Genomic DNA, 144,179 nt, shown 5'->3' with positions numbered 1-144,179 from the left:
CAGGGGCTAAACCTTAATCTACAACAGTACTATATCTGTTCAAAATAATATAAATATTGCTTATTCCTATTATAAATATTCTCCGTATGATAATTCAATTCATGGAGCTCAGATGTTATGATTGATAATCTGATGGACTTAGGTTTATCCATCAGATTAGGAATGATTTTCATTCCATGGCTAGTGCGGATCTTAGTTTTGTTAACATTTATTAATTTAAATTTATTTCATAAAACATTTTTAGTATGCCTAACCAAAACATTACTTTATTGATAAACACTGAAAGTATAAAACTGATACTTTCCTTGAAAAGCTCAAACATATACTTTATAGTTATCGAAAAATATTTAATAGTCACAATAAAACAAAAAATCCTAGCAATAAATCAAATCTACTAAAATATTTAAAATTGAACAAAGCACAAATTGTCTTCCTTCAAGAAACTCATTTCAAAACAAAAGACAATTACAAATGGAATCCTAAGAAATATATGATATTGGCACAATCCACTTGTAAGACAAAGACAAAAGGGGTAACAATTTTATGGAAAACAAATGTGATTAACCCATAAATAATTTATAAGTATGAGGATAAAGAAGGCCTTATGACATTAGTAATAGTTAAATATAATAACAGAATATGGACCCTAGCCAATTTATACTGGTTCCCAGGCATTGGAATAGGAACTGTTAAAATACTTGGATTTCATTTCCAAGAATTATAAAGGCAACTTAATATTAGAAGGAGATTTTAACTGTATATTTGACATTTCTGAAACTGCAAATAAAAGACTGCTGCGTACATCTGCTGTATCAAAATTTTTAAAAAAGTGGGTAGAATCATTTCATCTTGTAGATACTTTCAGATTTAAAGAAGATACATTTTTGTTGTTTTCCCATCAAGATCACAGCTTTGGTACTCAAACTAGAATAGATAAAATATTTGCTGCCCCTGACTTACACGCTAAAATCATTAATTTCTCAATCACTCTCTGCCCCTTTTCAGACCACAATTCATTGATACTAAAGCTTCAAAATGGGTACAAACCATTAATCTTTAACTCCAGAATTCCAGCATATATAACTAAAATTAGAGTTCAAACCCTGGTTATTATCTGAATTACAGTTCTTAGATATTAATTACATCACACAGATAAATATAATAATGATATGGGACACATTAGAAGCTTACATATATGGTAAAAACCCTAACTTGGTATAAAAAAATCAGAGAATGGGATTCTGAATTATAAGAGCTACAATCCAAACGTTTGTCAGTAAAAGCTGAAAAAAATCAAAATCATTTGGAGATGAAAAAGAAAGTAGAAGTATTAAACAATAAATACAATGAAATTATAACACATAAAACTAGTTTAGCTTTAGAAAAACTAAAAATTAATACCTTGGCCACTTTTCCCAAATATCTACATAATTTATCCACAAGGATCAAAATACAATCAAAAGCTAAAAACATTAAAAGTATCTTCCATGAAAAGAAAGGGAAAAATTTCTTGGATATAGGTGACATTCTTGATGCCAATAGAAATCACTATTTGGAACATTTCCAAAAAGAAAATATACGTATCAATCAATTAAATCTAGATGAAAAATGTATTATAAAAAATACCAGAAAAATTACAACTAGACCTGCAAGCACCAATATCCTACAAAGAAATTACAGATACAATAAAAGTGGGAAAAATAATAAAACTCCAGGTATAGATGGCATAATTTTGGAAATATATAATTTTTTTTCTTCAAAGATACTATCCCTCTTCCATAAAACTCTATTAGAAATTCAGTCACAAGCTTTAATACCACCCTCTTGGAGATATTCCTTAATCACACCAATCCTAAAGGAAAACATCCCCCCAAACCTCTGTACCTCATATAGATCTATATCATTATTAAATAATGACTATAAGATATTTTTTGACAATATTAACTAACAGAATGAAAATACCACTATCCAAAACAATAAATAATGATCAACCTGGATTTATATATCATAGACACACACACACATGACAATATTAAAAGGATTAATTTCTCTTATAGATTATGTTAATAAAGAAAATAAAGAAACACTCATAATTGGCTTAGATATAGAGAAAGCCTTTGATTCTCTAAATTGGGACTATTTATTCAAAATCCTAATGCTATTTGAATTTCCTGCATCCTTTGTTCATCTCCTAAAGAATATATATACAAATAATTTAGCGTATGCCAAGTTAGGTCCTTTTACCTCTGAATCTATACATATAACAAAAGGCACTAAACAAGGATGTCCCATGTCACCAATTCTATTTGCTCTGGCTATTGAAATATTGGCAGATTCAATTCATAACAATATAAAAATCAAAGGAATAGATGTTTATGAACAATGCAGTTCTAAAGTAATGCTATTTGCTAATGACATTTACTAACATTATCTTATACAAAAGAGACATTAGAAGAATTAGATATATTAATTGACAAATTTCACATGACTTCAGGACTCCATTTCAATAAATCAAAATCAAATGTTTCATTTTTAAATAAAAAAAGAACTGCAGACTAAGGGGGATCACATCATAGGAAAACAATAATCTACCTTAAAATATCTAGGAATTGAGGTATGCAAGGATATTAAAGAATTATTCTAAAAAAAACTACAATAATATAATAAATACAATTAAAATCTCTGTGGAAAAATGGAAGAAAATAATATTAACATTTGAAGATAAACTACAGTTAATAAAAATGGTTTTACTGCCCAAGATCCTATATATAGTCTTGGCAATACAACTGTTACCAGAAAAGAATATAGTTAAAGGAATAAATTCATGCCTAATAAAATTTTTATGGTTTCCCAAAAGAAGCAGAATAGCTTTAATACATTATATTAGATCATGGAAACAGTGAGGATTAAACTTTCCTGATATAGAAACGTATATAAAAGCATCAATATCTAAAACAATCTCAGATTAGATAAGTCCAAATTACTCTGCAAATTGGAAATAATTACTAACTGTAATATCAATAAATGAATTTGATTTACAAAAAAAATTCAAATAACAGATAAAAACAATTTGCCATGGCACATATTATGTATTAATATGCAATATAACATAACTAAACCCACTAAAACTCGTAAGATTAATTATTACATTGACTCAGTTAGGAAAATTATTAATGCAAATATAGATTTAAAAATCTGGTTTGATCTTTTAACACCATTTATAGTCACAAAGAACTTTGCACATAAAATATATAGAGAAATTATAATTCCTGGAAACAGAAATGATTTGTTTGCTGGCTCCAATGTATCAAAGAACTAAACGTTTTAGATATGCAAGTAATAAAAACAACATACAAAATTCCACAACAAGACTGGCTAACTTTACAGAGTATTCTGTCATATTCACAAGATTAAAACAGAATAATTAACAATTTTTCATTTAAAGAAATACCTAAATTTACAAAATACATATATGAAATCATATATAATGACTTTGACATGGGAAACAATATTTCAAAATTTTACAAAATATTGATAAACTATAAAACAACACCCGAAACCTCATATTGGAAATGTACAAAGGACACTCAATACAGTTAACTGACGATATTAAAACAAATATGTTATTATCAATAAAATATACATCCTTTACAGAATACTGGAACGTTTTAATTGGAAATGCTTGCACAAAGCATTCTTAACCCTAGATAGAATCAATAAAATTATTTATTCCATAAAAGGAATATGTTGGAGATGTGAGCGAGTACACAATGCAGATTGGAACCACATTTTCTTTGATTGTGTTAAAATTAAGCCATTTTGGAATGGTAATAAAAACTTTATACAAGCTTTATTTAATTAATCATTTTATTTAACTAAAGCTCTTGTATTATTAAATGTGAACAAAGGTCCTCATTTGAATAGGTCAAACATGTATCTAGTATGGACTATACTTGCAATTTCAAGGAAGTGTATAACAAGAAGATGGAATACAGACACAATGCCAACTCTGGAAGACTTCTACAGTATACTGAAGACCACAGCATTACTGGAAATTAAAATTAAAGAACTAAGAATTTATCCAAAGCCATTTATCAAAAACCGTTGTGGAAAAGTCTTATTGTTGATTGACACTATACAATAATTGCTCAGATACTCTAATAATGGATTGGACATATTTATAAAGTAACTGTATACATTAAGATCTGTTATAGTGTCAGGCTAATGTAAATAGTGTACATAGTTATTTAAGATGTTATGTATAAATACTATGGAATTCATTCAAATGTATTTGAAAAATAAAAAAAAATTTGAGGAAAAAATATTATTATAATATCATGTAAATAATAGCAATGCAAAATACCCATATTAAAAAGTAAACATTAATAATAATTAATTTGAAGTTATATTGGACACTCAAAAATTGTTAACAGGCAGAACACCTGCAAGACTCTGGCCTTTCTAATAGGATCATACAAGGTTCTAGGCTAACAGTCCTAGAGCCTTTTAAGCCTAGCCATTCATGCTCTAATTTTCCCAATTATCAATGCCCACAGGCTACAACAGCTTTGGTATATGCATGTGCCTTAAGGCATAGGCAAACTGCCCTTGTCATTAAGGGCCACAAATGCAAGCCTGGAGTGAATTCACAATTTGCCATCCATTGGTCCAAACTGCTTTTGAATAGACTTAGGGAAAAGCTCTTTTTCACATGAATGGAGTGTCTGTCCGGGGGGGGGGTAACCTCTGAGACAAATACCTCTCCATCCAACATGTTTTGTTTATGTCACAGATGAGGTTTAGATCCTTATATCAGGTAATTCTAGTGCTGTTTGTTTTGTGAATGTGTAACAGATCCATCAGGGCTGGATCAGAGAATGCCTTATAGGTTAGGCATAGTACATCCCTCAGTAATTTGTAAGAGACCAATTACAGGGACAGGGCTTTGAGGTGGTCCACATAGGACATATTATTTACACCCTGTATTCCTTCAGTGAGGAACATTTGTGGCCACTGCAGCTGTTGCAAATGCCTGGTCAGGTACATGTCGAAGGGTGTAATGTAATTGATTATTGGTTTAATGGGTGCAATGTACTCATTTGTTGGTCTAATGAGGGGTGTGTATAGTGGGACTATGATCTCCTTATATCTGGATGCCATGCCCTTACTTATTAGTTGCACCATGTAGGAGGATTTTCTTTTTGCCATCGACATGTGGTGATGAAAGTTTAGGTTACTATCAGCTTGAGTTCCTAAGTCCCTTACCACTGGGGTCTAATCTTAGGGGAATATTATCAATGTAATTTTCAGGGGTGGTTGTCTTCTCAAAGGGTATACTTTTGCATTTTTTTGCATTGAATTTTAGGCCATGGTTCTGGCACAAGCTATTTGTCGATGTCAGAACCTCAAGAAGGACATCTGCATCTGTGGAGGATACATTGATTGCACCCAGCTTGTAGTCATTAGCAAATTTGGTCAACCAAAGCCTCTTTACATTTTCCTTGACTTTAGAGAAGTATTTTCTGAACAGGAGAGGTTCCAGTACTGATCCCTATGAGACACCAATAGTAACAGGACTCTCAGTAGAGGTGAATTCCTCCACCCTAACTTCATGTGTCCTATCCATGAGCTATATGACTACCCATCAGATGACATAGGGATTTATGCCTAAATTTATGAATTTGTCTATAATACCTGATCAAGGTATTGTGTCATATTCCTTTGTAAGGTCAAGGCTGGTCATACGTACCATTTTGCCCTCATCCAGGGTTCTAGTGACCTTCTCGGAGAAGTCCACCAAGCTTAGAAGGCATAACCTGCCCTTAACAAAACTGAACTGGGATGAGTCTGGTGTTTGAAGATTTCCTATGTCTTCATTTATCAGATCCATAATATTTTTTTCCATGGCCTTCCATATAAGACTAGCCAAACATATGGGTTTGTAGTTAACTGAGTCCTTTAATGGTACACCTTTGTGTAGAGAGATGAATGTTACAGTCCTTCATTCCCTAGAGACAAAGCCTGTCTGAAGGCTGTGGTTGAATAGATTCTAGTTGGCCTGAGAGGTCATGTTTCAAGCTATTTAAGATGCATCCCGGGATGTTATCAGGACCCATTAATGCAGTGCTTTTAGCTCTGGAGAGTGCAGTGAGTACCTATTCTTTAATGATAGTTGGGGAAGAAACGGCAAAGAGTATTTTCTTGGGGGGGGGGGGACTGGGAGTGACAGGGGAGTGAATGTGGAGCTAAATTTATTGGAAAATTTCCTATATCCCCCTGCTTGGTATAGGAAGTCCCATTTCATATTAGTTAAGCATGCTGTTGGGTGTTCCCTTTAAGGTTGCATACATAAGTGAAAAATGCCTTATGGCTATCCTTAGCCTGATAGGCTACTTTTGCCTCATAGTTAGCTTTACTGGACTTCATTAGTCCCCTAAGGTGCTTGTTTAGACTGATTTGGCAGTTGTTTTTGTCTTTTGGGTATAGCCCTTCCTATTTTTGGCCAGGGTTTTCTTTGTTTTGTTGCACAACCTATTTATACTGGGGATCCACCAAGGGGGCTTGTATTTGGAGTTTGCCTAAGTTTATTTGCGTTTTCTGCTGCTGTTTCTATACAGTTATTCACATGATTGTTCATAGTTTCAGTAAACACTTCCACATAGACCAATGTGTTCACTGAGTTTGGGGGCTTGGGAATTTAGTTATGCCATCCTGTATTAGTATGAAGTGAGCCTTGGAAAAGTTCTTAAAGCTTCTGGGGTTTGCTGGGAGTTCAGCCTTTATATTTATTTCAATGGTGACCACTTTGTGATCTGATCTGAACAGTGAGGACATTACACAAGTGGTGGGGGGTGCAATGTTCCTTCATATTTGTGAGTACTTGATCCAGGATATTTTTATTCCTAGTAGATGTTCAGACTAGCTGTTCCAGGTTGCTTCATTGACAAAATCCAGGAATCTTTGAGCTTGCATGTTAGTGGTTGTGCATGTATCCCAGTTTGTGGTGGGCTTGTTGAAATCACCCATGAATATGATGTTGGGCTGAACTAACTGACTCCAGTACATTCAAATACATGGTGTGGCTTTCCTGGGTCATAGACAGAGATCTGTAGCTAGCAAACATATGGTATTGGACTTTACCGAAGGTTAGTTGGACATGGAGTAGCTCAAGCATGTCATACTGTTTGACCAGCCTTGAGGTGTGCTTACTTTTTATGTAGATTGATACACCTCCACCTGTTGTCCCTTCTTCTATGGTAGCTGGTCTAAATGTGTGGAAGGCATTATAGTCTTGTACTGGTAGAATGCTTTCTGCAGCTTTAAACTATGTCTCAGTAACTGCACAAATGTCAACACTCACCAGGATGAGGAGCCTTTCCAGGGAATGGAGCTTGTTGTTGAGACTTCAAGCACTAAGCAGTAACACCTTTCATTTATCTTGCATATAATTTACCATGGTGGAAGGTTTATCAGATTGGCATTGCCTAAAAAAGACACTAGAAGGGTGGATAATATTTTGGCCAATATCCAAAAGCCTGGTGGTAACAGGTGCAGACCACCTCTGGCAAAAGTGTGGTCTGTGAACATGTCCTTCCAAGCTGATAAATATCGGACCCTTATAATGATGCCAGTAACTAAATCAATTGTTAAAGTCAATCAATTTCTGTTTATATTGTGGTATCATCCCTGGAGAAGGTAGAATGCTGCTCACTGCTAGGCTCATACCTGCCTGGGACACATAATCAGAAAGCTCTATCATGTCTCTCTTCATATACTCCAGGGAGATACATCTCAGACATTAACAGCCACACTGACTATGACAGAGTCATACAATACTTGTGGTTTAATATCCTGAGTGCATGTGTGTGATCTGGTGAGTCTTACCCTGATAGGCAACTGACTGTGACTGTCTCCTTGCTCAGTCTGTTGAGGGGGGCCTCAACGTGGCTCGCAATAAAGTCTCCAATGACCAATATATTGAGATGTGTGGCAGTCTGTCTTAAGGGCTTAGAGGTTGAGACATTCTGAGATGTGGTTGCATGTGTCCTGGGGAGTCTTGCCTTTGTTAAGTGCCTGTATATGAGAGCTTTGCCTCCAATGATATAGTGTAATTATATCACTCACATACTGTGTCATTCTGATTAAGAATAAGCAGAAGGTGGTTGTCAGTAAACGTGACACATTTGCTACATTGCATCAGGATGCCCATTTCTACCAGTCTAAGTGTGAAAATCTGCAAAAGTGCCATAGCAGCAAACTTTTCACAGATAGGTAGATCAATAACAGGGTGCCCACACACCTAATGGCTTTTAGTAAATTCAAGTCTTTAAAAAGTGTTGATAAGCTGTTGGCAGTGGTACTGAATAATAACTTGTGGAAATGCTTGTGAAAATTCTGGAGAGCTCCATGCAGCTTCTTGCTCACTGGCAGCTGCTGAAATTAAACAGCAACATTTGTGAATTTACGTACATGTGAAGTGTGTTTACAACAGCTGGAACTTTTCTGCTCATAATTAAATTCTTTACGTACTTGTTTACATAGATGCAGTTACTCATTACTATACTGGGCATTCCCTCAGGAGGCAGACAACTTCTAAAACCAGTGCCGATTGTTCACACTTTGCTTATTTAGATAACAGCATAGCGGCACAATGCTGAGATTTGCTTTACATGTTTGTGATGTGTGGGATTATGAACACCACTCCAAAGTAAACTGTAGTATGAATACAATAAAGAAGAAAATGACAACTTTAGCAACTGGCAACGAGTTCCTTGTAATTAAAGCTGCTGATTAGACAGTTTGCTGACACACATGCTAATATTAATGTATTTGTCACTTTGTTCCTCTTCTAGCATCCAAACGTTACCTCTAAAAACTGTAAATGTGGTTTAGTAGGAAAGGCACACAACTCTTTGTCTGCCTTTATGACTCTTTCTTCCATTACTCATGTACCAGTGTTTTCAGTTCTGGATACTTTTACGTGTCCAACTCATAAGTTTCTATATCAAAGTTAAAGAAGACTGTCCTTTCCTTTAAACTTTAATGCAGTTTAGGTGAAATGTATTTGGGGAGTCCAGTCTCCAAGTGTCAGCTAGAATAATCCTTGATCTGTACATCCAGTGTCCTTCTCTTAAATCTTTGATTTGTAAGTCCAGTCTTCAACATAATTTCAATTCAGAACCTGTGGAAACTGCAGAATACTGGCTGTGTGTGTGTGTGTGTGTGTGTGTGTGTGTGTGTGTGTGTGTGTGTGTGTGTGCGTGCGTGCATATGTGTGTGTGTGTGTGTGTGTGTGCGTGCGTGCATATGTGTGTGTGTGTGTGTGTGTGTGTGTGTGTGTGTGTGTGTGTGTGTTAAAATATGAACTACAGTAATCTTCTGTTGTGACTCCCAAAGGTGTTTCTCATCAAACTTTAAAAGAATCCTTACCCCTTACTTAGATTTCAGTGTTGTACCTCCATCCATTATTGATTTGGACATATGCAGTACTTAATTAGTTAGAAACCACAGTAGAATCAGATATCAGATGCAGCAACAACAAATCACACATGAACAGGAATCCAGCAAGCAGTTTTCAAAACAGTAGTATTTTATTCAGATAAAACCTGTCTTAGTGCTTCGGCTGAAAAGCCTGCTCAGAGTATACAAAGCACAAATAGCACACATCCTTTTTTACAAAACAATTTCCCCTAATTATTCAATAAAATGGCTAAAGTAATTATATCATTACAAAACATTTATCGAATTAAAACTCTCCAATTACATTCTGTATTAAGTCTCTTAGGAACTAAAGTTTCATACTATAATATAAAAATAGATTCTTTTTGTAATAGTTTGAACTGCTTGGTGGATTCCTGGTCAAGTATAATCTGTTGTCGCTGCATATGCAGTACTCAGTGTCTCTTCTGGCATTAGGTGACGTAGATGTATGCTTAGACCATCAGTATCAACATTTTAAATAACGTCCATGTGCTTTTCTTTTTGTGATGCAATAACAACAGTCCTTGTCCTTTTCTGTTTTTTTTTTTTTTAATTCTGATAAATAAGACAATCTCCTTCTACTACCATGTTGCAGTATTCACAACCTTTGGGTTATCCTCTGCTTAACTATCTGAACGTCTGGCTAGTATACAAAGCTTTAGTCACTGCAAGGTATGTGGGATGTCTGTCATTGGCCATAGGGTGTGTGGGCCATAAAAGTGATGTCTGCATGTACCTTTCCTCAGAATTTCTCTGCCGCCAGTCAAACATCAGCTGTTCCTGCTGTCTCTGCTGTCAGATCTTCATATTTAAGATAAGTACCCCATTGGGGCCATTTTCTTCTCCAATTTTTGGGTCACTGCATGCCTGCTTAGCTTCATGTCATCCAGGAAAGAAAAGTGTAGGTGCGGATGTCAGATCCCCCATAAGGACACCCATGACCTCTGCATTTTCTGTTTAGGGCCCAACCACAACTACAAAACCTGAGTGATTTGTCAGGCCTTTGTTCCTAAGACTCCCTGCAGCCATCTGCATGCCCTAAACATCTACTTAGAAAACCAGCATTTTAAACATTTGGCTTTGACAATAGAAGGGTCATCCGATCATAACATTGAGACACCAAAAAAAAGACAGCCAAAGTTTCCAGGCCTGAACCTACTGCTGCACCTCCTCCATCCGACATTTCCCCTGTGGCCGACCTTTGCCTGGAGGAACGTATGGAACTGGTCGAGTTAGGTATAGTGGGTATCGTTTGGGAGGTCGCAGAACCTAGGACTGAAAGCATATCCATGGAGGTTTTTCAGACATTGGGCGCCAATGATGAGGGCCTTTTTCATCTCTCCTATTGATTCTTCTACCACAAAGTAACCACCATACACTTTGGCCCTCTTCTGCTATTCCTGCTATTCACAGCTGCAGGGCTACAGACTTTGGTAAAGTGGAGAAACATCTTTACACCATTCTGGTAATTGTCCAGAAGCTGATGTAAATGCTATAATGCATTGCAAAGGATTTTAACAAAGAAGGATAAGTTCATTTCTTAATACTTTCCACCCAGTTGTCAACATACCATTTATAAAACCCCATGTCATGAATTATATCACTGTCATTGCACACTTTTGTTTAGAAGGGTGATTTCAGTCTGTAATTACCTTCTAGGTAGAAATCAAAATATTTTGCTTTTGTTCATAAGGTAGTGTTATAAAATGACTAAAATTTAGGTCAAAGTTATAGCAAACTGCAGAAGGTGTTAAAGTTTTACACAAAACTTTGTTTTTACTGAATGGCATAGATGCTTTTCATTGAATTACAGAGCTAAATTTAACTCATATACATCTAATCTGATCAGTGTATTTGCTTGATTGAGTGATGTTTAGATGATGTATAACCTGAGTAATCACTCTTGTACTACTTATGTATATCATTAATGCAATGCCATAGACAGATATACAGACAGAGAGACCGATAACTAGATAACTTATTAATGTAGCTGTTTTAACAGTTTCATGACTGCAATAGCTCTCAGTTTTTTTACCAAAAAAGCCTAAATACTTTTTTCTTCAATTTTTAACTCAAAAGGTAATTTTTTAATCATCATAGTCGTCATCTTCGTTGTCATCATCATTATCATCATCATCATCAACATCAGCTCCCTTTTTCCCATTTTATCTACATGGGGTCAGGATGTCATATCAACTGTCACCATCTCTCTCTATTTAATGCCACTTTTCTACCTTTTTTGACAATTATGCTGACTTCTGCAGGTTTTGTCTCACACAATCCATCCACCTCTTTGCTGGATACTGTTCTTTCCTCTTGCATTTTTCCTGTCTGTCCCAAACCATCTTCACCAGATTGTCTTCTGCTTTTCTATACATTTGCTTGAATCTCCATAATCTGTACTCCTTGACCTTTTCTGCAATTGGAGCTACTTTGTCTTCTGGTCTTGTCCTCATGTCTTCATCCGTCCCAAAGTGTGCATACTACCACCTGTCTCGGGCATTTCATCTTTATCACCTCTGGCTTTCTCAGCTGCTCTGCCTTTGCTGCCCAGGTTTTTGTACCATACAGTAGTATTGGTTGCACCACTGTTTTGTACAACTTACTTATCAGCTTCTTTGGCATTTTCCTGTCATATACTACACCTAACACTCTGTGCCAGTTAGCTGCAGCCCCTCAGATTCTAGCTTTGACCTCCTCATTCAGGCTTCCCTTCTCCTCAACCATCCCTCCCAGATACTTGACGCTGTCAACCTGTTCCACTATTTTACCTTCTATCTCAGTTTTCAGCTTCTTCAGATTTACTCCATTTGCTGCAATGGCAACTGTCATATTTGTACTCGGTTTCATCTCCTGTGCCTTCAGTTTTGTATTCCACTCCACTATCATTTCCTGAAATTCTTGCTCAGAATCTCACTGTAATGCCACATCATCTGCATACGACAATTTTATCTATCCCCTCTGACCTCTTTGCAAGTGTAATCCTTCACCAATATGAACAGGAGTGGGCTCAGAGCTGAATCCTGATACACACCCACTCCCACTGGGAACCCTCAGTGAGACCAAATACTGTCCGTACAAAACAAAAGGTAATTCTATATGCAATACAATATTTTAGGCAGGATCTGAAAAATGTTGTCATAGCAGTTTATAAAATATGTTCAATTAATTACCATACACAGTGACTTTGGTGCAGAAATGTTGAAAGTCACTACTAACCACCATTATAGTACTTATCATGCCTTGATTATTGCCCCATTCCTTTGCAAGATTTCAATATATTTGGTGCAAACCTACTACTGACCAGAGTTTAAATAGTAACTTTGAAGTAGGAATGATGTCAGTGGTGTGGTTGGTCTGAGTAGTTACTGGTCAGCCATCTTTTCTCATGATGAGGTAAGGACTGACTGAGGCACTTTGGTCAATACCTCATAAGAGTGCACATATGTTTACAAAGTAATAGATGTTCACAGAAGTAAATATGTATGCTTTTGCTGATGACATGAATACCTACTCTTTCCTGTTTCTGGGGCACTATGACATAAAAAAAAAAATAAATAAACAAGATCCATATAATAGGCTATTCTGTCTCAACATTAAACCAAAAGCTTGTCAACAAACATGGAATGATTGATTACATGAGAGTAACAGAAGTCAGTGCATCAGTCCATCATTTGTGCTAATTTTCATAAATTTGTCATTTGTCATTTTTTAGATGCAAAAGAATATTTTGCATTTCTATCATATATGGTTTACCATCAAAACTGTGAAATGCCAAATGTAATCCGGTCATGTAAGCGACACACAATACCGAGCTCCTGCATATTAATTAGCTCAGGATGTCGAATGTCATGCCTACAAACACAAATTTGGCATTATTCGACATCCTTTTCCCCTGTACTTTTTACAACACTGTGGTAAGTATACACTTACCTACATGTTTTACAGCAGTACGCAAGTACTGCACAACACTGACATTGCACACCCCCTGCAATTTACATATTCCAACTCTGAGATTGCACTACAGTGAGTAAAAGGGTATATTTCCCAATCTGCACTGTACCACGATCTCTATTCATCACATCGAGCATGTATCAGCAAATGCACAGTGGCATTCGCTGCAATGGATACTCACAGAATTGATGGGACTCAGTGAACTGACATTCAACAGTCCTGTTTTCGCTGAACCTTTATTCTTTATTTTAATGGTAAACCTATATATATCTGTGCAGAATCTCAACAGTCTTACCACTGTGCTTCAGGAGGGTGGATCAAAAACTCAACAAAATGGAAATTAGTGGCAAAAATAATGAAAACTGCCATAGTTGCTAAACTGTATTTGATTCTCAAATGCAGTCTTGCACTGCTATCAATGTTCAGCCTTACATTACTGCTGGTCCACTTATAACCACACATTCAGCATTGACAAGTGTTTGTTTCCTCCTTCTGTGCATTTGTTCTACTGACAACTTTCTTATCACAGCCAGTTTTTCTCCTATATTGTAGCTTCTCCACTAACCCTTCTAGCTTACTGCTATCTGAAATAGGCTGACACTATTGTCAATGGTCCTTGTGACATCTGACACCAAGATGTCAAACAGCATTGTGTGAGTGAGTGTGTGTGCTTTGGCTCATGAAGTTTCTTTCTCAAATACCCCCCCAACACACATGGTACAGCAGCTTGTCGTATATTGAATGCACAAGCTGCTATGCTGTGTGTCCTTCAGATCTGTATCTAACAGTGCTTTCTGCATAGGTATGTGCATTAGTCTAAACATGTTCATTATGCCATACATCTCCCTGAGCTGTTCTCAGGTAATGTACTGCATTATGCTGTGAAGCAAGTCAATATCATATTTCATTTGGGATCTGCCTTGCATATTGTATGCATGAAGGCCATGTCCAATATTTACCATTCCTTGCAGCTTTCTATAATGGCTGACTGAGTCCCTATTTGCCTAGTATCACAACTACTTCATTCTCTCTCTCTCTCTCTCTGCCTTATTTGCATGCTACTTTTGGTAGATTCAGGTTTCCTATCACAAGGGTTTTCTTTTTTCTGCCACAAGATTACATCCACTCCTTGAACTGTTCATCACCCTCTCCTATAGCATCTGGTAGTGAATATATTGTATCTAAGCATCAGTTCTCACACTTTTTTGCTGTAGTCTAATAGCTGGGCAGCTAACGTTTGATGGTCTTCAATCATCCTCTCTTTACTGCTCTGCTCCTCTGTCTTGTATTACCTCACAATTAGTGCTCCGCCTAATGCAGACTGCTTCCCTTCCCTATTTTTGTCCTTTCTGTCCTGCCTGAACAACTGATATCCTGCGATCTCCAAACCATAGTCACTTTCATCATCTGCCCACTTTTCTGCTACACCTTGTATGTTGGCACTTATTTCAATGTCTAAAGCTCCCTCATTTTCCTGTATGAATTCCTGGCATGACTCAGCATAAGACTTTACCCCTTCCTACTTGTCTTCTATGCCCTCTATTTCACATTTTCAACTGTATTCATCCTTTTTTAATTTCTAACTTATAACCAGCATTACAGTCCATCTTGTATATGTGCCTCATCTTTTGCCTTCATTAAGTTTCCTATTTGAAAAGTAGAAATATTTTATTACAGAAACAGACTCCATGTAATCAAGTTATCCATTTTCTGTGTTTCTTTGGTCTGAATTAATGCTTTCCATTGATTTTAATAGGCTGTGGCAATTGCTTAAGCTGTTTACTGAATATAGCTTTATGCAGTTTCCCTATGTCTTTATGAATGGAGTGTTTTGTGGATGTTGCTGTTTATGTGTATTAACCTGAATCATCACGTTTTATTTTTTCTCTCTTATTAATATACTCTTTACCTTTAACCATCTGAGGTTTATGGCAAAATCATTTTGAGATATATATATATATATATATATATATATATATATATATATATATATATATATATATATATATACATACACACACACACACACACACACACACACACACACACACACACACACACGCGCGCGCACACACACATAATATGTACTGACTGCGGTGGTGGTGCTGCGGTAGCATTGTCACCTCACAGTAAGACGTTGTCCTGTTTGATTCTCAGTTAGAGCATCTTCTGTGTGGAGACATGCGTGAATGAGTGTACCTTTGTTGAAGGTTGTACGTCAGGGCCGGCAACTCATGTAAAAATCTACTGCCAATCATTAGCGGACCGGAGTTCTGCTGTGGCGACCCCTAACTGGGAAAAGCCGAAAGACACAACATATACACATATAATATGTGACATCAATGAAACCTGCTCAAGAGACTAGTTTGTATCCCAGAGGCTACTCTGCCTCTGGAATAGACTTCCCATACACATCAAACAGAGTACCTTACTGACCCTCTTCAAGCGCAACCTTGATGAGTGGATGGAAACCCACAAATTTGTCCCTGGGGTTCCACCTGTGTCTCTCATTGACACGGGTGACAGGTGCTGACTGAGGTTTCTTTTTTGGGGATAAACTCTTGACTAGGCTTGTAGTAACCTCCTATGCTCCTATGATATACCTTTGCATTCTAGATTTTAGCAAGGCTCTCATACCCAAAGAGAGAGAGAGAAAAAGAGAGGTGAAGTCCATCAATGAGAATGAGATCCTCTCTTTACTATGCTTCCCCAAGTCATCTAAGTCACTGCTCATCATACCACTCTCTCAGATAAGCACTATACTATTGATGTTATCCTTCCTTGCTGTGCTATTACTTGGTAGTGGCAGGACTTCTGAAAAAGGCAATACACACCTTAACTCTCTACATGTCCTAGCCACTTCCCACACCTCTCACTGTGCCTGCTGTGTAATTTGACCTGTCAAGTCATTAATGCTCACATGTAATATGACATGCATGCACTTCTTACCTTCCATAAGAAACAATCTTAATTTCCTGGCATAATGCGTCTACCCTCACTCCCATCACACTCCAGAAATCAACTACTTCGCATATGTTGCACCCCAAAACTGCTTGAGATCTGGTGGCATGAGTACAATTTACTCATTATGTCACAGGTTAAGCTTAAAACAATAGTGACAGAATCTTAATAACAATCAGTAATGGCTTCATATTTTGGGAGTGACTGTGGCCTAGCTTTTTTGTCACCTCTCCCAGGTACAATAAAATAGTCTGGTGGTAACATTTGAATGTTTTTGCCTTGTCTGTGGCTTTCATTACCATGTTGCCCATTCATCCTCTTAGTCTAGAGGTACACAGACTGCAGTTTTATGAAGAGAATGAATATCTCCTATCCCAAAGGTGAACACAGAGCTCCAGTTCACATCTATAGTTCCTGACTGCAGTCCATACAGCCTACCTCGACCTGGCAAAGGCCTTCGACACAATACCCCACTCAGGTATCATCGAAAAACTCATCAGCTTGAATGTAAACCCATACATCACAAGATGGGTTGCAAACTGGCTAAGTGACAGAACCCACAGGGTCAGAGTTGCTGCAGCCATGTCAGACTCAAAGCCTGTCACAAGTGGTGTCCCACAGGGCTCAGTCCTGGGTCCACTCTTGTTCGGCATCTACTTTTCTGAAGTACAAGCAAACACAGGAGGGTTATGGCTGACAAAGTTTGCAGATGACTGCAAACTGGGCGCCATAGTCGAAAACACATCTGACACAGATATCCTCCAGAAGGGCCTCACAGAAATGGATAACTGGTGCCAGAGCCATGGCCTAAAGTTAAACGCCAAAAAATGCATAGTCATACCCTTTGGGAAAAACAAGGCTACCCCTAGCTACCATATAGGTGGCAATCCACTGAGCACAGAAAAAGTCATCAGAGATCTGGGGACCCAGGTTGACAGTAGCCTTTCGTTTGACACTCATGTTGCTAAAGTAGTTAGGAAAACCTTCTATATCACCCACCTGATCATGAAGGGATTCACATCTAGATCAAGGGAGGTCATCGTCCCCTGTACTCATCACTTATTAGACCTATGATTGAGTACAGTGGCAGGACTTCTGAAAAGGCAATACACACCTTGACTCTCTACATGTCCTAGCCACTTCCCACACCTCTCACTGTGCCTGCTGTGTAATTTGACCTGTCAAGTCATTAATGCTCACATGTAATATGACATGCATGCACTTCTTACCTTCCATAAGAAACAATAATGCGTCAACCCTCACTCCCATCACACTCCAGAAATCAACTACTTCCCATATGTTGCGCCCCAAAACTGCTTGAGATCTGGTGGCATGAGTACAATTTACTCATTATGTCACAGGTTAAGCTTAAAACAATAGTGACAGAATCTTAATAACTATCAGTAATGGCTTCATATTATGGGAGTGACTGTGGCCTAGCTTTTTTGTCACGTCTCCCAGGTAAAATAAAATAGTCTGGTGGTAACATTTGAATGTTTTTGCCTTGTCTGTGGCTTTCATTACCATGTTGCCCATTCATCCTCTTAGTCTAGAGGTACACAGACTGCAATTTTATGAAGAGAATGAATATCTCCTATCCCAAAGGTGAACACAGAGCTCCAGTTCACATCTATAGTTCCTAACTGTCATTGACTTTAACTGCTTATTTAATGGATAATTACTCATCCACCCTTTATGTTCCACTCTGCCTTATTTAACATTGTGCAAACATGTACAGGTAGAGCTCAGTAATGTACTATATGTCACGTTTAGGTTTATTTAGGTACCTGTGGGCAGGTACCATATAGTAAAAAAGGCAGACAATAAAAAGGCAGAGCAGCCATTTGTAATAAACTAGCCATATAAAAGCAGTAATAAACATGGCAGGACAGAAGCCAAATAAAAATGTACACATTGAGGGATCTCTTAAAGCCAACAAGTGCAGGGGATTTTCAAAGCCAATAGCAGAGGCGGTTCAATAGGCATGATACCTTCTATGAAAAAAAGTTTTCTCAGAGGCACCTTTGAAACCTCCAGCAACAATATGGAGGAGGAATACAATGTCTTTCTGTTGCTATAAGGAACTATGAGCTCCCACAGAATCAGTGACCTGTCTAGGTCCATTTCATCAATCTAGGTTACTACAACCAATAATTTATGTCACAGACTTAATTCTGTAACCTTATAACTTTCCTCATTCCGTTCTCCTTCTCTGTAACTCTTTTCCATATCTCCTTCTGTCCACAAACCTATCAAATCTGCTGGACATTGTCTGTACTCATACAATGTTCCTAAGGTCTGGAACTCCTTATATCTATCAAGCAAGTCAATACCCTCTTTCTCATCTTTCAAAACCATTCTGAAAGATTTCATACCTAAAAGCTGGTATGGTTATTGTTCAACACCAGGATAAACTATATTCCTAAATGTGACAAAATAGCTTTTAGCACCTTATATCTCCTTACTCTCCCTTATTCACGTCTTTACTTTTATCAACTTTTCTCCCATGGCTTTCTCTCAAAATATACCATAAGCCTGCTTTTCTCTCAGTTTGTATTGCAATTCCTGTTTGTATTATGCTAATTTACATTTAATTTATTTATGCACTGGGTAACATTTCTCTAACTATTAAATTGTTGTCATATAACTCTTAGCCAATGTTTTCATATTATGTGTAATTTGGTATAATTATTTAAACTGTACTTGTTTTTGTATTTTTAAAGACTGTACAATTATTGTTCTTAAAATACTTTGTAATATTTTGGAGCTTTTTCCCCCCCAAGGCCTCCACTGAAAATGGACTCCTACCCAGTTTGATTTTCCCTGGTAATTAAATGTCAATAAATAAATATATCTGACATTATCAATCATAGTTTACATATTTTTCAGATTTGGGGTACTAGGGGTCTTTTAATTAATTGTTTCATCCTCTGGCGTCTATCTCTCTCTCTCTCTCTCTCTCTCTCTCTCTGTCACTCACACACAGACACACACACTTTTTCTTTTTGATTTTATTTGTTTAAATGCGCATCAGCATAGAGTTTTTGTCTCCATTGATGTCTGCCGCACAGAAAGATGCAGTAAACTTTCACTGGCACAAGCCTGTACTTCTTCAGATAGAATGGCAACCTCCTGTGACCATGAATCCCTTTATTAGTTAAATGAATACTTGATTGACTAATACAGTTCTTGGTTAACCAGAATTAGCTAACAAGAACAGATTTTTTTTTCTAGGAGACATTGCCTCATACAGAACACTGTACTCTTCTCATACCCTGTACTAAATCTAACCCTCAGCGTAGTTGTGTGAGTTGTGAGAAAGTGGAATGGATCATAAAACTAGCCTTTTTTGGATGGCTGGGTATTCTGTTGTGTTAAGGTATTGCCTGTTGTACATTATATCAGCTACATCTTGAAACTTATTCCAAACCATGTTATTTGATTTGTTGCACAAAAACTGCCTCTGAGTAAGTTGAAATATGTTCTACATGTTTAGGATAAGTTAGAATACTTTCTACATGTTTAGGATAAGTTAGAATATGTTCTACATGTTTAGGATAAGTTAGAATATGTTCTACGTGTTTAGGATAAGTTAGAATATGTTCTACGTGTTTAGGATAAGTTAGAGTATGTTCTACGTGTTTAGGATAAGTTAGAATATGTTCTACGTGTTTAGGATAAGTTAGAATATGTTCTACGTGTTTAGGATAAGTTAGAATATGTTCTACATGTTTAGGATAAGTTAGAATATGTTCTACGTGTTTAGGATAAGTTAGAATATGTTCTACGTGTTTAGGATAAGTTAGAATATGTTCTACTTGTTTGGGATAAGTTAGAATATGTTCTACGTGTTTAGGATAAGTTAGAATATGTTCTACGTGTTTAGGATAAGTTAGAATATGTTCTACGTGTTTAGGATAAGTTAGAATATGTTCTACGTGTTTAGGATAAGTTAGAATATGTTCTATGTGTTTAGGATAAGTTAGAATATGTTCTATGTGTTTAGGATAAGTTAGAATATGTTCTATGTGTTTAGGATAAGTTAGAATATGTTCTACGTGTTTATGATAAGTTAGAATATGTTCTATGTGTTTATGATAAGTTAGAATATGTTCTACGGGTTTAGGATAAGTTAGAATATGTTCTACGTGTTTAGGATAAGTTAGAATATGTTCTACATGTTTAGGATAAGTTAGAATATGTTCTACGTGTTTAGGATAAGTTAGAATATGTTCTACATGTTTAGGATAAGTTTGAATATGTTCTACATGTTTAGGATAAGTTAGAATATGTTCTGCATGTTTAGGATAAGTTAGAATATGTTCTACATGTTTAGGATAAGTTAGAATATGTTCTACGTGTTTAGGATAAGTTAGAATATGTTCTACGTGTTTAGGACCCTAACTTGGACACAAAAACGTCTCCATTTCTCCCTTTCCCATTGGCCTTAGTAGTAGCTAGGACTGCTTGTTTCCACGTGGTTACAGGTAATGATATATAAGCATGCTGTTCTCTCTCAGCTGCTTAGCAGTGGACAGTATCCATCATTTAAGCAGAACTTCTGCCATATCAGTTCTTATTCACAGCCTCATTTTGGGCCATTGTGCAGATTCCCTACCCTATTTACTATTTTACTGTAGAAAGGGCATTCCAGAATGGAACACAAAATTCCAACTGGGGTCACAACTAAATGGAACACAGAATTTCAGTTGCATCCACAACTAAAACTATTTTTAACCTTCCACAATAAACTCTAACTTCAATGGACTTCAAAATGTATTTTCCATAAAATCAAGTATTCTTGTTTGATAACATACATTTAAAAATAAAAGCATGCTCATGTAACTGATTTAGTTAGCTATGCTCTGCAAGATCAAAAGTACATGGGCTCTAATGTTTATATCATATGTCACGTAACCGTGATGTTTCAATTCAGAATTTTCTGAATGTTAATGCAGTAAATTATTCCATATCTAGTGGGATTCTTACAAATTTAAAACAGAAATGGTAAGCCATTGTGCATCACTGGTAATTTTTAACATGAATTTGATAATTGCTGGCCTTTTTTTAAATTCAGTGAGAATACTTATTTTATTTCCTTAAAATCTCAGAGTCAAATTTGTTTTGCTAGTAGTGAATTACATCTAGGTGTGTTTCCATTTGAAAATCTACATCCAGCTCTTATGGCATATATTTTTGAGAATTTTATATCTATCTATAGGTGTAATAGTAATGAGTAAATGCTCAGAAGAATGTTCTTTTTTGCTGTTTTTTTAGCAGCTCTGTGTATGAGATTGCAGTACAGCAGTTTCTCAGAATTTGCCCTTTCTCTGTTGTAGTGTGATCTCAGAGTTGGTATATAAAATTAGCAGGGGTAATGGGGGTGTAGCCCCCCATGAAAATTAGTGTTTATCCTTATTTTTTGTTTAGTTTTCATTATTTTTGAGAGTTTAATCTTTTTGTATCAATATTTTTTGAATGCGCTTTAGAGCATTTCTAGTAGATGAGACACATATGTGTGTGTGTGTGTGTGTGTGTGTGTGTGTGTGTGTGTGTGTGTGTGTGTGTGTGTGTGTGCATTACCTCAGACTCACATATTTATTCTTCTGTCCTTTAACTTCACCATGAGTAACCACCACAGGGTTATACAGCTGAGATGAAAGTCCAGGGGAAATGCACTAGAAAATGATGATGGAATGCAAACAAGGTCAGCTTAATACGACACACAGTTAAGCTGCTGTTGTTCACTTAAGACAGCTAAACAATGAGAACAAGCTCTACAAACGTTTATCTTTAAAACAGAGTCACTTTGATATTCTGAGAAGTATACTACTTCCCAACATATGTCAGTCTGGCAAATGCAAAGTCATAATACTCAGTTATCTGGGTTTAAATTTATATGAAAACAGACAAATTAACAAATAACAGACATTTAAAAATAATGAAATAAGAAGTAAGTCCCTGGTTCTGTCAATTCTCTAGATCACAGATGCCAAGCTCATGTGACATACAAAATGTCTGTGGGAATTGTTTTATTTTAATAAATTACCATCCATATGCAGATATATTTAGGGAAGATGCCTCATGGCAAATGCAAATTACAAGGCACGCAAGTCATAAGAAATGACAGCTGAAATGCTTTTGAATGGGATCTCATACCTCGTACAGAGCAAAGAATCAAAGGATCATGTGAATATCCAATAATGGGTAGAATGCCTCACTAGATAAAAAGATAACTACTATCTGCTGTAACAAAATATAAACAATTAAGATAAAGGCTAGGATTCATAGCTAAAATGTGTAATACACAAGGTGGTAAAAATGCCCTGCATATTAGGCATACCTGTTCCAATTCATAACTCTGCCTAATAGTGCAGCTGTGTGCTACTAGGCAATGAGTGACAGTCATATGCAAATATGGTATTCAGGTTGGGGCCTATGCTACTTGAGACCCATACGTAGCCTGGTGTGCTGTGCCTTTATGATACTTGCATAGCACAAAAGTCCTACACTCCAGACTATGCAAGCTACATTAAACAGCACTCTTATTAAATGTGTATGCATATGTTGCTATATAGCAGCATGCACCTAAGCGCATGTCATGGGGGATTTGCACTGTGGAAGTAGGACAGCTTTCAGATTGTGGGTTTGTCTGTGTATATGTGTGTGTGTGTGTGTGTGTGTGTGTGTGTGTGTGTGTGTGTGTGTGTGTGTGTGTGTATGTGTGTGTATATAAGGAGAGTGTGTGACTGGGTCCATAAGAGCCTGTATAGAAGTCTGTAATGTGTGTCTGTGTGTGTGCATGCGCTTGCCTCCTGTGTGCTCTGACGGTCACCACTGCACTCCGAAATATATTTTCACTGATTATACAGCAAATAGACACCTACTTTTTATTAAAGCAATAGCAGAAAAAGCTAGTATGGCACTACCAGTTCTCTTCCTCTTCCCCGCCACCCCTTCATTCAGTCTCCCTTTCATACTGCAAAATGCCACTTCATCTCCTCAAAATGATATATCACCTATGTGAGTGTAAGATTTGCAGGAAGTATTTTAAAAAATAATTTGTTCCTTCGGGTATATGGTCTACAAATGCTGTAAGTGGACTCAACATTCAGCAGTACTTTTATAGTCTCAGACGTAGCCACACCTGTCTACACTTTGATAGCTAGTTTGACAGATGTCATAGTTATTATTAAATCACAACTTACTTCAGCTACTGTGGCAGCTGTTAAAGCACACACACAGACATATATGCCAGTGTTATGTGTGCGTGGGTGAGTGAGTTACATGTATGTAGTAGTTAAGTGGGTGAGTATGTACACAGACGTATCACTGGATACCTGTGTGTGTGTGTGTGTGTGTGTGTGTGTGTGTGTGTGTGTGTGTGTGTGTGTGTGTGTGTGTGTGTGTGTGTGTGTGTGTGTGTGTGTGTATCTGACTCTTTATGTGTTTTTGCCTTTCCCTTTTAATCTCAGACTATATGTTGATGTCAGTGTTGTTATAATAGATGGAGTGCATTTATGAGATTTCATGGAGGTATCCTAGAAGTCATCATGTTCCTAAACACATTCTAAGGGCACAAGTCCCTCAAACGTTAAAGAACTATGGAGCAAATATTCTGCACTCATAAAACATTGAAATGCTTCACACCAGAAAGGTCTAGACAGCAATAAATTTATTATGTATCTAAAATAAAAGCTGACAACCCAATACAAATAAAAAAATATGGTCTATTAGGATTTACCAAAATAAAGAGAGAGTTGTTACAGAAGACAAAGTGAGATGTGTCTACTGTTATTAAATATGGATTCTGAATAAACTGGTAGAATCAGAGGTTACAGAGACAGAAGCACATGTTCTAAAGAAAAGTTCTCTAAAAGTCAGCAAAGACAGACAAAAGCATGTTGGGACACCTTAGCTGCTTAAATGTTATGGTGATTTGTGCAAGGCCTTTGCAGGAAAGGTCTTAACAGTTCACTTTTGAGCTTGGGCCTCTGATTCTTCTTCATCATCTTCATACATTTCTCCTTCTTCTTCAGCAGTGGCATCTTGGTACTGTTGGTATTCTGAGACCAGGTCATTCATGTTGCTCTCAGCCTCAGTGAATTCCATCTCATCCATACCCTCACCTGTATACCAGTGCAAAAAGGCCTTACGGCGGAACATGGCAGTAAACTGCTCTGAGATTCGCTTGAAGAGCTCCTGGATGGCAGTACTGTTGCCAATAAAGGTGGAGGACATCTTGAGGCCCCTTGGTGGAATGTCACAGACTGCAACCTTGACATTATTTGGGATCCATTCCACAAAGTAACTGCTGTTCTTGCTCTGGATGGCCAACATCTGTTCATCCACTTCCTTCATGGACATACGACCTCTGAAGACAGTGGCTACTGTTAGATATCGTCCATGACGTGGGTCACAGGCAGCCATCATGTTCTTGGCATCAAACATCTGCTGAGTGAGTTCTGGCACTGTTAGTGCTCTGTACTGTTGGCTGCCACGTGCTGTGAGTGGGGCAAAGCCAGGCATAAAGAAATGGAGTCGGGGGAAGGGCACCATGTTTACAGCAAGTTTTCTGAGATCAGCATTTAGTTGGCCAGGGAACCTCAAGGAAGTAGTAACACCACTCATGGTGGCAGAGACCAGATGATTTAGGTCACCATATGTAGGAGTGGCCAGCTTGAGGGTTCTGAAACATATGTCATAGAGAGCTTCATTATCGATACAGTAGGTCTCATCTGTGTTCTCTACTAGCTGGTGGATAGACAAGGTGGCATTGTATGGCTCTACCACAGTATCTGACACCTTTGGAGAAGGCACTACACTGAAAGTGTTCATGATTCGATCAGGATACTCCTCCCTGACTTTGCTGATAAGAAGGGTACCCATGCCAGAGCCTGTGCCACCTCCAAGGGAGTGGGTAAGTTGAAAGCCCTGCAGACAGTCACAGTTCTCACACTCTTTTCTCACTACATCAAGGACAGAATCCACCAGCTCGGCACCTTCGGTGTAATGACCCTTGGCCCAGTTGTTACCAGCACCACTTTGACCTGTTAAATTAAAAGAAGAACAGAAGTAAAAGTTCATATCCCTGTAGAGGGTAATAAAAAGCTCAATTAAATATGCAGTCAAGTCCTAGTAAAACATCACACAAATGAAGTCATCTATTCAGCTAAACATTTTTGGTTGTTTTCTGTGCTTTATAGCGATTTGTATTTTAAATAGAAAAGTCAGAAATTAATAAAGCTAATGACAAAACAATGTGAAATTCTCAAAATATTATACAGTTATTCTTATCTGGGTAAGCCTAATGAATATATACTCAGCATCAGAGATGATAGGGCTCACTGTATTGTTAAGAGACTTGTTCCGAGTCAATCAGAATGCAAATGGAGACTGAGCTATTTCTAACAGGTGAAGACTGTCCATAGCAAACCCATGCCTCTAGAGCTCATTATGTTAACTACCAGACTATCCTGTCAATTATAATATCCCTGTGTACTGTCTGCAGATATGGACAGAGTATTAGAATGGAAACTAGGGTACTGAAATAGAGGTGATATTCCTAAGAGCATATTCTTACTTTACAAATAGGTGATGATTCAGTTGAATTAGTACTTTCTACCTCAGCAAAGAAGGCAATGTAATAGCATTGTCTGGGAAAGTATATACTGATAGTCTGTGCTGTGGGAACATTGCAGACTTGGACAGTTCAGTATTTAAAGTGATAACAGTTCCAACAGACTGGTATCAGGAACTTAACTCTAGAGTGACATCAAGACCCATCCCTCTAAGCATCTTATCCATCAGTGAGTTTTATGACTAGGAACTTGACCTGACAGGTAAATGCAGGATCTGTGTTGCAAGGACCAGGGCACAGACAAAAGCACCCAAAGGGAGAAGGGCATCAGTCTGACCTGAATAACTAAACCCTCATGTGGTTAAAAGTGAGTAATGCTTGCTAGATGGTGAAAGGGCAAAAATGGAAGTATCAGAATAATAAATCAGTAAAAAATATTTGGTTATTCGCATTTCTCCCCATAGCTATCACCACCAAGTCTAAGAATTCGACCACATGTAGCATTTAGGATAAATAATGTTTTGTGTTATCCTTCAAATCTGGTAACCAGGAAGTAGCCACTAAATAAAGTATCGGTTAAACAACTGTTATGTGTAACTATTTATGATTGATACAAAGACCATTATTAGTCAAACTGTTCCTAAATATTTCTCTGTTTTATTACTCCAACTCTTAACAAGTATTCATCCATTTAAATTCTGATGTTTGCCACAAAGGCCTTTATTATATATGCTACAGATTATTCATTTATCTCATCAAAATGCTGGGATTAACATCTCACTTCTGTAACTCTAGCTACCTATTCTTCTGCATCTTCTCACCCTCTAAAATGCTGGTACTCCTCCAGTGTCCACATGTTTGCTACATTTTGTTATGTTGGTCTCATGACTTAGAAGCTGAGCTACAGTAAACAATATAAGGTGGTTCAAAATGCTAGTAATTAAACTTGCCACCAAAATATCTATGGCACCTTTTCAAATCTGAAATTATTAAAACAGTGAAAAGCAATGGGGTATTTAAAAGTAAAGCAGATCTTACTTATCCTTGATCTGTCACTTATTTACATGTTAGGAGGTGTAATGGGTCTGTGAAACGGTACTATCCTTGTTAGGTACCTGATCTAGTACTAGTGTCATGTAATGCATCAAACAGTGACCTCATGGAATGCTGCAGTCTCGATGTTGAGCAACAACTAGGAAATAATAGCTGCTATTAGTTGCATTACACTGGTAATGGGATGGAGCCATAATTACGATCCAGTCAATCTAGGTTTGGAAAACAGCCTGTGGAGGGAGCAGAGGGAGAGAGGTGAAGTGTTATGGGCTACTTGCTTCTCCCATTGGGTAATGTTGAGGAAATATCACTGGACATGTATCCCAGTAATGAGTCTCTGGTGGAGACTAGGAAAGTAACAGGAGCATTCCTCTCAAATGTCCAGATTTTTGCAGAATGTCCAGATTTTTGCCTCACATTTCTGGCCTGTTTTTCAAAAATATTTTTGGTTTTCTGGCAAATTATTGGCAAGTCATTAAAGTTTGAAGACAGAAAATAATGACAGACATATGAGTTTCAGACTTCATATCCTTCAGACATTTCATGCTAAACAAAACTTGCTATTCTATCAACCTTCTAAGTTCTTAAGAGCACTATTTCAAATTTGTCCCAATTTTTGGCCCTTTATTCCCCCATTATTTATGGCTTTGTCCAGATTTCTTGCTTTAAGAAGTTGAAAGGCATGAACAGGAGATATGTGCTCAGAATGGGAGGGAGCGGCTGACTGAGGGGATACATCACTCACAAAAGCAGGTGATGCCCCCTGCTGTATCAGTTCTATTCTCCCTTGAAAGTAAGAGAAAATGCCTGTATGGGAGCACAGTAATCAGCTCTTGCCTTTCAGGGAATGACTAGTCAGAGTTGTAGCAAATAGGCTAGACAATTAGCAGGCATGGAGGAACCCCTTAAAAAACTAAAGAAGCAAGGTGTGTGTGTGCGTGTGTGTGTGTGTGTGTGTGTGTGTGTGTGTGTGTGTGTGTGTGTGTGTGTGTGTGTGTGTGTGTGTGTGTATGTGTGTATGCGTGTGATGTTGGTAGGGTAGATGAAAGCAGGATGCTGACTGATAAAGATAGGTGTGTCACATGCTATGCAAAGATATTTTTTCACAAATCCAGTAGAGTATTATCAGAGATTAATACTGTCAGAAGAACAAAAGGATGAAAAATATTTAATTGAAAAGTATGCCGCTAAAACTGTTTATTGGTTTCCTAACTACTTATTCTAATTATACAAGATATGTTATCTGTTTATTTGTTTGTTTGCCTTTTTTACTGTGTTGGTCCCACTAGGGAAACCTTTTTTTTTCATATGAGAACTGAGGTAATATTTATAGAGATAACGGAAAATTTGGTCAGGGCACTAGGGAAATCTCCCTAGTCATTTGAGATGTCTCAGTCAAAATGCTAGACCATAATACAATAAAGGAGCCCAGTTTTGCAAGTTGGTGATTTATTTTAATGTATTTATTTTTAGATTGCATAGAGTGGCATAATTAGGCTCCAAAATCAGAAAAAAAGATATACTTCCTAAGGATGCCTCAGTGCAAGACCTGATTTTAACAGCACTTAGGGATGCTTAACAAAAACTTGTTAAGGACAGCTAGGTGCTGTTTGGATGGATTCCACATTATAAACTAACAGCAGATTCTGCTGGAAAATAATAGTGGCAATAGGTAAAACAGCTTTTAAAAGTTGTTAGATACTTTGCTCCAACATACTTATAAACAAAATGTTTGCAGAATGAAGTATCTTAACATGTTTTAAAACTTAGTTCTACACTGTTTCTGCCTGTTGTCTGTCTGATAGCACTAAGTGCTTTATCAACTTTCAAAGAGTTTGAAAACTGTTAAAACACTTTGTTTTCCTACACTTGTTTTTTTGTTTTTTTAATTGGTAGCACCCAAAACAATAAAAGCTCCATACACTACAAAGTATTAAGATCAAGACAGTCATAACCAGTCTTATGTGTTCTTGACAGTAATACCAAGATTCATATCTTGAGCTTCTCTATCAAGATACATTTCTTAACATCCATGTCTCAAGCACATAATAAGCTGGTTAAGATCAGAGACCCAATCATAATCCTTTGTATTTTGAATGGTGCAACAGGGAACCTGATATTCAGAAAGCAGACATCATAAGAGTGGAGAAGGGGGTGGAATGGCTTTCAAAAGTGGTGAAGCATCAAACTTTCAGCTCTACTCAAGTTAAAAAATATTTATGGGCTGTTAAAAACAAGGATTTAACTTTTAAAGCTTGTATGACAGAGACATGAAGCTGTATGGAGTATAATAAAACAAGCTAGGTTAAATGTGAATGGCAATTAAAAAAAAACAGCACTGACTAAGCAAATGACCGGAACACAAATGTTATTTTTTGATGGTCAGTGCACATAAGAATTACTTGGATAATCTAACCAACATATTTTGCCATATAACCAACTATTAAATTGTTAGTTATGGTCATAAGACCAGAGTTATGGAAAAAATTATTTACCATAAGACACTTTTCCCTTGTTGGGAAAGTAAAATGGGAAGTTCTTGTAACTGCTAATGCAGTTACTTGTGTTACTTACGTCATTTGTTTTTATTTTCTGTTTATTTGTTTTTCTCACATATATTAAACTGCCATGTTTAATAAGCATGAACAGCACAGTGGCCATTTGTTTCTATTCAGTCTGGGCTTCATGGTGGATTAATACAACACTGTGAAGCTACAAAGTTGATATGCAGGCTCTGTTCAGACATTAATACCTTGCCGGAGAGCATCTATTCTCCAGTAGGCTATTATCTGTCAGATCTGCACATTTTCAAGGAAAGAAGTAACACAATGATTTGTTCAACTTTTTAGTGCAGTTTTAGAAACTATGGAGATGGGGTAACAATGATGCTCTGCAAACTAAGTTTAACCCTTTAAGAACATATCTACTATCACTTAATCCTACACTGTTAGACATAGTAAAAACAAATGTACCAGACAAATGCAAACAAATATCAATATTACCAAGTAATGTTATTTTTGTTTCCTTCTCCCTTGCTTCATTCTTTATGGTCTTATTCCTCAAAGACCCCCGCCCATCACTGGGTATACCAGCCCCTACTTCTATCCCCTGGACTAATACTAATTTTCTTGGGCTGGGGCCAGCATGGAACTTAAGGGCATCAGGGAGGAGGGCCTCACTGACAACAGCTTCCATGAGGGGGGGATTTGTTTTGGCTTACTCTCTTATCCCTCCCCTTTCTTCTTGACCCATCTTGTAATTGTCCAAGGGCTACTCTCCTTTTTGAGGACCATGCCTCCCCTCAAGGATCACCGAGTCAAGTGCTCTCATCCTGAGACAGGGATGCTTATTGCTTCCCAACAGTGCCTCAGGTGCCTGAACTGCTAATTGAACTCAGGTCATCTGGGCCATACTTAGGACTTTATCCCTCTATGTTGTGGTGCTGGTTTCTATTAACTCTTTTTTTTGTAGATGCACAGTAACCTTATGCTAACTCATGCTAATTTACAACATTTTAAAGGCAGTCTCCCTATTAACATTTTTTCATAAATATGAAATAGGCTAATACTGAACCATTTCTGTTTTATAAGCTCACAAACATCTAACATCTTAATCCTAGACAGCTGATAGGAAACAGTTCAGCAGTAGTAGTACTTAGGCATGCAGTCCAGGAGACCACTGAAGAGTCTAGTCCAATTTCCCAGTTGTCCCAAAGCACAGTCTGATTAAGTGACTTGCTCAAGGTTACACACAGGCCAATGGAGATTGAGGGAATCAAACCCTACATCACTAGAAGCAGTTCATTAGCAACTCATAGACTTAATCCGCTATGCGAACAGTCCTTCTATAGCAATATGCATTTTTGTGTATTTTTATGCATTTTATTATATGCTGCAAGTGCACACTCCCCAAATGTTTTTCCATTTATTTATTCTGAATGTTTTAACCTTTTAAACAAATAATTGTTTTCAATGCCAAAGCCCTGGGTAAGCCTCAAGCATGAAATTATTCCTAAGAGTTTTGCTGTTATACACATATTTCTTATACAAGGAAGGAAACGCTTGGCAGTGACTAAGCTAATTATGAATAAGCTACAGACAGTTTCTGCTTCTTATTTGCTGCATATGCCCAACAGTCATCAGGAATGCTGGAGACATACTATCTTCCACAAGCTAACTCAACTACACTGACACCTGTGTCCAGCTAGGTACTATTGTAGTTTATTTGTGCTTTGTTTCTCATTCTCTCTCTGGCGAATGTACACTAATTCTTTATAGAATATGGCCGATAACAACACAGACAGGCCTCGACTAGTCATAACTGTTAAATTTCCCTGATTTCACAGAATAGCTCTGATTTTACCTCATACTTTTGGTCTGTTCCTAATAGCATTTATGATTTTTTTGGCAAATCATTGAGGAATGCATTCAGTAAATACTGACAGACATTTGAGTTTCAGAATTCATGCCCTTCAGAAAATGCATGCTAATGCCAAACCTGTTATTCTAGGAACTTACTAATTATATAATTCCTGATTTTGTGCTTTTTTCCCTCATCATTTGTTGGCATTATGCCTGCTAAGAGGTGGAGAGGTATGCAAGCATTTAATATAATGCAACTCACTAGAGTCCACTACTGCTAGCAGTATTACAGTTATTATTATGAATATCCTTGACATATTATAAAATGCAACCTTTTTTTACCACAAAAGATACTATACTAGTAACTGTTACTGTGTACTGTAGTAAACCATATACTTAATGAAATGCACTGTTACAGTTACTGCTGCTCCTATAACTACTATCACTACTAATACTACTACTACATTTACTGCAGATTTTACACAGGAACCATTCTTAAGAACATGCAGTTTATACTACTGATGTAAGTACCTCTGCTACTGCTGCTATTCTTATAGTTGGAACAGCCATTATGGTGGACTTTCAGTTTTAGGAGTATCCAGTTTGCTACTGTTGCTACAATACTGATACCTTATGGTTCTACTATTGTTGCTGTTACAAATTTTATAAATATTCCACTGTGTTCCAACCCTTAATAACATAAACCTAATGCCTTTGTGTGACTAATTTTACTGTCTGACAGTTATCACAGACATCTAAAACAATGAGCTACTTTCTGTGCCAAGGGTACAGGATATAATTCCTTTCCCCTTCATTTGTTTACTTGTTGACTCTGAACAAGTCAGTTAACCAGACATTAATCTTGAGTTGCCTCTGAAAATGGGCAGTTGTGTACATTGGATTTACCCAGTCAACAAAGACGTAAAAATACTGTATTAATACTATTATATTATGCAGAGCTTGCTGATCATGCTCTAAAACTGGGAAAAGGACAACCTTGTTATACACCTTCCTGGCATCAAAGTGGTGCATAATATATTTTGTAGTGCATGGAGCTCAATGATTATGCTCCCATATTCAGAAAAAGACAAACCAGTTAAGCACCAGAGTGGCTCATGACCCAACCTTAACAAATGTTAAGCATCCCCTGCTTATGTTGTTATGGTTGGGGCTAGCATCAGTAGTAAAATCTGCCTGCACTGACTAGCAAATGATAGTGGCAGAAATAAAAGAATTGTTTCCACCTGATCTGTACCAGTAATGTCTACCCAACTTCTTAAATAAACCCAGCTGATAAAGGTATATATTAGTATCCACATCCTGAAAGATACAAACTCTGAAACACAAATGGGTGTCATTATTTTAGTGCCTTCAAACCTCAGTGGTTTGTTCAAAATACACAGATTTTATGAGGAACAGATCAAAAATATGAAGCAATAATCTGGATATCCTGCAAAAATCTAGACAGTTGAGAGGAATGAAAGGTGAGTGTAAACATATGGACTACATTACACTACCCCCCTGTCAGCACTCATTAAGTGTTTTACAGCTTTGAAAGCTGGGAAAACACTTTAGTGATTTGTTCCCTGTGACCAGTAGTACATGAAGCATTTACAGCTCTATGCACTACAAAGAATTATGATTGGTTCCCCAATCATAAACCTCATTTATGTGTTCTTGATATGGATGCCAGGATTCACGTCTTGAGCTTTGCTCTTGAGGTGAATTTCTTGGCATCCATGTCTTGAACACATAATAAACAGGTTATGATTGGCGAACCAATCATAATCCTCTGTGTTAAGTACAGCTTAGAGCTGTTATGCTGTAGTTTCACTCTAGCGCATATACCTTGATCTTTACAGAACAGAGTTGAGAATCTAAAAAAGCTTTTAAAGCTGTACACTTGTCATTGTCCCAAAAAAGGCAAACTAAAGTGATTAACAGCTTCTAACGTTTTTAATCTGTCAGAGGCACTTTTAGATTCTGGGCACTGTGTGGCAGTGCTAAGTGTTTTATAGCTTTCAGAGTGGTAATACCCGTTGTGCTCTTAACGTTTTGCAACATGGATGACAAGATTCACCTCTTGAGCTCAAGAATGAGATATAGATACCAATAAATTTATTTTGAGAGTTAAGCTCAAGAGGTGAAACTTGACATCTGTGTTGAGAACACATAATGACTTAGTTATGATCGGAGACCCCATTACGATCCTCTGCATTATTATAGTGCTGCAAGAGGTTTGAGCTTCTGAAATAATCTATTATGTCAGTATTATTGCTACTGTACTGTTACTGTAGTAATGCTGCTGCTATTAGCATTATATTGACTGCATATGTTACACACACACACACACACATATATATGTTTATATGTAAGTGTATGTGTATATACACAGGGTCTGTATTAGATAAACGAAAGTTTATCTAAACAAATGCCGTAATGATCAAAAATCCAGGACCTTGATATGTTTTTTTGTGAGATCACGGTACAGTGAAGATCAGAATATTGCTCTTTCCTCCCTATAGTGCGACCTTGGAGTTGGAATATATATTTAGCGGGGGTGTGGGGGGCCCAGCCACCCATAATTGCGAGTTTGAGGTCCAGGATTTTCGATCATTGCAGCGCTCATTTAGATAAACTTTTGTTTATCTAATATAGACTTAAACACACACACACACACACACACACACACACACACACACACACACACACACACACACACACACACACACGTGTTTGTGTACATATGCATATGTGGGTCTACTTCAGATCACTGAAATCCCATTTCACTGACTTTCATTTCACCGAGATCAAATCACCTAAATTTCACAACACTGACAACTCATTTCACTGAATTTCATTTCACCGACAGCTTACAATGCTAAATTTCAAAAGACAAACTGTGAAACCATAGACAAACACACTCACAAAACTAATTCATACCTCTTTCCACAACTTAAAAACTACCTACTTATCCTATTAATAGAAACCAGACTAAAGCCAAACTAAGTGGTGGCCTACACGCCCCACACCCCCCATCTTGGGGGGGCTGTGCCCCCCTCACCCCCTAACTATATATACTAACTCGAGAATCACACTACAGTGGGGAAAAGGGCATATACCTTTTACTTGCCTCACAGTACTCTACACACTGCCACTACTGCTGAGAAGGCTATAGCTTACAATTCAGTGAAATGAGATTCAGTGAAATGAGTTTTCAGTATTTTGAAAATTAGGTGATTTGATCTCAGTGAAATGAAAGTCAGTGAAATGGGATTTCAGTGATCTAAAGTAGACCTGCATATGTATATGTGCATGTATGTATTATATATATAAATATATGTATAGACACACACGCACACACACACACACACACACACACACACATATATATATATATATATATATATATATATATATATACACACACACACACACACACACACACACACACACACACACACACACACACACACACACACACACACACACACACAGAAACATATAAGTGTGTGTGTGAGTGTATCTTTTACCCTCACCCTTGTAGCCAGAGTAAGAAGGACTATTTGACTTGTCTTGCAACAAAATAAATAAATAATGCACCCTTATCCTTACTTAAGTAAAATACACTCTTTCTCTAAATGTTAATCTGCTGTTACTGTTATTGTTACTTTTTAGTACTACTACTTAAATCCAATATAAGTACTATAGATAACTTTTATTGTTAATTAAGTGTACTGTTCAAATAAATGTTAAGGCATGTTTGCTGCTACTTAGTGGCACGTTACTATATATTACTGCATGTCTGCTGCTATTTAGTGACAGGTTACAACATGTTAGTGCGTATCTGCTGCTACTTAGTGGCAGGCTACTATATATTACTGCATGTCTGCTGCTATTTAGTGACAGGTTACAACATGTTAGTGCGTATCTGCTGCTACTTAGTGGCAGGTTACTATATATTACTGCATGTCTGCTGCTATTTAGTGACAGGTTACAACATGTTAGTGCATATCTGCTGCTACTTAGTGGCAGGTTACTATATATTACTGCATGTCCGCTGCTACTTAGTGACAGGGATGAGCTGTACTTACTGCTACTGTGATACCTCCCCATCATAAATATTTCTTACTCTGGAATTTATCTTTGCATGTTGGGATGCACATTTAGTGGTCATATCTGTGTTGATACCACAAAGGTTGTACAACAGTAACAGACCTAAGACTGTCCACATCTTTCCTAGAGAGGTTATGTACAGAGAAATATAATTAAAATAGAAATCTGGCACATACCAAAGATGAAATTATCAGGCCGGAAAAGGTGTCCAAAGGCTCCTGATCGGACACTGTCCATGGTTCCTGGCTCCAGGTCTACCAGAATGGCTCGAGGAACATACTTGTGTGCTGTAAAAGAAAATTGAAAAGGTTTTATTCAAAGTACTTCATTAATATGTGCATGCACCTGTTTGTTCATTTTCTTATACACATATAATTTGTGAAAGTGAATATGGAAAGAAAGAAACACCTCTTTACATTCTATTTAGTTATTTTAGATTAAATGATGCACATGATTCTGAAAATGTGTATTACAAGCTGTTTTTAACAAAGTTACCCAAAGAGAATATAAATGATTCTTACAGAAAGACGACTCTGCTTTTCCAGCAACTTTCACACTTGAGGTTGCTTTACCTCTATGTTTATCACCCCACTTGGGACTGCAGTGTGTCTAGATCCACCATCATAACACCAGTACTGATGGATCTAACAGACCCCCACCAGGACTGCTGTGCCCCTACCTCTCCTAAATGAGTATGATTTAGCATTTACCCAGAGTCTATCAACAAAAGCTGCTTTAATCATTTCCCATACACACAATACTATCTCCTTACACAGTGCTCCTATCTCTTCCCTTAATTCCTTCTGTGTTTCCCCTCATCCCCTGCACACCTGTATGCTTTTCTTCTGTGTTCTCTCTGCATGGAAGCTATGATCCTTGCTTTTCTCAAACAAATTCTTAATGCCTCCAAACAACACTTCTCAGTTCCAGTCTCCCATTATTCAATCGTTGTTAGTTTTTAAGCTCCCTCAGAAATCCTGTCCATACATTTTTTATCACCACAGTTTGCTCTGTCACTGTTGCTTAAACTCTGTTTTCTTGCTCATTCTAGATTTACCAGCCCCTTAGCTGTCCAGCACAGTAGAAGAGGATAGCAGCACTTTGCAGAAATTATTCTGTCTGCAGGCTTTGTAAGTACTGGATATGCGACTTTATATAAAATACTTCATTTACATATGGATATGTGTTTGTTAATTTCCCTATACAAATATAATTTGTGAAAGTGACAACAAAGTGACTGTTTGTGATGGCTCTCTATCCTGACAACACAAGTAAAACAAACTATGATTCAGATGGAGAAATATTCTACAACTCACAGCATTACCTTTCAGGCATTTTTTGCAATGGGGGAAGGGGGCTTTGTTATCCCTGCACTTCACAAAATGGAAGTATATACATGTTCTTTGAGAGAGCATGGAACAGACTGCCAAATTACATTCAAGCAAGCACTAGTTTAGATATTTTAAAGAAGAGCCTGGACACTTATTATGGGAACAACTGTTGTGGTATATTGGCAGGCTAGAAGGGCATTAATGCCTGTGCTTGAAATATTTGTATGTGTGTATGGATTGCAGTCATACTCTCCAGAATTTTAGTAGGCACCCACCTGGGTGGGTTGTTCACAGTAACAGATCAATTACTGGGATGATGCCACAATACAAACAGAAAATGATCGACTTCAACAGTTGGCTATGTTTCTGGTGTCATTCTAAGGGATCCAGCATCTGTCAGCCTGGGATGACATAGTAGACATCTCTCTATGCTTTGCCAGAGATGGTCTTCATATGTCACCCATGGGATTTCAGTTACTAGCTAAGGCTCTTGCCACCCCATAGTGCCTTTTTAAGGCAATGTCAAAGGAACAAAATTCCCTAAGAGTCTAAACCTGAAACGGCATTCACTGGAAGCCGTTCTCACCTTGGAAGATGCTGACATTTGTGTAGCAATAGAGACCTGCTTTAAAGCTGTGGAGAGCATGCCAGCCACACCAGGTTGGTTGACCTAGATCTGTGGTTATCTGCATGCATGCATATTTTCAAATCTAGATTGCTGAGCAAATATGTTTGTCTTTAACTTCTTGATGGATTTACCATTGTAACTGCACATTAATAAACTGCACTTCCTGTTATTTAAAATGTTTATACGAGCATTTTATGACTGCTCTCTCCTCTAAAAGGGCCTTGTGCCATGTGAGGCTACCTTTACAACAAAATGAACTGAAATATGTTAATAAATAACTGTTTTAGGGAACTGACTGATGTAAATCCTGATTACTCATTGTATGCACTTGTGTTATTAACAATCATCGAAAAGCAAAAAGTATTCTCTCCACAACGTCAGATATCTCAAACCAAGTACAAATTTATTAAAACTGACAAAACTTTCGGATAACAAGGTATCCTTCCTCAGTGTCTTACATAAAAAAGTTAAAAACAAGCATTTATATACAAAACACATGACACAGCCATAATCTGATTGCAATACTTAATTAGTGCTTAAAGACATAGTAACGCTAATGGAGCATTAATCAAGGAAAAAACCTGATACTGTTAATGCTTTTACTAGTCATCCTAAACATATTTATATTACCAATAGGCATACTGGCCATAGGAATTACGACCATTTTTTTTTTTTTTATAAATAGACAAAAGCACCTCATTGTCATTATTTTTTTTCCCTAATCTTTCTTTGTTTTCTTTTAAGAACCGGTTTCAAAGTGACCTGCTTATTTATACCAGGGGCTTTATCCGCTTTAAGTCTCATTATCCAATCATATTCCCTCATATCAATATTATTATTATGATCACCCAGTCGTATTCCTGAGTGAATAACAGAAATAACCCTAAAAGTAAATGCATGGTTAGACCCCATCATAGAGATATGGTGCTCTAAAGAATTTGTGTCTACATTTCTCCTAATCTCAGATTTATGTTCAAGGATTCTATCCCTTAATCTCCTTGTTGACTTGCCCACATAAAACCCGGGACACTGCGTGCATGTAGCAAGATATACTATCCCAACTATCCCAACAAGGAGATTAAGGGATAGAATCCTTGAACATAAATTTGAGATTAGGAGAAATGTAGACACAAATTCTTTAGCACCCCATATCTCTATGATGGGGTCTAACCATGCATTTACTTTTAGGGTTATTTCTGTTATTCACGCAGGAATACGACTGGGTGATCATAATAATAATATTGATATGAGGGAATATGAATGGATAATGAGACTTAAAGCGGATAAAGCCCCTGGTATAAATAAGCAGGTCACTTTGAAACCGGTTCTTAAAAGAAAACAAAGAAAGATTAGGGAAAAAAAATAATGACAATGAAGTGCTTTTGTCTATTTATAAAAAAAAAAAAAAAATTTCTTAATTCCTATGGCTAGTATGCCTATTGGTAATATAAATATGTTTAGGATGACTAGTAAAAGCAGTAACAGTATTAGTTTTTTCCTTGATTAATGCTCCATTAGCGTTACTATGTCTTTAAGCAGTAATTAAGTATTGCAATCAGATTATGACTGTGTCATGTGTTTTGTATATAAATGCTTGTTTTTAACTTTTTTATGTAAGACACTGAGGAAGGATACTTTGTTATCCGAAAGCTTTGTCAGTTTTAATAAATTTGTACTTGGTTTGAGATATTTGACATTGTGGAGAGAATTGCTTTTTGCTGTTTGCCTTGAACTATTTCTCTCCACTCTACCACTGGTTCTACATTTTTTTGTTATTAACAATCATGCCAAGGCTACCTGGGAGATAAAGTGCTATGTGCAAAGGCTTACACACCATGTTTGGTGTGTATATGTACACACACACACACACACACACACACACACACACACACACACACACACACACACACACACACACACACACACACACACACACACACACACACACACACACACACACACACACACACACACACACACACACACACACACACACACAACCACACGAGGATCATACATATTTTCATACTCCAACTCGACAGTGTTTTTCAAATGCTACCATTACAATACGATCAGTGGAACTGTCTGTCTGTCCTGTTTAAAGGTGGGTGGTGATAGCTTTTCTCCTGTGCACAAAAAGCAATGCTACAGATTATAAATGTTGCAAAGAAGGTACAGTTATTAGAGCATAGATAAAAACAGCAAAAAGAGGAACACTATCATAAATTACTTCTACTGGGTCCTGATCACCAGTGAAAGCCTCTTTGCCCATCTTCAAAAGATATAGACATACACACACTTTTTACTAATTACATACTTATCTGGAAGGCTTTCTTTAAATCAAGTGAGTCTATAACCTGCCCTCAAATGATCTGTCTTCCCATAATCTGCCATCTTGACTTACAAGCAGTCATTCTTTATGTACCATGCTGTGCTAATACTAATGCTCTTACTTTCGGTTTCACAGGCTTCCACTTTGATAGTAGAATTTTTTTATTCCTTTTATACATACCATTTCTCCTCAGTTTCCTACTGTGTGACCTCCCATAAGGAATGATTGTACCATACCACTACTATCTGCAGAAGAATGTATTCTGGGCTGCATAAGTATGTTTTCCTTTGTTTTTGCCAGCCTGTTAAATTTTAACATCTTTAACAGAGTCCATAGTATTATTATTTTTTAAGCAATCAAATACAATTATGAGAGAAGAGGTACTAATAGACAAGGATATGTCTGAGATCTGGGATATGTGGAAACAAATGGGACCTGATCTTTTAGTGGGTCAAAAAGTCTATTATGATAGTAGTCCAATAGGACAGAAGAGGTAACTGACAGGCAGGGCTATATCTGGCAGGAGATTTGTGGTAGCAAATGCAGTCTGACCATTTAGGAGTCATACAGTTGCCAGCTGAAATTATCTCAATTAATCAGCCCCACACATGCAAGAAAAGCGAGGCTGTACAAATCAGAATTACAAAACATTAGTGTTGACACCACCTGTATAGCTTTCATACCTGGCTTCAACTGAATTCATGGCCAAAGAACAGAACTATATGAAGGCTAGAAGCACCAATAACTACTATGCACTGGGTTGTATTATTTCTAATAGCTACAAGCCAATAATCACTGTCAAACATCCAGCCTTTGTCAGTTAAAGCTACCAGCACCAGATTCAGAACTAAAAAGAACCATCGCCATCTGGGCACAATTTAAAGAACAATAAAAAATATTGTGGTTTCTAAATCCCCCCAACTAAACTCATAAAAATGGAAGAGGGGTGCCAGGCCTATTGATGTCCACAGCAGGTTCCACAGTGACAGTAAAGACAAAAAGATTTCTCACTGCCACTCCATGAACCCCCCCCATCCAGCTTAGCATTCACATGTTAACTAACACTTTACTCACACATACTGTTTCCCCCTTCCCACTCATGCTCATATTTGCATGAGTAGGAAGCCAATTGAGCAATGTCAGTCTGAAAAAAATATATATGCGTTTCACAAACCGCAAGTATATTACATTTTTTTGGCAATACCCATAAAGGTTCCTACTCCACTGAAGACCAAACCATCTTAAAAAGATACTAGGCTAAGTGCATCATGCATACATGTAGGAAGACTGGAGACTGGAGACTGGTGAGTACTTAGTCCACCAGTACTACTCCTTGGAAAAAATCTTCTACAAACTGAACATGTATGCATACCTCGCAACCTCTTAGTGCAAGAAATCTAGACAAAGCTAAAAATAGTGGATAAATCCAGTCTTTCAGGTTTTCCCGGTTAGAGGTTGCCAGAGTGGAACTCCGGTCTGCTAATACTGGCAGTGGGTTTTTACAGTGCTGAGTTGCCAGCCCAACGCCCAACCTTCAAAGAAGGCACACCCATTCACGCACACACCTACCTGCATGTCTTTAACGTTTTTTGACCGCGTAAATAAAGCTCCAAAAATGACTGACTTTAAATATTGTGGTTATAAATGTAGAAAGTTGTAATAATAACAGGTTTTGCATTATACAAAAAAATATGAAGCACAAATTTGGACAGTCTGTGAAATTCTGGACAGTTGAGACGTATGCATCTACTATCCTAAAAGAAATCCATCCACTAGAGTTTCTTACCTACAACCTACAACAAAGCCCAACCCAGTTACAAAAGCTCTAGGAAACCTCTACTTTTTGTGTGCAATTATTTATTTAGTAATGCTGATGAGTGCCCAGTGAACTCAGACTGGAAGCATGTTGTTCCACCACTGAAGCTGACAATGACAAGAGGTGAGTGCTTAAAATATATCACTGCAGGACCGCTGATTTACAAGCCTATTTAATGTGTTTTTTACCAGTTTTCAACATATTATCTATGAATTTCTAGTTTGCAAAATATTATATTGTTATTGTATAAATATGTCCTGGTAGGTGATTTTACACAGTAAGTACAAAAGTGCAAATGTATGAAATAATAAATGAACTAAAAAAAAATCAACCTTTGGATGGGGAAGAGATACTGACAGTGTTGTAAGTTATGATCCTGGGCTACACTATGCACATTATGAATGCACAGAACATTACTGATAGCCAACTTCAGTGCTATAGAAGGATAAAGTCCTGATTATGACTCAAGTGACATACGTTTGATTATTGACTTGGGTACCTGCTATAACATGTGAGGGGAGATGAGGGAATAAAATGACACTGCTGGCTCAGCCCTTCTTGAAGGAGAGGTAAAGGAGCACAAGCCTGGAATGCACATTCCTGTAGTAGAATCCCTGGTGGAGACAAGGAACCACATGAAAGTGTTGGGGGTAGAGAGGGCACCCCCTCAACTGAAACTTGAAGAACATCAACCACTGTTGGGAAATAACTCAGTATAGATTTGTAGTTTTCTTTCTGCAAAGCTGACCACCCAGTGTAGGTGTTTTCTCCTGCTTCATTTGTTAACTATATGGCTAGACTGTCTAACATTGTATATTACCTTCAAAATTAAGTCATTACATAGCAAGCTGTTAAGTCCATGCAGGTGAGCACACTTAGGAGGACATTAAAAGCATTCATGGCTGTTATATCAGGCTTTGGCCACTAGATGAAAGCATAACAACAGGTCTCCCACTAGTTTCCAGGCTAGATTGCTAAAAGCTGAGACCCCAGTAATTTTGTAGTAGAACGTCTTCAGCGGCTATAACTCAGGTCAAGCATAATTACTGATGTAAGATATGCCCAGAGATTTCAAAGTAAAACCTCCCCAGAACCTGTAGCACTACCTGCAGTTTAAAGAAAACAATAAAAAAATAAAGAAAATAAATAAAATAGTCAATTCCTCCCTGGTTAGATCCGACCACAAACTAATCGCCATGGAAATCCCCATCTCACCCACACACCCCCGCAAAGGTATCCACTATGAAAACTTCTCCAAAGCTGACTTTGGACTCCTAAAAACAGAGATGGCTAACTTCTCAGCACCCATGCCAATGGAAAATAGATGCATGACTGCCGAATCATACACCAATGCACTGTACTAACATGTACTTAAATGCATGGAACTAGCCATACCCAACAGAACCAAGACACTCTCCTCCAAAAGAGGAAGCCAATCTGGTGGTCCCCTGCCATTAATAAACTCTACAACAGAAGGAAGAAACTGTTGCAGAAAAAGGTGAAGTCCCAAGACTGGAAAAATTCCCTTATTAGCCTCAACAAAAAGTTGAGATCCCTCATCAAAACCTCAAAAGCCAGCTATGAAGGCAGAATTGCGGCAGACACTAAAAACAACCACAAAGCCTTCTATAGGTATATCAAGAATCTCCATGGCAATACCAGATTTGTTCTGAGTTACTGCACAATGGTCCCTCCTTTACTGAGCCAACATATTGACTGGCAGATTCAGTGCTAACTTTAACCCCCCCCCCCCCAGAGGATCAATCTCAATACTGTAAGAATGCCAGACACCCAGCCAATGCAGCACAACTTAAAGCTGCATTGTCCAAGGCAAAGAATACAGCTTCTGTCGGACCCGACAATATCCCTGGCTGTGTTCTACATGAATTACAAAGTGAACTGGCACAGCATCTGTGTGCCCTGTTCCCTCTCAGCCTCACCTCAGGCTTTGTCCCTTCCGAATGGCGCACTGCTACAGTCATCCCTCTCCATAAAGGAGGAGTGACTACAGACCCTGGAAATTATCGCCCCATTAGCCTGACGAGTCTGATATGTAAGGATATGGAGCACATCATCATGGACCTAATTAACAAGGATATAGGGAATCTCCAAACTCTAGATCCCACGCAATTTGGTTTTGTGAAGGGTAGATCATGCCTGCTCAACCTGGTTGACTTGTTTGAGTCAGTCACCAGAGCTGTGGAGGAGGGTAAGGCAGTTCATACAGCCTATCTCGATCTGGCCAAGGCCTTTCATACAATTCCTCACTCAGGATTTATTGCTAAACTTACCAACTAGGCATCAACCACTATATCATTAGGTGGGTTGCAAACTGGCTCACAGATAGAACCCACAGTGTGAAAGTAGCGGACTCCAAGTCAGACTGCTGACCAGTCATGAGTGGAATCCCACAGGGATCGGTCCTGGGTCCTCTCCTGCTTAGCATCTATTCCTCAGAAGTCCAGGCCAACAAGGAGGGATTCTGGCTGACCAAGTTCACAGATGACTGCAAGCTGGGAGCCATTATTAACTCCCCAAGTGATGCAGACATCCTACAGAAAGGCCTCCCGGAGACCAAAGACTGGTGTTGAAACCGTGGTCTTAAGCGTAATGCCAAAAAATGCATCGTCATCCCCTTTGGGAAAAACTCAGTTCCCACTAATTATCACATTGATGGGAACCCGCTGAACACTGAAGGAGTTATAAGAGATCTGGGGACAGAGGTTGACAGCAACCTCTCCTTCAACCACCACATTGCCACTGTGGTCAGAAAGTCCTTCTGTGTGGCACATCTCATTACCAAGGGTTTTGCATCCAGGAAGAAAGAGGTCATCATTTCTCTCTACTCTTCCCTCATTAGACCAATCATAGAGTATAATGCCCCATTTGGCATGTACCTCACTAGACACCTGTAACAGCTGGAAAGACCACAAAAGTACCTCACAAAGAGGATCCTAGGCCTTAAACACATGTCCTACATGGACAGACTCAAAAAACTCCAACTATTCTCTGTCTCATATCGTCTACTAAGAGGCGATCTCTGCTTGACTTACAAAGCCATGTCTGACCCAGCTCTGTTAGAAATGCTGCAGCTAAAGAAATCCCATTCCCTCTGCACCACACACTCCAGGGACCTCAACCTCATTACCACAATCAACAGAACATGCTGGAGGGACAGGTTCATAACCAAGAGACTTCCCATGCTCTGGAATAGACTTCCCATACATGTCAAGCAGAGCACCTCACTGGCCCTCTTCAAGACAAATCTCGATGAGTGGATGGGAAATAGAAAGTTCACCCCGGGGATCACTCCAGTGGCTCTACTTGATAGAGGCACTGGGAACTGACATCAGGTGGCACAATGCCAGGGCACTTCTATGGCTAGGCTTGTAAAGGCTCCAGGGCCATTGGCCTAGTGCACACCTATGAACCTATGAACAAAACCATTAAACGTTTTTTCACTGCAGTTGCCCTTAATTTGGTTCTGCCGTTTGTCCTAGGTGCTTAACAGCACTGCTCCTTTTCCACTGTCTCTTACTCACACTGTTTTCCCTGTTAGTTCTGGGATCATCTGCCCACTTAGTTCAGGCTTGCTCACTTACCTGGCCACTTCACAGATAGCTTATGTTGTCATTGCTATCTGCCTACTGATCCATTTACCTTCACTACGCTCAGGCTTCACTCCTTTCCCCTACCCTGCCCCCAATTCTCACATGCCCCTACTATCTGCGCATTTATAGACACCAAACCACACTCCCTCCACATCCCACCCAACACCCCACCCAATCCTAAAACAACAACACAGCTGCAAACATTAACAAGCTCCCACCCTCCACACACTAAGTCCTCCCACCACACTCTATACTTCCCACTATCACCGCCAACCAAACCACTCCCTACACACCCTCAGGTAACTATGTTTACCTCTCATTTATTACTACTAGTTACGCTTGTTACACTTCACACCTCTACCTGCTACCATAATATATAATATTCTACCCCATTACAACTCTAAGTTCCTCCTACCGACCACATAGTAACACTTCTTTCTCCAACATCCAACTTCACTTTCTAAACTACTCTACCACTGAGATATACAAGCTCAAATATATAAATTCCACCATACCTTCCACCAAACTGATCAGATTAACTAAACTTCTACTCAAAATTCAGTATCTCTTGCTATTCTTACAAACACAGCTCCAAATTTGTGGTGATATACACCCCAACCCAGGCCACATGACTTATACTACCAACCTCACTAGTCCAAACATCCAACATGCAATTAACTGTAAAAAAACCCTGCAACCTACTTATACTTAGTGTAAACACTAGAAATATCTTGAACAAAATTGATGAAGTACACTCCACACTCTCAGCTTACAAACTGGACATTACACTCCTTACCGAGACCTGGCTCAAGCCCCACATTAAGGACAATGAGATACTTCCCTCAGGTTATAATAAAATCAGGGCTGATAGAACTATCAAAAAAGTTGGAGGAGTCACCTTGCTATACAAGACTGTCCTCAAGGTAGACCTTATACATAAAGATGTCCCAACATTTAACAATGCAGAAACCCTACTCACCAAAATTCTGATCAATCAACAGAAGCAACTAAACCTAGTGGGCATTTACATACCCCCAGGTGACAGCATACCTACCCTTGAGTCTATACTGACCCGGACATCTGCAAATCTCCCTCAGGAGACACTCCTTCTAAGGGACTTTAACACTGAAATCCGTTAACACAACTATCCCCTCTAACCACATCAGCCTGTATTCCTATACTCAATTTATCCAAACATCCTCCCACATTGACAAAAATACAAACAAGGAAGCCATACTAGACTGGATCCTTACAAACAACCCATCTACTGCCCAGTACTATGGTATACTACCAAATGGCCTTAGTCACCATCTACCTATATTCATATTAAAATAACACCTCAAAACCAATAAAACAACCACCCTAATGAAATCCGTAATTCAAAAAATTTCATACCTCAGCCTTTCATTAATACACTAACAACCCTCTCACTAGACAAGGCAGTGGACTACTTCAGTTCCACCTTTTTAAACATATTAATTCAGATGGCCCCTCCCTATGGACAATTGGAATAAAAAGCAACCCAGCCCTGTGGCTCTCTAAAAACACACAAACCTTTCTCAAAGTTAGGGATAAAGCTTGGGATACATGGTATCACAATAAGACCAATCGACAGGCAGCTCTTTGTCTGATGAAGTAATAAAGCAAAAAAAAAAAACAAACAGATAAGACAAGATAAGAAAAATCACTGCATACAGCTACAAGTAAAACATATCACTAACCCCCAAAAATTCTGGGCAGCTGTCAACCAAGTATTACAACCAGGCAAACCCACTACGCCTCCCCCCAATGTCAGAGGAGATAATATAGAGATAGAACCCAATTAAACAACTACTTCCATTCTTCCATCCTTAACCTAACTAGCAACAGCCAGACCAGCACTCCCCACAGCCAATTAGCAACCCAAACTCATACGCCCCATTCATTTTCAAACCATTTCCTACCAACACAATGTACAAGCACCTGACTAAACTAAAACCCACCACCATGGCAATCGATAAACACCCTGCAGAGTACATCAAATTTGCCGCTAGTGCTATTGCTTACCCCACTCAATACCAATCAACTGGTCTATCAATGAGCATGCGATTCTAGCCCTTCGGAAAACCTCCTATATAATACCCTTGCACAAAGGTGGTTCCTTACTGAACTTACCAACTACCGCCCCATAGAAATCTTATCCACCCTATCAAAAATCTTAAAAAACTGTATATATTCTCAGCTGATGAAACATTTACTTTACAAATAATCTCCTCACCAACACTCAACATGGCTTATCCCTATCCCATAGCACCACCACAGCACTCGTATCCTTCGCCAACACTGTCAACCAACATAGGAACCTAGGAAATCTAGTGTCTGCCACCTTCTTCGATCTGTCCAAAGCATTTCATTCAGTATCCCACAGCAAACTACTTACTCACCTAGCTGAGCTTAACATAAACAACCCCTCCTTGCTCTGGTTTCAGGACTACCTATCCAACCGCCAACAAGCAGTTAATGGCAAAATTCCCTCTCGCCCCTTCTCCCAGTAACAGTAGGTGTACCACAGGGATCCATTCTGGGACCCCTCCTATTCAATATCTTCGCAAACACACTGTACACTGCCACCCAGTAAGCTACAATAGTTCAATATGCAGATGATACTACACTGATCTGCTCAGTCCCCACACTCCATACACTCCAGATTATAACCCAAGAGGCATTCTCTGATATTGAAAACTGGTTAAAAAACTCTCAGTACTTAACCCCAAAAAGACCCAACTTATGCTTTTTCTCCTACCAAAACTATTGATTCTTATTTCTTTTGCTCTTTTCTCCATCAATTCTGCTAATAACACCCAAATCTCCCTTGTATCATAAGCTAAACTTATTGGTGTAATACTTGACCAAAACCTAAAGTTTGACAAACATACAGCACAAACCATATCCAAAGTCCATAAAAAACTTGGAACCTTATACCGCTGCAAAAACTACCTAACCAAGGAAACCAAAATCACTATATCCAGAACTCACCTTCTCTCTACATTGCTATATGCATCCCCTGTATTAACAAACCTTAACAAGACAGACCTAAACAAATTGTCCCTGTGCTATAATAAAATAGCTAGGTTCGCAACCAAGTCTAATTTCTGCTCCCACCACTGTCACTCACTAAAACAATAAAGTTGGCTAGAACTACCCAACTTACTAAACTATAACCAGCACACTCTGGCTCATTACTTGATGTACCACCCAAACAAGATTCCTGATCTCACAGGCTCAATTAACTTTCATAATTCTACTCTTCAACTAAGATCCACTGACAAAGCCCTTCTTGAAGTAGCTAAGTGTAGACTTAGTGCAGGGGAATCCCTCAACGCCTACACAATTACTCAAATCTGGAATTCTCTTCCAGCAGACATCAGATTGCAAAATAGCAGTCCCACTTTTAAGACCCAATTCAAAGCCCACCTCAGCTTTTAGCCTCAGCTGACCTGGCTAGCCCTACCGCATTCAGATAAATCTTCCTCTGGCAATACTCATTGGTTAAACTCATAAAAACTTACCATAACGTACTGTATTTTTAAATTAATGTATATAACTGTATATAGTCTTTGTGTGCTTTCTTATTCAAATGCATTATATTTTGCTTTACTACTGTATGCTCTATAAATTGTGTACTTCTGTAAATTCTCATCATGCTATGCTGTGATATTCTATTGTTTGCTCTATTGCATGCTCTATTTATTGTACACATCTCTGACTTTTGTATTTTTGTCATGTATGTGGAGATTTTTCTCCCCGTGTCTCTACTGAAATCAGGCACTTATTTGCCCAATCAGACCAACCCTGTAATCAAATCAAATCAAATAAAATAAATAAAAAAAATACAAGTGTAAATTTCACAATTTTGGGCAACATCTATTGGGGTTTTTTACAAAATCATTAGGCCATATGCTAGTTACTGGACCTACAAACCAGTTCTAAAGACTATATTACTGTTACCCAATGAAATTATCTTCATGTAAGATGCTTTGATTCCTACATTAAGGTGAGAAGATGTGTGTGTTAAACATTAAGAAGCAAAAATGATGAAACATCAAAGCTTTGAACCTGAACAGTATTTGGTAAACATAACTTTGTAACTCTTGTAGTTTCATAATAATTTGATTTGAGTCTTAGACATTTCTTTGTTCACCATTCAGGATGAAACAGCTGTCATGTCTCAGATTCAGGCCAAAAACTCAGTGATTCCAAAGCACATGGACATTACATCTTTGGTGCCATTTATTATTTTCACTCATAATGAAATATAATGAAAAGCACATGTTCAAGATATGTGTATTGAAAAGCCATCAACATTATGATCCTGTTTCTAATTAGTCTGTTTAGAATAAAGGCTGCCTTTTGTGTTGTGCAGTTTTTAGTACTTTGGAAATTTACAACATATATATTACTTCAGATCAACTCTTAAGTGTGAGAGGTCTCCTACCAGATCATTTTCTGTATAGCAATAAAGGATCCTACAGAGCAAGCCTTACATATATTTGTTATATTTGCTAGTGACTTAGTGTTACAAAAATTGCATGTCATTAATCATTGGCAGTAACTCTCGACATTGCCACAGTTGTGATCTGTGTGACTATGGTAACATGACACTGTATTTTTGTTGGCTTTTAGTATTTTGGTATTTTGGTTTGAAGCTTCCAGACTGTCCATTTATTTCTAATGACCTCAACGAAATGACAGATATCATGTTGTGTATCTAGTGCCAATGGACTATGGAAGTGTGTTAGTCACTCTCATACCTAAGGTTGTGTACTTCTGTTTTTTTTTTTCTACAATCAATTCTAAGGGTTATATTGTTTTTTTTTCTTGTTATACTGCCAGTTTTATTTTGTTTAGTATTCTCACTTTTTGTTGAATTATTAAATCCATGATGCCTGTGAGCTGTAATAATAATAATGCATAAAAAACAGGGATGTAAACTCTTTTATAGTTTGTGGTTAAGAGCAACATACTCTACAAGTTAAGTCTCAACAAGAAAAAGAGTGTGTGTGTGTGTGTGTGTGTGTGTGTGTGTGTGTGTGTGTGTGTGTGTGTGTGTGTGTGTGTGTGTAATTGTGCTTTTATGTTTCAGTATCAAAGTGCGCTCTCCAGAATGTGTAATTGTACATATCAAAAGGATATATAGTGTGCATTTTTTTAATAACAAACCACTGCATTGTGTAAACATAAATATTACTTGAGTGAAATAAAACTCTAACCCCAATCAAGAAGGCCGAGCAGATGATGCATTATTATTGGATAATAGCCCATCTTTTTTTGGGGGGGGGGTCAAAGTACAAGGCATAGCAGATAACTTCAAACCCAAAAGACAAGCTATAATCCCACTGAAAAACATACACTACAGTGCTCTGCTAGAATTATGAAAATGAATAAATTAGAAAATGTAAGCATTTAAAAATTAATTTAGCTGGGTATTGTTTTGAGATAACAGCACACTTCTTGACTACATTGGCTCCATCAAAATGTAGTTAACAGCAAAGCAGGCTGCAACCATGGGGCCACATTGTTGCAAACAATATGCAAAATATCTGAAAAGAAAATGCATTGCAAAATATGTCTATTCTGAAGTGGTATGACAGTTTTATCTGAGTAGCAGGTTACTTAAATTATATGTGGCGGCTGTCCATAATCTAGTCAACTCCTCTTATCACTACTAGGTGGATGTTTTCCACTGGTATTGTAACATCTCCCTCCTGAGAAAACACAGCTGAACAGGACAGAAACTGCAATGAACGTAGTCCGTAGTATTCTCTGCATGAGATGTTTCTGGTCAATGTTTTGTTTTTTAACAGTCACGGAGAATGCATGGTGAGAATCAACGGTCTCAATCAGAGGAAAATACAAAAGGAAATTGAAAGACAAATCACCATGGTGGTCAACGAACATAAACAAACTTTACAGCAAGAAAAAACATACAGCAGATCCAAAATTCCTCATAACATTGATAGGATAAAAAGTATTGCCAGGGAACTCAAAAATACTATTAAGATTAGTAAAGCAACTCAGTTTACTAAGTCTAGCTTCTGAAGATAAGGATAACTACAAGTCCTTCTTCAGCTTTGTTTGGAAAGTATGGAACAATACTCAGCAATGCCCAGAACTTAGATTAATCTGGACCACCTTCTCTAACCAACCAGGTGTTGTCATTATACTAGTAAAGATGTTTAGTGTAAATTTCACTCCTGAAACATCTATCCACACTCCACATATTCCGGAATCCCTTGCATCCCCTATAATCACCAAGCAACATGCTCCGAAGGTGCTATCAAAGACCAAATGCACTTCCTCCTTGGGATCTGCAACATACTTTAATGCTTAATAAACAGTGCTAAGCAAACCTTTACTTATCCAGTCCTCACACTGTTCAAACTAAGCTTAGATATAGAATGTGTTCCTGAATTATGGCCCACTGCGGTGGTGATGCCCCTTCACAGAGGGTGAGGCCTACCTCAGACCCCAGTAATTATAGATCCATCATCCTCACAGGCCTGATCTGAAAAGCTATGGAACATGTCACAACTGATATAATCAAGCTTCATCAAAAGGAGATATTGTTTATTAAATATAGTTAATTTCTTTGAGAAGATTACATAGGCTGTTGACAGTGGTCATGCTGTTCACACAGTATATCCTGAGCTAGCCAAACCTTTTGACATCCAACCCTGCCCCATGTAGGGACTGTAAATAGATCATTTTTGTCATTTATTTTTCTGATCTCCAATTGAGAACCAGAACCTCTGGTTAAATAAGTTTGTAGATGACTTCAAACTGGGTGTTACTGTCAAGACTCCGTCTGACACCTATATCCTTTAGAAAAAAATACCCTAGTTAATACCTGGTATACTGAAAAATTAAACACTGAACTCAATACAAGCTATTTTATATGTAAAGAAACCTCTCACTATTGTTATAACATATGGAGTCACCCTTCCCTTCACCATTATAAGTCACTAGCCACCAGAGAATGCAACACTCCTACCCATTTCAGAATGCTTATTAATATCTGCACCCTTCTTTTTTTGTTGCCTTAAATTAAGGTTATATATCCTTCCTCTGACATATCATTTTTCATCATTTTCTTGCGCTTTTCTTTCTTTTGTTCACTGTAATTCAGCAATACCTTAATCTGCCATAAACAACTCAGTACTGATAAATCATTATTCTGTACTAATGTTTTTGTGATTAGCAAGGTGCAGTTCAGTTATGTAGAAAAGGTTAGGATTTATTAATATGGGAAAGAAATGACGTGATTTTTCTACTGCACTTCTCATATACGATCCGAGTTGTTTAAATGGATAATAACAGAAGATATTTTACAAGCTTAGATATTTTATTTCATTTAGGTAGTTAACATTAATATTCATAGGTAAAGCAATGTTTACATTCACACAGGACTCCCTTTCTGCTTAAAAAATATACTTTACTCAGCTTCTCCTACTGTATTTGCTCCTCTTCCTACTTTATTTTGCTGCTTTTGCAGCTTTTATTTAAAATTATTCATCTGCATTTATTGTGCCGCACTCATTACTGCATGACAGTAGCCTGACTAAATTGAGGACAGTATTCTACTGAATTGCTGCTTTATTTAAACTGTTTTTTTTTTTTTTTGCTGTTGTGATTGTGATCTTATGCACTTTGGATTTCTAGTGCTCCTGTGTTTTGTAGCATGGGCTGGATTCAAACTTCTGAATCTGGGCTGTTTTGTATCACTTGAAAACTAAAACCAGCTCTTCAGTGAGATACTGAACAATCTGAGGCATCAGTTGCTCCCAACTAACTTTTAAGTGCCTGGTTTTGCTCATATATAGCACTTTTAATTTTATTTGCATTCTACTGTCTGTTTTAATTGTCTGAAATGTTTTTCCATATTTTACTGCATACTGTACTAGTTCAGCTGTAGCACAGCTCACTTCCAGGTCTGCTGTTTCTGGGTCTGTTTTGTAACTTCTATGCATTAAATTCAGGCCATCTTTGTTGGAGAGGGCCCTTCTGCACCTTTTTGGGAAGAGAGTGCTGTCTTGGTCCCATCTAATAAAGGGTGACTGGACTAGAGCTCAGAGAGATCATCCTTATTGGCTAGTTTGAGTTAAAAGGGTTATTAATTGTTTTATTTAAACCCTGCATTTGCACTTTATTTGCGTGTAGTGCACCAATGTGCACTGCCACGTAGCAGTAGTTACTGTTGGTGGTTATAGATACAAATGTTTTGCTTGTTAAATTTTCCCTTTGCACTTTGCTGGTGGTCCTCCAGAGATTTTTCGTGGCCCTGCTCTACTGTCTGGTGGAACACTAAACCTAGCCTCAGAGGTACTAACACTCTTCTCACACACTAGCCATTCCTAAGTGTGACTTCTTTTCCTGATCATGTAAATTTACCTAACACTATGGATGGACAATTTCCCACAGTACTTGAGACGTACCTCTCCGGACTATACGAAGAGAGACATGACTGAGAACTTGGACTATGTGTTTCAGGCAGGTATGTTCTTAGCCTTAAGCAGCATATCACCTTCACCTAGGATGATGCCTCAATAAAAACAGAAAATGATTGACTTCAATAATTGTCTTAGTTTCTGTGTCATTCGAATTGAATACAGTAGCTGTCAGCCTGGGATGACATGATCGACAGACCTCAATGCTTTGCCAGAGATGGTCTTCATCTGTCACCCTGGGATTTTGGCTACTGGCTAAGGCTCTTGGCACCTCCATAATGCCTTTTTTAGACAGTGTCTCAAGGACAAAAATTCTGATGTAAAAATTACATCTAAAAACATCCTCAATGTTATGCTGCTAAACGCTAGGAGTCTTAACATGAAACTGCACTCACTGGAAGCAGTCATAACCTTAGAAGACAAAGACATTTGTGCAGTCACAGAGACCTGGTTCAAGGCTGTGGAGAGCACCCCAGCCATACTGGGCTACACCTCCTTCCACACATTCAGACCACAAATTGAAGGTGTGAAAAGTAAAGGAGGAAGTGTATCGATATTCATTAAAGATAAATACACCTCTGGATTGGTTAAACAGTATGATTCCCTGGAGACACTACAGGTGCAATTAACTTTTGGTAAGACACCTATTCTAGTCATTGCCAGCTATAGGACCCTGCCATGAATCAGGACATCCACTCTGCCTATTTGGATCTACTTGAGTCTACAAGATACAACCAAACACCATGGTTTTGGGCAACTTTAACTACCCATCCATTGACTGGGTAAATTACTTGTGCTCTAATTTACTTGCCCAAAAGGTTCCTCGACTTTGTTAACTTCAATGCCCTGGACCAGCTGTTGACACCCCACAAGGGGTGCCAACACCCTGGATCTGGTGCGTACCAATATGGGGGACCACTGTAACACCCCCACTGTGAGGTCTTCCCTAGTGAGATATGACCACAAATCAGTCTTATTCGAAGTAACTATCACACCTGACCCCCCCCCCTCCCAGCAGCAATTAAACAAAAAAACTTCTCCAAAGCAGACTATAACCTCTTACAGGATGGTATAAATAGCTTTACTGTACCTCCCACCTCAGATGGAACTGGCAACTATGCTGAGTTCTACACCAATGCTTTATACAAACACTTGCATAATAACTGCATTGACTTGACAGTACCGGATATGACTAAAACAAGCTCCTCAGGAACAGCAAACCTACCTGGTGGACAACTGCCATTAACAAGCTTTACAATAAAAGGAAGAAATTGCTGTCTAAGCGTAAGAGGGAGTAGCCCTAAACTGGAAACACTCCCTCCTCACCTTAAACAAGAAAATAAGACTTCTTGTGAAGTCCTCCAAAGCAAACTACAAATCCAAATTTACTTCCTCAACTAAGGACAACCATAAGGCATTCTTTAATTACATCTGTAACCTAAAAGGAAAGGCCCAGATTTGTGCTGAACTGGTAGTTAATGATACCACATATACTGAGATGTGGACATAGCTAACCTGTTAGCTGACAGGTTCTGTGAAAACTTCACTCCCCTGTCCCCACCACACATACCCCATGACATGCCTACCATCTGTCCTATACCTTGTATCTCTAAAGATCAGGTCATAAACACCATCTCTAAGGCAAAAAAAACATCTATGGGACCTGATAATGTCCCAGGTTGTGTCCCACATGGCCTCAAACAAGAATTAGCAACATCACTGGATACTCTTTTCAATCATAGTCTAAGCACTGGCTTTGCCCCAGCTGAATGGGAAACGACCACCATTATCCCCTTGCACAAAGGTGGTCCTTCCACTAACCCCAGGAACTATAGACCTATTAGCCTGACTAACCTTATCTGCAAGGCCATGGAGTGAATCATCATGGACCTTATCAACAAAGATGTAGGTAATGTCCAAACACTTGACCCTACTCAGTTTGGATTTGTAAAAGGGAGATCATAACTGTTAAACCTAGTGGACTTCTTTGAGGCAGTCACAAAGGCCCTGGATAAAGGGAAATATGTGCATACAGCCTACCTAGACTTAGCCAAGGCTTTTGACACTACCCCCCACTCAGGCATCATTGACAAACTCACCCAGCTGGGTATATTAGATGGGCCACTAAGAAGGGTTTGCAAAAAGCTATGAGATTTTCAGAATTCACATTACTGATACAAAAATGTAATTTTGTTGTGTTGGGACAGGCACACACAAAGAGTGAATGTTAGCAAAACTCTCTTAAAAAATGGAGGGCAACATGAAGTCATTCTGAAATATATATAAATGATTGGTACAGCAGTTATGAATATTAGAAATGGTTTCATATCTACATTACAAATGTAACTGTATGACCTACAGGAAAAATGGTGCCAAATTATACACAACATTAAGGCACACAATTCTGCCATATAGACTTATACCTAAAATATATAGTTTTATAGATTACTATTATTTGCAAATATTGTGGCACTACTATATGCATAAATTGCATAGACTGCATGATATCATAAAATAACAATACTTTTGTCATATATTACTCCTGAACATGAAAACAGATCTCCTACTGATACCTTGAGTTTATCTTGCAAGCTTGCAAACATACAACCCTTTTTCTTTCTGACCATAACAAATAAAATACTACTCCTTTCAAAAATCTTGAATATAAAAATGATCATCACAAGATAGCCCATTATGAAACAAAAAGGATTTCATACTTTGCATTTTGTAACTTTAATAATTTATGAAATATTGCAAATCATATAGAGAATTTTGGAAAACAGCAAAATGTTTTCATGCCCTAGACTTCATGAAGCAAGGTAATTACTCAACCTCCTGATGTTGCTGCTGTTCAATACCGAATGGGTTTAAGTATTAAGTGTCATTGTTCTATCACAAAAACTTATGATTTATTGACGTATATAAAGGTAAGTGCATAAAACTGGTTGCATCTGCCTTCCTTAGAGAAACTGGCTAGCTATAGTTGCTCTAAGTAAGTGGCCTGAATGGCTGTTTTGAAGAGTGTGTAGTGATTGTGAACTTGGTGTGCCAGATTAGTCTGGCTGGTGGCATTTTACTATAAAAGCAAGAAAAGTATATTATTATCACCTCTTGTGTTTGTGAATGTAAAGTGATTTTAGCCAGGATATAGTTACTGTTGGTATGAAAGCACTGGCAGGCAATAGGTTGAAAGTGAAGGTGATGAAGTCTTGGGAAACCAGTGTTCATAGCTCTGCTTTTCAGCTGTTCTGGGTGACGTTTATTTGGGTGAGTCATATTGATCCTAACTCAAAGCAGCAGTATTTTTTGACTAATGATCCCAGATTGCTATCAGTGGCATAGTTTGCAGAGCAATCCCTGGAAGATCTCTCCCAAAAAAGTGTGGATGGAATTTAAATATCCTGGCATCTTGTTAGCAACTAAGGATCAGAAGATTGAACTATGGATGGTTGCACTGGAGGCAGTGTTTCAGGCATTTTACAGGACTGTGCTACTAAAATGACTGATATGTCAGAGGGCAAAGCTCTCAGTTTACAGGTCAGTCTGTGTCCCCATTCTCACGTACATTCATGAGCTTTGATTTGTGAGTATGAGAATGAGATTAAGTAAACAAATGTCAGAAATTAGGGTTGTTTTACAGGTTTAGTGGGAACAGAGGTAGGTAAACATATCCCATCACAGAAGCAAAGGTATGAGAAGAGCTTACTGTGCTGGGAAGGAAAAGGCAGACAACTATCTTCAGTAGTCCCTTCTCCTCTGTGACATAAATAACCACTATTCTCTTTCCGGTTAAGTTACAAAATGTAGTCCTTCAAACTCAGGCAATAGTCTTCCTTCCTGATGTGTTGGGATAGTCTTATATCTAACACCTTTTACTCTAGAACAGAATGGGATGAACAAGGTTAAGAAAAATTGAAGAAACTGCCAGCATCAGGGTAGATGGGCTAATACCAAAGTTTCTGCACCTATCAGAACAAGTTATCAATAAGCATGTATTTCACATTATCTGTATATCAGTTTGATTTTCACATGTCCTTACTTCTTGGAAAATCACCACAGTTGTTATCTTCAAAGCTGGGGGCTCCAGAACTTAGATGCCTACTTCCATGTCTCTCCATTCCAAAATATTGCAGAAGGTAGTTCAAAGAGATCTAATGTAAATATAGACTACGAGTTCAGGATAAGAATAGAGTCAGACTAATGTATGTGATCACAACAGTAATAGGGTAGATATCAGACACTCATCAAAAATTGATGAAGCATTGTCTGCAGACCTATTTGGGGCATACAGTTTAATGGATCAGGCCTTGTTGCTTCACAATATGGAATACTTGCTTAAACAGAATGAACTAATGAAATGTTTGATGTAACAAACACATGATGAAACACATTGAACCCATATAAATATATGAGTCACCTGAATTTGGTGAACTCTACCTTTGGTTGACATCGGTTTACTAAAGAAATGACTGACAGGTGTGTGTGTGACTGCACAGTTCCTGAGGAAGGGAAATTTGCCCTTTTCCCGAGATTGTGCGATCTCAGAGTTAGTATATACAATTAGCACAGGCATGGGGGGGGGGGGCACAGGGGAGCTTGTCTCCCTGCAAAAATGATGATTTAAACTATTTTTGTTTTTAAAGTTTTTGCACGCATTGAAAATGTCAATTGGTGGAGGCATAGTAGTGTATCGGCATTTGCAAAGTCCATCTTTTGGTGTTCACTTTGTAAACATTGGGATTTGGGTCTTTTGGTCATTATTAGTACACCTCTCTCTTTCTCTGTATATATATATATATATATATATATATATATATATATATATATATATGTGTGTGTGTGTGTGTGTGTGTGTGTGTGTGTGTGTGTGTGTGTATATATATATATATATATATATATATATATATATATATATATACATACATATATATATATATATATATATATATATATATGTGTATGTATATCCATCACTGAAAATCTCTTTCAGAGCAATAAAAAATCTTCTACATTTTGGAGCTCATTGTCGCCTAGCTCAGGTTAACTATTACAACAGTCATATCCCAGATTTATTTCTTACTGATCAGTACAAAAGGTTAAGTTACTTGTAAGTGTGCTTAGACTCAGCCCTCACATTATTCACCTACAGAGAAAAAAAACAGGGCCACCTCTGATGATGGCACAGGTTATGCAGCAGAATACACCATATTTATCTGTAAATAGTTCCATTCCATTAATGCAATTTTACACTTCTTTCCCAAGTGACTTTCCCAGATAATTTCCTACTTCAGTGTTTTTTTATGGTATCCAGTTTAATTTACAAGATTTAATAGTCCTGACCATTTTTCAAACAAAATTGCTTTAAATTATCTCTTAACACTCATCTAGCTTCTTTTTAAACAGTATAACAGCTGTCTGTTTCTTCTCTGCACAGAAGACTAGATATGAAATCATCAAGTGATGACAGCTGATTAGTTCATGACAGTCTGAAAATATGTAATATATATATATATATATATATATATATATATATATATATATATATATATATACATACAGTTCAAGAATGTGGTCGGTGGTGATTTGGTTTTGGATAGAAGATACAATTATCTCTTCACTGTAGTTTGGCTGTGGTTACTGTTATCATCATACTACAGGCAACTTTATAGTATGATGGTTAGTTGACTCCCATTTGCAGCAAGTGAATAAAAGATTTTACATAGAAAGGATGGATGTGGGGGGCAGGTGAATAGAATGGTACTGCTCTGGATGTTTGCACCACCTGGTGGAAGGATTAAAAAGTTATCTAGCAGAAGAAGGCTGTGACATGTCAGATTTAGATAAATTAGTACGGGAATCCTATGTTACGTCAAAATGCTTTGGTTGACAAAACAGATGGTCAACATGTAATTCCTTGGATCATGCACAAAGGCATGTCAACTTTTTGATGACATTGACATTTGATCAATTTGATCAATTACCTAAATCCATTAGTATATGTTATGACATATGAAAGAAAAGGTGCTTTGAACATTGTGTTCTAGTTTCATGAATGGGAGACTGGATGTCACCTTCTTTTTCTTGTTCTTTGTTAACATTGTACTATTAGTGACACAAAACTATAAGGAAAGCATTGAGTCATATAGGAAATAAACCCTGATGTAAAGGCTTGAAGCAGTGTAAGCACAGTAACCATTTAAGATGAGAATGTAAGACTATAATGAAGGTGAGGCTGTTCAATATGTAGGGATGTAAGCTGCTGAAAAAACTACAACAAGAACTGCTTATCTGGTGATAAGAGGAGAAAAATAAGTTTATGTAAAAACAATTTAAAGCATGTAGAAGGTAACTTCAAAATACAAGGTAACTGCAAAACTATAACAAAAGGAAGAATGTCACTATTAAAAAGGAAACAACAATATACACTGAGACAGATGATCACGGTAAAGAGTGTAATGATAAAAGGATACTTTTAGGATGGAACACTGTGTTACAGAGGAAGCAAAGACAACTAAAAAGGAATGCCATGGCAGCAGGCATAGTGATCTATCAATAATAAGGGCACTATTCTACATGTCCAGAGAGCTAAGGCAGAAGATGTCCATGTGAATGTCAGTCTAAAACACACTAATTATGAAATGGCATTCCCACAAATCCTTCTAGCCTGGCCCTGTGGCATACAGAGATGAAGCCCTGACCCAAGACTGAGTAGTGACTTGGGTTATGGATGAGCCAGGCAGGAGAGCATGGGAGTCTGATGCTGATGCTGCATCATCTATATTGAGGGGTGGGAGGTGCTCTTACCCATTTCAGTGCTGACAACTATTGTAGAGACAGCCACATAACATCAGCACTAGGGCCAAAGACTTGCTTGGTTTTGCAAACCCTTGTTCATATGGTAGCCTTCGTGAAGTGTGTGCAGGCATGCACATGCTCAAAGGGGAAGGTGGGGATGGGATATTAAGGACCTAACAAGGAAACTACAGTGGTTGCATTAATTGCATGTCACCTAACTGCCATGGTTGCACTATTACATTCTTCTCAGACAACCTTGGCTGCTTAATCTCTTAACTTCTCAAGTTTATAAACTCATACCTACTACTTCCCATTTGCCCTATCCATTTCCTACTATATATCTAATATCCACTGTTCATGTTATTAGCCCTGTTATTGCAGTTCTTAGTATTCTACAAGTTCTACTCTCTTCACTGCTATAACATCCCTCCGTACTTGTATATACTATGCCCATTCTTTTGGCTAGACCATACTTACCTCACCTATGACACCTTTATCATAGGCAAATGTGTATATTTACCATCTACATTATATTATATCATATCACTATGCTCTATAATATACTTATACCTATAATGCTGCTTTCCATTCATTACTATGTATGTAACCTGGGCTGAGACTTCAAATGGTCAAATCTGATCAGTGTTCTACCCTTGTAAATGAAATAAATAAATAAATAAATAAATAAATAAATAAATAAATAAATAAATAAATAAAGTGAACAAATGAGCAATTAATAGAGGAGAAGCAGTAGGGGGATAAAACATATTAAAAAGATCATTGCTATTTACTGTAGGGAGTCATACACTTCATATAATCATCGCCTGCACCCCTTACTTAACAAATTTAGCCACAAAGACACTGTGCCTTGAGGGAAAGATGATTTCCTCCGTGCCATATGACCTCAAGCTAGTCGCAAGCATGCATTTTGCACACTTGTTTCTCACTATTTTGCCCTTTTACTGCTGTCTATCAATGTGCTGTTCTTCTCTGATTATGCTACACAAGGGAGGCTGAGACATCTTGTAAATGATTCAAAGAACAAAAACTGTGGGAATCTTAAAACATGCAATGAATTTGGGGCATTTAGGGAACAGCATCTAGGAAATGTGAAGGTAGGAACAAGTGTTGCTCATCCTAAGGGAGAATAATGTAATACATAAGCTGCATGGTTATTAAATCATTTGAAGGAGGATACTATGATACCTGGAGTAAAGGCTGATATATTTTCTGAGAGAATATGAATGGTTTGAGTCCTATAATTAATGTTGTGTCACATGGTTCATTCCTTCACTATAAAACTGAAGGGCATGCTGTGTGATTACGTGGGGTGGCTGAAATATGACACATTTTATTTGATCTCTGCTTTAGAATAACAGAAAAAGCAAGAAAATTGACAATTAAACATCTAACTGAAATAATACAGGAAGTCTTAAAATAATACAGGTTTAGATCATTTATAAAGTTCCACACTTACTCTGAAAGGAGATGTAGAATAATAAGGGAACAGAACACAGTATGATTTCATCTCCTGCTTTAAATCTTAGATTAGCATATATATGTCCTCTTTTGACACTAAATCACAATGTAGAAAATGGTATGGCAGACGTGACAATTTTTTTTTATTTAAATGGTTTGATTCTAACAAACTAACTACAATGACAAGTAAGGTATGTGACTCTGGGCACTGTGTACAAACATGCCATTTTATGTCTCTTTTCTCTGACATGTATGCCAAGAAGTGTACTTATATTACTAAATGAAAGCTGTCATATATACATTGAATAAATCTACTATACAGTTATTTGAGTAGACAAAAATTAACATGCAGCTTATTTTACTTGCATCTTAAATTATTCCATTGCCGCAAGCTGCTCACTGGGGATAGGAAGGCATTACATAAATATCACCTTCCACTGAAATTCAAACACAAGAAGAGTTTAGACCCTATAATTACTGTTAAGAAGAGATGACAGGAGTAAATTTAGAACTCCTGATTTAAGATTTCTGCAGCTGCTTATCTGCAAGGTGGGGGGGGGGGGGGGGTAAGCAAAAATTTACAAATTAAAACAATGATCTTGATGTCTGCTGATTATGTGCTACTATGTATCAGATACAATGGAGAATGCTACAATAAGTTTCAAATATATTAATTACAAGAGGTATTATATTAATGTGCTGCATGTATCTACACATGCAAAATGGTATACAAATATATCATTAATAACAAGCTTCATTTCCCTGTGCTGTATCAAACACTGTATCACACCTGCAGTGAAAGATTTTGACAAAGCTTTTACAAAGAAATATATTATGTATTCACATTTGTTTGTCTAAAAAAGAATGTTTATAGACTTCCTTAAGGTTTGTCACTGAGAACACTTTAACAATCGTTTCTGTTTTATGACTGAGTAGTGATACTTTAGACAAACAGGATTATAATAAACTTTTTTTTGCAATAAATTACCTTTGTAACAGCAGTATTATTGATTTAGAAAGCATACACATCATCACATCTGTGAAGCACCTTATACCTTGGTTCAGGGAATCCTCATGAAGCACAATCACACTGACTCAATTTAAACTATTTGAAGACTGTTAAGTGAAATCCAGATCAGCCATGGAATTCAGAAAGGCATATGGTGAGTGGTAAGCTCTAATATGAGTGGCCAACCCCTCATGATAACCCTTTTAGATTCAGAGACTGCCCTACCACAGCAATTTTCCATGAGCAGAAGAATCACAGAGGAAGGTGATCCTGCCAGCTGTGCTAAAAGATAATGACACAATCCTGAAGAGCAGCTAATGCTAATTAGCATTGTGCTGTCCACCAAAATTGCCTGCAGTTACAGATTTGCACTACTCAATGATTCAGAGAATTGCTTGGCTGTGTAAATCAAAATGGATGTATGAGAAAATTTACTTGGCCAAAATGCTGTGTGCGGTTACCCACTGTAGTCAGTGGGAGAGGCTGTGTTGAAGGTAGCTTTTAGCAAAGTTCAGATGAGAGGTGGTGGTGGTGGTGGTGGTGGTGGTGGGGGGGGTGTATCTGTGTGTCTGCAGGGGTATGAAGCTGAGTAGGATGAATATGTGTGATTGTGTGTGTCTGCCTGGATTGCAGTAGGAGAATTAGGTTGGGGATAGACAGTGTGGATATGTGTGTGCGTGTGTGTCTGTGTGTGTGTGTGTGTGTGTGTGTGTGTGTGTGTGTGTGTGTGTGTGTGGCCAGGGTGGAGAGGAGTTGTATGAGTGTGAGTGTGTGTATGTGGGGGTGGGGGTGGGGGTGGGGGGGTGAATGATAGAGTGCGTCAGTGATGCCTATGAGGGTTTGTGTGCATGAATGTCTGCATGTGCATGTGAGAGTGCATGGGGGTATCTACTCCAATGAGATGCATGGACTGTTAGAGGCAATTACTATGGCAATGTGCTTTTAGATGGAGTGGTAAAAGGTGCAATACAAATTAGCCAATAATGAGGTCTTCCCTGTTGCTCCTAAAGCCAACTCTGGATCAGACTTTCTGTGACTGTGTAAAATGACTCCCCTACAATAGACACTTTACACAACTGTGGACCCCTCTATCTGAAGCCCTGGGCAATAGAGTGCGTCAGTGATGCCTATGAGGGTTTGTGTGCATGAATGTCTGCATGTGCATGTGAGAGTGCATGGGGGTATCTACTCCAATGAGATGCATGGACTGTTAGAGGCAATTACTATGGCAATGTGCTTTTAGATGGAGTGGTAAAAGGTGCAATACAAATTAGCCAATAATGAGGTCTTCCCTGTTGCTCCTAAAGCCAACTCTGGATCAGACTTTCTGTGACTGTGTAAAATGACTCCCCTACAATAGACACTTTACACAACTGTGGACCCCTCTATCTGAAGCCCTGGGCAACATCTAGGCAAATCCTTAGGTTTTGTTTTCTACTTTGTCCCATATGTCTGCTTACAAGGAGAAAGAAACTTAGCATATGTATTTATGTGACTACATTGCAGTAGAGATTTCCTTTCAACTAATGTTGTTGTTCTTATCATCTCCACTTATATTCCCACTGTTACTGTCTATGGTATCACTGCCTATGGAACTTTCTTTGAAAATTCTGTTCATCTCTGGCTATGATTTTCAACAAGCCTATATCTTCCTGGTTAAGTCATTCTGTTTACCTACATAAGCATTCTGTTACATTTCATTACCCTTCAAAGCTTGAGACCACAATGCAGTCTAAAAGACTCATGTGGCACACGCTGTCATCCACATTTCGGAACCTTCATCTGACTGTAGTCCAGTCTAGATTTTTCTTTCTTGGTCCTCTTTGCTGCCCTATTCTGTGAGTGTTCTTTTACCTGCAATGGTCTATCTTGCTCTTACCTGGCTCCCAGTAGAGGCTGCTGTCACTTTTTGGCCTTTATTTTTTAACCGTTGCTTAAATAATACTGCATACCATTGGCTTTCTGCCCTAGCAACTTCTTTTAAACAGGTTAACCAGTTACCGGTTACTGCTCTCTCTGGTGTATCAGATAGTCTTATTATCTGTCTTCCCACTCATGAATTGTATAAAGGACTGAATCTATCTGGAATTTTAGTCTGATTTGCTGCCTCATCTTGTTGCTGTTTTGCACTGGACAGTGACCTTCAATCTGCATGTTTACCATGTATATAATCTCATCAACAGTTGTTTCACTGAATTGCCTTGGCGTTAGTAATTGGAATCTAATAATATGTACACTCAACACGGCACATTTTCTATTTTATTATAACATGACAAATAATATGTGCAAATGAGCATTACCTTTAATGAAAAGTATTTATTTAAATGAAACACTAAATAAATACATAAAAATAGAAGCAGTTCTTAAGGCAGTTATATCTGTATGGAATAGTCTACATTTATTGGATTAATGTGCTTCATAGACATGGTTTCTATGTTACGCCCTGTACCTGCTGGAACAGGCTTGGCTCCCTGAACCCTTGAAATGGATAAAGCAAGTACTGAAAATAAATGGATGGATGGATGGATGAATGATTGTAAGCTAATATATATGTAATGACCACCTACATGAGAATGCTTGCAGTGGGGTATAAGGATGTCTGTACCTTTTAAGCTATGGCTACATGAAATGAAACAGCTGCTGGGTACGCATTTTGAAACAATCAAGTTAAAAATAGTCAAATGCAGTCACAGCTGACATCCGTGACTATAAATGTAAACTGGAGAAATTGTAAAAATGAATCAGATGCTAACACAGCCACTTATTTCAGTTTGCAGTAATCTTGTACAAGTTGAAAACGTCTCTCATTTGTTGAAGGTGGTAGTCTAGACGTTATGAGTAAGAAGAGTTGATGATTGTGTTGGTATTCAGTGGGAATAAGGGAGAGGAACATAATATTTCCATTTTTTCTTTGTCATGGTAATTACATGTGGTCTGTTTTTTTTTTTTTTTGAACCAGTCCAGAACCTCTTGACATTAAAGGCCCACCATTTCAGTTTATTCTTATTCATTCTAAATAAATTGAATGATGAAACATACATAGAAGACCCTCTTGTTCTGTCATGCCTTTCTCCTTTTGTGCTAAGCTAATGTTTTTGTTCCACTATCAACAGAATCTTACATTGATTTCATACAGACCAACCCTTTCTGGCCATCCATTCCACCAATAACAATTATTTGCAAGAAAAGATATTTCTTTAAATATTCCTTTGACTCTATTCAAAAATAATGCAGCTAATTTAAACTACAAATAGGAACCCAGATAATTACTTTTACTGGTTACTTACATGAAGCTTCATTATAATAGACACTGATTCGCTCCAGCTGTAGGTCTGAGTCACCGACGTAGTTGCCAGTGGGATCAATTCCATGTTCATCACTGATTACTTCCCAGAACTGTAAACAACGGAGAAGGATAACATTAGGTTTTGAGTATGACACTAGAAATGTAAGAGGTTTCATTTCTAGGAATTAGTATCAAATACAGAGACATACAGAAACATCTGCACTGTATTGCAGTTCCTTACATTATCACATAGTTTGTTGAACTAGTACTAATCAAAACAGATGTGTACAGACAGTTGAGTGTTCAGAAGTAACTAAAATGGATGTAAGGGGGATGTTATGTGAATGTGCAAATGAAACCTCCACCTATAAAGTTCAAGAATTAAGAAAAGGAAACAAAATGATAATAGACTGATTTGATGTATGTTTTTTTTTCGGTGCTCATTACTCTGTTACTTACACTACAAGTGGCTGGTCATTTACAACCAACAATTATTTATTCCACATTTTGTTAATAAACTGCAAATGTCTACTTACATTGGATCTAGAACATCAACTGTAACCACTTACACGTGACACTAGATATGGACACCAAGTTGGGAATAATGATTGATTACCAAAGACACAGACGAGGATTTAATATAAATGATGCACTATGTAATCTCTGCCTAATGAGCTGTGATGTTCTACTGAGGGTGGTAAACAATTAGTAAATGAATCAAATGATGCTAGTGAAATTACGGGCTTTGACTAAAGACGTTTCACAGTTTCTCCATATTGGCGCTGGAGATCCAGTTTTAGTTGGGTCATGTGAGTAGGTTCTCCTTATGGTTTGAGTTCATGTTCAGTTCTCTGTTGAAAACCTAGTATAATTGTCATACAAATGTAAGCTGATCAGACACTCTCACTGTCCTAACATATCCAGACAGAGCAGTATGGAGATGTAAAATTTTGTTTTGCTTGCCCAGGATAAAAATAAATTATTTCCATTTTTTTTTTGCATTTTCTGAAGCAGTATGATCCAAATCACTTTTACTGAGTATATATAGCTTGCCTTGTCTGTTAAACTAATAAGACTGTGAAAACACATGCAAAAGACCGACATGTTGCTAAGGCACCATGACCATGTTGCTTAAATGAAGACAGTAGCAGGGTTAAGCAGATCAAGAGATGTTTAACATTCACTTTTTATGGTTATAGGCTATATTTATGAACATCTTGTAAGGAGCTCACAGATGAGACTATGGAGTCACAGTGTGCTGCTTTTCTGGCATGTAAAACTTGCAACAGTAAAGTTAACATTGAATGTAATATTAACTATGGATATCCTCCCCATCATCTGGTAGGAATTGTAATTGGGATATGTTTGGCTATCTCGTTGACATATGATGAACTAGTACAGCTTCTTTCATCTTTATTTCCTATTGCTCTCTCTCTATATATATATATGTGTGTGTGTGTGTGTGTGTGTGTGTGTGTGTGTGTGTGTGTGTGTGTGTGTGGATGGAGTCCACTATAAAGTAATGTGGCTGTTATCTCATTTTTTCTGCTGTGAATTATTTCTGTGATGGCACTGATCCAGGTAGCTTGTATTTAGGGCTCTGAAAATAACAACTCTGATGTCACTTTAAGCATGATAGCTCATTATTTCTGACTACAACTTGTTCATAATATTCTTATCTGAGATAAGCCTGAATGTTTTGCCTGAACTTTTGTCTGAATTACCAATGAAGCAATGTTTGTAGAGGTTTGGAATGTGCAACGTTCTAGCTTTCTGAAGATGAGAGTCCCCTTCCACTGATACTTTATAGCACCACTTTCTTCCCACTCATTTTCCTTTGTATAATATACTGCGGTGGTGGTGCTGCGGTAGCGTTGTCACCTCACAGTAAGAAGTTGTCCTGTTCGATTCTCAGCTAGAGCGTCTTCTGTGTGGAGACATGCATGACTGGGCGTTCCTTTATTGAAGGTTGTGTGTCAGGGCTGGCAACTCGGCACATAAAAGTCTACTGCCAATCATTAGCTGTGGCGACCCCTAACCGGGAAAAAGCCGAAAGAAACAACAACCTCTCAACTGTACAGATTTTCACACAATGTTCAAATTTTTGCCTCATATTTTTGGTCTGTTTCTCATAAAATTGTGGTTTTCTGGAAAATCATTGGCAAATTATTGAGGGTTGCAGTCAGAAAATAATGACAGTCATTTGAGTTTCAGACTTCATAGCCTTCAGAAAAGTCATGCTAATGCAAAACCTGTTCTATCTACTTTCTAAGTTTTAAGAGCAATATGTAAAAAGTGTCCCTATGTTTGGGCCTTTGTGTCTCCGCATTATTTATGGCTTTGTCCAGATTTCTTGTTCTAAGAGGTTGAGAGGTATGGACTCTTCTCCTCTTCCTTTTGTATTTGAATATAGTGTCATTGTAGTAGAATATGCCTGTAAGATCATATTCAGTGCACACATTTCTGTTGCTTCTACTGAATATTATCACATTAACCTCATACGCATTGTGATTTCTTTCATGATGACTTTTATTATGCATATTTAATGCTAGAAATCTAGCTCAGTTTATAGGCTTAGGTTTTCTTGTAATCAGCTCTGTATAACAATATCTATAAATGACACCTCTGGTTTGTTAGTGTTAATTGGTAAACTGCCTACAAATTCTTTGAATCTATGATGCCAGTAGCTTCTTTATCATGACTGCATTTCTGGAACTTGTCAACCTGGGCCTTCATTATAAATGAGTTCTCAGTTGCTGAACCTTCTGGTCACCAAACAAAAGTGACTCATCAAATAAATATATAAATGCACGTTATTTTATTAATAGCAATTTATTTCACTTCTGGTTAATGTGAGTAGAGGTCTTATGGTTATATGTCACATAGAGCCTCTGCATATTTCATACAGGAAAATGGCTCACGCCTGATGGAAGGTAGCAATCTTGAAGTTATGAAGAAGTGTAGATGATGTTGGTGGTGGCATTCGGTAGAAGTAAGGGAGATGAAGTTAATCCAGGATGAGTGCTCAAGGTGTACTAGAGAGGAAAAAAAAGATTACTGATTTTATGAAAGCAGCAGTTTAGGATAACATCCATTAAAAGGAAGTAATCTTGGGGTCAGTAGTCATCTGAAGTTTACTATGACTGATTTGAATGAATGAATGTTATTACTTTTTTTGCTAAGAACATTACTATGCACCATGAAATAGTATGTTTCTGGTGTACACTAATGTCACGTGAGATCCATTAATTTAATCATTTCAGGAAAAAAGAATAGCTTGCATTTGTCTCAGCGCCTTCCAGCTTACGTCGTATTATTTTCAAACGCATTCTCTCATAGGTAAATACTGTTCCTTGTTGGTGCTTCATTCACCCTTTACTGTTAAAAGTACTAAATAATTATATAAACCCTCCCATGCCAGAGGTATACATAGTCACTGAATTCTAGTGCGACGAAACCTTAATCAGGCAAATATAAATTACCAGTGACTTGTCATGTTCCCACTCAGACTGCTGGTTTCAAAAGTGGTTTATGTGTGGAAAAAGGGATGAGAGACCTGAAAGTCCATGAAAGTAGACAAACTGGATTTTTCATTTGTTGTACTTCGGTTCCTACTTTTACTCACTCATCATTTCATTACATGAATTAAACATTGTCTCTTAGTCTGGCCCCTGAACAAATGTTTTACTTTATTTTGTATTAGATAACATGCTAAGAGTGGCCCCATATCCCTCCCCCAAGTCTATCTTTTATTTTCCTCTTTGCGGCTGCAGGGAACATTTGAGTATTCTTTACTGGCTTGTAATGGTCTAATTGCCTTCCACTTATCTCTGAGCCAATGAACATAAGTGACAGATCTAAAAGAGTCTTTTTCAACCATGACCCAGAAAAACTGACAATGTAAAAAAGAAGAAAAAAAATGGTAGCACTTGTATGATTTAAGGATGCATTAGCATCACAAAAAATATACAGTAATTGTATAACCAGAGGAAAATCAGACACATCAATCAAGGATATACACTTTAGTTACACCTCTTATACCATCTGTCTGTCAGTACTTCATGGAATGTATCCAAGGTGTCTTTTTCTTCTAAATTAATTTCATGTTTTTGGCATAACACAAAGCCATTTTCCTAACTCATATGTGATGATGTTCTTAAAGTTAATGCAGTAGCTACAGCATTAACCTGTAAAAAATAACAACAGATTTTACACTGTAATTGCCTGAGGACTTGAAGGTAAGAACAGGTCATAGTACTTATGAAGGCAGAGCAAATATCCTAACAAAGACAGTAGTCCACACTGAAGTCTATGGGTGCAAGCACTGGGGGATATTGTGCAAATAAACATGGGTTTTTGAAGGAGTACAAATACATCTTACACATCAGGACAGATAAGAACAAGCAGATCTGAATTACATACATACAAGAAAAATAATCATCTAGAGCCAACAACTTTACAGCCTACCAAATGTAGCCTATGCTTCCACTATGAGTGGATGAAACTGAATGCACTCAGGACTGGAATCCACAAATTGCATTCGCTGAAAAAAATGGCCGAAAAAACACTTTATGTGTTTTTGTGGGAGTGGCGTGGCAAGCCTCCCCCTGCACCCACTGAATTTTATATATATCAACTCCACTGTCACACCAACTCAAAAATGGGTGAAATTCCCATAAAAAGGGCATCACTGCTGATACAACTCACTGATAATGATTCCCTTGGCTCCACTCATTGGTCAGTTGAACCACAGGTAGCTGAAGCCCAAGAGTTCAGTCTTCAGCATCCCGTAGGGTAACCCCATTGAGGAGCTCATGAAGAGCAACAGAACTGCTCACAGGCTAAAAGAAGAATGCAGATAATTCAATTCAATAAATAATTCATGAGCCACACATTCTGGATTTTCCTTCCAGATTTACTCTTGATCAATGTCCATCTCCCACTGATGCTCTGGACCACTCAACAGTCATTGATGTAATTAACTAGAAAATGGGGAAACAGGCAAATGAAAGTACAATAAACAGAATGCACATGGAGATATCCAAAGACTAAAATAAAAAAAAAGTTAGTACTGGAAAAACTTGCATTAGACAGAGAAAATAATGTACAATTCACATGTATCAAGCACAATGCATAGCTCTGAAAATTACTCTAAATGCAAATATCTCTGTCTCAAAATTTACCAGTTATGGGCTACTATAAAACTAAATGAAAAATAAGAAAACAACAGCAAATATTACTAATGCATGGTACTGTTCTACCCATGCTTACTCTGATTATCCCCCATTAGGAAGAGGCTTACATCAACAGCAGAAGGAGTTCAGCTGTTAACAAAGAATAAACTAAGAGATACTCATAATGTTCCTCTTATACACTTTTAAATTCTTTTAAATGTCTCTGTGTTTTGGTAGTGTCAGAGGTGTAGCAGTATGTACACTTGTCTTTAATGGCAGTAAATTCAGTAGGCTGTAGGTTCTAATCCTGCCCAAGATACTTGAATTCATATTTTAGTGCTGCATGAATGCAGTACTATGAGATGACTGTAGATCAGGAGGGTGTTAAAGCATTCACTAAGGAAGATATCAGCAGTTTTCTCTGCATTTTAATGAAATGAGTTTGCAGAGATGAACCAGTAATGCACTATGCATGAACAAGGAGATGCATATGGAATGCTGCAGCTCATTCCCCTATGACTTATTAGTTTTTAAATATTAGCAATATGAAAAAGGGTATTTCGAGGTCCAGTTTTCCCCCTTCTTGCTATGCTGGTACAATGACATTTCAAAATAATGTTATATACTGCTGTCAGTAACAAAACTCTAATGGCAGAAGGTTTCAATTAAGATGGGTTAGCCAAACAGATTTTTTACAGTGATGATTATGTTACATTCACAGATTTTCCACCGCTATAAACACTCTATTCAATCAACTGACAAGGAAGAGTTAGAGTGCTACTGTGCAATAATGTTTATCTGTTTAATATACTCTCACCCCTGTTGCATGTATTAATAAAAGCAGAAAATCTGTGCAGATGCAATCATTTCAGATAGCAGAACGTGTTGTGAAAACAAAGTATGCAGGAAAAGCTGGGAAATGTAAAACATGGAGACTGTGTAGGAATCAGATACAAAAGGTGAATTCCACAGTTTAGAAAACAGAAGAAAAACAGTGAAGTAAAACAAACCAAAAAAAAAAAAAAAAAAACAGACTACATAAGGAACAGAAGAGTGGCAAATGAAAGATAACTACGTTTATTATAGTGCCTTATCTGAAACTGCAAAGGTAAAATAAGGATCTCCATATCTCTGTCTCTCTTAAACACACACACACACACACACACACACACACACACACACACACACACACACACACACACACACACACACACACACACACACACACACTCACTCTCTCTCTTAAACACACAAAGAAGATGCAGTAGTTCAACATTTCAATGAGATGCAAATAAAAAGGATGAAATGAAAAATGTAATAAAAACAAATAGGATTACACTGATAGGCAAGGAATTGTTCCTCTGTTAAAAGGATTCAGAAATTATTAAATACATGGATGAATGAGAGAAGTTTCATCAGCCTAAAGGGTAAGTGTATACAGTGCTGTGAGGAGGTGAAATTTTCTGAGGTTGCTTTTTTTACTAGCTAAATAATGAACTGTTACACACTGATAAAATCTGCTGACAAGTCTATCAAAGGATCAGCAGCATTTACACTATTGTGATCGTTAGCAAAAGGTTCTGGGAGGTGGTGATAAGTACCTTTATCCTGAGATGTAATAACCCTGGAGTCAATTATTTTAAGTAAGGGGGCTGCAGAGGTACAGCCCCCTGCATCACTGGCATGGAAGATTTATCTCCCCACAAAAAAAGACATTTTTTGTGTTTCAGTGAAAGGAGTCTTGCATTCAGCAAGGCTACATCTATCCTATAATGTGGATAATTGTTTTGGTTTCTGAGAATGGGTATACGAAAGTCATACTCAGAAGCACGTCTTTCACCAATCTCAGAAAAAAGAGTTGCGACCAGAATACAACAGTGAAATTTTACCAGCCCTACACATAACTTACAAAAGTAGTGTACAGAGTCAGAAAATAAACAAATCCAATATGCAGCAAAGATTAAGAATATTTTAAAAGGGAAATTACAGAAGTATATTTTGCAGGGACAGCTGGCCTCCTGCCCTTATAGTCTGAAAAAAAATAATTTATCAATAAATGACATAAGACAAAAATAAGGATTACTGACTTATCCAAACAAAACAGGATTGGTGTTCTTCTTCTTCTTTAATTTTATAAAAAATATGCTAGACAGAATAATTTGCAGTTTAATCTAGAATCTCCACTGTCTTCTCTTTAACTTCCTGCATATTTGCATCTCTAATTCATGTGACAAGTGAGTACGTAATGATTTGTTTTTGCCAAACATTCTTTTTTAATAGTTCCTGCTTCTTTGTGGTTTGCAAAACTGAATTTGCAACTAAGATACTTGTTTGTTTCTGTGCATCACTAAGGCAACAACAAACTGGCTACAGAGACATAGACAGAGTATTACACATACTAGTCCAAATATATAGTCTAACATACACATGCAATAACTCAGAGAAAAGCCACCAACCAGATTTCAGAATCTGAAGATAAGGAGACAATGGAATGATTGCTGTCTTCATTGTATTTATTTTGGAGAACAGCAGAGCAAATAGATATGGTCACAGCATAATACTACTAATGTCTATAGATAATAAATAGAAATATTTTAAGGCAAACACTGAGACAACAAAACTTCATAAACAGATAATGGAAAACAGTGCATCAAGGAAACTATGTCATATATAGCATAGCCTAGATGCAAAACTAAGGGGTACATGCACCAACACATTCCTTCGATATGATGTGCTGGGTCATAGCACAAGGTTTCAAACTAATGGCTACAATGTCACAGCTGTATTGGTTTCATAAAAGAACCTACCATGCAGGTGTACTTCATCAGGGTATAGAAGGAATGTTTATGGAGTGATGACTTCCCCACTTAATGGGGGAATGGGGCAACACTGATGCATTAGTGAAAAACAAGGACAAAGCAAAACACAGAAAAAAGAAAAAGACATGGGAAGAGAGACAGGCACCAAAACTCAGAAGTATAAATTCACCATTTATCACTAAACTATAACAATTTTCCCTTTTTGGATTTAGTGCCTCTGCTGTACAGGAAATCTATGTACTAATCATGAAGCATACATAACCGAGTCTTGGAAAACACCAGAACTTCTTCAGTTTCTAGTATGTTACCCTCCACCTCCCCCCACTATGCCATTCTCCATAATCCCTTCCATCTCTAAGGCCTAGAGGTTCAGTCCAGATTACTACTGTCTCCTTGGGCTGTGTATTATGCCAGACAATGCTCTCACACAGTACTAAAATCCTCTTTGATTCTTTTGGATAACTATGCCTGACACTCAGGTTCTTATAAATATCATTACTGTTATGCTTCTAGAAGACATAGGACATCCATATGATTAAGTACTATTCACTGGGTCTATATTAAAATCTCGAAGTTATGGAACATCGAATACAATATGGTCGACACCATATTGTTGAAGTTCCATAACTTCAAAATGAAAAAAAAAAAATTGAACTTTAAATACTTATCTGAATAGGTTTAAGCAGGGGGACAAGCCCCCCTACAACCACCACGTGGGGGCCTGCACCCCCCACCCACACCCCCACTACTTAAATATACCAACTCCAAGCTTGCACTTCAATGTAGAATGGGCCAGAAAAGGGAAGACTTCCCTTTCCTGCACTGTAGCGCAATCTCAGAGTTGATATATTTAAGTAGTGGGGGGTGTGGGGGTGCAGGGGGCTTGCCCCCTGCATAAACGCTTTAGTTTTTTTTTGTTTTAATAATTTTTTTATTAAGGTTCAGTGGTTTAATACTTCAATGCATAAAGTTCGATCTTTATGCATTCAAAGTATTAAACTTTCGAGATTATAATATAGACCCCTATTCACTCTAAAGTCTCACATGCATCAAAGCCCCTGCTGAAAATTATAACATCTAAACTTTCACTGCAAACAAGCCCACTAAATTAACAGTGTGGTTATTGTTATGTACTGAAATACCACCACTACACAGAGTACTTTTCCACTAAGGTCTCCCCTGAAATAGGGGTCTGAGATCCAAGGGTTCCAATCTGGTAGACAAGAATGTTATAAATAAACTGATAATACAATTCAAAATATTCAGGAGGCATTATCTTCAGTGGTATCAACTCTCACTCACCCACAAACTAGTAAACCATCCACTAAATGTCCCATCCCTCCAGAATCTACTCCAACCCTATCGCACCACCAGACCACTAAGATCCAGCAACAAAAATCACTTGCAGATCACTAAAGCCAATAACTCTGCTGGTGAAGCACTATTCTCTTTCACCATAGCCAAATTATGGAACTCACTCCCACCCACAATTACCTCCGTACCATCATGCACCAACTTCAAAACTTTATTAAAAGCGCACCTAAAAACATGCTGGCTATGCCCTTGCAACTCCCACTCTAATATCATCCACCCCATCCAACTACTACCTTTCTTTCACCTCCACTAACTACCTTGATGATAGCAAGCTCAGATGCTCATAAGCCTAGTACTTATTATACAGCAGGAACTTTTCATTGTTACATTTGTTAATGCCTGTTATGTACTTCACAGATAAAGATTCTAGTTGTCTACTGATGTACTATGTTCTTCATCTTTAAATATGTTGTAAGTAATTTCTATGTTAAATTGTTAATCGCTATGTAATCCAATGTAACTACTGTCTGTTTATTTTACTGTGGAGCTTTTCTCCCCGGGCCTCCGCTGAAAATGGACCCACGTCCAATCGGACACTCCCGGTCAACAAATTTAAATAAAATAAAATAAAATAAATAAATAAATAAATTACAGACACATACAAAGAAACCATGGAGAGTATGCAAGCAAACACACACACACACATATATATATATATATGTATATATACATATATATATATATATATATATATATATATATATATATATATATATATATATATATATATATATATATATATATATATATATATATATATATATATATATAAAGAGAGAGACACACACACACACACACACACACACACACACACACACACACACACACACACACACACACACACACACACACACACACACACATAGAGCAGTAGAGACTGACAGATATTGCATATTGCTCCAGGTGAAACTGTTTGTGCAACCTGTGTCTATTTCTCTACTTCAATAGTCAGACAGATCTTGGAAGAGTAGATGCTAATTTCTCATAGATAGTCTGGGGCAGTAGTTGAGATTCTGACATACAGCTAAGTAGCTTCCTTCCAAAGTGAAAAACTTAATTTAATGTGGGCAGGTCAGAAAACAATATAATAAACAGAAAAAACAACTTACACTGTAGGTCTGACATTTACAGGTTTTCAGATGTTACACAGCACTACCAGTGGAAATACTAGACTCGGCCAAATTTTGATAAAGAATGGATTGTTCATTGTAAGTGTAGTTGTACTGAAGGTCTTGAGAAAATGAAGAGGAAGAAGGGCATTATGGGTCGCACGGTATGGCAAAGGAAATAAAAATCATAAGAAGAGCATAGTGGTTTATGCAACATTATTAATAAGAACGTTTACAACATATTAGTAGCAATAAAATTAATAGTTTCATGTGTGAAGGATACAGTAAATAATGACAGAAAAGATATATTAAAACATATTAAGTTACTCTATCATGTACAACCATATGAACATAGAACAGATAGATAGGGCCAGTGGGAAGAAATCAGTATAGATTGCAAACAAAGGGTGAAAATTATTTAATTGGCTGTCCTAATCCTACTTATATTTTCAGCTTCTTTAACTGCAGGTTCTTTAAATGCAGGTTTTGTAAAACAGCACTGGAAGGGGTTGCACGTCTTGTTGCTCTGTGTGATACAGAAATGGCAGTGGGCTTGTTTACTTTAAGGTATAATAATGTGGCAAGAGTGGTGCACTGGAGATTGTGCAAACATTAATACTGAAGAAGCTGAGAAGCATTGGAAACATAAGCCACAAAGCATTATAGAGAATGATGAAGTTTGTATCACATGGAATCACCCATTACCAACAGTTCAAAAAACAGATGTGGGAAAACAGATATAGAAGTCCATGAAAAGAAGACAAAAGGAGGACTGATCATTGGAATTGTTATACTAAGTGATTACAGTGTCTTATATACAGAGAGACAGGAGGTCATAAAATACCAGGATTTGCAGGCAGAAACGAGGTAATGTGGAAGAAGGATACCCAGACAGTTCTGGTAGTAGTAGGAGCAATGGGTCTCATAAAAACGAATTTACAGTCATATTTAGATACGCTACTGATACATGTAACTTCATACGAAGTGCAGAATGAGTCAGTTCTGGACATATTGTGGGTACTGCGAGGAGCACTTTTGGGTGACATCAAAGACTGAAACAATACTAATTTCATGAACCTTAGTCATACTTTGACTTAGGAATGCGGTCCATTCCTGTCATGGTTTTAGAAACCCAAAAGATATGGAAAAATTAAACCAGCAAAAAAATACAGATTTTAATTTACATTTCCTAGGCTGTGGTAATCCAGTTACTTCTGTGTTAAAATACACTTAATACTTGCATAGGGTGTTTCCTAGCACCATGAACAGTACCTTAAGTATGTTCCGCATTATATTATTTTCTTTTTTTCTACTGAATGATGCTTCTAGATGGAGGGTGTGTTTACAGAACAAGATTTGTATGATGTTCAGTTTAAGCTATTCAAAGCATGTGACCTGTATGTTTTGCAGAAACTTTGATTTGCATGATGTGCATTTTAAGCTACATAAAGCCTGTGCCTTGTATATGTTCCAGAAACTTTGTACACGGCTGCTTCCATGGCGTTTCAGCTCAAACCTGTCATCTAGACACTGTAAGGAAGCATGTACACAAAACCAAGTAGAAAATTGTTGAGAGATAGACCGACTTCCCCCACCTCCAGGAAAAAGGTTGTACAGAATGATACAAAACAAGCTAATACAAAAGAGAGTGAAATAGGACCTCACTGAACAGTACAAATAACAGTTAAGGATATTCAAAAGGAAGATTTCCATTAAAACTGAAAAAACACAACAGAGTATATTCTAAGAATGTAGAAACTGTCTACAGAAAGATACAGAGTACATGAAATATAAAAAAGATCCCAGAGTTTTATGATACAGTAGGGTATTATTATTGCTATACAGAATCATTGTTAGAATGTAATTTTTTTTGTTTAAAAATGAATGAAAAGGAAAAACAGTACAATAAATTGAAAATATGTGTGTAGTATGGGTAGAAATTATGAAATAGTAGCAAAATTATCCGTAACAAAGTTAGAGGAACATCGTCACAGAAAAATGTATTAGTATGAAACATGTACAATAAAGTGTAAACCTTGGCTATAGATGATTGCTGCTGTTGAAGTGACACCCTGACCCCATGTGCAAAAATGGGTAAAAGGTGATGTGGATGGATGGATGTATGTACAAAAATGGGACACTATCTTTTATCATACTCAAAAATGTTTTAGAAACAAACCTGAAATTGCAAGTGAAAGTATGATTAAAGGATGCATAATTTCAATGCATCAGGATAAGTCTCATAGGGTACAAGCAAACATCTGCACCAGTTCATGATTATGCTAAAATGTTTATGAAATACATTAAATAAAGTGGTACAAATGTACTTGGAAAACATACTTAGTACCTCAGAATGTATAAATATATTACGTCATGATGTGCTATTAATATATAATTTTAACGGAGTGAGTATACCTATAAAGAATAGGAAATAACTGGGATTAAAGAATAACTATATAACGTTGCACAGATGTCCTAAGATCTGTTGATACTGTGATATATATAAATATATTACATAAAGACAAACTAACACATAACATTAATTATACAGTTAACACCCACACATAGAACAGGCTGTATTATGGTTTTGCCTCATATTTTTATTTTGTCTCATAACATTTTTGATTTTCTGGTAAATTACTAAGTATTATGGTTAGTTAATAATGGCAGACAGAGTTTTATACTTATTATTATTTTGAAAGTGCATGTTGATGCAAGATCTGTTGATCTATTATTTTTTAAGTAATTAGAGTAAAAATGTCTTTGATATAGAAATTTTGTTCCCCTGTTATTTTTGGCTTAGTCTAGAATTGTTGAGCAAAGAAGTTGAGAGATTCAGATGTCAAGAAACAAAGCATTATGACCTTTTGATGAATTGCTGAATTAGATAAGTAAAATGAAACTTACGTGGAAAGATAGAAGCTTGTAATGAAAACTTTGAGGAACTGGATGCTAATTTGATTTCATTTATTTTATTTTATGTTAAGCAGGTAAGTGGGCTTCATGGTCATATATGTATGTATGTATAAATATTATATATATATATATATATATATATATATATATATATATATATATATATATATAAAGAGAGAGAGAGAGATGCATATTTATAAAATGAGAAAAATCAGATTACGGGTCTACCTGTGTGTCAAATGTGTTCCATTTATGACAGAAAGTTAGCGCAGGCCACCTACACCTCAGATTCAGTTTCAGATCTCTACTCCCTCACCTACTTCAAAATCTAACAAAGTGCCACCATCATGAAAAGTCATTTCAATCGGAGAATAACTATTCGACACAGAAACAGTCCAAAACAAAAAAAAGATTCTGCCAAAGAGGTAAATTTAAAGATACACTACACAAATACTATATCAATACATATGTATATCAAAAAAGAAATATAACACATAAAAGCTATCATAGAAACCCCAATTAAATAAATGCAACAAGTATACTATTAGCTAAACCAATTAAAATGATGGGGGTTGGGAACATTACTGCTAACATGCATGTGTTTTTGAGTTCTTGGGAGTTACCACCAAAATGATTACCCTTGTGAATATTTTTTAAGATGCAACATGCATATCATCAGCTAAACCAACTTAAAGTTTATTGGGTGACATTATTGATTACATGTGTGCTTTTCATTTTTTGGAGTTGCCATCAGAATCATTACTCTTGTGAATATTTTTGAAGCTGCATTACTTGAAAAGCAGTATATATGTTTGTAAAACACTGTGCTACTGATACGCAAGTATCCCCTCCTGGATTAATTCATCTGTTAGAACTCATATGAACTGTTACATGGTGTTAATACATTTTTATAAACTAAACTACATAACAGCACACTACAGTTTGACAAAATGGCCCATTAAATTACTATCCTGTGAAAGGGTCCCTTAAATGAATATCCCTCTGTGCCACAATGCTGGCTTTAACAGCAATATTTTTTGTCTTAGATGTTTTGGGATTTTTCTCTATCCAGTGCTTTCATTGTGGCATTCTGCTTTTCTCCTTCCTTTCCTTTGTTACCCTACCATTTGTGATAGCACTTCCTCTATTACTAGTTTAGCTACATAGTAATATAAGTAACATATCCATTTATGTCTGTTATATCATATTAATTTCTCTTAGTAATCCCAATTACTGTGCTATTCTGTTTTTCCAGTTTTCTAATGATTATTAAAATACAAATCAATAGGAACATGCCTTATTGGATAATGGAATTATTACTTCTATTACTAGTCAGACAGACATTAAAAGGCTGAATCTTTTCAGGTAGAAGGAATAAGTGACTTGATATCCTCTTCCTATATCCTCTCCCTACAACTGACTATTTCATTTCTCATCATTCAAACTTCCTTTATTAACAAACATTGTACCCTGTTCTCTGCTCTTTCCCTTTTAACTCCTCTTTTCTACAAAACCACTCACTCCTTCCCAAATAATTTGCCTTTCAAGATTTATTAAATGCTACTCACTCTTCTTCTTACAAAACATGTCCTCTCCTACATTCTATTTAAGACTTAGGAATATATTTATATTATCCAGTTATGATTTTTCTTATTTTAATTTCTTTATTGTAGCATTTTCTCTTCCAATACATGGGTTTCTGTCTTATTCCACCTATATAGCATGTATAACTTGCAGCATTAAATTGATTACACTCATTCCCAATGTACACACTTTGCATGTTGCCATTTTTTTATGTATATATGATGTTTTAACTGTGTATAAAGTTGATTTCATTGTGGAGCTATTCTCCCTGGACCTCTACTGAAAAGGAGTTATTGCCCAGTCAGACTTTCCTGGTAAAGAAATCAGACTTTCCCGGTAAACAAATGTTAAACAGATAAATAAAGTAAATACCGTTACCAGAAGTAAGACAGTGGGATTGTCTATGGCTCTGGGTTCGCTCAAGATAAAGGAAGTTATATGGAAATGATAAACTTGATAAAGAGTCATCACTTGGAGGGATATGATTTTTAAACAAGCATGGGTGATTGAAAAGAGTTGTAATATAGAAAAGTATGGCAAAGAAAAGGAAAGGATGCACTGTTCAGCTGCTTTCACAGTATTTTCAGCTAAAGCACTTATGGATGCAGGACGTAAATGAAATGAAATGGAAATATTAAGGTATTAATTGAAATAATGCATAATTTTCAGTCAGCTTCTGCAAAAACATAATAACTGTGGCATGTAAGTGATTGAAGGGTTGAGGGGGTGCAACTAAAAGCTGTAGCAAAATGGGAAACAATGAGTCAGAAAAGGAAAGCCAGTGTAGGGCCACAGAAAAGGAGTTTTGGTGCATGGGTACTCGGCTACCACAGGAGATAAGAACCTTGAGAAAAAAGGCAGAAAGGAACATGCTACAGAAAACCCCTGACCCAAAAAAAACTTAAACTTAGTAAGATATGGATATAGGAGTTCAAGATGGTCATTGCAAGGGAGGGGTTGTCACATCATACAAAGCATATAGGTACTGATAATCTGAGAAATAAGGCAATTGCAATGCTAACAAATCTGGCAAGGAATGACACAGATACCAGAACTGGTGTGGTGGTGGTGGGGGGGGGGTAAAGGTAACATTCTTAGAAGTGTTACCTATACCAGTATCCCAAGGAAAGACAGGATTAGGGAATAAAGTGACTGGCTGTGGATAACAGAAAAAGGTCTGTTGTTGATATGAGGACTACGGAGGTCTGGTAGACAAACCATCCCTTTGTCAGCAACAGGTTCCATCACAGACCAGAAAGGACAATGATACACAAACCTAGGTTAGAAATGTAAAGGTCCTAGATCACATTTAGGAATAAAGAGTAGAAGGTATTATAGCAACAGAAAAGAGGGGAGGGTAGTTAGGAATTAGGCATGGGGAAAAACAGACAAAGAATATAGAAGGGGAACAAACCAGGACAGCTCATGAGCATGTGTGTGTAGCATTACTGTGCAAAGCATGGAGTCTGGGAAGCATGAGGAGAAGTGGCAAGCAGTGCTACATGAGGGGGAAGGCGGATATTACTGGTGTTAAAGAAACATGGATCAGGGATTAGGATATAAAGGTCCTGTGGTCATAGATCAGTAATGACAGGGGGTTAGGACATAAAGGTCCTGTGGTCATGGATCAGTAATGACAGTGGGTTAGGACATAAAGGTCCTGTGGTCATGGATCAGTAATGACAGGGTGTTAGGACATAAAGGTCCTGTGGTCATGGATAAGTAATGACATGGGGTTAGGACATAAAGGTCCTGTGGTTACGGATCAGTAATGACAGGGGGTTAGGACATAAAGGTCCTGTGGTCATGGATCAGTAATGACAGGGGGTTAGGAAATAAAGGTCCTGTGGTCATGGATCAGTAATGACAGGGTGTTAGGACATAAAGGTCCTGTGGTCATGGATCAGTAATGACAGGGGGTTAGGACATACAGGTCCTGTGGTCATGGATCAGTAATGACAGGGGGTTAGGACATAAAGGTCTTGTGGTCATGGATCAGTAATGACAGGGGTTAGGACATAAAGTTCCTGTGGTCATGGATCAGTAACAACAGGGGGTTAGGACATAAAGGTCCTGTGGTCATAGATCAGTAATGACAGGGGGTTAGGACATAAAGGTCCTGTGGTCATGGATCAGTAATGACAGGGGGTTAGGACATAAAGGTCCTGTGGTCATGACAGGGGGTTAGGACATAAAGGTCCTGTGGTCATGGATCAGTAATGACAGGGAATTAGGACATAAAGGTCCTGTGGTCATGGATCAGTAATGACAGGGGGTTACGACATAAAGGTCCTATGGTCATGGATCAGTAATGACAGTGGGTTAAGACATAAAGGTCCTGTGGTCATAGATCAGTAATGACAGGGGGTTAGGACATAAAGGTCCTGTGGTCATGGATCAGTAATGACAGTGGGTTCGGACATAAAGGTCCTGTGGTCATGGATCAGTAATGACAGGTGGTTATGACATCAAGGTCCTGTGGTCATGGATCAGTAATGACAGGAAGGTTAGGACATAAAGGTCCTGTGGTCATGGATCAGTAATGACAGGGAGGTTAGGACATGAAGGTCCTGTGGTCATTGATCAGTAATGACAGGGGTTACGACATAAAGGTCCTGTGGTCATGTATCAGTAATGACAAGGTGTTAGGACATAAAGGTCCTGTGGTCATGGATCAGTAATGACAGGGTGTTAGGATATAAAGGTCCTGTGGTCATGGATCAGTAATGACAGGAGGTTAGGACATAAAGGACTTGTTGTCATGGATCAGCAATGACAGGAGGTTAGGACATAAAGGTCCTGTGGTCATGGATCAGTAATGACAGTGGTTTAGGACATAAAGGTCCTGTGGTCATGGATCAGTAATGACAGTGGGTTAGGACATAAAGGTCCTGTGGTCATGGATCAGTAATGACAGGGGGTTAGGACATAAAGGTCCTGTGGTCATGGATCAGTAATGACAGGGGGTTAGGACATAAAGGTCCTGTGGTCATGAATAAGAAATGACAGGGGGTTAAGGCATAAATGTTCTGTGGTCATGGATCAGTAATGACATGGGATTAGGACATAAAGGTCCTGTGGTCATGGATCAGCAATGACAGGGGTTTACGACATAAAGTTCCTTTGGTCATGGATCAGTAATGACAGGGTGTTAGGACATAAAGGTCCTGTGGTCATGGATCAGTAATGATATGGGGTTAGGACATAATGGTTCTGTGGTCATGGATCAGTAATGACAGGGGGTTAGGACATAAAGGTCCTGTGATCATTGATCAGTAATGACAGTGGGTTAGGACATAAAGGTCCTGTGGTCATGGATCAGTAATGACAGGGGGTTAGGACATAAAGGTCCTGTGGTCATGGATCAGCAATGACAGGGGGTTACGACATAAAGTTCCTTTGGTCATGGATCAGTAATGACAGGGTGTTAGGACATAAAGGTCCTGTGGTCATGGATCAGTAATGATATGGGGTTAGGACATAAAGGTTCTGTGGTCATGGATCAGTAATGACAGGGGGTTAGGACATAAAGGTCCTGTGGTCATGGATCAGTAATGACAGGGGGTTAGGACATAAAGGTCCTGTGGTCATGGATCAGTAATGACAGGGGGTTAGGACATAAAGGTCCTGTGGTCATGAACAAGTAATGACAGGGTGTTAGGACATAAAGGTCCTGTGGTCATGGATCAGCAATGACAGGGGGTTACGACATAATGTTCCTTTGGTCATGGATCAGTAATGACATGGTGTTAGGACATAAAGGTCCTGTGGTCATGGATCAGTAATGATATGGGGTTAGGACATAAAGGTTCTGTGGTCATGGATCAGTAATGACAGGGGGTTAGGACATAAAGGTCCTGTGGTCATTGATCAGTAATGACAGGGGTTACGACATAAAGGTCCTGTGGTCATGTATCAGTAATGACAGGGTGTTAGGACATAAAGGTCCTGTGGCCATGGATCAGTAATGACAGGATGTTAGGATATAAAGGTCCTGTGGTCATGGATCAGTAATGACAGGATGTTAGGACATAAAGGTCTTGTAGTCATGGATCAGCAATGACAGGAGGTTAGGACATAAAGGTCCTGTGTTAATGGATCAGTAATGACAGTGGGTTAGGACATAAAGGTCCTGTGGTCATGGATCAGTAATGACAGGGGGTTAGGACATAAAGGTCCTGTGGTCATGGATCAGTAATGACAGGGGGTTAGGACATAAAGGTCCTGTGGTCATGAATCAGTAATGACAGGGGGTTAGGACATAAAGGTCCTGTGGTCATGGATCAGTAATGACAGGGGCTTAGGAGATAAAGGTCCTGTGGTCATGGATCAGTAATGACAGGGGGTTAGGACATAAAGGTCCTGTGGTCATGGATCAGTAATGACAGGGGGTTAGGACATAAAGGTCCTGTGTTCATGAATCAGTAATGACAGGGGGTTAGGACATAAAGGTCCTGCGGTCATGGATCAGTAATGACAGGGGCTTAGGACATAAAGGTCCTGTGGTCATGAATAAGTAATGACAGGGTGTTAGGACATAAAGGTTCTGTGGTCATGGATCAGTAATGACATGGGGTTAGGACATAAAGGTCCTGTGGTCATGGATCAGCAATGACAGGGAGTTACGACATAAAGGTCCTTTGGTCATGGATCAGTAATGACAGGGTGTTAGGACATAAAGGTATTGTGGTCATGGATCAGTAATGATATGGGGTTAGGACATAAAGGTTCTGTAGTCATGGATCAGTAATGACAGGGTGGTAGGACATAAAGATCCTGTGGTCATGGATCAGTAATGACAGGGTGTTAGGACATAAAGTTCCTGTGGTCATGGATCAGTAATGACAGGGTGTTAGGACATAAAGGTCCTATGGTCATGGATCAGTAATGATATGGGGTTAGGACATAAAGGTCCTGTGGACATGGATCAATAATGACAGGGTGTTAGGACATAAAGGTCCTGTGGTCATGGATCAGTAATGACAGGGTGTTAGGACATAAAGGTCCTGTGGTCATGGATCAGTAATGGCAGGGGGTTACGACATAAAGGTCCTGTGGTCATGGATCAGTAATGACAGGGTGTTAGGACATAAAGGTCCTGTGGTCATGGATCAGTAATGACAGGGTGTTAGGGCATAAAGGTCCTGTGGTCATAGATCAGTAATGACAGGGGTTATGATATAAAGGTCCTGTGGTCATGAATCAGTAATGACAGGGTGTTAGGACATAAAGGTTCTGTGGTCATGGATCAGTAATGACAGGGGGTTAGGAAATAAAGTTCCTGTGGTCATGGATCAGTAATGACAGGGAGTTAGGACATAGAGGTCCTATGGTCACGGATCAGTAATGACAGGGGTTTAAGACATAAAGTTCCTGTGGTCATGGATCAGTAATGACAGGAGGTTAGGACATAAAGGTCCTGTGGTCATGGATCAGTAATGACAGTGGGTTAGGACATAAAGGTCCTGTGGTCATGGATCAGTAATGACAGGGGATTAGGACATAAATGTCCTGTGGTCATGGATCAGTAATGACAAGGGGTTAGGACATAAAGGTCCTGTGGTCATGGATCAGTAATGGCAGGGGATTAGGACATAAATGTCCTGTGGTCATGGATCAGTAATGACAGGGGGTTTGGACATAAAGGTCCTGTGGTCATGGATCAGTAATGACAGGGGGTTAGGAGATAAAGGTCCTGTGGTCATGGATCAGTAATGACAGGGGTTAGAACATAAAGGTCCTGTGGTCATGGATCAGTAATGACAGGGGTTAAGACATAAAGGTCCTGTGGTCATGGATGAGTAATGACAGGGGATTAGGACATAAAGGTCCTGTGGTCATGGATCAGTAATGACAGGGGTTAGGACATAAAGGTCCTGTGGTATAAATTGCTTATTATTGACAGTAAGCAGTGACATAGTGGGCGGACCGATGATTCACTAAAAGAGGATCTCAAGTGTAAGGTTAGAGAGAAGAAGAAGAGTTCAAACTCAAAATACAAATTTATTAACATAGTTATTATCTAAGTACAGCACACTAAAACAAATAAATTTACAAAATTTACAAATATATATCATTTGTATTAACAAAACTGAGGACTACGTTGGAGATCATTAAATATCATGGGTCAGAAGGAAAAGTTGGGTTTTATGGGGCCTCTTTAAAATCAGCTAGTACTGAAGATTGCTAGAGTCACTAAGGCTGGATGTTCCAAAGGTGTGGCAACTAAAAAGAAAATAAAGAAAGACCGAAGTAATCCAGAAATATCAAGGGACTTACAAAAGCCTCACAGCTGTAAAGTGTATGGCCCTAAGTGGTCTGTATAGAACTAGGAGTTGTTTTAGATAAGGGGGGCCCCAGACTATGAAGGACTAACTCTACTAGTACCAGAACATTCTAGAGATACAGTGACAGAATCAGCAGCTGGTGCAGACTGCTTACGACCAGTACAATACAATAATAAGAAGAAGTGCCAGAAGTCAGGCTACAGAATTCTCAACCAGCTTCACAAGATTTAGATTGTGTCAAGTATCCCTAAGTAAAGGGAATTACACTACTCCAACCATTAAATGACTAAAGCATATACTACCACACAGAGGGGAGGCCATGGTGGTGCAGTGGTTAGCGTTGTTGCCTCACAGCAAGAGGTTCTCCGGTTCGATCCTGGGGTGCCTTCTGTGCAGAGTCTGCATGTCCTACCTGTGGTCGCATGGGTTTCCTCTGGGTGCTCTGGTCTCATCCCAAAGACATGCTGTAGGTGGATCGGACACTGTAAATTGGCCCTGCGTGCGTGCATGTGTGTGCCTTCTGTGGAAAGTTGGGTGCCAGGCTGGCAACTCAACACTGTAAAACTCTACTGCCAATCATGAGTGGACAGGTGATCCGCTGTGGTGACCCCTAACTGGGAAAAGCCAAAAGAAGAAGAAAGTATATTACCACACAGAGGTCCACCGATATAGGAAATTGTTTATTTCAGGCTATAGTTCCCAGATAACAGAAAGTCCTGATTACAGCTGATACCTGGTCCGTTATAATCAGGATAACTCTAAGAGGAAGCAGGGAAGGTCAGACTCTAGGGTAAGCGCCTCTGCTATTAAGGAAGTGGAAGGAGGGGGAGTGTTGTCAGAAGATACTGATCCTCAAACATGAGAAGAAGAAGATGAAGACTGTGATGAAGTATGAAGGATTGGGTTCAGATGTAGAACAGTAATATTTATGGAGGACAGAAAACTGACAGGACAGAATAGAAGATCTTGAGTTCCAGGGTGGAGGGACAGTGAAAGGTAATGGAGTTTCTGGTTAACAGATAATTCAGTCCGCTAATGTAGGGAAATACTAAAAAAGATAAAACTGTGGACATGGCCAATTGAAAGCGGATGTCCATGTATATATATCATTAGTAAAAAATGATTATACTCCTGTATGGTTTAGAATAGTGAAGAGGATAAGACATCAAGACCAAAGACAATGTTATGGGATTTCTTCAGGTGGATTATAGTGATCTGCTGAAAAGGGCAACAGATGAGTTAAGGGACTGGAAGCAAAGTGAAAGGGTGGAAGTGCTCTAGGAATGGTGCTAAGAAATACTTTACAATAGTTTAAAGAAGAAACAAAATAGGAAAAGAAGACCACTGTGGCTATACAGGAACATGGGGCTAATGATTATGATTAAAGAAAGGATATACAAGAGGTGGTAGGATCAGGGAGAAGTAAATGTTGCACAGTACAAGAGGGAAAGCAGAGGGGTGACAAAAGAGATGGCAGCCAAGGTGCAGGTCAAAACAGAGTTAGCAGAAGGGGAATACAGGCATTTTAGATGTTTTTTTTTTTCAGAAATGGAGGATCGTTCTACCATGGTGTGGATGGGAAGAAAAATGGGGTATGGGTTATCCTGAAAGAACAGTATAACAGTACAAGAGCATTTTGGAGGTGAAAAGAGTGTCAGACAGCGTGATGTTTATGAAGCTGGAAATTGATGGTGTGATGATGAATGTTGCTAGTGCATATGCTCTGCAAGTTGGATGTGTGATGGATGAGAAAGAAAAATTTTGGAGTGAGTTGGATGAAGTGGTGGTGAGTGTACCCAAGGGTGAGAGTGGTGATCAGAGCAGATTTCAATGGGTATGTTGGTGAAGGGAACAGAGGAGATGAGGAAGTGATGGGTAAGTATGGTGTTAAGGAGAGGAATGCAGAAGGTCACATGTTAGTGGATTTTGTGAAAAAGATAGGCATGGCTATGGTGAATACGTATTTTAAGAAGAGAGAGGAGCATAGGGTGATGTACAAGGGTGGAGGAAGATGCACACAGGTGAATTATATCGTATGTAGAAGGGCCAGTCTGAAGGAGATTGGAGACTGTAAAGTGGTGATAGGGGAAAGTGTAGTTAGGCAGCATAGGATGGTGGTCTGTAGGATGACAATGATTATCAAGAAGAGGAGGAGGAGAGTCAGTGCAATGCAAAGAATCAAATGGTGGAAGTTGAAAAAGGATGATTGTGAGGTGGAGTTCACGGAAGAGTTACAGGCACTGAGTGGCAGTGAAGAGTTAACGAATAGCTGGGTAACGTCAGCAGAGCTGGTGAGGGAGATAGCTAGAAAGGTGCTTGCTGTAACATCTGGACAGAGGAAGGAGGACAAGGAGACCTGGTGGTGGAATTAGGAAGTACAGGACAATATACAGAGAAAGAGGTTGGCGAAGAAGAAGTGGGATTGTCAGAGAGATGAAGAAAGTAGACAGGAATATAAGGAGATGAGGTGTATGGTGAAGAGAGAGGTGATGAAGGATAAGTCGTATGGCGAATTGTATGAAAGGTTAGACACTAAGGAGGGAGAAAAGGACCTGTAAGAATAGGCTAGACAGAGGGACTGAACTGGGAAAGATGTGCGGCAGATTAGGGTGATAACGGATAATGAGGAAAACGTACTCACAAGCAAGGGGAGTGTGTTGAGGAGATGGAAAGAGTACTTTGAGGGGCTGATGAATGAAGAGAATGAGAGAGAGAGAAGGTTGGATGATGTGGGGATAGTGAATCAGGAAGTGCAATGGATTAGCAAGGAGGAAGTAAGGACAACTAAGATGAGGATGAAAAATGGAAAGGCTGTTGGTCCAGATGACATACCTGTGGAAGAATGTAGGCAGTTAGGAGAGATGGGGTTTTTAACTATATTGTTTAATGAAATCTTGGAAAGTGAGAGGATGCCTGAGGAGTGGAAAAGTGTTTTGGTACCAATTTTTAAGAATAAGGGTGATGTGCAGATCTGTAGTAACTACAGAGGGATAAAACAGATCAGTCACAGCATGAAGTTAGGGAAAAGAGTAGTGGAAACTAGGTTAAGAAGAGAGGTGATGATTAGTGAGCAGCAGTATCATTTCATGTCGGGAAAGAGCACTACAGATGCAATGTTTGCTCTGAGGATGTTGATGGAGAAATATAGAGAAGGTCAGAAAGAGTTGCACTGTGTCTTTTTAGACTTAGAGAAAGTATATGACAGGGTGCCTAGAGAGGGGTTGTGGTATTGTATGAGGAAGACGGGGGTGGCATTGAAGTATGTAAGACTGGTACAGGATATGTATGAGGGTATTTTGACAGTGGCGAGGTCTGCAGTAGGAGTGACATATGCATTCAAGGTGGAGGTGGGATTACATCAAGGATCAGCTTTGAGCCCCTTCTTATTTGAAATGGTGATGAACAGGTTGACAGAGTAGATCTCACAGGAGTCCCCATGGACTATGATGTTTGCAGATGATATTGTAATCTGTAGTGAGAGTAGGGAACAGGTTAAGGAGACTCTGGAGAGGTGAAGATACTCTCTAGAGAGGAAGGGAATGCAGGTGAGCAGGACTAAGACAGAGTATATGTGTGTGAATGAGAGGGAGGTTAGAGGAGTGGTGAGGATGCAGGGAGTAGAGTTGATGAAGATGGATGAGTTTAAATACCTGGGATCAACAGTTCAGAGTACTAGTGAGTGTGGAAGAGAGGTGAGTAAGAGAGTACAGGCAGGGTGGAGTGGGTGGAGAAATGTGTCAGGAGTGATTTGTGACAAACTGGTGCAAGTAAGAGAGAAAGGGAAGGTCTACAAGAGGGTAATGAGACCATCTATGTTAGATGGGTTGGACACAGTGGCACTACTGAAAAGATAGGCGTCAGAGCTGGAGGTGGCAGAGTTAAAGATATTAAGATTTGCAGTGGGTGTGATGAGGATGGACAGGATTAGGAATCAGTATATTAGAGGGTGATGAGGATGGACAGGATTAGGAATCAGTATATTAGAGGGTCAGCTCAGGTTGGATGGTTTGGAGACAAAGCCAGAGAGTCGAGATTGCGTTGGTTTGGACATGTGCTGAGGAGGGATGCTGGGTATATTGGGAGAAGGATGTTAAGGATGGAGGTGCCAGGTAGGGGAAAAAGAGGAAGGCCTAAGATAAGGTTTATAGATGCATTAAGAGAGGACATGCAGGTGATTGGTATGACACAGCAAGATGCAGAGGACAGGAAGAAATGGAAACATATGATCTGATGTGGTGACCCCTAACAGGAACAGCCAAAAGAAGAAGAAGAAGAAAGGGAGGACAGATCCTGTCAGGTTAGGTAAGGAAGTGATGGAGGTCAAGGAAGACAGAGAACAATTAGAGGTACTGAATGAATATTTTTCCTCGGTTTTCATAAACAAAAGGGTGTACTGCCTATGGCAGTAGGAAAAATACTACAAGGATCTCCTTGGGGGAGACAAATTCCAGAAGCAAAGAAGTAATATTCTTTCCCTACTGACCCCTCAAAAGGCCATGTCTTGAGTTATGCATGTGGGGGGGGGTCTATGTCAAATAATCAAATGGCCACATTGTCGAATGCCATCTCATCAACAATGCAGTCCATCAAACCCCTCCATTTGGGGGGCTGTGCACCCCACACTCCCTGCTAATTATATATACCAACTACAAGATCACACTACAGTGGGCAAAAGGGCAAATTTCCTGATCCCTACTGTAATGTGATCTCGGTCAGAATGGTTCAACAGCCTGCATTGTCGATGAGATGATGTTCAACAATGTGGCCTTTCAATTATGTGACATAAACCCTATGAAGGGAGATAAAATATAGTGGAGTGAACAATGAATGAGTACCATTAGAAAGTGACAAGCTAAAAGGGATGGGGGGCACACATAACCTAAGAGAGAAAATAGAAGTGCTACTCAAGTGGGCAGAAAGATATAAATTGAAGTGCAAATGAATTCATTGAAGATGAATGCAAATCATTACACATGACCCAAAATGTCCCTGGTGAAAACTATCATTTGGGGAGCACAGCTTATGGCAATAAAGCAGAAAAGTACATGGAAATGTTTATCACACCTAGACAGGAGTACAATGATATTGCTGTGGCTATAGTAAACATATCATAGGGGTCTCCTTGGGGAGACAGACTACAGAAGCAAAGAAGCAATGTTCCTTTCAAGAAGCCATATGTTGAGTAACACATGCAGTTCTGGAGGCCATAAAGGAAGAGGAACAGGCTCTGAGAAGTAGTTAAGCAGATTCCACCAGACATTAGAAAAAGTTAGTTTCACTACATACCATAAGAGACAGAGGAGGTGTGAAATTGATACATATGATCTTGCCAGAAAGATGTAAATGGGACACCATAAGCAGTAAAGATTTGCGGAATGGCAAAGGTGCCTAGTTGTAGGTTTCAACAACTGTTCCATGGACTTGCAAAACTATTTGTTCATGAAGACAGTTGTGGACTTATAGAATGGGTTGCCATAATGGGTAGTGGTGAGAAAGAAAGAGAATCCACAGAAGTGTTCAAGACTGCAGGGAACATGTGGAGAAAAGGGGAGGAGAAAGGAAGGGATGAATGGGGGGGGGGTAGACTCCTAAGATCACATAAAAGTAGAATTATCTAGTCTAATCAAATGTAATCTAAAGGATCTGAGAGACTACTGTAAATGCAGATGGAAATAAGGAGGCCCAAAATGGACCCATGAGAGAGACATATTGAGGTTGATAAATGGATTATTGTACCTTGAAATACTGAGCACACTGCCAATAGACTGAATGTTATAAAATCAGCTTAACATATGCTTATAGAAGGCTAGATCATTTGGTCTCACTCAGTAAGAGTGGGCAAAGCACCAAATCAAATGTCTTACTAATAGCTAAAATACCATCCATCTCAGTAAGGGGGGGGGGGCATTATGAAAAGCAGACTATGTTAGTCAGTGTTCAAAACACTGACAGCTGTATTGCTACATCATGCCAATGTAACTGTGCTCTAAGACAAAACCTTACTGGAGATTATAAAGATTCAGCAGAACTGATTTATGCCCACAGTTACTGATTATCTTATGGCCCCTCTATCAAGGGCTAAAATAATGCAATACATCTTCTAGGCACTTACAATGACTAAAGGACATAGTAAACAGTGACTGAATGGAGGTGTTACTTGCAGCCTCTTTTGCAGGGCAGATGCAACATAGTCCTCGGCAGAAATACAATGGTTTGTGTTATGCCTTTTTGGGATCTTTATTCACTTTGAATATACAGCACTCTGGGTGTAGTACAGAGGTGTTATCAAAATGTACCATCTCTCTCATTTATCAGTAGGATCTCTCATTAGTTTCTGTCTTTTGTGCCTCACCCAGCTGACACATGATGGTGGGGGACTATTTTCTTTTTTACTGCCATGACAACAATGCTATGATATGCCTTTAAGGCTGCCCACACCCCTGACTCAAGCATCATATCCCCAGTGACTTTATAATGTTCACTCCAAGATCTCTTCTCTTTTTCTTTCATTTTGCCCTTTGTCTTTTTCTTTGCATTAGCTGCAAACATCTGCTAAAAGTCTAATGGATGATTTACACATTTCCCTGGGTGCAGTTCAATTTTCACGCTGTCACAGTTACTGGCTGCAATTAGAAGTTCTGAAGCACTTTTCCCCTTGCTAATTACTGGGCTGTAATTAGAACTTGCTCAGCTGTCCTTTCTTGCAGAATCATCCCAGATATTTTCAGTAAGAAAACAAGATGTTGTGGGAGGAGGGTCAGTGTTAAAAAATGTTTTTGAAACATATTATTGAATCTTTATGTTAATGTTAAAAAAAGGTTTACTTTAATAAGCTGAGTGAGTGGGAAGTATTGCATTGGGACACAGATTCAGACATCTTGCTATCGGCAGCAGGCATAGCACAGATAAAGGAGATGTGAGCCAAAACAAAATGGAAAAAAGGCAGGACGTGGTGGTATAAATATTTTCCTGTATTGCATATTTTCTTTCCAGTCTAACCTTCTAAAGATGCAGTGCAGCAAAATATTTCAAGTGCTGGATTGCAAAATTTGAATCCCATTAGCTTTCCTTGTATACTGTGAGATGAGACCCTTGACAGCCTTTTAATTTTGGGACTTCTTTTCAAAATAGACAGTTCTAGTAAACCAGTGCAACTTCCAAGTTGATAAATTAATTAGACAGATATCCAACATCTGGATGTGAGCTTAGTGGGCTGATGCAACTAGCTATAAATTAAACTATACAGTATTCACTGGAGTTTGACTACTATTAACCTCCCATTCATACTGTGACACTGAGACAGTTATTTTAACATGACAAAACCACCAGCCCCCCCCCCAGAAACTAGGCACATGTATTTAGTATGTCTTAGTTAATAAACAGTGACAAGACCAGAATGACAGATACTGTGAATCTTAAGTCCAGATAATACCTAAAGTAGCAGCCTTAACTCAGCTTACAAGCAGAGATAGCATCTTGGTTTAGAGATGTTATTGTCTCATTGTACTCAGCCCTCATCAAGCCCATCATTCAATATAATAGCCTTTGGTATATACTTGTCCAGATATACATAGTAATTAGTGTCCCACAGAGGTTCTTCACAAAGAGAGCCACATGACCTACAAGGACTGTCTTAAAGTCCTATCTCTATGGTCAGCCTTTTATAGACTATTAACAGGTGACTTGTTTCTGGCTGATAAGGCATCCCCTAACACTGCTGTACATATATACACCATAGAGACCAGATGGCTTAGTGGTTAAGGTCTTCGCCTCCAATGCAGAAGGTTCGATCCTGACCTCCGACTAATGCCTGTTTGGAGTTTGCATGTTCTATCTGTGTCTCCGTGGGGTTTCTCCCATGTCTGAAAAACATGCCGAGTATTTCCATCTCAAATTCACCAGTGAATGGAGCTGTGGGCAGCAGCACAAACTCTACATGGTGCCCTATAGGGGGAAGAGTTGTACAGCCCAACTGCTTTGGGAATCTACTGGACCACAGACTGTGAGCCATGGCAGGGCTAGCCACTCAATGGTGTAAAATATGTAACCCAGTATTGATGTACCTAAGGTATATCAGCAAGTCAGATGGTATCAGAAATACCTGATCTAGAGACCTTAACCTTGTCTGCAAAAAGAATAGAACAGTTTGGAGAGACAGTTACATATCCCAGAGGATACTCCCCATCCATGTAAAACAATGTTCATTCTTGTCCCTATTCAAATGCAATGTAAGTCAATGGATGAAAATAAGTAAATTTACTCCAGGACTGCCCATTGTGCTATGAATGGACAGTGACAGTACCTAAATGCTGTAACCTGCGGCAGGATCCCCTTTCTATACTCAGTGGTATGACCACAGAAACATTCATTCACAAATGGAATGAGCAACAATAAAAATTATGGTAAGGGTAATTTGAACACCTAAAACAATATGGCTAGGCTTAAAATGGCCCTTCAGAGCAGTTAATATTCACCTATGAACCTATGAATCAATAAGACTCAAAAGGGTTGATGTTGAAGAAAGTCTTATTCAGAACACCAACACTAAAAATCCTAAACTGCAGATGATGATGTGACAAAGTCAAGCACAGCACAGGTGAAACAAAACAAAAATAAAAAAAGAATTCTTGTTGGGCGAATAAGTCTCTCTCCACCCCATTCATATCCATCCATCCATTTTCCAATAACCTTCCTTATCCTACAGTATTGTGAGGATGCCAGAGCCTATCCCATTGGCAAACCGATAAAACATTTTGAAGTTTATTCTAGGTGGGGTGCTAGTCTGTCACAGAGTGTGAGCATACATGCGTACACACACACACACACACACACACACACACACACACACACACACACACACACACACACACATGCATGCACACAAATGAAATGTACTTATGAGAAATCTGAAGAACAATAACCAATCACCAATCTACTTGCAGCATGTCTTTGGGAAGTATGAGGGAAGCAGAGTGCCTGGACAAAGCCATTTGGACATGGTGAGGACATGCAGACATCACACAAAAGTCAACCAGGTGGGAAATGAAATGGAGACATTGTTGCTGCGAGGTAATAATGCTGCTCACTGTAGCAGTGCACCTCCCCTCTCTTGTACCACCACAACTTAATTATTCTAACTCCAATGTTGTACACCATTGCTGAAAAGGACATTTTCTTTTCCAAAGACTGTACAATCACAGAGTTAGTCTGTATCTACTTAACATTTTAGCATTATGATTATTCAAAGTTTTTGTTTTAGTCTAAGTTGTAGGATTTTTACCATCAAGATTTTGTAAAGATACCATTTAAATTTAACACATGCTATACATGCACAAATATGACTGTTGTGGGTTTCAAACAAAACCACCTAGCTGGCCACAAGATAATGAATGGTGTGTGTGTGTGTGTGTGTGTGTGTGTGTGTGTGTGTGTGTGTGTGTGTGTGTGTGTGTGTGTGTGTGTGTGTGTGTGTGTGTGTGTGTGTGTGTGTGTGTGTGTGGCCCATTTCTTTTGAAATCACTGACACTGACTTTAGCATTCCCCTAAAAATTAGGATTTATTGTCTTCATTTTCTGATGAACTTAAATACCTCACCATCTGTAAGCAAGTTACCAACAGGAAATGCATCTCTGTTTAGGCAAAATAACAGCTGACAAATCTCAGCAACCAAGTGGTCCTTTATGTTATATTTTTTTCACTTATAACCACACTGGTTTGTGCTCTGATTTCCCTTCACCTACCAAACAAAAGCAGCTAAGAGGTTTTGAAACAACTTTTCACTTTCAGTTTTCTATTAGTAAAGCACCTTTATCCTCCTACCACCTTTAAAATTACGCAGAAGCAGTGGTTAATAGGGTACCCTTGTTCCTAACAGGAATCCAAGGCAAATACATCATAATGAATTTTTTCACCAAAGGCATACAGGGCTGGTAGCTACGTATGGGCATATCACAACCTTCTGCAGTACACAATTAGGCAAATCAGTTAGAATTGCATGCACTGCATGTTGGAAGTGACAACAAACCATACCATGCCCAGGATATGCATTTGTATTTTTTTAGAGCTCAACAAATACTCATACCTAATTCTTATTTAACTTACTTTGCAACACAGAGTGTGAGCATACATGCGTACACACACACACACACACACACACACACACACACACACACACACACACACACACACACACACACGTGTGCACACAAATGAAATGTACTTATGAGAAATCTGAAGAACAATAACCAATCACCAATCTACTTGTAGCATGTCTTTGGGAAGTATGAGGGAAGCAGAGTGCCTGGACAAAGCCATTTGGACATGGTGAGGACATGCAGACATCACACAAAAGTCAACCAGGTGGGAAAATGTCACATACTTTCACCTCTACTTCTATAGTATGCATATACACAATATATTTATACAGATATCCCATTTTCTTATACAATTATTAATATTTGTAGATTTATATGCATACACAATGCTAAAGCAATGTACAATGTTAAAAATAGGAGTTTGAATAGCATATACTTTAAAATACTGCTTGCAGGATTGGTGCTATCAAAGGGGTACTAGGCCCAACACAGACATTTTAGGGAGATAAAGCACTCCCTTGAATGATGTGTCTTTGCTATTTTATGTACATTAATGAAAATGAGATACAATTTGAAAAGCAGGGGATAAATGTCGATCTTGTAAAGACAAACATTGCAAAGACTGGCAATGCTGATAAGATTGTTCCAAGGAAGACCATCCCAAACCTGAACTAGATACCATTTCAATTTTTTCTGAAGTGGCTTTGCTCCCCACATTTTGTCATGTAGGAGGAGCCTTATGCATTCCCCTCAATTATAAATAATTCTGAGGTTGATGCAGCTCACCGAAATATATGTAGCAATGTCAGAGTATCAACATGTTTGCACAACTGGACATGACAAAAAAGATTTGAATGTTTTGATAGCCAGCCAGCAATATTAATTTCCATACAGTAGGACTGATGCATTTTTCATATTATTATTCACCAACTGGTAGATATTTAATTTGTCTGTGTAATGATCTAAGTTTTACAATATATGGCTGTCTACATTTCTAATGTACTCACTAAGCATGTTTCCACAATGTAGCTCAAAATTTCTTTGACAAAAGTGCTTCTTTATACAGAAGCTTTAAAAACTGCCTTTATTCTCAGACACAGTAGCTTTAAAATTTCTCTGTACTGTCAGGTCCCATTGCCAGACCACCATGTGCATGGGCTATCAATATCAGCCTGCCTGCATCTCTTAAAGACTTCTGCACTGTTCCTGCAGAGACAGTCAGGCACTAGAAAACCAGTTCTAACTGGATGCACGGCAACTGACAGTGAATTAATTATCATAATGAATAAGTGCCTTTCTCCCTTTAGGGATGGATTATATAAATTAGTATGTAACCACCTGCCTTTCTTGGTAAATTGCATTATCAGTTGGGGAATGCTTTGTTGTCAAAGGTCTAAACTGTGCAAGGATTAATGTAAGGTTTAGGGAAGAGGATATTTTGACTGATACTGATGCTGTGTGTTTGTATGCATGTGAGAGGGTGAGAATGCATCACACTGCTTTCAGTCATATTGCATGTCAATAAAGACAGGTAAAAGGGACAACAGACAACAGCAGCCATCTTAACCATCTAGCTGCTATTTTGTTTTGTAATACAGATCTTGTGTATCTGCTGGAATATTTGGCATGTTATTGAAATCATCTGTTTAACATCTGTGGAGCAGAAAAAACTGTTTTTAAATTAAAAAGAAATTTGCAGCATAGCTCTGTCTCTTACTTTATTTGTGGCAAACAGCCATTTTTGAGAATTCTTGAGCATCCTTTACATTTCCTTCTCCAGAGACGGCTGTTCATATTTTCCAGTGGTTCCCTTAATGTGACCATGCTCTGGCGCCTGTTCTTATGCATCCTAGAAAACTAATATACTTCTTATTTGTAGAGTTTCAGCAATAGAGAGAGAGAGAAATAATTCTCAAAAATTCTAAAAAGTCTCCCTATATCAGTCCATTATGACACATGCAAATACAAGTACATATGATTTAACACCAGGTGTATGCTCTGCCTGGTGGCACAGCTGCTGCAGTATGTAATTGCAATGAATCATAGGCTGGAATAATCTCAAATTGTTGGATGCATAAACAGAGCAGAAGGGGTCTCAGCACTTAGTAGGCTCTCTTCCAAGGGAAAAAGGCTGAATATGCAACTGTTCTACAACCAGACTCTTTAGCTGGAAGTTAAAGCACTAAAAGAAATATATGTGTAATGCAGTCAGCAAAAGCAAAAAGTTCATGTAATCATTTTCTGCAAATCCTAGTCTAGTAAATGTTCCGTTAAATGTTTTTTTCTGATGGTATTGACTTCTACAATCATGTACAGTTTTAATGACAGTCTGTGTACCAGTGTGTAGTGACAACTGCTTTCTAATTTTACTTACGTAATTGTCCCAGGTATGTCATATTTAAGGTTTCAGTAATTCCAGTTAAAGGGTAAAAATTAGTATATCATTTACCAGAAGAAAAAATTAAGGAAAAAGGTAAGAGAAAAGGATGAATAAAGAGACAGAGACACAGACAGAAAGACAGCAAGAGATTCGGAGAATGTTTAGCTTGCTGAAAAACTGTTTTGAATAATTCTGTACTTGGCATGTGTTTACATATATCCATCCATTTGTCCTCCTATGTATTGTATTATTTGATGATGTAAGTGTGCACTTTTTCTTCTTGTGATACCCCTGCACTGGCCCAGTAATCAAAGAGTCTCAACCCTCACCACTGGCAACAGTGGGGAATGTACACACTGGGAGGATGACAAGTACACACACAGTAAAGTGCAATTTCCCTTAAGAGCACACAGAGATCACAGTCAGTCTGGGGCTGGTTTCTCCATCTTTCTCCAGATCCCCAATAAGATTCCCCACTGGCACAGCTATAGGGTTGAGATCTCAGCTGAGTGGCCAAGCCAAAACCTTTAGCACCCTCTCTGTCCAACCAGTGCTTTGTGTCCCTGCCAAGTAGCTGGCACACACACACACACACACACACACACACACACACACACACACACACACACACACACACACACACACACACACACACACACACACACACACACGCGAGAAAGGCTGGAACAGGTTTATTAGCTATGACCCCTTCTGCCAGACTATAAGGTAGTTCTGACTGTCACCAGCCAACTCTTTATCAGCTACTTAAGGCCCTTAACAAAGGGTGTTCAATCCTACTGTGTAATGTTACTATTATCCAAATAGTAATTTGACCAAGAGCAAGGCTATTTAGGAGTGGCCTGTACACTGTCATCATATAGATATGCAAGTACCCTAAGAGCTTAAATATGTCTCACAAATATCATCCACAAAGATAGGTTTAATATATTTAATAATTAGTAATAAAAGAACAAGACAATACTAAATATGTATTCACAGTGACCTCAGAGCTCAAAACCACAGTAAATATATAAAACAACATTGCAGGACACTCTCAAATAAATAAAGAAAACATCTAAGCTATGCTTTACTATATTCTTGTCAGAATCTAAAAGAGTTACTGTGCCCTAAAAACTTACTTACAGAACACGCAGGCAGAAGTGCAGAAGGTGGTGATGAGTGGATGTTTCCAGGTCAAAGACAAAATACAAAATACCCTCTCTCTCTCTCTCTCTCTCTCTCTGAGAGAGTTCTGAAATTAATATAAAATATTAATGCTGGGTTAGCTTGGATGACATCACTTTTTGTCACCTGACTTTAATTCCCAAGGTAAAACCCCTTTGTCAGAAACTAACAAAATGTAACATCTCTGTGTAAAAAACACATATCTCTCAGATGTTTGAAGACCCTGGAAGTCATAAAACAAAAAAAACACTTCTGTGTCTCAAACCTAGTAATTACTTCTCTTCCAAGACAATACAAAACTTCTAGCTCTAGACATTGTCTGCTACTGAACTGAAACTGAGAGATAACTTTTATAGCACAGTCATAAAACAATTTAATTTCAAATTAGTTTCTTGAAGTTTTGCAAGTTAACCCAATATGTTCTAGTTTCTATTGTTAAAACATATACATTTACACAATTACAACAGTTTATATACATTTCTATTCTAAGCCAGCAGGGCATGCTGTGGTTACATTTTAGCTCAGTAATTTACACATTTACACACACTTCTGTATGAATCATATCAAAATTCACAAATTACATAGAATTATGTACAAAATTCCAGATAGCTGGGCTGACCGTATTTCCTTTTGTGACACTTCTATCAGTGTTAAAGATACATGCTTCATTCTACACTCTTGTGTCATGTCAAGAACAGTGATGTATAGAATTAGATGATTTCAATTCCACTTCCTGTTGTTCTTGACATTCCTGGAGGTTATCATTTGCCTGCAGTGATTTGCTTCAAATTAACTAGTAGCTAGACAAATAATTGCCAATGCACTGCTAGAAGTTTATTCTAGAAAGTTTACTTATCTCAAAAAGAAGATAGGCCATGCCCCATGCAAACAATACCCTGTTATTGTTGTATAATCTGAGATTTTGTCTTGCAGTATGCACAGCGACGTGTCTGTTTTTTTTCCATTTGTTTATTTTTTTATTTTTTGATGTTAGCTACATCAACACTTGCATATTTAGATTATTTAAAGTATACCCACAATTCACAGCTTGTCAAAAGCTATTTCTACTGCCACAAGCTATTGAATGCAGGATCTAGCATGTTGTTTAACACAGCAGCTTTGTCTTCTTTATGGCCAAAGTTGTGAGGCCATGGAGTTTGTCTATTTAAGTTAGGAGAGTGCAGTAGCATAGACCCTATGTTTGGGGGTGTGGATGTAAAACTTACCACATAAAACATGTGGTTTTGTGATTTGTGTGAGTCATTTTGTAGAGCCAATTGCCAAAGAAAGCTAGGTTTTCCTTTTGTGATTGGTTTACTTTCACTGAGTTGTTTTCTTTTCAAATTTTTGTGTAGTCATCATTATGGTATCAATGAAAGTTCTGTTGATGTAACAAAAAATCAACTATTAATATATATATATATATATATATATATATATATATATATATATATATATATATATACATATACACACACACACACACACACACACACACATATATATATATATATATATATATATATATATATATATATATACAGCAGCTGTTTAGAATGCAGACATTTTAGAATTGGTTGGTATTAGGCCTGGAAATGTGTTTGTTGGAGTGTTGGCAGATTAGGGTTAGAGTAAGGGTTGTGCATATTTGTTGGTGTACATAACTGTGTCTTACTACCAACACTGTGAATATGGCCCCAAAATACTTAGACTTCAATTCCTAAGGCAGCTGATTTCCCTTCCCTGTAGAGAACAACAGACACTTTTCCAGAATGTTGAATTGCTGATGACATCTCAGCCAGTTTGCACTTAACAGTGTGTACTGGAGATCACAATCACGTGAGACTAAGGGCTCAACTTCAAAAGACTTGCTTTCTGTGGAAGTGAGTTACTCTCATGTGAGCCTGCTTTGTAGATAGGCCTTGTATTAGACTAAGACACTTACACAGAGAACACATCTTTTGGAATCTTGACTTAAGAGGACACCATTATAGATGGGCTAGTCACAGCTGGCTCAAGCCAAGCTCATGCTCGAATATAAACTTGTCTTGGCTTGTGTCCTAGCAAGTACTAAAGCAAGAATGAGCTAAGCCATGGTTCAGGTTTGCATTTTTTTCAAGTATGTGATGCATGCAAGCTTTAAGGCTACAGTTGGGTAGTTCAAGTCACATTAGACACAACAGACAAGCTGAGGTTTGCTCAGACTTCAGTGGAGGTGGTACGATCCTGAAAAGCATGCAAGCAGAAGGACAGCATGGCTTTGGAATGTAGGAATGGCATGACTGTTTTGTTTACTTCAGAAGAATGCAAGTCTCTTAATTTGCCTTCATTTTTGTTTTATTTACAATGGAAGAATGCACAACTCTTCTCAATTTTGCCTCATATATTTGCTCTGTCCCTCATAAAAGTTTTAAATGGAATCACAGAAGAATTATACAGTCAGTCAATAATGCCAAACAGAGTGTCAAACTTCTTATTGCTCAGAAAATGTAAGCTGATGTAAATTCTAATTGATTACCTTGTAAATTTAATTAAAGCAATATTAAAAGCAATATTTAAAAAATTATTTTAGTTTCTCCATTATTTTAGGCTTTGTCCAGAATTCTTGCGCAAAGAAGTTGAGAGGTACAGAAGAACACAAGAAGAATTGTTCTTTAATATTCCGGAAGGACTCATGCTGTGCTATGATGAGATGGGTAAAAGATGGAGTATTTGAATTATAGTGCACTTTTCAGAGAGTGGAACCTGACCTTGTGTTCATTCTATTGCAAGAGAAGCTGAACACACTATTATGTCCATATTAGAGAAGCCTACTTGATTGAAGGTGAACAACCTGGAATGAAGGAAGGAAGGCAGGATCTATTATTGCCTGACACTGTTTTCCTCTAGTGGACTCAGGCATGTGAGTGCTGCCTTAGCCAGTGCTTGACTTTTTTCTACTTATTCAAATCACTGCAAAAATTATGAGGTGCAGTACCCAGCAGGAATAGCACTCTCATCAACCTAACAAATAACTCAGAGAACACAGTCTACCAAAGCAACTTTTGAGGTAAATTTGATATCCTTTAGCTATGTCTGCATCCTCTAAGGCAATACCCAATTGTGTGCAGAGCTCATTGTAAATAGATCCACCTATACAGAGCACTGGGAACATGAGCCACAAACCATTATAAAAATGATGAAGTTTATATCACATGGGATCACCTATTAACAACAGTTCAAAAAATAGATGCAAGAAAACCAGATATAATAGTTCATGAAAAGAAGACAAAAATAGCATTGATCACTAAAATTGCTACACCTAGTGACTTCAGTCTTATGTATAGAGAGACACTAAGTCATGAAATACCAGGATTTACAGGCAGAAATGAGGGAAATGTGAAAGAAGGATATCCAGACAGTTCCAATAGTAGTAGGAGCAATGGGACTTATAAAAACGAATTTACAGTCATACTGAAATATGTTACTGAAACATGTAACTCTGTATGAATTGCAGAAGGAATCATTACTGGGCACATTGCAGGTGCTGCGAAGAGCACTTTTGGCTAACATCAAAGATGGAAACAATACAAATTTCTTGAACTTTAATCATACTTTGACTTAGGAATGGGGTCCATTCCTGTCATGGAATTAGTAACCCATAAGACTTGGAGAAATAAAAAAGCCAGAAGATATAGCAAACCTACTAGCTGACAAATTCAACTCCAAATTTACCCCTCTCTACCTTCAACCATTCCCTAGGAAATACCATCAAATATAACCCCCCCCCCCGCTATCACTAGGGAACAGGTCCATAATGTTCTTTCTATGGCCAAGAACACTGCATCAATGCCCAGACAATATCCCAGGATGCATTCTAAATAGCATGAAGCATGACCTATCAGGTCCTCTAAAATTTCTGTTTAACTGTAGACTCTGAACAGGCTTTGTGCTTCATGAATGGAGAACAGCAGACCCTGGAAACTACAGACCCATAAGTCTCATCAGTCTTATATGGAAAGCCATGGAAAGAATTATCATGGAAATGATCAGTAATGACATAGGAAACCTCCAGACACTGAACTCAACCAAATCTGGTTTTGTCAAGGGCATTTAATGCCTTCTCAACCTGGTCAACTTGTTTAAGAAAGTCACTAAAGCAATGGATGAGGGAAAAATGGTTCACACTGCCTACCTTGACCTGGCTAAGGCATTTGACACAATACCCCACTGGGTATTGTTGACAAACGCAAGAGGTTAGTTACAAACCCTTATGTCACCCAGTGGATAGCCAGATAGCTCACAGACAGGACTCAGGAAGTTAGAAATGGAGAGTCCACGTCTACAAAGAGGCCAGTCACAAGCCAGGTTCCTCATGGATCAGTCCTGGGACTGCTCCTTTTTTGGCATTTACTTCACTGAAGTCAAGGCTAATGTCAGTGGCCTCTGTCTGGATAAATTTGCAGATGATTGCAAATTAGGAGCTGTCATTGAATCCCACACCAATACAAAGGGAAGGGCTGACACAGGGAAACAATTGGTGTCAGAGCCATGGACTAAAACTAAATGCCAAGAAATGAATAATAGCATCCTTCAGGAAGTCATCCACCCCTGGTAACTATCATTTTGACAACACATGCCTAAGAGACGACCCAGTCATCAGGGACTTAGGGACACACATAGTCAGTAATCTAGCCTTTGACCATCACATGTCTACTGTAGTGTGAAAATCATTCTATGTTGTGCAACTTATAAACAAAGGAATTGCATCTAGGTGCAAGGAACTCACTGTTACACTATATTTGACATTCATCCACCCTGTCACTGAGTTCAGTGCCCCCTTTGGCATGCATCTAACCAGGCATATCCAACAATTGGAACAGCCACAGAAGTTCCTCAATAAAAGAGTACAGGGTGTAAGTAACATGTCCTATGCAGGCTGTTGAGGGAAGATCTATGCCTGACATACAAGGCATTGTCAGATCCCACTCTAATGGACCTTCCACATATCTGCAAAACAAACAGCACCAAAATTACACATTCTAAAGACTTAAACCTTACCTGTGATATAAATAGGACCAGCTGGAGAGACCGGCATGTAACCTAGAGAGTACCCCTTCTCTGGGACAGGCTCCCCATCCATGTGAAGCAGAGTTCCTCTCTAACCCAATTTAAGTTCAGCTTAGACAGTTGGATGGGGAACAGGAAATTCATCCATGGTTTGGCACCTATGTCTGTAATGGATACAGTCAGCCTGTAAATGTTTCATCTCCCATGCTCCTGCTTGTAAATGTTTAATCTTTCAAGCCCTTGCTTGCACATATCAAGGGTACCAGAACTAGTCAGAAATTTGGGATTCATGGCTAGGCTTAAAAAGGCCCTTATGGTCATTAACCCTGTAAACACCTATGACCCTATGAACTTATGATGCAGGATCTGAGCCTTATATACACTTACATCTCATTTTTACTGTTTACTGATTGAATTCCTCTCTGGCTCATGTCCTATAACCTGTGCTGAGTTGTGTAGTGGTGGTTTGCAGTATTCTGTATAGGCACAGGCACCTAGAGATGTATTTTTTTCATATACAACTTCCTCTGCTATTTTCTCAAGTATCTAGCTGAGTTTAGAGCAGCTAGTGCATCAGATGAGAAGCATTACCCCAAGAGTGTTGTTTTATATCAATCTTGGACCTTTTCTCCCTGCCCAATAACTCCCAGTTTAGTTAATTACAAACCCCCTCTTGCATAGCCCCTTATAGTTTCTAAAAAAAAGAGAATCCACAGCCATGGAAGAGGACTTTCCTACTGTCTCTGTAGTTGGCTTGGTGGAAATGAGCATCCTGATACAATGCAGAAATTGTCTCGTGTTTACTGACAAACACCTTATTCTTAAGCAGACTGACACAATTGTGATAGATGTAATTACATTATATCTTTGGATGCAAAGCTCTTGCATACAGACACTGATCTCTCCAAACAGGTTGCTAGTAACACACACACACACACACACACACACACACACACACACACACACACACACACACACACACACACACACACACACACACACACACACACACACACCTACAAAGGATCAGACACACAGACTCACATATGCTGAGGCTCTTAAATAAAATCTGCTCAAACCTCTAAGGTTTTCCAGATCCTGTCCTCAGCAACCTCACAAACACTCTACAAAGACAACATTCCCCAGGGCACATACAACCACGTCTTACAATGTCTCAGCCTCTCAGCCCTTAAAGCAGACTGACACAGCCCAATATATTGGTCAATGGAGACTCTTTTGTAAGAAACATTGATTCCCCACTCACCACGCTGAGCAAGGAGACAGTCATGGTCAGTTGCCTATCAGAGGCAAGGTTCTGCCAGATCACACATGCACCCAGGATACTGAACTACAAGTATCAGTATGACTCTGTCATTATCCATGCAGGCATTAATGACCTGAAGTGTACCTTCCTGACCTATATGAAGAGGGACATGATAGAGCTTTCAGATTATGTGTCCAGGCTGGTATGAGTCTAGCACTGACTAGCATTCTACCTTCTCCAAAAATACACCACAATATAAACAGAACTTGATTGACTTAAACAATTGGTTAAGTTACTGTTGTCACTGTAGTCATTACAGTTACTGAGTCATGGTTTAAAGCTATGGTGGGCACCCTGGTAGTGCAAGGCTATAATGCCTTCCACACATTTTTACCAGCTACTGCACAAGAAGGAACAAGAGATAAAGTTCTATCAATCTACATAAAAATTAAGCACACCTTTAGATTGGTCAGACAATAGACATGCCTAAGCTACTCCATGTCCAGCTAACCTGAGGTAAAAAAGTCCCATACCATATCCTTGCTAGCTATAGATCCCTGTCTATGACCCAGGATAACCATACCATGTACTGGAATTACTACAGGCAATCACTATTCACCCCAGCACTATATTCATGGTTGATTTCAACCATCATCATCATCATTATCATCAGCCCACCTTTTCCTATTTTCCTACATGGGGTCGGGGTATCATGTTAACTGCTGCCAACTCTCTCAATTCAGTGCCACACTCCTGCCTTCTTCAACATTTATGCCTGACTGTCACAGATCTTCTTTCACACAATCCATCCACCTCTTTGCTGGATGTCCTCACTTCCTCTTACCTTCTTTCTGTCTGTCCCAAATCTTCCTCACCAGATTGTCTTCTGCTTTTCTAGACATGTGCCCAAACCACTGTAATCTGTTCTCTTTGATCCTTTCTGCAATTGGAGGTACTGTGGCTACTGCTCTTGTGTCCTTATTTCTTCGTCTGTCCCATGGTGTACATCCTACCACCTTTCTCAGGCACTTCATTTCCATCACCTCAGGTTCCTGTACCATACAGTAGTACTGGTCGCACAACTGTCTTGTACACCTTACTTTTCAGCTTCTTTGGCATTCATCTGTCATAGACTTCACCTGATACTCTATGCCATTTGACTGCAGCCCCTCTGATTCTAGCTTTGGCCTCTTCATCCAGACTACCCTTCTCCTTAACTACTCCTGCCAGATACTTGAAGCTGTTTACCTGTTCCACTATCTTCCTGTCTATCTCTATTCCTAGCTTCTTCTGATTTCCCCAATTTTCTGCCATTACCACCGTCTTATCTGTACTTACTTTCATCCCATATGCCTTCAGATTTGTATTCCATTCTCCTATCCTTTGCTGAAGTTCTAGCTCAGTCTGCATGTACTGCCACATCATCTGCATACAGCAGCTTTGTTGATCCATCCCCTCCAAACTGTTTGCTAGTGTAGTCTATCACCAGTATGAACAGCAGTGGGCTCAGAGCTGAACCCTGATGTACACCCACTCCCACCGGGAACCCCTCTGTGAGGCCAAACACTGTTCATACTTGAGTCATTGGGTCCTTGTACATAGCCTGCACTAATTCTACCAGTGTTCTGGAACTTCAAACCACTGCAGTACTGTCCAGATCAGCTTTCTTGAGACCTTGTATGCTTTCTCCAAGTCTAGGAATGCCCAGTTGGACTCTCTCCTCATCTCTAGCGTCTTCACAAGTATCTGTCTCAATGCAAACATCGGGTCAATTGTGCTGCATCCTGATCTGAATCCAAACTGCACATCTCCTATCTTACATTCTACTACTCTGCATATCTGTTTATTAATCACCCTCTCCAGAACTTTCATGCAATGTGATAGGAGTTTGATGCCTCTGTACTACCCACAGTTGTAGATGTCCCCTTTGTTCTTGTATACTGGTACGAGTATGCCTATTCTCCAGTCACCTGGGATATGCTTTTCTCTCCACACTGCTATTAGGACCCTCAGGAGCCATTTCTCCCCTATCTCATTCAGCATCTTTATCATATCTGCTGTGGCCTCATCTGAGCCTGCTGCTTTCCCTGACTTCATCTTCCTTAGTGTTGTTCTTACTTCTTCTAGGGTTGGCTCCTCTTCTTCTCTCATTGTAGGCTGTTTCTGGGGCAGTACAGCTTCTGTGGGGTTTTCTTCATTCAGAACCTGCTGGAAATATTTCCATCTGCCTTTGATTTCCTCTGGGCTGGTGAACAGGTTGTTGCTGGCATCCCTTGTGAAGGGTGTCTGACTATCTTCTTTATCTTTCTGTCTTTGCCTTGCAACCTGATTCTTTGTGCCCGTTACTGAGTCACTTTCCAAAAGCTGGTACAGTGCCTCCGATGCCCTATTCTTTGTTATTGCAACTTCTTTCTTATCTTTTTTGTTAGCCAACCAGTAGTCCTTCCTAGCCTGGTCAGTCTTTTCTGTCTCCCACTTCTTCCTGCACTCCTTTTTACTTTTGATGACTTCCTGGACTTCTGCATTCCACCATCAGCCTTACTTATGTACCTTATTTCCATTCCTGGCTCAGCCACAAATCTTTTATGTAGTCTTAACACATGCCATTTAGGCACTGCCATTCTTCTTCAACTCCACCTATTTCCTCCTCTTCTTGGGGTGCTAGAGCTCTGAGTAATTCCTTGAACTGTTGTACTTTCTCTCCAGTCAACTTCCAGGTCTTCAGCCTGGTCTCTGTTGACCTTAGAGCCTTCTCTGACCACTGCTTGCAGCTGATTGTTACAACTAGTGGCTTATGCTGTGGCCCGACTGTTTCACTGGGGATGACTTTGCAGTCATGGATTCTGCCCCAGTGCCTTTTCCTTACTAGGAGGAAGTCTACCTGAGTTACATGTTGACTACTCTCGTATGTGATCTTGTGACTTTGTCTCTTTTCTGAACCATGAGTTGGCTACTATCAAGCCATTTGCCAGACAGAAGTCTAGAATGGCTTCACCTTCTTTATTCCTGTTGCCCCACCCATGTGGACCTAGGCGGTCCTCATATCCTGTTCTGTCTGTCTTGATATGTGCATTCAAGTCACCCATTATCAACACCAATTCATGTTGTCCTGCTTTATCTAGTAGGTGCTACAACTGCTGTCTGAATGCACTCTTTTCATCACTATCACAACCCTGCTGTGAGGCATAGGCTGAGATTATGAATACTGCCCTATCATTACACTGGAGTCTGACTGCCATGATTCTGTCATTAATTCTGATGATATCCCTTACTGCCTTCTAAAGCCTCTCTCTCACCACAATTTCTACACCATTTCTAGCCTGCCCTCCACCTGAGTAGTAGACTCTGGATCCCAAACTAAGTGGCTTTGCTGCACTGCCCTTCCATCTCATCTCCTGGATACATAGGATGTCCAACCTCCTCTGTTTCAACCATCCCACCTTAAACTGGGATACATACACAACCATTAACATGCATGCTCAAAGACTCCTGGATTTTGTTCATGCAAGCACTGTGGAACAGCTAGTCTGCACATCTTCTAGGGGTGCAAATATCCTGGATCTGGTACTCGCAAATATGAGGGAATGTTGCACACACCCTAGTGTAATGTTCACACTGGTAAGATCAGATTAAAAATGGTCTAACTTAAAATAAATATAAAGCATGAACTCCCAGCAAACTCCAGAATATTCAAGAACTTCTCCAAAGCTAACTATGTCATATTATTTGATAGCATAGCTCCTCCCCCAAACTCAGAGAAAAATGTGGCTCACATGAAACAGAATCCCTGCACAAGCATATAAATAACTGCATAGAAACAAGCAGTACCAAACAGGAATAAACTTAGGTCAAACTCCCTGGTGAACCCCTGGTATAAATAGGTTGTAGAACAAAGGAAAGAAATTCATGTCCAAAAATAGGAAGGACTATTCCCAACAGGCAAAAAACTCCCTCACCAGTCTCAATAAGCAACTCAGAGGACAAATGAAGTCCTCCAAAGCCAACTTTTAGGCAAAAATAGCCTCCCAGGCTGAGGACAACCATAAAAAATTTGTCAGTTATGTATGCAATCTTAAAGGGAATACCCAGCAGTGTACTGAACTAATAAATGGAGCTATCTATACTAAACTGGAGAATATAGCCTATTTGCTGGCTGATAAATTCAGCTCCAGTTTCACTCCCCTATCACCCCTGCTTCCCCCCCCAGAAAATACCCTCAACTATTTCTCCTCCAGTTATCACTAAAGAACTGGTCCTCACTGTACTCTCCAAAGCTCAAAACACTGCATCGAAGGGTCCTGATAATATCACAGGATCTCTCCTAAATAAACACGGCCTGTTAGGCCCACTAGAGTCTCTATTCAATCACAGCCTCCAGACAGGCTTCATCCCTAGGGAATAGACTGCAACAATTATCCTGCTACACAAAGGGAGACCATCAACAGACCCGCAGAACTACAGACAAATAAGTTTGACTAGTTTTATATGTAAGGCCATGAAAAGAATTATCATGGACCCGATAAACAAATACATAGGAAATCTTCAGACTCTGGACCCATTCCAGTTCAGTTTTGTCAAGGGCAGGTCATGCCTACTAAACCTGGTGGGCTTCTGTGAGAAGGTCACTAGAGCCAAGTATGAAGTCAAAATTATGCATGCTGCTTACCTCAATCTGGCAAAAACATTTGACACAATACCTCACTTGGGTATTAAGACAAATTCACAAATTTAGGCATAAATTGCGATATCACCCAATGGATAGCCAAATGGGCATGGATAGAATACATGAAGTTATGGTGGGGGAATCCACCTCCACTAAAAGGCCTGGTACTTGTGGCATCCAGCACAGCTTGGCATTGGGACCGCTGCAGTTCAGAATATACTTCTCTGAAGTCAAGGCAAATGTAGAGGGTCTTTGGCTGACCACATTTGCTGACAACTGCCAGCTGGGTGTAATCAATGAATTCCCCAAAGATGTAGATATCTTCCTAGAGGGTCTGAGACAGGCAAATAGCTGAATAGCCGTGGTCTAAAACTCAATGCAAAAAATGCATAATTATACCCTTTGGGAAGAGGATTACTCCTGCAAATTACAACATTGGTAACACTCCCGTAATTGCAGACCTAGTGTTAAGGAACCTGGGAACTAAGGTTGACAGTAACCTGAACTTTAATTACCATATTCCCATTGTGATGAGAAAATTCTTCTACATGGCACAATTTATAAGTAAGGGCATGACATCCAGATTTAAGGAGATCATAGTCCTACTATGCTCAGCCCTCATTAGATCAATAATGACTTACAATGCACCCTTCGGCATGTACCTGACCAGGCATTTGCAACAGCTGGAGTCCCCACTAAAAGAATACAGGGTGTAAATAATGTGTCTAATGTGAACCTTCTGAACGTCCTGCTCCTGTAAATGGTCTCCTACAGAGTACAGAGGGGTAATCATTGCCTAATCTAGAAAGCGTTCTCTGATCCAACCCTGATGGATCTGTGATACATTTGCAAAACAAACAGCAGTCGAATTATCCGATCTAAGGATCCAAACCTCATCCATGATATAAACAAAACATACTGGAGGGACAGGTATGTGTCTTAGAGACTACTTCTTCTCTGGAACAGACTCCGCCATTCATGTGAAGCAGAAATCTTCCTGAAGCCTATTCATATTCAGTTTGGACACTTGGATGGGAAATTGCAAATTCACCCTTGGCTTGTCACATGTGTCCCTTATGGACAGGGGCAGTTTGTAGATGGCCAAAGGCACAGGCATATACCAAAGCCTTTCTAGTCCTTGGGCATTGTTAATTTGGAAAATTGAGGCTTGAATGGCTAGGCTTAAAAAGGCTCTAGGGCTTTTAGCTTAGTAACCTCCTATAAACCTGCGAACCAGATTATCCCACAAATACCTCTCAACTTCTTTGTTCTAGTATTCTGGACAAAGCCAAAAATAATGTGTGGTCAACAGCCCAAAATCAGGGATTTTTTTTTTATATATTACTCTAATTCACTTAAGATGTTATAAAACAGCAGGTTTACATCGACACTGTTTTTTTCCTGAACAATAAAAAGTTTTAAAATCTAATGTCTGGCTTCACTTACTGGCTGAAAACCTCACTGAATTACCAGAAAAACAAACCAAAACAAAATAAAACAAACAAAAAATGACTAGGGAATGGAGCAAACGTATGGGACAAAATCAGGAACATTCTGCAAAATTTTCAACAGCTCTTTGGCCCTCCTCAAAAGGAACCTTGACGATTGGATGGGAGATAGGAAATTCACCCCAGGGATCACATCAGTCGCCCTGCTAGACAGGGTTCCAGGGAAGTAAATATTGTGGGAAGAAATACCCAGGGAATTGTTATGGCTAGGCTTGTATAGGCCCTAGGGCCGATAGCTGAGTACCATCCTATGAACCTAAGCTGAAGGGTATTTTCCCACATTTACGAAATGCACACTGAAATTGTAGTTATACCATAACAATATCTCCATTAGTTTGTGTTTGAATGAATTTATTAATACTTTGTAATGGATTTATGTCAGTGTATACCACACCCAGTAATTAATTTTATGTTAGCGGTTGGCTATTAGGACTGCCTTAAAGGGGTGAGTGGAGTACAGTAAAGATTCAGCTTCATTTCTTAGACATAAGGACTAATTAGATTTGCTGACTCATTGGGACTGAATGCTAGACAACAAATCTCTTGGGAGGGGATCATGTGCTGTTGACACACACACACACACACACACACACACACACACACACACACACACACACACACACACACACACACACACACACACATACACACACACACACACACACACACACACACACACACACACACACTCACACACATACACAGAACAAATTTATAGCATCATTTCAGAATATCTGCCATTGTTATTCCCAGTCCAGCAGGTCCCAGAAGAGATTTCACATCAGTTACTGCAAATTATAGCAGCAGCAGCATCAGATGACAAATCATAGAATGAACAACTGTTGATGACTAAGTTCCCTCTTTGTATCCTCCCTGAAAACAATATACAGCCACTAGCATTTTTATAAAATTATAAGGCATACACCAGAACATGGCTGCAGGGGCGGGACTGCAGAAAACGAGGAAAAGTCTAATTGATGGATTGACAATACAGTTACAGAAACAAACCGAGGTCAATGCAGTTTGTTTTTACATTATGACTGGTTAATTATAAGAAGCTGTGTTCTAGTTCTACACTTATTTCTACTAAATTCAAAGTAAAATCAGTTCTTTGTATACTACAGTGATAAGATATTGTCTGAGTTGTAAATTGTAATAAGTATTAGCTGTAAGAAATATAATTACTATAAAGTGATGCAAACAACCGACTAATTTACTATACCACATAATCCTTCCAGACAATAAATCAAGGGAAAAAGACCATTACTCATTCGGTCACATCAAGGAAAGGATCCTTTGAAGAACAATGATGACATTTTGAGTCACAGCTTAACTGTAAACAGCAGATCTGCATTTTTTTGTGTCTAGCAGACATTATTAAATTGCTTGAGAGTTTCAAGTTAAGCAGTGTATTCACTTTATTCTACCAGCTGATGCATATCATTTCATTAGATTTTATGTTTTTGTGACATCAAACACGATGTGACGATGCTACTGGAAGGAAAGGCATTTCAGTCTTCATAGGAACTGCTCCATCCCTGGTTGTTCTGATGGTGCACACAAGGTTTATGTATAGGAACTGATTAAATATGGTCTCCTGAAAGGAAGGTGATATCTAGACAACTTTGAAGAAGAATGCATCTTACATATCTGGCACCATCCTGATGCTTTTCTCAGTAATTTGAATTTCTATATAAAATACAGTAAAGACTCTCATGCAGCAATTTACATGAATGCTTTTATAGTAATGTGTCCAAAACAGTGGTGGAAATGCGGTTTTCTGCTGTACCTCTACCAAACTATGACTCTACCTTACAGATCACAGTTCGACCCTTGGGTTCTGACCCTGCCCTCTTGCTTATCTCCTTAAATGAGTAGCGGTCCTCTTTTTATGACTACACATTTTTGCCTTCCTTTGCATAGCCTGCTGCTCTCTCAATCCCTCTGTTTTCTATGATTCTATAATCCCTCCCCCTCCTACTTCTCTTTCTGCAGCCCCCCCCAACCTTTTACTTAGACACCTTGCATGACACAGTAATGCTACACAGCCATGCTCTGCATTAACCTTGTCTGTTTCTTTGCTATACTGTGCACTTTCTACTTGTCTTTCTACTGCCAGAGTACTTACCCACTTCTGCTTTTGTAACAGTCTCTCCTCTCTTCCATCTTAGTTTAAAAGTATTAAGTACTTTCCCGCCATGCTCTGAGCACTACTGTCCATTCTCAGCTTAGTCTAGTCATGGCTAAGTGCTGTTATCTGTCTACCAGGTCTCCTCTGTCCTCCTACTGGTCCCAGGTCCTCCCTTTTGCACTACCAGTGCTAGTCGTTATGCTCCCTAATCCTCTATTTCCTCGGTGCACTGGCTACTGGTACTGGTTGTAACTCTGAGAATGCTACCTACACTTTTCTGTCCTGCCATCTCTCTGCCACATTCATGCTATGTTCTATGCCACACCAACTGTCTCCCCTAACAGGTCAGTGATGCCCACATGCACAACAGCTGAGTCAACCAGGGCTTGAGAATGCACCTGGATATAGTCCAGTCAGATAGTATACTGACTGCACTTTCTTACAGACACTTGTGTACAAAAGCACTTGACTCTGTTTTAGAAGGAAAACACATGTATAGTGTCATGTAAGGAAGTACTCAAAGAGGCTTCAAGAAGAATAAAAATGTCACTAGGTAGAAGTTCTAAAGACAGACGTTTCAAACATCACCGACAGCATGTCAAAGTGCTTTAGATAAAACTAAGCTGAGTGTTGGATATGAAAGCACTTCACAGGGCTGCTAATGAAAATCTCAGAACAAAATACACAATAAGATGTTAGGGGCGTAGTAGCAATTTCCATGTACCCACCCACGGTAAGCAACAAAGACCAAACAACACATTTTAGCTCTCTTTGGAACGCCATGTGTCAAGTACTACGACCATATATGCAAGCCAATAAACACCACATCCCTTTGCTCTCTCAGGCAGCAAGCACTGGGAACAAACACACAATTAATTAAATATTAAAGTTAGCAGGAAATTGAGTTAATCTTATAAATATAAATGCCTCAAGTGCAGACAATATTAGCTATTTACTAAACTTTGTCATGCCCAAACCATAACATAATCATAAGAGTCTTAAACAGTGAACAAAAAACTTGAATGAATACTTCAGGCAGGAAAAAACTGCTCCTGGACTAACTGGATGTTAGTTGAATACAAAAAGATGTGAGAGGTTGCTAGCCATACTCTCAATGAGTTAGAATTCTTTTCCAGGGGGAAACACACTTATCACATGAAGGTCATGGACTACTGGTGAGGTCATTACTATTGTTTGATGGCTGACAGGCAAGTGTAAACATAGATGGAATAAATCTGTAACCAACAACAGTTGTAAGGAAACTAATATGAATCATTTTGAAACCTTGTTATGTTTTCTTTTACTGCTCTAAAACTAAAAATTGTTCCAGAGTGGCTATCTTATTGTACCTGCTTTAAAACACTCATCTCTTAACTCTGTCAAAACTTAATTATGCTCTTTCTTAATTACATCACTGTTGTAACACTGCTATCTTTATCTATCTGCTGAATAATTTGGCTTGTGCAAAAGTCATTTAGATTCGTACAATTACAGTACAAATAAATAACCCCAGGACATGGTACAGAATGGACTGGTGACTTGGAATGACTGCTGATCCCGTGCAGGAGACCTAGAGCAGCAATAATTTTTAATAATTTCTAAGCCATACTTTATTTCTCACTCTCCCTTGGGGACACAATTAAGAAATACCAGCTGTACTCTTAGCCTCAAGGGTTTCATTATATTAAATAACTAATATTCCTCTTGGACATATTATGTTTATAATGTAAAAATATACAGATCCTTGAGTATACTCAGCGGTGTGATTTCCACAAGAGTGAGCAGGTGCAGTCTCACACTGGACCCATTCAAGGAAGGCCAGGCTATAACTGGGAAATGCACACAATCAGGTATCCATAAACTGAGAAGCACATCTATCATGCCAACAATTTCTCTTTTGAAAACACATCTGTGTAAACATAACATTTTATGTATTTCAGGAAGCACTGTGATTATGCTCCAAATTTGATAAAAAATGCAATTTTGTTATACACCTTTCTGATGTAAAAACGATGCTTAATAAAGTTTTTTAAGCATGTTTCAGTGCTGTTAATCTGTAATCTCATGCTGGAACATAACACCATCCATCACAGAACATCATCTGAACTATTTTTACAGCTTTAAAAGCTGTTATACACTTAGCTGTCACACACACACACATGCACACATGCAGTCATACACTTATGCACGTGTGCCTGTGCGCACACACGCACACACACACACACACACACACACACACACACACACACACACACACACACACACACACACACATGCACACACGTGGCAAAGTAAAGTGTCCTACAGCTTTTAAAGACATAATTTCATCAGATGGCTGCTTTGCTTCTCTTCGATGTTGGTGTTGGTGAGTGAAGTGTTACATAGCTTTTAAAGCTGTAAAACACTTTGTACTCCTACACATTTATTTCTGTAAATGGTACTGCACACAGCAAATAAATCTCCATGCACTATAAAGAATCAGGATTAGGCCTCACAGATCATAATGATCTATTATGTATTCCCGACAGGATGCTAAGATTACCTCTTGAGTTTCCCTTTGCTCCAAACTTAAGGTGAAATTCTTGACAATCTTGTCTGAAACACATATTAAGTTGGTTATGGTAGGAAACTTGATCATAATTCTCTACAATATAGCAACTTACCGTAATCAACCTGCAGTTATTATTTATTTATTTATTTACATTTTTACTGGGATAATCTGACTGAATGAAGGTCATTTTCAATAAATGCCCAGGGAGAAAAGGTCTGCAAATTAAGGTCAATCTACAGCTATCTATATATCATCACTCTGTCTCTCTCTCTACATATATATATATGGTTCCCTATCAGAAGCCTGAAACACTATAAGCCTGAAAATCAAAATACTGAAACCAAAAGCCTGAAAATTCAAAATCCCGAAAACCCAAAATCCTGAACTCAAAATCCTGAAAACACAAAATGGACATACTGACGTCATTGTGGCTTTGCTATTGTTAGCCCTGTGGTGTTAGGTCATGCGTTGGGTTCAGGTAAGTGTGCGGTTGGTTTTATGTTAGGGTTAGGGGCAGTTTAAGTGAGTTAGGGTTAGGGCGCAGGTTAGGCATGTATGCAATAGTGACAAATATTGGGGTTAGGCGGTTTAAGTGAGTTAGGTTAGGGCGGGTCAGGTGAGTGTGCGATAGTGACGGACCTTAGGGTTAGGGTTAGGGTCAGGGTCAGTTGGTAGATATTAGTGTCTTTATAGTGACATATTAGCATTATTTGTGTTTTCAGGATTTTGAGTTTCAGGATTTTGGGTTTTCGGGATTTTGAATTTTCAGGCTTTTGGTTTCAGGATTTTGATTTTCAGGCTTATAGTGTTTCAGGCTTCTGATAGGGAACCATATCTATATATAGATATAAAGATAGATATAGATATAAATATATACACAAATATGCACACATTATATATATAATTATATAAATAGTTACAATGACACAGAACAGATAAAATGCACATATAAAAGTTACAACAAAATCAATAAGACCGTGTAACCTATACACATATATATTATATACATAGATAATTTCAATGACACAGACTAGGCAAATAAGATATACACTGTGTAAGCCAATGTAATTTACGTATATAGAATATTACAATGTCATGTGACGTATTGTTTATTAGGGTGATTGATCTTTATAGCTGATGAAATGAGATAACGGTAAAGAAGAGGTGAGGTAGTTTAGTGTGTCTCTTTCAATGTACATTGCAAAACATCAGTTTAATGGGAAGTATAATGAGGGTAGTTTTAATACTTAGACTTGAGGAATATTTACCAAAAATAATTGGAGATTCTCAGGTGGGGTTTGTAAACAATAGAATGGTGACTCACCATTGGAGCCCATTAATGGATTTTGTGGTCTGGAGGAATGTTTAGGAGGAAGATCAGCTGCAATAATGCAGACATGTTCACAGAAGGCCTTTGATTCTGTGAACCTTGCAACAAGTATTGGGAGATGGCAGATTTTAGGAGGGTATTAAGGCCATATATTATGCTCCTGGGGTTAGGGTATGGCCAAATCTAGATTTGTCATATATGATACTGTTAGAGAAGGGGATGCTGCACTTGTTGCTGGTGTCGTTTGGAATGTAGACACTAACACAAAGGATGAAGGGTTTAACAGAAAGTTGAGGTTTAGAAGAAAACATGTCAGCATCAGTTTAATTGGTGATGTCTAAATATTGCTTTCAGGAGAAGTAGACAGCATGCTACCCCAGGTGTTACAAAATTCTTCACTGACCAAAACTGCCAGCAAAACAATAACTCCAAATTACCAATTTTATTTTATTTTTTTCTAACCCTGGTATTTCACTTACTACTTGATGTTTTTTGTAGTATAAGGCTGCAGTCAGTAATTAGTTTTTTCTTCAGAGCTAAAGCTTCTTAACACTGGTGTGTAGAACATACTGCTTGAATCTATCATATAAAGTCATGCTGCTATATAGTAGGTTTAGGAATATACAAAGAAATAAAAGGCAATGGACATTTGGTTTATAGTTCATATGGTGATAGATGGTGACTGCTTCCATGTTTGCATTTAATTTGTTGTGCTTTAATATGTATTAACATTTTGACTCTGTTAAACTGTAACTATTAACACAGAAATATATCAGGGGTTCAAATCTCTCCATCATTTGGAAAACAAATGTCAGATGATATAGACTTTCTTGGGCTTAAAAATTAAATAGCTGTGTATTTCATTAGCTGGCTGGACTTTATAACTGTTTTCTTTTAACAGTTTGGAATTACTTAGTGCTGTATGATGGAGAGAAAAATATGCTTAAAGAACTTAAAAACTTTCTCCTGTTAAATATGTCAATTATTATCTTGGTGGAAGATTTCAACTGCAGTTTATAATAGTAATAAGAGAAGTTATTAAATGTAGATGGTTACAAATAAGAAAATCAGAGAAAAAACATATAAAAGGAGTTTTACAACTGAAATACATTGTGTAGTATATTCAAAAGATATGAAAGTAATAACAGTAATAACAGGTGGGGTTGAAATGTCTGAGTTTTCAGATCATAGAGCAGTATGAGCTAGAATAAGGCATGACAAAGAAGTAATAAATAAGGGAAAGGAATAAAAATATTGATTGGAGAGATTGCTAAAACATGTGTAATGAAAAGGGAACATAAGATTTTATAAGAATACCATACGACAATGAGAGAATATTATGAAAATGGACTGATTGTTGGAGCACTTATAAAGAAAAATGCGAGAAAATACTTTGTTAAAAAAGAGTGAAGCAAAGGGAAAATGTGGGTGGAATATTATGTGGGTGTAATGTGTAAAAAGAAAAGAGTACAAGAAATATGAAGTGTAAAAAAATCTGAAAATATTACGGTTCTTTAAATGGAGCGTTTTGTGCAAAGTTGACATAATGGTTAAGGTGTTTACCTTACAGACACAAGGTGCAGGGTTTGATTCTTGCATGAAGTAACTGGTTAGGCTTAAAATGGCCCACAAAGGCAGTTAGCCTTAATCTATGAACCTAAGACTCTATGAACATATATGGAAAAGATGAAAGAAAAGCTAAAAATTGGAGCTTGATAATATTGGAAATATAGCTTATAATACCATTATGAAAGTAATAAAAAGAAGGTTTTGGATGAAGTTGTAGGACCAGGGATATTAAGAATGAAGGAGAGAGAGAGGTGAAGAAAATGTTAACAATAGTAAAAGAAGTAACAGATGTGATTTTGAAAGAAAGTAAATAAGTAAGGTTAGTGACGTGATATAGCAAATGGGTTTGATAAGGTTAGTCATGAACCAAATGCAAGATTTTAGAGACCTATGGGATAGCAGAAAACAATTCTGAATGTTATAAAATATGCTATGAAAACATCATGTGTGAAAGTTATGGTCAACAAATGAATGGGAGTAGAGATACAAATTAGAAGAGAAGTTAAACAAAACTGTCCATTAAGTATGTGTCTGTGTGCATTGGTAATGAATCCAATAATTTAAAGATGAATGTTTAAAATTAAAGAAACAAAATGAAAGATGGTGACAGGCGTTATAATGTTGATTTGACTGTCAAACACAGATGATTTAGTGACTGTAGCTAAAAATAAGATATGATTAGGTGAAGTGATGGTAAGAGTGGAAAGATTATTAAACTATGGTGGGTTACAGTTAAATAATGCAAAACATAAAGGCTTTGTTGAAACTAAGTGGAATGTGTTATGCTTGGAAAAAATAAATGTATTACGAGGGAGTGTGAAAATGTAATAGAACAGTAGAAAAAATGATAGAAATAAAAAATGTTATCATAGTGGAGATGTTTTAATCTATCATTTAACAACAAAGAGTACATGTTAAATGCATACATGTATATTAATAAAAACTAGCATATTTGGGGCTAAAAATGGAGAAAGAGATGTTAGAAATATTTTTTATTTTAATTTCATTTGGGGATCAAGACTGAATCAAGTGAAGAGGGGGAAGATATGCAATAAAAAGAATAAGGTGGGTTGAATCTAAAAAATCTTAGAGTATACTTAGTATTGATACATTTTTCTGAGTACTAAAGAATGTGAAACAGAGAGAAACAGAGAGCTGCAAGTGATGGAGAAAATGTTATATGTCAGATATGAAGAAGTATGGAAGTATGAAGGATAAAAAGTAAGTGGTAAACACAAAAAGATGAAAGGAAAGCATTTGAAAGTAAAATAAAATTATGGAAGGTGAAATTTAATGACACTGATGAAAACAGAAAATTATGGTATACAATATTATGGAAAAATACTATATAGCAGATCCTTGGAAAGATTAAAATAAATGGAATATTCTATAAAGAACAGAATGAAAAGGCTTGAGACCTTTTATAAAGTAGGGGGATTTCCCATGGATAAATTTGTTAGATATGTTAGCAGTTAAAGGTAATGTGAAATTTAGATATTGGAAGAAAGAAAGTTGATGAGTAGTGAGGAAGAAACTCAAAATATTGTTTTTGGAATGTAAAAAATGAACCGTTTTGGAGCAGTTTCTAAAAGGAATGTAACATGAGGGGGATTTAAAACTATAACAATGCATCTGATATTATTTGGAAATTCTGAGAAGGAAAAAATAAAAATGTTAAAGTGAAATATGTATGGAAAAGAATATGTGAGGGATTATTTTATGATAAAAAACTGAGATGATAAAGATGTGGACGATAAAATGATAAGATTGTTGTGGAAGAAAGGATAGGGAGAGATAAAGAATTGTTAAAGAATAAATGATGTCGGCATAAAAAAAAATCAACTTTTTCCTGGTTGTACTTGACAGGATGAAAAATTATATAATTCTTTTTTTTTTTCCTTTGTTAAGGTTAAGAAAGATGGAAAGAAAGGCAAGATATATGTTATGAATATGAATATGTAAATAAGTGTAAATAAAACATGTAAATAAAACAAATCCTACTCATTTTTGATAAGTGCTGTGGGATGTTTGACATCTACCTGGGCTAAGATGGGGCCTAGGTTTAATGTCTCATCTGAAGGATGATACCCTCAGGAGTGCAGCATTCCCTTATACTGCTCTGCAGTGTTAGTACTAGAAAATTACCCCGGCTATGTAGTGTGGGAATAGAACCCACAACCTTCTGATCTTCCAGCATCAAAGGCAAGTGTACTAACTGTTAATAAAACTGCTATGGATTTTAAGATAGTATACTCATCCTTTATAATACATATACCTTGTTGTTGCTTACAAAATGAAACAAATGCATCACACTAGGAAAAAAACAGGAAAACAGTATGAGTTGGTCAACAGGCAGGCAGTTGATCTCCCAATCCCCTACACTGGGAGGAGCAAACATCATAAAAAAGGTTACATCTGCAATTTTGAGGAAGAACACCATCAAAACAGACAACAGTATATTAAGAACAGAGGTGCACACTATCAGGTTATCAAGTTGTAAATTAGTAACAGGACATTCTACCAGATAGGGAATGCACTAACACTCATTTGAACTTGAGTGAATGCCTAAATGTTCCTAACATCAGGGAATATGGTATTCAGTATCCCTTATTATAGGTTCATAGGTAAGTACTAGACTAGCTGCCACTGCACACCATTTTAAGTATAGCCAGTCTCCCTTTTTGTGCTCGAAATAACCTAGCCCACTTGGATAATATCTCATTTTATTGATGGTTAACATGTTTTATTATAATCATTGTAATTTACTGTCAGTGCATACTACCTTGCTGTTAACCTTAGCCCATGCCCAAATACACGATAATGACAGCTAAGTGGTTAGTGACAATAGTTAGCAGTATTTCCTTGAAAAGAGGAGCTGCAACTCTGACTGAGTGATATCCGTGAACTTTAAAAATTCTCCATTCCTGCAGAGAGGGTGGATGGTGGTCAGCTTGGTGAGATATCTACATAACAAAATATGTAGGAGGGATGTACTACATAATGAAAACATACATTTCTGAATGAAAAGTATGCAAGTACAGAAGCCAAAGTGAAAATTGTACTATCTACAAATATCAGTGGCAGATGGTTCTGTCTGCAGCACTAAACTTTCAGTCTGTAGTACTAAACTTCCAGTTTGTAAAACCATTTTGCCACACAAAAAGCTAGGGTCTTGCTTAATGCTAATGAAAAATAGGCTTGATGTCAGGGGCATGGAGTGATTCAAAATGAGTCAAAGGCAGCTGCATCCAGTGATATGAATCAATAGTTATGTCATGGCAAACAATGCTATTTAAACATTAGGAAAAAAAAATAAAGTTAACCTAGTGGAAAGCCACTCCATTCTGTTTCAGTTTATTACAGTTTTTATATCTAAGCACTGAACTCAGTTTAAAGAAATTAATAAATACAGCTTGATAATTAAAGTAGCAAATAAATAAGAATGCTGTGAAGTAAAATTGCTGTACTTGTAGCACTAGTTAACCGTAGAAACCAGAATTCACTTGATAAGAGTCCAAGGGAGGATGTCTTATTGGCAGTTATAACAAAAGTATATTTTAAACTAAGTAAAGAAGTTCCATTGCTGTGATGTAATAATATGTTCTTCCAATTTGAAGCACAGCTGAAAATGCATACACAAAACATTAAATCATTAAAGAAACTATTATAATTGTCTGTTGTAGTCCATTGTGATTTATCTGTGCTTTTATCATAAAATTTTGAAATGTGTTGTGATATTATGTAGTTCCATACAGGTCAGTCATCAAGAGAAGAAGGAAAACTATTAACTAATGCTTAGAAAATGCACTTCATTACAACCAGGAAAATGTACCTCCAAATACATCTAAATAATGGCAACATTATACTGTACTGAGAAAAGGGCTGATTTATTAGGCAACTTTCACTGCATGACAAAAAAGCTGCTTCTAGTTTTTAGGTATCAATAAGGGACCATTTTAGACAGAATAATTGACAGGTTTCTTCACCTGAATACATAAAAGTTCAAAGGGCTGAAGAATAGGAGGTGTGAAAGTAATTTCTTGAAGTAATGACATTTTGTTAAAGATCAGCAAAGAGAATGAATCTGTCCTATCTATGGTCTTACATTTTCTGTCCTGATTTTACTTTGTAGTCCTAGCATCCTTTATGTTTTGATTACTCAAGTAACCTCTGCATTTTACAAAGAGCTGAATGCACAGTGTAAACTCATGTTCCCTTATTCTGTGCCCTTCTGCACCAGGCCTGCTTTTTCTAACCTATCCTACATACTTATGTGTGTCAGTCTCACAAGCTAGAACCTCAGTAGCACTCCAGGCTAGAACCTCACAAGCACTCCACTCCCTGTCTTCTGTTCATCACTGCTCTGCTTTCATGCCTTCAGGGAATATATTGCGGTGCCACAATCATTTGGGATGTATCTTGGTCTTTATGAACTGTGTCTGTAAGCCTATGTATCCACTATGTCCCTGTCTATTCAAAATAATGAGGAAAATATTATAATGAGAGCTTCAATAGAAATATAAAATGAGTCTGCACTGTAGCATGTCTTTCTTACTAATATCTGCCAGGCAATGCAGAACTTTATTAAAATGGATCAACTCAGAAAAGTAATGTAATGGCCCATACAAAAAGTCAGTAAGAAAGAAAAGCACAGAGGAGTTCGCTGCTGGAGGGGTTCACTGCTACAAACTAATTTCCATACTCTCTGGGTCTGCAATGTAAATTTACTTTCACTGCACAGTACCTCACCTAATTAGTCAGCATTATACAATGCAACCCATTAATTAAAACTGAACACCCCACTCCCTTTCTCTGGAAATCACAATATATTTAGGGGCAAACCTAACAAAAACAACAGCCATTTTCCACCCACTCTAAAATATTTTTTTCTGTATTGGTCTATGTTGCTACTCTGCATTTGTACTGGTGTGTGATACACCTTAATCATGTTACTGTAATGTAGAACACTTGCCTTTACATTACTGACTACATCAGCAGGGATGAAGTAAATACAAAACACTCTGAAATGCGTACTTTTATTTGCATAGAAATTGTTCATTTCAGGTTCATAACAAGTTGGAGCTCCTAGCTACACTCGAATCATCTCTCATTCCCAGAAAAGTAAGAGTTTGAAAAGTGTTGGCTGAACTTATAAACACTCTCCTATCCCTCGCACTGAAGGCAAACAGCCACTAGTTAAAAAATAAAGTTGATATTACTGATACAATATACACTTGAATGGTAGAAGAGTGACTGCAGTCCAAGGAAAATGCTAAGATTGTAAGGGTAACACAACAGATGTGTCATCAGGCTTGAAGAAAAAAGTTTGATGCCTTCAAAGTACAGAGCTCAGAAGTCATTTATACGTGTAAACTTACTGTGTGTGTTCGTGTGTAAGTACATCCAGAAGTGTACATGTATGTATGGCATGCACATATACACAAAGCCGCGTGTGTGTGTGTGATTCTGTGTTTATATACATCTCAAATATTGTTACTATTATTTTTTTTACAAATAACTATCTCCCTGGGAATGAAAACAAACGAAAAAGGGCAACAAGGCCGAGCACATTTTAAACATCGGCATTAATACCTAATTAACTTGATAATTACGAAGGCCAACGCGAACTCGATTTTTCTGAAGAATATCAAACCTGCAATGTCTGACGTTATTTAATGGTTGGGTCTATGTTTTGTCACAAATTATCATTTTACGAGGAGCACAGTCAAATATAATACAAAAGCATCTGTGGTGCGTCAGGAGAAGGGTGAGGCTAAATTTGTGAGTGGGAAGAACAGCTAGTTAGCCGTCTTACCAATGTTCCCTTTTGTTCCTCGGTTCACTCACACTGCAATTCTGGGGTGTGGTCCTCTCTTCTCTGCAATGCCAGCAGCAAACACTGCAGTAAGAGGAGCTTGAGAATCATGCCCGCCACTTGTTCACCCCCACCAACCAGCGCGCGCGCGCGTGCACCCACAAACACTATACCACCGAGACATAAGGCTGGAGAGCTGAATGGCTGTAGTGCGAACCCTGCTATTATATGAGACGGGTGCACAGTGATGGATTGTGCATGTTGATGCGAGTGGGGGCACAGTCTTCTATCATGCAGTACTGCAGTACTATGAACTGCGACCATCTTGAATTTATTAAAATTTCAGTGGAAGAACACTAACTCTTTGTCCCGAATGAAACAATAAGCAGAAAAAGCAGGACAATGGAAATCAGTATGGCCACTTGGTCTGTACACGTTTTACCGACCGTGCCACTGAACGATCTGTGACACATAACTGGGCATAACGTGAGTTCTGCAGACAACTACGCCATCTTTCACATTTTTTTATGAATACCCCAAAACACATATTCACTTTCACATCCGACTCTTTCAGATTATAACCCTTAGGAATAACACGGTGTTAGCAGAAAATACGTTTTGGTGTGTTTTACTACTAAGGTATATATACTTACAGACTCCCTGCAGATTGCGTAGTCCCCAACGTTATAGGAGAGAAAAAGAGATAAATAACCCGGAAAGGTGCTTTTTACATTTTGTTATGTTTCATGTACACCCTTATATTGAGCTCCCTGAACTGAAGTAATATTTAAGTATTAACGTATCTGGCACTATATAGTTCTCATTGTTCTGCCAGAAAGATGGACAACGCATTATTATTATGATGCAGCAAAACTGTGAGCATCAAAGGAGTAGGCTAGACCCAGTCTAATATGGAATATTTGTTCCAGACTCCGCTAAACAACGTAATAGGATACAGGGCCGCATACACAACATTATTTCATCTATCTTCCAATCATCGGAACGATAATGAGCCCAACGGACACAAACAAGCTATTTTGACAACAAAATGTACCAGTCCAGATATCCGCAATTTGAAAAACATTAAACATGATCGTCATTCTATTTTTTGTACAACACAGATATTCCATATTTTAAGTGCTGGTGTGAACTGGGGTGCTTCCAATGATTACATATAGCCATGTATGCTGAAAGGTCAGCATGCATAGCCATGTATGCTGGCCCTTCATTTGTAGGCAGGTGCTGCCCTCAGCGCTCTACAGACTTCTCTTAGTGATCCATCAATGGAACGCTTCTCATCCCTCCCCCTAAGTATGCTTCACCACCTACTCCGTTAGATGGGTGGGGCACCATCAGTTCCATAGCATAGAATACAATGTCGTGAACTAGACCCTGTCTGCAACCTTAGCAGTCTGCCTTCCACCCTCTCCCGTCTCATTTTATTCATTACCTTGGCACCGATCTGGTTGCCACACTGGCCAGCCTGGATGTGGACGATCTCTCTCATGCTTCCCCAGTGGTGTGTGGCGACGCCCCAGGAACAAAACCGGCGTGTTTTGTATATGTATCTCGTCTGCTGAGCTGGAAACCGACTGCTCTCTGCGCTGGCAAAAGTCGGCAAACACAGCCTGCTCTTTATAAGGCTAGCGCCTCCTTTGTATCTGGGCGTCAACAAAGGGCTGAAAAGCTGCTGCCTTTCAACCAGCGGTGACATCATGTGGGTGGGACTGGCGTGCAGGACAGCATCAGCACCCCATAACAGCTGCTTCTAGCGTTTCCAACCAGTCTCCTCCCTACGCAGCATCAGCACCAAGCATCAGTTGTAGGTCTTGGCGAGTCTGCACATCCGGGCATCTATGGGGCAGAAGTAAAATCTCACCTAGTTACTCAGAAAGAATAAGATTTTTTAAAAATCTGGCACAGCCTTGTTGCATTTGTGGTGTGCAACACTAAAGTTGTGACGTTCGAAATTATAAATAACCAAGATACGTCAGGAACAAACGTGTAAGGGAACCTTGTCCTTGGTGCTGAACTAGAGGCGCACCAAATTCTTTGTGAGTCAGCGTCAATTGTCCAGCGGGTTAAATCTTTCCCCAGTCACCTTATGCGTTCTAACCTGATAGATGCAGACAGAGAAACTTGGCTTTGAGAGACATTGTGGAAGATAAAATTTCATACTGATGGGTTATGGATACTTCAGCGCATTAAGTAACTTAGATGTTCTTTTTGTGTAATTTATTTAACGGTAGCTTTTGCTAAATAGTGCGCAATATCTGAAACGTGGTGCTTACACTAAATTTGCTTATAGTCTTAGAAGAAAAAGAACATTTTGTTTTTCTGAAGAGCAAAATGAGCAATGTTTCTCGAAATCTGGGTAGCTTGGTAAGTGTTGGCCAAACATAGGTCTGCTCAGTGTGTGTCTTTGAATAAACGGGTTTCTCTTTGTGTTCACCTTTTCTTAACCCCAAAAAAGCTTCCAAGTATCTCTGCTATCGGTGCTGTCACAGGTAATTATATAGCATATTTCTACACACCCTTTTGCTGTCAGTTTTTCTTTAGAAGGGAACGAAGCTCCCGACTGCTTTGCTCAAGTATCACAGACAAAGCCAAAAATATGAATTGGGGGTGGGGATCAAAGGCACAAAATCAGGGCCAATCTTTTAAATATTAGTCTTATTCACTTAAAAAGCTAAAACAACAACATGTTTTGCATGTTCGTTCTGAACAATAAGAGATATGAAACTATAAAGTCTGGGGATTATTGACTGACCATAATCCTCATCCTCAGTGATATACCAGAAAATCAAACATGATAGGAGGAGCACGTCAAAAATATGAGGCAAAAATCAGGCATTTGAGAGTTATGAATGGGAAACGTGTTAATATCATATATCTCCTTCAGGAAACGTGCATGCATTTTTTTCCTGTGAATCTTGTCAACTTTTTTAAAAATTATATATTTAAGGGAGTCATTCCAAAACAAGTAACTGCTAAGGTTCGCTCATACCAACTAATTACATAAAATAATGATAAGAACAAAACTAACACAAACAGAGCGCCTTAATGCCTCATTCGGGCAATGGATATAGTCAGTTTCTCTAAAATCTAACTTCCTATGGGAAACGCCTTTCCTAACAATGAGTTCCTGTCTTAAAACAGAGAGAAATACTTCAGGATAATTGAGAAAGACGGATTATGACTAATTTCAGGGATTAGAAAGTTTAGTTTGTAGTGGCATGTCCAGCCTTAAACTATTTTCTACGCACCTAATGTTACAATGTGCAAGACAGAAGCTAAGACGATATTTTACTGTCTGACAACCTTCTTTGTTGTCTGGACTTTTATATCGCGCATTTTTTGGCCTTCATTCTGCACAGTTTTAAATATATCGTACTGAGGAGCCAAAATAACCTGCCTATTGAGGGTGAGGGAACTTTGAAACACATAAGAAAGATGACAGAAGAAAAAAGTTTCTGTCGTGTGCACTCACCATATATTTCCAATTGATCAGAACTCAGTCATTTGATCTCTTTAATGGCCCATTAGTGGCAGTTTCAGTCTTTTGGGGAACTATGGCCAGAACATGAAAGAAAATGTATTGTTTTTAATCTTGCAGCAATGTTTCATGCTATTCAGAAGTAGCAATTTTTAATTTTTATCCTTTTCTTCCCCTAAATTAATCTGATAACAGCAATTATATTTTCAAGCTATGGTTTATTTTTGAGAATACTCTGTGCATCTTCAAAGATGGGGTTATTTCTGCGGCAGCTGAGGTGAAATCCCCCAAGTATAAGTTGCCCAAAGCACAAGATGCTGAGGAACTGTGCCGTGGTTTCCAGTGGTGCGTCAGCAGTGATTCCCTTTTACTGGGAGATTTCGTCATTCTTTGAGTTGCTGCAACTGTGGACTTGTTATAAATAAGTTAGGGGATGTGTGGAGGTTGCCCCTCACATCAAGGTGCATGGGGACTGCAACTCCTGAAAAAAAACACGTAGTTAATTTTCTTACCCTTCTTTCATTCATTAGTTGTCTTCATTGCTGATGCTCAGGATTATACTGTTTGACATTTCAGAGTGGAATTGATTGTTATATTTTCATGTGCAATTTTTTTGCACGTATTTAGTATGGCAGTACTTACAAAGATTGGTTACATCTTACTCTGGGTATCTCTAGACAGAGTGCTTGAAACTTTTTTTAAAATAATGATTAATTTAGAAAATAAAAGAGTAGTTAGATAGCTCCATTTTCATTGTGTTTCTGCCACAGTTTCCATGGTACAAATTTTCTTGGTTATGCTGTACATGCGCGCTATAGCCAGGCCCGCCTAGATCTCGCCCACCGCCCAACAGTCCGGGACCGTAATGCAGTCTTTTTTTTACGTTTTTGCAGGGGGTTGCATCCCCCTGCGCCCCCCACACCCCTTGCAAATTAAATATACCAACTCCAAGATCGCACTACGTTAAAGGAAAAGGGTAAACACCCACGGCACGCACACATCTGCGCGAGAACCGCCCAGTGGGTAAGCATGTACTGTATCGCTTTTTCTTCAGTATGCAATGCCTTGAGTTCCTAAAGGCTCAATAGAATAGGGATGTAAAGTACTCGTAAATGACAGGACAGTTTTAAAAACTGAACCCATAGAGACTCAATATGTTTATGACCCCAGTGTAGGGTTACCACCTGTCCCACTTTGCGAGGGACAGTCCCTCTTTGGGCAGTTGTAGTAAAAATGGCAAATGTCCTGAGATTTTAGGACAAAACTATTTCCTATATTTTATGCAATAGTTGCATAAAACAGTTATTCTGTATCTGAAACACCTGAATGTTATAAGAAATAGAATAAGCAAGTAAAATGCTACAGGAATAAGCTTTTATTTAGGCAAAAAAAATGAAGTTCTGTCCTTTGTACTGCTATGGGCATGTCTCGGCCTGCAAAATCTGACGTTTGTACCAAAAATGTCCCACTTTGGGCATTTGAAAACGTGGCAAGGAAAGTACGAGCTACACGCATCTTGCTGTGCAACATTTATTTCTTCACAAAACGTAAAATATTATGTGCGACATTTCTTTCTTCAAAAAACTTAAAATATTATAAGCAGGATGATATAAAAGTTAGAGTGACAACATCTTAATGAAAATATTGCGGAATTATATTCAAATCTAATGTATTGTGCAATGAGGAAACTGAAAAGCAGAGGAGTGCCACCAGAAGGGAAACCGGCCAAGTCTTGCTTTTGTATATGTAGTAGTGTAGGGTTCATTTAACATGGAGGAGCATATATACCCCCTGAAAAGGGAATATGTGCTTAGAGCATAGTTGTCCTTAAGGCAACAGTGTATAACAGCAGTGGAAAAGCTGACCCATAATTTATAAATTTGTTGTGTGCTAGCTCTTGTATGGAGCATCACATTTTATTTCCCCTGTTCTACATTCACGCCTTTAATAAGATATTTATGTTGTTATGTTAACTGATAAAGTCTAACACAGAACAATCCCTTTTCAGTTAAAACCTATGAAATAAAAGCTTCAAAGGCCAATACATTCATACACTGACTTTGCTAAAATGTCTGCAATGGCTGTAGTCACCGAACATGGGTTACAGTTTATATAGAATGCATTGATTCCAGCTTTTGGGGTGTGTGACTTAACAACACACAACAGCTATAAGTAAACAGCATTATTATCTATACTAATGTCTTCTTAGCAAAAACAATGACACTATGAAGCTTTTAAAGCAGTTTGGCAATATTAAAAACACCAAACAGTAGCCGTACTTAACGTAAAAATATAAAAATAAAAAGACGGCAAGGATCACCCAAAGATACCAAAAAGAACTTCAATGCAAAGCATTAAACAGTAAGCGCTTTCATCACATATAGTGACTTCCTCAGACTGAATAATGACAAAAAAGACTGCTTATTTAAAACACATACTGACCAATCACAACCCTAATTAAATAATTAGATAATCATGTGTATTCCTTCATGTGATGCTTCAAGCACTTTCTTTTTAAATAAGCTATAAACTAATCTCTGTTGTTTAAGCCGGGTGGAAAGCAGGCATTCAATCTCACTTGCCACATATACTCTCTCCAACTTAATTCACTTTCTGCATCAAACCTTCTGTCATAATTACATATTTCCTCAAGAACTATAAATTTAAACTTAATTTTGCATTTACTGTTGGCATAATGCTTCACTATCAGTTTGGCAATATTGGTAAAATCAGGTCAGTGTGAGCCAGGGGCAAAGGGCAAATCTTCTTCAATGGCCATACTATTGATGCCTCATTTGTGCCTATTGTAAACTGGGTGTCAAGTCATGTTACTTAACTCATCTTGGTCAAAAAGCAGGAAAAATGGCTACTGTGTTTATGTGGGGTTCCTGCTTTATCACTACAGTCTAGCATACATCAGTCTTCAGTCCAGGGTACTACAGATTATTCGCTATTTTTTTTTACTTTCTGTGACAGTGAAATTCTGCATTGCTGGATTAAAAGAGACAAATGGCTGCTACAAGAACAATATAGATGGAGGAATGGGTACCTAGTAGCATGGTATTTGGAGGTATTGTCAGTACAGGCAGACTGTATTGATAAGTTCTGCAGAAGCAGGGAAATATCAGCAAAGGATCATAGGATCATAGGAGGTTACTAGGCTAATGGCCCTGGAGCCCTTACAAGGCTAGCCAAGAGTTTATCCCCAAAAAGAAACCTCAGTCAGCACCTGTCACCCTATCAATGAGGGACAAAGGTGGAACCCCTTGGACAAATTTGTGGTTTCCCATCCACTCATCAAGGTTGTGCTTGAAGAGGGTCAGCAAGGTACTCTGTTTGACATGTATGGGAAGTCTATTCCAGAGACAGGGCAGCCTCTGGGAGACAAACCTTTCTCTCCATTAGGTTTTGTTGATGCACATATTAGATTTAGGCCTATTGAGCAGGTAATGTGTGAGGAGTTAGACTTATGGATATGGAGCATCTCTAGTAGGGCAGGGTCCCATATTGCCTTGTAGGTGAGACACAGATCACCTCTGAGCAATCTGTATGATACCGAGTAGAGTGATAGTGATTTAAGCCAGTTCGCATAGGACAGGTGTTGGAGGCCATGGATTCTCTTTGTGAGGTATTTCTGTGGCCTTTCCAGTTGGTGCAGGTGTTTGGTGAGGTACAGGTCTAATAAGAGAGGAGTACAGAGAGGTAATAATCTCCTTTTTTCTGGATGCAATCCCTTTACTTATGAGATGAACTAAGTAAAAGGCTTTTCTGACCATGGCCACCACATGATGGTCGAATGTAAGATTGTTGTCAACCTGAGTACCCAGATCTCTCACCACAGGTTGTGTGCTTAGGGGGGTGGTGTTGATGTGGTAATCAGTAGGGGCCATGGTTTTGGTGAATGGTATGATAATACATTTTTTTGCATTTAACTTAAGGCCATGACTTTGGCTCCAGTTATTTGTAGCTGTGAGACCCTCTTGCAGTATGTTAACATCATTTGGTGGAGTCAATGACAGCATCCAGCTTACAGTCATCTGCAAACTTAGTCAGCCACAGGCCCTTTGTCTTTGCCTGGATCTCTGAGAAGTAGATGCCAAACAGTAGGGGTCCCAGGACAGATCCCTGGGGAACCACTAGTGACAAGTCTGCTGTCAGAGGTGGTGGCACCTATTTTGACCTTGTGGGTCCTATCTGTGAGCCAGTTGGCCACCCATCTGAGAAGATAGGGATTAACACCAAGCTGTGTTAGCTTTACAAATGATGCCGGAGTGGGGGATTGTGTCAAAAGCCTAGGCCAGGTCAAGGTAAGCTGTACGTACTGACTTTCCCTCATCCAGGGCCTTTGTAGCAGTCTCAAAGAAGTCAACTAGGTTCAGTAGGCAAGATCTGCCCCTGACAAATTCAAATTGGGTGGGGTCGAGTGCTTGGAGATTGCCTATGTCCTGGTTTATGAGATCCATAACTATATGCTCCATGGCTTTACAGATCAGACTTGTCAAGCTAATGAGGCGATAGTTTCATGGGTCAGTAGTGGCACCACCTTTGTGCAAGAGGATGACAATGGTGGTTCTCCACTCTGCTGGAATGAAGCCTGTAATTAGGCTGTGGTTGAATAGGGTGCTCAATGGCGAAGGTAGTTCTTGCAGGAGATGGTGCAGAATACAGCCTGGGATACTATCAGGTCCCATGGAAGCTATGTTCTTTGCCTTGGATAGGGCCTTCAACACTTGATCTATAGAGATGTAAGGTGTGGGACAAGTATTGGGGATGACGACTGGGTCTTTGGGGGCAATAAGAGGGTGAAGTTTGCACTGAACCTATCAGCTTGCAGGTTGGATAAGTCAGCAGGATCAGTGTAAGTGGTATGATTAAGTACTAATATTGAACAAACTTGGGCTTTGCGATGGAGGTTCCTAACATAACCGAAGAAGGACTTGTAGTTTCCCTTTGTTTTGGAGGCTTGTTTCAACTCATAATTGGCTTTGTAGGTTTTCACTAGTGACTAATTTGCTTGCTGAGGTGGAGGTGGGAATTCTTCCGATTTGGAATTTGTTCCTTTTTACCCTTGGACAACAGTTTCTTCCTTTTGTTGTAAAGCCTGTTGACAGAGGATGTCCACCAGACAGGTTTGTGTTTCCTTGAGGATCAGGTTTTAGTTCTGTTGGGTATGGCATTTGTACAGGTGCTTGTATACTGCACTGGCATACTGTTCAGCATAGTTGCCTGCATCCTCTGAGGGGGGCAGTGGTGTGAAGCTGCTGATACCATCCCTTAGGAGGTTGTAGTCAGCTTTTGAGAAGTTTTTTGCCTTATTACAGCTGGGGAGGAGTTGGGTGGGATAGAAACTTTGAATGAGACAGACTGATGATCTGATCTCACCAGGGATGAACATACTATGGGAGTGGTGCAGCCCTCACCCATGTTGGTGAGAACCAAGTCCAGTATGTTATCTCCTCTTGTGGGGGATGAGACCAGCTGGACTAGTGCAGTAGAACTGATGAAGTCAAGGAATCATTTGGTAAGTGCATTAGTGCAAGAATAGTTCACCCAGTCAATGGTGGAGTAGTTGAAGTCACCAAGGATCAGGTGTTAGGGGGTACCTTGATGGAGTCAAGTAGGTCCAGGTTGGAGGAGTGGGTGTCTTGAGACATGGAGGGGGGTCTATAGCTAGCTATAACTTGGATGGGTGTCTTGTCAACTGTCAGTTGCTCCTGGAGTAATTCGAGTGCATCATGCTGGTAAACCAGTCTGGAGTTGTGACTGTCCTTAATGAAGATAGAGACTCCACCACCATTAGTCTTTCCAACCTCATTTTGGAGTCAGAAAGTGTGGAATGAGGTATAGCCTGGTAAGGCTGGGGGTACTTTCTGCAGCCCTGAACCAAGTTTCCTTAACTGCACAGACATCATCTTCCAGTGTGAGGAGAGCCTCCAGTGAGTGCATTTTCAGATTAAGCCTCCTAGCATTGAGCAGCATGACCTACAGTTTGCTTTTTGACAGATCTTTTATGTTGGAAGATTTATCTTTGGGACATAGCCTAAAAAGGCAGAATGGGGGAGACAAGAGCCTTGGCCAAGATCCAGAACCCCAGGGGGTGACAGGTGGAGGCCATCTCTGGCAAAGCATCGAGGCCTGTCAACCATGTCATCCCAGGCAGACAGATACTGGATCCCCTTGGAAAGACACCAAAAACTAAGCCAATTGTTGAAGTCAATTATTTTTTGTTGGTATTGTGGTATCATTCTTTATGAAGGTAAGATGCCACTTAGGGCTAGAGTCATACCTGCCTGGAGCACATACTCTGAGAGCTCAATCATGTTTCTCTTCATATAGTCCAGGGAGGTATATCTCAAGTCATTCACAACAACATGGACAATGACAGGGTCATACATGTACCTGTTGTGGAGAGACCTAAGTGCGTGCGTGATGTGGCAGATTCTAGTGCCTGACAAACAGCTGAATGAAAACAGAGTTCATTGCTCAATGTCATTGTTTATGTAATATAGATTTAAAAAGAAGCAACAATTTCATCTACATATGTTGTATTTTACATTAGTTTTTGTTGTTTTTGAATATTAAAGAAAAATTGAAGGATGATATTTTGTCCGCATTTTTGTACTGAGCAACAACTACTTAGTGTTTTATTGGTTTGTGGCTTTAATTACCAAATGGAACATATCATGTTAGAATATGCTTCTTCTCTATGGCAAATAGAACAAACATGAAGTCAAATGTCAGGTGATGGGGTGGGGTTGTTTTATTTTTAGCGGAAGGAAGCCTCAGAGCATCATAATTTACACAATTGTTTTGCCTTTCCTTATATGATTGGGAACACTCCGTTATTTGTCACATGCAGCTGTTAATCCTCTTGGTAAGCTGGGTGCTATCACATCATATGAAAATCTAAAGAATGATGGACTTTATTTAGATTGCTTTACAATTTTTTTAAAGGAAGTTTTAAATATCCCTGCCTGAGAGACAGTAAAACAACAAAAGAATTAGGCATTTCAGACCTCTGAAACAAAGTAAAAAATTCTACCTGAAGCAAGTAAAAACTGTACTTCCATTCTCAGCAAACCTAACACAAAAACCATCAAAAAATATCTTTAGGATGTGTATCTAAATAACTTGTTCCCGGTAAGACACATATTCCCAAATGCAGGCATCACTGAACCAAGATGAGGTGCTAATAATTTTTTTACTTCATCAAATATGTTGCATCCACTGTCTTTCAAGGTTATCCAGATGTTCTCCTAGAACGTTCAACTGCCACCCCTCATGCAATCTTCCCAGGTACCTAAACATCTTACTTTAAGAATACTTCAAAAAGTTTAAACCATTTTCAATTTGCTGTTAATATGGTCTCTTCTGAAAATCTGAAGTTGCTGACAAATTCAACAACCTTTTCATTTTCTGTCCTTGTTAATCTCTCTGTTTTACAATGCTAGCTTCCATTGCTTTAAAAAATATCCATGGCCATTCCACTCTATAAAAGTGGCCTCACCTCCTGCATTTTTAACAATGTCCACTGAATTGCACTATTGTTACCACTTCATAAGAACTTTGAAAATGTATTCATACTCAACTCATGAAATACTTACCCCACTATCAAATCAACTCATCATCTCAACAGAGCTTACACCTTGGTTGCACTACTGAAGCTGCCCACATAACACTGCATCTCCTATCAGAAAAATGAATTTAGCTCTGCTTACAGGAGATCTTTTCCTAAATCTTTCTGAGATGTTTGATAATATAAATAATTTCATCTTTCTTCAGGGTCTTGCTTTATGTAGTTTGAGCATTTTTTTGCAATGAATAAGTTCTCTAATTTCCTAAAATAAACTCCAGGTTATAAGAAGGAACAGTGCCACCTTATTCTCCCCAGTTTTCATTAGTGTTACACATGGCTCAGTTCTTGGTCCTTTACTGTGTATTATTTTTATTAATGATATGTCTTTGCCTCCTTACCTATGAATAATAGCCTTAGCTCTAATCTTAACCACACACACACACACACACACACACACACACACACACACACACACACACACACACACACACACACACACACACACACATTCAGCATACCATAAATATGGCACTTTTCAGGTGACTCAGTATTCAGACACACTTGCTATTAGTGATGCCAGGTTTCAAGCTTAACATTCTATATTTGAAAATGTTGAGTTAGACATACTGGCAGAAACACTTTATATTTTGACAGTTCAATAATCTGTTACTCATCTATTCAAGTAGCTGAAATCAATACTGATCTTCAGTCATGTTTCATCCATTTAAAAATGTTAGATGATTCAGTCTGATTATATCATTATCTAAACATTATGATCAGTCCACAAACTCTAAAATTACACTGATAATAAAAGACAACTCCATTTTGAATGTCAAATGTTTTTTTTTCTGGTCATTCTATATCATTAACTGAAGTGTGACCCATATGTAAAAACAGTCACTATGAAAAATAATCAAAATCTTGGCCTACTTTCTGCAACATGCATTTCATTCCTGACATTGTTAGGATCATTAAAACTAGAACCTCCCTGCTACCAAATCAACTTTATGTTTCTTCTGGTTTTATTAACCTGCACAATACATAACTCTCATTGCTTGGGCAAAGCTAGACATAGCAGGTTTACTGCAAGACTCATCACTATCTATCACTGAGGTGCCTTTACTAATTTAAATACAAACAGTATATGAAAATGCTAAAACAGAGGTATTGACATATGATCTTTTATCTTCTAGACAAATGTCTTGCAATTAAAAATAAATTCCTAATTGCAATTTCTGTTTATCAAGCTACCTGTTATACATTTGTCAACCCATTTTGATTTGTTGCTGATATGGTTCCTTTTGAATATCTGAAGCCATTGGCAAATTCTCAGCCATTTTATTATCTTTCCTTATTAATCACTCCCTTCCTATGCTTTGAAAAATGTCTGTGGGCATCCTACTGTGTAACTGTCCTCTCTCTCCTGTTTCTACTCATTGCTTAAGAATAGTTTATTGTAGTAACATATAATAATAGCAGCAGATATAAATGTCACAGCAGCATAATTAAATGGTATATACCAGCATAATGTATAATTAAAAGCACAAAAGTAACTATATCTGGACAAGTCTTGTATCAGACTTCTACTGGACTTCCTGTCCTAAACAAACACTTTATATTACTTTAGTCCATTAACTTTCCTCTGGGAGCCATATCCACTCCCCTTAACCTTGGTTCTCAGGCCTTGTATTGTCTTGCAGGTGCCTGGCATAGCCTAACTGTCTATTCATTATCTAGCTTTCCATTGCAAGTACACATATCTTTCCATTGAGAAAGGAACATTCTGTAGCATTTCCTTGAAAACTATAATTTCTGCACATTTCATGCTTAGCCAGCAAGATTATCTTTTTCCTTTGACTGAACTGTATGCATAAATGAAACACAAGTCTGACACTATATTTTTAGGCCTATTCTACCTTATGATTAAACGTTACTTTAAAGTGAAAGCCCACAGTCTAACAAGTAATATCCAATGAATTGCACTATTGTGTTGTATTTTCAGCTGTAGTTTCTAAGTTATAGCGTATCTTTCCTTATCACTTCATCAAATTTCACTCATACACCTCTTTCAAACTGTTCTTCAAAAGCACCTTTTATTGATGATGGACAACTTTAACTGTACTACTGTGTTCCTAATATGCTATCCCTCTTTCCTTGTCTACTTCATGATACTTTATATTGTTGTACATGTTTCAAACTGTTATCTATCAACTTCAATCATGGCATGCCCTGTTTACCACACACTTGAATTCTCTTGCAAAATGTACACAATTATGGAATGCCCTGTCTAACACACTTGAATTCTCTTACAGATTGTACATTCCCTGTTCTATATTCATCTTTTAATTCTCCCTAATGCCTTTTGTTTCTTGTAATCATGGAATAACGAATGAGGCCTTAAAAACTTGTCCTATATGGACAGACTCAAAAAAACTCCAACTATTCTCTGTCTCATATTGCCTACTTAAAGGTGATCTCTGCTTGACTTACAAAGCCATGTCAGACCCAGCTCTGTTAGAAATGCTACATCTAAAGAAATCCCAATCCCTCCACACCACACTCTCCAAAGACCTCAACCTCATTACCACGATCAACAGAACATGCTGGAGGGACAGGTTCATAACCCAGAGACTGCCCATGCTATGGAACAGACTTCCCATACATGTCAAGCAGAGCACCTCACTGGCCTTCTTCAAGAGAAATCTTGATGAGTGGATGGGAAATAGAAAAATTCACCCTGGAGATCACTCCAGTGGCTCTACTTGACAGAGGCACTGGGAACTAAGGTTGGGTGGTACGATGCCAGGGTAAACCTATGGGCTATGCTTGTAAAGGCTCCAGGGCCATTAGCCTAGTACACAACTATGAACCTATGACATAGGAAACCTTCAGACACTCTATCCAACCCAGTTTGGTTTCATCAAGGACAGGTTATTTTGACTTAACCTGGTGGATTTCTTTGAGAAGGTCACCAAAGCAACAGACAAGGGCAAAATAGTTCATATTGCCTACCATGATATGGCCAAGACATTTGTCACAATACTCCACTTGGGCATTGAGGTAAACTCACAAAATTAAATATAAACTGCTTTGCCACCCACTGGAGAGCTAGCTGGCTCACAGATACCTCCCACTTAAGAAGTTAGGATAGGGGAATCCGCCTCCACAAAGAGGCCAGTTACCAGTGGAGTCCCTAGGCTCTGTGCCGGGTCTGCTCTTTTTTAGCATTTACTTTTCTGAAGTCAAGGCCAACGTTAAGGGCTCTGACCAAGTTTGCAGATGACTGCAAACTAGGTGCAATCATAGAATCCCCCAAGATACCAATACCCTCCAAAAAGGTCTGACACAGACAAATAACTGGTGCCAGAAACATGGTCTAAAACTCATTGCCAAGAAAGGCATAATAGTATCCATTGGGAAGTTAGCTACCCTTGAAAATTACTACATTGATAACACAACCCTAAGAGCAGACCCAGTGGTCAGGGATTTGTGGATGCATGCAGACTGTAACATGGCCTTTGACCATCATGTGTCTTTGGTAGTAAGGACATCATTGCACTTTTAAGTGAGGGTATGGCATCTAGGTTCAAGGAAATCATAGTTGTATTATATTCAGTCCTCATCAGACCAATGACTGGATACAATGCCCCCTTCAGTAAGTACTTGTTCAGGCACTTGCAACACCTGTAACATCCACTGAGGTTCCTCACAAAAACAATACAGGACATAAACAACATGTCCTACACAGATCACATGAAAGCCGTATCTCTGTTGCCTACAAACTACTGAGGGGTGATCTAACAATGGACTACAAAGTTTACTTGTATCCCAACTCTGATGGCTCTTCTGCATACCCATAAAACAAACAGCATCAGAATTACCTGATCTAGGGACCTAAACATGGCCTGTGACATAAGCAGAACATGTTGGAGGGACAAGTAGATGTCATGGAAACCGCCCCTTCTCAGGATCAGCTTTCCCATCAATGTAAAGCAGATTTCTTCCCTAATTCAGTTTTAAGTATAACTTGAACCAATGGATGGGTTATCAGAAAAATTCCACCCTGATCTGGCACCTATAGCTCTAATGGAGAGAGGCAGCCTGTAGATATAGATATACATACATATAGATAGATATAGATATATAGCTATAGGTATATAAGTATAGATATAGATATATGTGTGCGTGTGTATAACCTTAGGGTACTAAAACTCATCAGATATATTTGGAATGCATGGCTAGGCTTAAAAAAGGTCCCTGTGGTCATTAACCCACTATACACCAATTAACCTATGAACCTATGTTTATTAAACCCCTTTATACAGAGATGTCGCCTTTCAAGAATTTGCAAATATTTGTGCATGTAAACTGTATAATATTTTCTAATTTATGTATACCTTACATCACAGACTGATTTTTGGATGCTTATCTTGTAACAATATTTTTGCAGCATATATTTTGATATAATGACCGAGCTAGTAAAGATGTGCAGCAGGTAAGGGTGATAAAGGATAATGAGGGAAATGTATTCAAATGCGAGGAGAGTGTGTTGAGGAGATGGAAAGAGTGCTTTGAGGGGTTGATGAATGAGGAGAATGAGAGGGAGAGAAGGTTGGATGATGTGCAGATAGTGAATCATGAAGTGCAGTGGATTAGCAAGGAGGAAGTAAGGATAGCTATGAAGAGGATGAAGAATGGAAAAGCTGTTGGTCCAGATGACATACCTGTGGAAGCATGGAGGTGTTTAGGTGAAATGGCAGTGGAGATTTTAACCAGATTGTTTAATGAAATCTTGGAAAGTGAGAGGATGCCTGAGGAATGGAGAAAAAGTGTTTTGGTACAGATTTTTAAGAATAAGGGTGATGTGCAGAGCTGTAGTAACTACAGAGGGATTAAATTAAACAATCACAGCATGAAGTTATGGAAAAGAGTAGTGGAAGCTAGGTTAAGAAGGGACGTGATGATTAGTGATCAGCAGTATGGCTTCATGCCAGGAAAGAGCACTACAGATGCGATGTTTGTTCTGAGAGTGTTGATGGAGAAGTACAGAGAATGTCAGAAGGAGTTGCATTGTGTCTTTGTGGATTTAGAGAAAGCATATGACAGGGTGCCTAGAGAGGAGTTGTGGTATTGTATGAGGAAGTCAGGAGTGTCAGAGACGTATGTAAGAGTGGTACAAGATATGTACGAGGGTACTACCACATCGGTGAGGTCTGCGGTGGGAGTAATGGATGCATTTAAGGTGGAGGTGGGATTACATCTAGGATCAGCTCTGAGCCCTTTCTTATTTGCAGTGGTGATGGACAGGTTGACAGACGAGATCAGACAGGAGTCCCCGGGGACTATGATGTTTGCAGATGACATTATGATCTGTAGTGAGAGTAGGGAACAGATGGAGGAGACCCTGGAGAGGTGGAGATATGCTCTTGAGAGAAGAGGAATGAAGGTTAGCAGGACTAAGACAGAATGTGTGTGTGTGAATGAGAGGGAGGGCAGAGGAATGGTGATGATGTAGGGAGTAGAGGTGGTGAAGGTGGATGAGTTTAAATACTTGGGATCAACAGTTCAGAGTAATGGTAAGTGTGGAAGAGAGGTGAAGAAGAGAGTACAGGCAGGATGGAGTGGGTGGAGAAGAGTGTCAGGAGTGATTTGTGACAGACGAGTACCAGTAAGAGTGAAAGGGAAGGCCTACAAGAGGGTAGTGAGACCAGCTATGTTATATGGGTTGGAGACAGTGGCATTGACAAAAAGGCAGGAGTCAGAGCTTGACGTGGCAGAGATGAAGATGTTAAGATTTGCACTGGGTGTGACGAGGATGGACAGGATTAGTAATAAGTATATTAGAGGGTCAACCCAGGTTGGAAGGTTTGGAGACAAAGCCAGAGAGGCAAGATTACGTTGGTTTGGACATGTGCTGAGGAGGGATGCAGAGTATATTGGGAAAAAGATGCTAAGGATGAAGCTGCCAGGTAACAGGAAAAGAGGAAGGCCTAAGATAAGGTTTATGGATGTGGTGAGAGAGGACATGCA

The 144,179-nt window shown here is 38.5% G+C and overlaps 1 protein-coding gene across 1 annotated transcript; it reads right to left on the bottom strand.

Annotated features, from left to right (window-relative positions):
* Positions 1-24,053: 24,053 nt before the first annotated feature.
* Positions 24,054-128,753, bottom strand: TUBB3 (tubulin beta 3 class III). Its single transcript, XM_044081730.1, has 4 exons — positions 128,528-128,753; positions 66,277-66,385; positions 35,682-35,792; positions 24,054-25,445 (listed from the first exon to the last, which is right to left on the bottom strand). The coding sequence occupies exons 1-4, from the start codon at positions 128,582-128,584 to the stop codon at positions 24,370-24,372; spliced, it is 1,353 nt and encodes a 450-aa protein (XP_043937665.1). The 5' UTR covers positions 128,585-128,753; the 3' UTR covers positions 24,054-24,369.
* Between the last annotated feature and the right edge of the window lie 15,426 nt (positions 128,754-144,179).

The sequence above is a fragment of the Protopterus annectens genome, chromosome 8.part1, assembly GCF_019279795.1.
Source record: "Protopterus annectens isolate FY-2018-M chromosome 8.part1, PAN1.0, whole genome shotgun sequence".
Taxonomy (NCBI): domain Eukaryota; kingdom Metazoa; phylum Chordata; order Ceratodontiformes; family Protopteridae; genus Protopterus; species Protopterus annectens.
This window is presented reverse-complemented; position numbering and strand designations above follow the sequence as displayed.

What these genes read in the sequence shown, in the direction of transcription:
- TUBB3 (XM_044081730.1), bottom strand. Translation starts at nt 128,584, where the DNA reads ATGAGAGAGATCGTCCACATCCAGGCTGGCCAGTGTGGCAACCAGATC. An exon ending in GCAACCAGATCGGTGCCAAG is followed by an intron (nt 66,386 to 128,527) that starts GTAATGAATAAA and finishes CGTTGTTTACAG; the next exon opens with TTCTGGGAAGTAATCAGTGA. An exon ending in GCCTGATAATTTCATCTTTG is followed by an intron (nt 25,446 to 35,681) that starts GTATGTGCCAGA and finishes TTAATTTAACAG; the next exon opens with GTCAAAGTGGTGCTGGTAAC.